This window comes from Leuciscus leuciscus (genome assembly GCF_965113295.1).
Source record: "Leuciscus leuciscus genome assembly, chromosome: 16".
Taxonomy (NCBI): Eukaryota; Metazoa; Chordata; class Actinopteri; order Cypriniformes; family Leuciscidae; genus Leuciscus; species Leuciscus leuciscus.
This window is the reverse complement of record NC_138740.1, coordinates 37,328,630-37,472,808: the sequence shown is the minus strand read 5'-3', so window position 1 is coordinate 37,472,808 and position 144,179 is coordinate 37,328,630. Positions and strand designations below refer to the sequence as shown.

General features: G+C 37.8%; 9 protein-coding genes and 3 long non-coding RNA genes across 16 annotated transcripts; 6 read left to right on the top strand and 6 right to left on the bottom strand.

Moving 5' to 3' along the window:
* Nucleotides 1-1,819: 1,819 nt before the first annotated feature.
* On the bottom strand, nt 1,820-2,649 carry uqcr10 (ubiquinol-cytochrome c reductase, complex III subunit X). The gene is made up of 2 exons (XM_082140071.1): nt 2,485-2,649; nt 1,820-2,131 (listed from the first exon to the last, which is right to left on the bottom strand). The coding sequence occupies exons 1-2, from the start codon at nt 2,623-2,625 to the stop codon at nt 2,084-2,086; spliced, it is 189 nt and encodes a 62-aa protein (XP_081996197.1). The 5' UTR covers nt 2,626-2,649; the 3' UTR covers nt 1,820-2,083.
* Nucleotides 2,650-2,987: 338 nt separating this feature from the next.
* On the top strand, nt 2,988-7,255 carry rpl35 (ribosomal protein L35). Its single transcript, XM_082140070.1, has 4 exons — nt 2,988-3,085; nt 3,827-3,963; nt 4,901-4,982; nt 7,052-7,255. Exons 1-4 carry the CDS (start codon nt 3,083-3,085, stop codon nt 7,199-7,201), a joined length of 372 nt encoding a protein of 123 aa, XP_081996196.1. The 5' UTR covers nt 2,988-3,082; the 3' UTR covers nt 7,202-7,255.
* Nucleotides 7,256-8,392: 1,137 nt separating this feature from the next.
* On the bottom strand, nt 8,393-21,420 carry wdr38 (WD repeat domain 38). Of its 2 annotated transcripts, XM_082140019.1 has the most exons (10): nt 21,365-21,420; nt 17,732-20,137; nt 17,536-17,656; nt 14,983-15,099; nt 14,705-14,802; nt 11,050-11,130; nt 10,839-10,961; nt 9,558-9,710; nt 9,391-9,438; nt 8,393-9,311 (listed from the first exon to the last, which is right to left on the bottom strand). In XM_082140019.1, exons 2-10 carry the CDS (start codon nt 17,825-17,827, stop codon nt 9,135-9,137), a joined length of 1,014 nt encoding a protein of 337 aa, XP_081996145.1. In that variant the 5' UTR covers nt 17,828-20,137; nt 21,365-21,420; the 3' UTR covers nt 8,393-9,134. The 2 variants fall into 2 exon arrangements, with proteins under 2 accessions (XP_081996145.1, XP_081996146.1); XM_082140020.1 differs by lacking the exon at nt 21,365-21,420 and having other exon boundaries at nt 17,732-20,362.
* A 36-nt stretch (nt 21,421-21,456) lies between these two features.
* LOC309476877 (proteinase-activated receptor 3) lies at nt 21,457-25,717 on the top strand. The gene is made up of 2 exons (XM_082140017.1): nt 21,457-21,675; nt 23,596-25,717. Exons 1-2 carry the CDS (start codon nt 21,612-21,614, stop codon nt 24,654-24,656), a joined length of 1,125 nt encoding a protein of 374 aa, XP_081996143.1. The 5' UTR covers nt 21,457-21,611; the 3' UTR covers nt 24,657-25,717.
* A 3,297-nt stretch (nt 25,718-29,014) lies between these two features.
* Nucleotides 29,015-53,482, top strand: taf1c (TATA-box binding protein associated factor, RNA polymerase I subunit C). Its single transcript, XM_082140012.1, has 15 exons — nt 29,015-29,402; nt 30,660-30,774; nt 33,365-33,417; nt 33,558-33,653; nt 33,777-33,832; nt 34,096-34,343; nt 35,727-35,855; nt 36,039-36,156; nt 37,990-38,061; nt 40,445-40,580; nt 41,662-41,787; nt 42,380-42,557; nt 45,665-45,802; nt 47,544-48,862; nt 52,003-53,482. The coding sequence occupies exons 1-15, from the start codon at nt 29,274-29,276 to the stop codon at nt 52,279-52,281; spliced, it is 3,192 nt and encodes a 1,063-aa protein (XP_081996138.1). The 5' UTR covers nt 29,015-29,273; the 3' UTR covers nt 52,282-53,482.
* ccng2 (cyclin G2) lies at nt 53,192-59,140 on the bottom strand. Its single transcript, XM_082140022.1, has 8 exons — nt 58,995-59,140; nt 58,052-58,194; nt 57,415-57,552; nt 57,079-57,329; nt 56,706-56,784; nt 56,521-56,619; nt 55,952-56,154; nt 53,192-54,216 (listed from the first exon to the last, which is right to left on the bottom strand). The coding sequence occupies exons 2-8, from the start codon at nt 58,154-58,156 to the stop codon at nt 54,099-54,101; spliced, it is 993 nt and encodes a 330-aa protein (XP_081996148.1). The 5' UTR covers nt 58,157-58,194; nt 58,995-59,140; the 3' UTR covers nt 53,192-54,098.
* A 1,102-nt stretch (nt 59,141-60,242) lies between these two features.
* ccni (cyclin I) lies at nt 60,243-70,464 on the top strand. Its single transcript, XM_082140018.1, has 7 exons — nt 60,243-60,482; nt 61,280-61,436; nt 61,982-62,116; nt 63,551-63,625; nt 64,173-64,313; nt 65,552-65,785; nt 69,183-70,464. The coding sequence occupies exons 2-7, from the start codon at nt 61,323-61,325 to the stop codon at nt 69,579-69,581; spliced, it is 1,098 nt and encodes a 365-aa protein (XP_081996144.1). The 5' UTR covers nt 60,243-60,482; nt 61,280-61,322; the 3' UTR covers nt 69,582-70,464.
* Nucleotides 70,465-71,730: 1,266 nt separating this feature from the next.
* On the top strand, nt 71,731-75,481 carry sowahb (sosondowah ankyrin repeat domain family member B). The gene has a single exon (XM_082140641.1). It carries the CDS (start codon nt 71,790-71,792, stop codon nt 73,956-73,958), a length of 2,169 nt encoding a protein of 722 aa, XP_081996767.1. The 5' UTR covers nt 71,731-71,789; the 3' UTR covers nt 73,959-75,481.
* A 1,780-nt stretch (nt 75,482-77,261) lies between these two features.
* shroom3 (shroom family member 3) lies at nt 77,262-139,742 on the bottom strand. Of its 4 annotated transcripts, XM_082140006.1 has the most exons (11): nt 138,932-139,742; nt 126,309-126,463; nt 102,652-102,750; nt 93,014-93,148; nt 88,131-91,137; nt 86,807-86,868; nt 85,615-86,340; nt 84,244-84,606; nt 82,533-82,635; nt 81,664-81,948; nt 77,262-78,794 (listed from the first exon to the last, which is right to left on the bottom strand). In XM_082140006.1, exons 1-11 carry the CDS (start codon nt 139,076-139,078, stop codon nt 78,447-78,449), a joined length of 5,430 nt encoding a protein of 1,809 aa, XP_081996132.1. In that variant the 5' UTR covers nt 139,079-139,742; the 3' UTR covers nt 77,262-78,446. The 4 variants fall into 4 exon arrangements, with proteins under 4 accessions (XP_081996132.1, XP_081996134.1, XP_081996135.1 ...); XM_082140008.1 differs by lacking the exons at nt 126,309-126,463; nt 138,932-139,742 and adding an exon at nt 117,779-118,523; XM_082140009.1 differs by lacking the exons at nt 126,309-126,463; nt 138,932-139,742 and adding an exon at nt 110,966-111,479.
* LOC309476923 lies at nt 80,601-81,657 on the bottom strand. Its single transcript, XR_014198420.1, has 2 exons — nt 81,041-81,657; nt 80,601-80,985 (listed from the first exon to the last, which is right to left on the bottom strand). It is a non-coding gene; the product is annotated as an uncharacterized lncRNA (long non-coding RNA).
* On the bottom strand, nt 107,404-109,235 carry LOC309476919. Its single transcript, XR_014198416.1, has 2 exons — nt 109,027-109,235; nt 107,404-108,819 (listed from the first exon to the last, which is right to left on the bottom strand). It is a non-coding gene; the product is annotated as an uncharacterized lncRNA (long non-coding RNA).
* On the top strand, nt 130,068-132,915 carry LOC309476918. The gene is made up of 2 exons (XR_014198415.1): nt 130,068-131,504; nt 132,147-132,915. It is a non-coding gene; the product is annotated as an uncharacterized lncRNA (long non-coding RNA).
* Nucleotides 139,743-144,179: the final 4,437 nt, after the last annotated feature.

Below are 144,179 nucleotides of genomic sequence, written 5' to 3'. Positions count from 1 at the left end.
CAGTCACATTACTCACTTTGAGGTTACTGAATGAGCTTTCTAACTTCACTTTGTGTAGGCTACAACAGCAAACCTCAACTGTCTTACAGAAAGATCAGTGTTCAGCGAGCAAACTATTCTCACTGATGCCATAATGAGATTAAGAAGTGCTCTAGTGACACCAAGTGGTCAGTCTATCTTAAAGCAGGCTATATTCTGTGAAGTCACTTCCATCACTAATGCTTCACATTGCATATTGGTTTGATGGGATTTATAGTCTGATGAAATACATGTTGCAAATAAACTTAGGGTACTTTAAACATGACCACAGTCTACTAAAAACGGAAGTTTTTCCATTTAGTTTTTTGCATACAGACGACGTTGTCAAAATGATTCCCATTCACACAAATCTGCGAAAACGACTAAAAACGCTGTATTATTTATGCCAGGCCAGCAGTTGGCTATGTCACTTTGTAAAAAAGCACGCATCTATAGACTGAACACGCAATGCGCATGCTCATGACGTCAACGTTTTCACAAATTCGCATTTTTATAGTTTAAACGGAGACGATAACGGAATCATTTTCAAAAACTTGCACTTTGAAACCCATTTTCAAAAGTTTGCGTTTTCAGGCCCCCAAAATGCCATTTTCGTGACTCGTGTAAATGAACGGCCAAAACGCACAAATAAGTTTTGAGCTTTTAATTGAAAACGGTGTCGTGTTAACAGCCCCTAAAGGGGGTCGCACACCGGACGCGCAGCTCGGCGGCGCGCCGCGCAGCGCCACGTCTTTTAAATTCGAACACACTATTCTCTATGAGAGTACACACACCGGCGGCGCCTTTCGGCGTCTGTCCGCGGCGGCTCAGGACCGTGTTCAAAATCCTGCCGCGCCACAGAGCGCCATTTACTTAGTTTTATATTAAATTTACATGTGTGTGTCTCAAATCGTAGTTAATGTATATACGGACTTCACCCTGTGCTGCAATATACATTTAGTTTTATATTTATTTACAGAAATCAGAAAATTGCTGATGTTATCGGATTTTCAGGTGACAGTTGTCCAGACGTGGCGCGGCGCGGCGCTGAGCTGCGCGTCCGGTGTGCGGCCGCCTTAAGGGTACGTTTACACGACAACAATGTACTAAAAATGAAAAGTTTTTCATTTGCGTTTTTGAAAAGTTTTGCATACAGACGACGTTGTCGAAACGATCCCGTCCACATGGATCCGTGAAAAAGACTAAAAACGCTGTGTCATTCAAAAGCCTGGCCAGTAGATGGCGACGTCACACGCTGTCACCTTAAAAAAACTAAACTTAGACTAAACATTTTCATAAAATCGTGTTTTTGTAGTTTTCATGGAGATGATAACAGTATCATTTTTAAAACCCGTTTTCAGGCCCCAGAACACTGTTGTCATATAAATGAAAAAGTTTTCTGTTTTTAGTTGAAATGGTGTCATATAAACACCCCCTAAATTTCCAGTTATGACCTCAGAACACTTAAGACTAAATTTGCCGCTGGTTCCTTTGAGATTGTTCAATGGGGAATTTCAATTTATGAGTAAAACAAGGTCTGTTGCAAATATAACGTTTAATTTTAAAAATGTATAAGTTACTAGATAAGAACGTTTGGGGTGTGAGTGTATGGTTTACGTTCTAGAACAAAACGTCAAAGTATATTTACGATAGACCTTTTTTTAACTCATAAACTGAAAACCCCATAGGAAAATCTCGACGGAACCAGCAGTGAATTAGTCATCTGGGTTCTGAACTGCACCACTCCATTAAACAGCACCTGAAGTCCCTATACAAATGAACCACCAGATTTTAAATGATCCTGGGTCATTGAGTTTATTCCTACAGAATTAAGTTAGCAACACATTTACAAATCATGCAGGATGGGACACGTCACACAATAACAGGTGGTCACGTGACATTTTAACAGGGTTCGGTAAATGTCTATGTCCCCAGGTTAGTCCGGCTGGAAGATGGAACATGGTGGCCGAAGACACTGCAAAAGCCGGTGGACCATCCAACAGGGTCACATTAGGAAATGGGATGATGGCAGAATGAAAGCTCCACTAGCTGCATCAAAGCATGATTATTCTTCCTTCTCTTCATAATTGTGTTTGATGTCTTTCCAGAGTTTCTAAAAAAAAAAAAAAAAAAAAAACCACAACAACACACAATTAGATCACTCATGGTGAGCAGAACACATTACAGACACATCATTTATACTCAGATTGTACAGACACTTCAAATGTAGACGTAGCATCACAGTGTTGTATTATGCCCTTAAATTGTCTTTATAAGATCTGATCATTATTAGGACAAAGTTATATTATTATCAAACTGAAATGTGTTTTTATAGGCTTAAGTTAAGGTCTATATTTTCATGATCCCACTGAATATTGGGTTTGCAGTTAGCCAGCGGGCTAATCAAGGTCAGTCTGCCGGTGGGTCATGAAGATATCAACTAAATTCAATGAAAAAATATCTTACCCCCCGATTTATGCTTTCAAACACCGCATCTCCAGCCTGATCAAACACCCTCTCGAAGACAACAGCGCCCACCATGATGGTTATGGCGAAAGTTGACGTTCTCCTGAAGAGCAAATTGTAGACACTTCTTACGAGCGCCATGATGGTCAATGGAGTATTCCGGAAGAAGAGGCGGGGCGATGAGCTGTCTATCAAATCCGTCGACCAATGAGTCTACAAAGCAAATACATTTAAAATTAATTTGTTTATTTATTTTAGTATTTTACTTCTTTCTTTTTACTTTAACAGACCTATCTGAACACGTACCATTATTTCTTATATATATATCTAACACACTGAATGTTTTGTAACAATATCTAACATAAATTAGCAATCCATTAATATATTTCGCGTATTTACCATTCAATTTAGTTATTACTTTTACATTTGAGAGTAATTATGGCTTAATTTAATCAATTCTAGTCATTAAACACCCCCTTTAAGAGTGGAATGGAAGATTCCACCCCCTCTCGCACAGTCGTTTAGTTTCTTCCGTAACCCGGTTGATTTTCCCACGTGACCGCTTCAACTTCCTTTCTTGTGGCAGCCATCGAGAAAAATGGTGAGGATTTTACCGAAACCCAACAATCTAAATCAATCTGGTCGATTATACATGCTTAATATCTCTGAGAACACGTTTAAAATACACATTGAGTTGTAAGCGAGATGGTGAGCACAGTATTTGAAGTTGATGATCTTGATATAAAGTGGAAAATGATTAATAAAACGAGACAGTGGTCTGTGCGTGTAGCCTGTTAGCGTAGCCGTAGCGTAAGATTTAACAACTAAAACCTGCAATAATAGGCACACAAACGTATACATTTTTTTTAACTACTTTTTGATATTGTAGATTTCAGCAGTCAACGGCCATCAGACACAAATTGACAGATTGTTAAAACCGGTTTTAGACGACACTGGTTAAATTCAGTGGGATCCAACATGTTTTCAAAGCATCAACATCAGACACCCGTGATAGTATATTTAGGAAATTGAAGAAACCAATCCTCAATAACTGCATTTGTTTGCTTGTGATATTTGTACACAATATTCCACGAGTCTATAATATGGTTAAACGCAGGGGTCCTGTAGAGTTTAGCTCTATCTTTCCTCCACTCCTGTCTGGAAGTTTGTAGTTTGCCTAGATTCTAGAAAGACCTTGATTAGCTGGTCCAGGTGTGTTTTACTCTGGTTGGAGCTAAACTTTGCAGGACAGTGTCAGTGACCCTCCAGGAGCAGGATTGGACACCACTGGTTTAACATGTATATTGGTTTGAAGTGATTCTAATGGATCTTGTTATTGTAGGCAAAGATCAAGGCCAGGGACCTTCGCGGGAAGAAAAAGGAGGAGCTGCTGAAACAGCTGGATGACCTGAAGGTGGAACTGTCCCAGCTCAGAGTTGCCAAGGTTACTGGTGGAGCTGCCTCCAAACTCTCCAAGATGTGAGTGCTTTCTGGGAGTCACTGGTGTTAGTCTTTACCAGAGTTTACTGTTTGTGGATGCGTGCTTTTGGCCTGAATGTGCTGTGTAGGAAGAACAATTGTTTGGGGCCCCTCCTGTGATTCAGTGCCAGCTTTAGTGTAATGGGAATGTGGGTGAATTTTGGCTCTTTAGTGTGTTCTGATCTAAGAACCAAAAGAACATTCAATGTTTATTTAAGTGTACATGTTATATTACATGTATGTTTATTTATAAATATACACACAGGGTTTGAAAAACTTTCACTCAATGGCCAATTATGGCTACTAAATGTAAGTTACCGGCCTTTCAGAAGTTCTAGTTTATTTTTTATTTTTTATTATAAATAAATAGTTTGGGGATTTCATACAATTTCTTATTCAAACAAAACAAGAGCCATCTCCTCCCTTTCGCAAAATGTATTTTGGGTGGACAAATCAATACAGTAAGGACTGTATTGTTAACATAAAAAAAAAAATTAGGATGTTGGAAAATAACGCTTTTCTGTTAATCAAATGCTTTTTAATCTTTATTGCTTAAATGCAAAAGCGCTCTGTTATTTGAAGTAAGCCAGATATGCGCAGATTGTGCGCAATACGCTGTTTAATATATCATGATGACGCACGAGTCGAGTATTTGCACTAAATCTGCGCAGATTTGGCTTTCACAGATTTCCCCAGAAAAGTGAGTAAACGAGTAACACGCCAAATTGGCTAGTGATTTGACAGCGTTACCCGCCACAGTTGATCTTTACCCGCTGTTGGCGGGTGTTAATTTCAAACCCTATATATAGTAAGTGTGTTACATATTTAGAAAATGTTTGATAGCATGCTGCCTTTTCTATTGAATTTGAATCAATTGAAGGATACATTTGGAAATGTAAAGCATTATTCTGATATTTATTTCCAATTTCCTTTTCAGCCGCGTGGTTCGCAAGTCCATCGCTAGAGTCCTCACAGTTATCAACCAGACACAGAAGGAGAATTTGAGGAAGTTCTACAAGGTCAGTTTAATACCACTAAAACACGCATTCAGGTGTACTTGTGCAAAGATGCCGTTTCACTGATGAAAATGCCTTATACTCATTTTTGTTGGTGTTCAAGTCTCTGAACCGGATCTTGCAACCTATTTTACTTCAGTGTGGTATTTCACAGTGAAAGAGAATATTGAATAGAGGGCGGGGGTTTACTTTAGCGCACCGCCTCTCCATCCCGAGCTGTCAAACTGATGTCATCAGAGGGAACAACATTCCAGAGCGGAAGCAAATTTTCAGATTTTGATTAAAGATCGCCATGACACATCCCCCCCTGTGTATTAACTTGCACGGATTAACTGTTCACCACAAGACTAGTAAGGTGCGCTAACAAAGTAAATGGGGTAAATTTTTTAATTCATGATGACTTAAAAGAAAATGAGATTATACTGCAGGTCCAAATATGATCTAGACACCAACATGAAGTCTCTTCAGGCAGAGACATGATGGAGAGAGCTTGTGGAGTGTGCTCTGCTGCTTAAAGAACAGCGTTGCTCTGTTCATTTAGTTTTTCCCTAAGAAGTGGGAAGCTGTGATGGTCGTCAGTGTAATGTGACAATCATTGTATTCAGATAAACATGCATTATTAGACTCAAACCCACAACTACACAACACATCTGTCTAGACTCCAGCAAGAACGATCACCCAGCACTCCTCCTGCACAAGTGGAGACAGTGTGAATACTCTCTTGCTAAAGAAATACGGCTGTTCACAGTAGAGTCTTTAAATGACGCTCATCTGCTGTGACCAGCCGACAGAATGTTTATATGCCGTCTTATATCTTACTGACCTTCCAATTCTACCATTTTTGGAGAACAGTCACTTTGTCTTTGAAATGGGTGTTCACACTATTATAGTTTAGGGATTGTTCATTAATAAACGGGAAAACTGTGCGTTTTGGCCATTCGTTTACACTAAAACGTTATTAAAAACGGGCTTCAAAGTGTACGTTTTTAAAAACGATACCGTTATAGACCTTATTCAGAGCAGCGCCATGTCGAGTATGAAAGTGAGGCTGTGAGGGATAGACTTGCCGTGTTTCCAATGGCGTCCGCTGTAAAAAGCTGCTAGATTACTTACAATTTTCCATAGTTTATATTGTCGGGAGTTTTTTGTCAATTGAAATTTCTTGGAAAGATATTTTTCCAGCGTTTCATGAGCAGAACAATCCAAAAACCCATTAAATAACAGTACCTCCCATTGAAGAGATGCATGTCTGTCCCCTCACAGCCTCGCTTTCATTCCCATTAAAAATCAAAGATGGCGCTGCTGTGAATAAGGTCTATTGTCTTGGTGTAAGCTACAAAATGGTGACATCATGCGATCACATGTTCAGTCTATAGGGGCGTAGAGTTTCTTTACAAAGTGACATCGCCATATACTGGCATAAATGATGCAGTTTTTAGTCGTGTCTAGTCGGATCCGTTTGAACTGGGATAGTTTTGTCGTCTGTATGCTAAACTTTTCAAAAGCACAAAGGAAAAACTATTCCGTATATATTACCATTTACAATGTTAGGGATGCAGGATATATTGGCCACCATATTGGTATCGACAGATATTATGTTCATTTTTAATGTTCTCGTTATCTGCCCAATAGAAGAGAACTTGGCCGATATATTAAAGCCGATAAATATGCTTGAAATATGATTGGAATCTCTTCAAAAAGGAAAATAGTTGAGAGCAACATGTGCAGCGCAACTGTCATATAGACTTCATTAAATTATGAGAACATTATAATTGTGCTTGACAACTTTTAATGGTGAGACTTGTTTTTGTAATTATGCTCTTAAATTATATAAACTTGGATTTAGATTTATTGGCCAATATATCAGTTATCAGCTTACAAATATAAAGAATTATCGGTATCAACCAATTTTAATATCGGTATATCCCTAGTTAACAACTATGGAAACTCTTCAGTCTGTGAGAACTGCTCATTTACTTCAAATATGGAAGTTTTTACAGCTTTCATAAGCTATAAGTGTTTGTAAATGTCAGTCCAATATATTCTAACAGCCCTGTTCTCTTCATTTTCAGGGTAAGAAGTACAAGCCTTTGGACCTGAGGCCCAAGAAGACCCGCGCCATCCGTCGTCAGCTGACCAAACACGAGGAGAACCTGATGACCAAGAAGATGCAGAGGAAGTCCCGCCTCTACTCCATTCGCAAATTCGCCATCAAGGCTTAAGAGGCTGTACTGTTTTTCACTGAAAAAATAAAACTCCCCACCCTGGATTTAAGAGTCTTGAGTCTCTGTGTGTCTCTCTCTGAAGCAGCAATAGGGATTCTTGAGAAATGTGAAGTGGTGATGTATGATGCATGTCTTATCTAGATCAGTGTATTTCAACAGGTGAGTGGAGTGGGTCGAGCAGGGTGTAGTCAAAGAAACACAAATAAGTCTAGATTGCAAGATTTATTTTGAAAGGTGTGGATTCATGCGTGAGCCTGAACACCTAACTCTTGTCAAAGTGTGCGTGAGGAAAACAATGTCCTGATTCAGGATCTGCTGTCAGGTGATATGTTGGTGTCAGTTTTCAAATGTTATTTTCATAACTTGTTATGAAACAAATTTCAAACTGTCAGGCATTATATTCGGCTCGCTGCATTTGCACGCACCATCACTATATATAAAAAGCAAGTGAAATTAGAAGTATGCAAAGTTATGTTAGTAAATCATGAAATTACCAATTCATAACACGATTGGTATGTCATGTGTTAGCTGGGAAGGGTTTGCATGCAGGTATGATGTTCATTCAACTCATCCAGATATGATTTATTAACAGCTCAGGGTAGTGTTGTGTAGGCCTGGTCATTATGTGTAATAGGTTATGTAGCTTTAATCCAAAATACTTTTTTTTTTTTTTTTTTTACAAAAGCTGTCACTGGGGAAATACCAATAAAAGTTACACTTTTGTTACTTTTAGGTACTAATATGTACCTTTAGTCACAAAACCAGGGTTGTGCCTTAATGACACTGGAAAGATGTGGGTCACATGGCCAAACCAGCTGAGAACCACTGATCTAGATAAGGAATATTTTGGTTTCATGTTATGACTAGGAATAAGCTATGTGCTATTGGACTGTATAGGCTATATCACACGGACAGAGTCACTCTTTATCTGTTTTTTACATTGGAACTGGGAGGACTGAAGTGGTTTTTCCATTGAAGTTACTGGAATCTACAGTATGCTTGATATCTCTGCAGTCATAACTTTGTAAAAAAAAAAAAAAAAGTTATTAAAAAGTAGAATAAAATTCAAGATATTAAAAATAACTTGATATATAAAAACTTTTAAAGAGCTTGTTTTGGTTATTAACTTTAAAAGATTCTGTAGTTGTTCCACACCTGTATGAGTTTCTTTCTTCTGTTGAACACAAAATAAGATATTTTGAAGAGTGTTGGTAAGAAAGAAACTCATACAGGTTTCGCAACAATTTGAGTGTGAGTAAATGATGACAGAATTTTCATTTTTGGGTGAACTATCCCTTTAAGTTCATTAGAATAAGATTTGGATTCGATTTTTACCCTTTGTGTATTTGTAGCTAATCTTGCCTTAAAATCCTCAAAAGAAGTTTTTATTTTGAAAATCATAATTGCGATGTGTGTTTACGTGATTTAGATTGCAGAAAAAAATGGGCTTGTAATCTGCTTTTATTTTATTATGACAGAAAACATAAGATGATTCAGTTATTTATTTATATTTTTTTACAAATCCTTTTTAAAGATATTTTAAATTTTAAAAGTTTATACATTTTTGAAAACAAATTTAAGTATTTTCCAGATAATATTTAAATTATCTCTGGCTGTAGAACAGAAACATGATAAAATCAAATAAAAAAGAAAAGAATATATATGTCATATATATATGCAATTTTATATTTTTCAGAATGGCATGCATGGTCAAGCATCACTTAAATTGAGTGCAAAACATGGTGCAAACTGTATTTGTTATTTTAATAAAAATGTATTATAATCATAAACACTTTGGTTAGTACTGTTAAAATAGTTTTACAGTTTACTGCACTCTACTATTCTTCAAGTAATTTACCTATAGCAGAAAATGAATTGAAAGTCTCAGAATCAGAAGCCTTGCGCGCTCAAGTTACAAATGGACAAGCTCTTATTTTAAAAATAAGTTGGTATAGCCGTCATCTTTATCGTCCTGTTCTCTGTTTACACTCGTCCATCTCTCACTTCTCTCCTCTGTGCTGTTGTCTTCATCCAGTTGCTCAGATCCGCAGACGAGAAGCTCTCCGCCGGGACTGAACACACAGCCGAACGCTGAGTCTTTATGACCCTGAAACACACACTCACAGTATGAGGCCTTGTGATGTCATCATAATGCTAAACATGACCAGTCAAAGGTTCTCGATCACCTGCAGCCTCTTCACACAAGCTCCAGTGGTCGTATCCCAGATCCTCACCTGATGATGAAGAGACGTGTCAAAATCAAACTGTGTGTGTGTGTGTGTGTGTGTGTGTGTGTGTGTGTGTGTGTGTGTGTGTGTGTGTGTGTGTGTGAATGAGTGTGTGTTTGTTTTACCGTGTCGCCTTCAGCGGCGGATGCTAAAACCCGTCCGTCTCTGGAGAAGGCCAGACTCCTGACCCACACACGCTCACAACCTCCCAACACAAACAGACACGCTGGACGCTTCGGCAACCACACGCGCACCGTCCCGTCCCATGAGCCTGAGGCCTAGAACACACACATGCAATACAGAAATAAATCATGTATAAAAAGATTTCCATTTCAAATAAATGCTGTTCTTTTGAACTTTCTGTTCATCAAAGAATCCTGAAGAAAAATGTATCAGTTTTCACAAAAATAAGAAGCAGCACAACAGTTTTCAACATTGATATTAATCAGAAATATTTCCTGAGCATCAAATCATCATATTAGAGTGATTTCTGAAGGATCATGTGACACTGAAGACTGGAGTAATGATGCTGGAAATACAGCTTTGATCACAGGAATAAATTACATTTAAACATATTCAAATATAAACAGTTATTTTAAATTGTAATAATATTTCAGAATTTTTTTGTTTAACTGTATTTTTGATCGAACAAATGCAGTCTTGGTGAACTTCTTTCAAATATCAAAATCTTACCAACCCCAAACATTTGAATAGTAGTTAATGTTCTTCACCAAACACATGATTGTTTCATAGGAAGAGGACAAGAATTCCACACATTGAACTTCATTTAGGGGGCTTTTATAGGCCGTTTTAATTGTACGCTCTTAAAATTAAAACTTCCCAAAGAGCCTTTCAGTTCTTAAAAGAACATTTTTTTTTCTTACTGTGAAGAACATTTTTAGAATCTGAAGAAACTTTTTCCATAAAGAACCTTTTATGGAATGGAATGGTTCCATGGATGTCAAAAGTTCTTAATGGAACCATCAACGCCAATAAAGAACCTTTATTTTTAAGAGTGCACTTTGAAAAAAAGCTTAAATTGTGACTCATTTGACTAAAAAGTTCTATATAAGGAGAAATGTCTTACATTATTGCATAATACTTTAATGTTAATGGGCTATTTAATATTTTCTAGTGATGAAGTATGTTTATACTTCATAAAATATAATTGCAATTAAAAATGGATTAAAACAAAATGAATTAGCCTAATTAAAACTAAATCCATAAAACGAAAAACTTAAAGTGAAGCGCCTGACAGAACTCGTTCTTCTGAGAGTTTGTATGGGAAAACTCAGCACGAAATTATATGCATTCTGAGTTCAAGGCAACGATTCATTTTCACGAACTATTAAATGTCCCGTTTGTCCCAAATACCAAAGCTCACTCTCATCAACAAATCTGCTCACCAGCATCCCAGTAACAGAGAAACAGAGACAGGCCACGTTTCCCAGGTGCCCCTGTAACGTCACGACCTCCTTTCCGTCATGAAGTTTCCACACTCTCACGGACCGATCCCAGGAGCCCGTGGCCTGTGGCGGAGAGAGAGATAGAAGAGGTGATGCGGCTCGTCCTGAACGGCTCAAAACAAGCGACACAGAGAGAGTGTGAGAGTCATACCACACACTGCGAGTCTGAGGAGAAGACGCTGCTCTGGACAGCTGCAGTGTGACCCCGCAACTCCTCAAACATCTCACCACACTGAAACACCAAACATTAGATTCTCAGAAACACCTGTTACTACACGAGGAGAGTCCAAGAGCTCTGGCCTTAGGGTTAGTGATCTGAAACAACCCGTTAACCGTAAGTAACACTTCATCATAATGCTCATCCCACACCATTTTAATGCTATACAGATAGTAAAAGTGAGAGGTTGTTAAATTCCCAGGGGAAAAATATCATACAAAGTATTTTTTTAGAGCTGTTAGATGATATTAACTGAATAATAATACTTACTACATTTGGTATTATTACTTATTTTCTTTGTCAGAAATCATGATTTTAATCATTTATTTTATTCTATTCTAAAATATTTTATTTGAATAACAAATCAGATTTTTTTGTCATATACATTCTGTTGTTTTTTATTATATTTTTAAAAGAAAATAATATTAATCATATATATATTAAAGGAATTATTTAAATATAAGGATCATCTTAACTTAGTTTTAGCTTTAAAGCAGTTATAAGATAAAAATCTTAAAAAAAAAAAATTAAACAAATGAAAAAATATATATAGGGTGAATAATGGCAAAGTGGGACAAGGGGTAAAGTGGGACAGTTAAGCTTCTTAATTTCTATCTTTACATGTAAATGATTCCATTACTAAAAATCAACACTGAGCTCATCATAAGCAAGTATGTGATAAAAAAAAAATAGATTATGTGGCTATGACATCACTTCCGGGGTTGTGGCACACCATATTCAACAACCTTACAGTGAACCGTGAAGGTAAAGTAAAATGACATAGCATTCTGAGGTGAATAATGTTAAGATTATAAAAATTAAAACACTCATGGATCATTTGTAATTGTTATATATTTTGTTATAGGATGTAATGGTGAATCAGAATTTGTAAAAATCACATTCATATGAATCTTTTTTGTTTGTTTTTTTTATGTGATTTTGACACTGTCCCAGTTTGCCAATCGCGTATTGTTAAACTGGGACAGGGTATTACTGGCAAACTGGGACAGTCATTTAAGTCATTCTAATGGGGGAATTGAGTTCTCTTTTTGTATGCCCCTCATAAATTTAGTTAGCTTGCTAGATATTTCAACAAAGATTGTAAACTAATTTTCCAAATTCCAAAAAAAATAAATAAAAAAAAACACAAGAAAGATGGAGGATACAAGCTTGGATGGCTGGGACATTTGCAATATTTGCAAAAAACTTTTCAACAAAAAGAAATGAAACTTAGCCTGTGTGGAATAAAATTAGCCTATAAGAAGAAATGTTTATGAAGATTTCTATTTTTACATTTATATGAAATAAACTAAACCCAATACAAAATATTGTGGACAGGCGAGGGAGGGAGGGGTGGAAAGAATCTGCTGTACCTGCACCCCTCCTTAAAAAAAGTGATCTTTATTATTTTTGTTGTTGTTGTTTATATTGTTATTGTGTATTTAATTCATTGGGCCTACATTTGAATAACAATTTAATGTGTTTGAAGTGTCCCAGTTTGCCAATAAAGGTGTCCCAGTTTGACAGTAGTGCCTGGAAAAATGTGGTTTGGGGTCCATGTGTGTTTGAGGAAGAGTCATCCATCCTGTGTTTAATGTTTCTTTCTTTTTTATTCTGTATAGTAGAGAAGAGCACTTAAGCTATTTAGAATAGTATCATATGAGGGGCTAAGACATTTGGATCATAATAAAACATTATGCAGAAGGTAAATTATCAGAAAGTGTCCCACTTTACCAGTATTCACCCTAATAGACAAAGTATAATATAATATAATATAATAAAGAAATATATAATAGACAAAGTATAGTGTAATAATAACATAAACATTTAAATAATATATAATTGACAAAAGTATAAGTATAATATAAAATATAATATAATATTAACATAAAAATATATAATATTAACAAAGCATAATATAATATTAACAAAGCATTTAATATAATATAATATAATATAATATAATATAATATAATATAATATAATATAATATAATATAATATAATATAATATAATATAATATAATATAATATAATATATAATGTATTATAATTATTACGGTGGCCGAGAGAGAAAACAACTGAAGAAAACACATGCAAATAGAAAAAAACACCCACAAATTAAGAAAACATCTTCATCAGTTTCACAACAACACACATGTGCTCACAACACAACCAAATACAGTAACACACTGCAAATAACACACACCACAACGCACAATCCAGGGGAACCAAATAAGGCTCTTATTTAGTTGTTTTTTCCTATTTGCATACTTTTTTTTCTTCAGTTGCTGTGCGTTGAGCTCTCTTGGCCACCGTAAATATGAACATAATCATGAAAAATATATAATATACAAAGCATAATATAAAATAAAATATAATATCAAGTAAATATAATATTAACAAAGTATAATATAGAATATCATATCATATGAAAATAATATATAATAGACAAAGTATAATATAATATAAAGTATGATAAATTATTGACAAAAAGTATAATATAATATTAACATAAAAATGAAAATAATATATAAGCATAAAGTATACTATATAATATTAACATAAAAATAAAAATATTTATAATAGACAAAGTATAATAATGATATAAAATATTATATAAAGTAGGCCTAATGTAATATTAATGTAAAAAAATAAATATAATAGACAAAGTATAATATTATGCACCTAACATTTTTCTCACATTACATAAATGGCAATTTATATATGAAAATATATAATGTGCCTTTATATTAGGAAGAGGTGTTGCTTTAAGTATGATTTTAAAAAAGGGAAGTGTTTGTTTCATTTGGTTAAATACATTTGTCCCTCTATTTCTGTATGTATTAAAAAGGGAAGTGCATGCTTGTTATAGACATTAGTTCCTGAGCTAGCTATACGCTGATTTCACGCAGCTGTTATTTTGAAATCGAAAGCGAGGCTCCGGTGGGCGAAATTGTCTTTCCCAGGATGGTAGGGGAAGACTCATCAATATTCATTAGGTAAGTCATCCCTGATTGGTCTTAACCCCAGTGACGGGAAGGTTTAGGGGCGGGGTTAGGGTGGTCATAAGACCCCCAGTGACGGGTAGGTTTAGGGGTGGGGTTAGGGGTAGGTCATCAGACCAATCAGGGATGACTTCCCTAATGAATATTGATGAGTCTTCCCCTTCCATCCTGGAAAAAAAAATATTTCCTCCGGTGGGAAGAAAACCGGAAGTGTCGCCTTTAATCACAAGAGAGTCGTGAATGCGATGGCGTATTGTTGTGTTTAATGATGTTGTGTCAATTCTAAAAATGTACATACATTTCTTTCATACTTTAGACTATATACAGTGAAATTCATTTATAAATAAAATATTTTTTTTATATATTATTCAGAATGTAAAAAAAGAAGCAGGAATGAACTATATACATATCCTATATTGAATATTAACATCCAATAGTGTAAATCGCGGCAGCAGCTTCAGGTTGGTAGTCCAAGGCATTGTTGTTTATCTTTACTTCCGGGGTTCTTCCCACCGGAGCCTCACTTTCGATTTCAAAATGGCGGCTGCGTGAAATCAGCGTATAGAAGTGTTATTTTCTCACCTGAACTCTCCAGATCAGCGCCCTGTTGTCCCACCCACCCGACAGCAGCCACTGGCCATCCGGACTGAAGCTCACCGTCTCCACACTCCACGTGTGACCTGAGGTTCAGAACAACAACTCGAGCACATTTAGGCTCAAACTACGGTTGTAGTATAGGCTATATTCATCTAAAGGTGATTATAAAGCAGAAAAGGGCTGATAACTATAATGATATTTTTGCTGCTGCTGATGAAGCAATGAATTAGGCCTAATTGAGTTCATTATGAACGTAAACACACCTGTCAGTATGTGTGTGCATTTAGTGCTCGAGCTGCACCAGATTCTGACGGTACAGTCGTGGGACGCGCTCGCGAACAGCTGACCATCCGTGGAGAAAACACACGATTTCACTGGACCTGCGGGTTCATTTTTTTAAACAAAAACAAAGAAATAAACAAAGAAAATATTAGAAATTTCAGAATTGCCCATTTGCCCTCATTAAATATATACTTCTATAGCCTATGCCCTTTCATACCCACTGCACCACTGGATGGACTCGTTACTTGTGTAGGCTATAGGCTATATCTTGCACATCTAAGTGTTTTGTACATTTTCTTTCTATCTTTTTTTATCTTTTACCTGTTTCTCTGGATTTGCTCTGGCCTTGGATTTGTCTTTTCTGTGTGTTTTTGAGTTCGGCTAATAAAACCCTGCTAGCAAATCTACACTTCATCAATGAATGGCACTATATAGGCCTATATATATATATACAGTGGGTACTGAAAGTATTCAGACCCCCTTAAATTTTTCACTCTTTGTTATATTGCAGCCATTTGCTAAAATCATTTAAGTTCATTTTTTCCCCCTCATTATTGTACACACAGCACCCCATATTGACAGAAAAACACAGAATTGTTGACATTTTTGCACATTTATTAAAAAGGAAAAACTGAATTATCACATGGTCCTAAGTATTCAGACCCTTTGCTCAGTATTTAGTAGAAGCACCCTTTTGATCTAATACAGCCATGAGTCTTTTTGGGAAAGATGCAACAAGTTTTTCACACCTGGATTTGGGTATCCTCTGCCATTCCTCCTTGCAGATCCTCTCCAGTTCTGTCAGGTTGGATGGTAAACGTTGGTGGACAGCCATTTTCAGGTCTCTCCAGAGATGCTCAATTGGGTTTAAGTCAGGGCTCTGGCTGGGCCATTCAAGAACAGTCACGGAGTTGTTGTGAAGCCACTCCTTCGTTATTTTAGCTGTGTGCTTAGGGTCATTGTCTTGTTGGAAGGTGAACCTTCGGCCCAGTCTGAGGTCCAGAGCACTCTGGAGAAGGTTTTCGTCCAGGATATTCCTGTACTTGGCCGCATTCATCTTTCCCTCGATTGCAACCAGTCGTCCTGTCCCTGCAGCTGAAAAACACCCCCACAGCATGATGCTGCCACCACCATGCTTCACTGTTGAGACTGTATTGGACAGGTGATGAGCAGTGCCTGGTTTTCTCTACACATATTGCTTAGAATTAAGGCCAAAAAGTTCTATCTTGGTCTCATCAGACCAGAGAATCTTATTTATCACCATCTTGGAGTCCTTCAGGTGTGCTTTCATGTGACTTGCACTGAGGAGAGGCTTCCGTCGGGCCACTCTGCCATAAAGCCCCGACTGGTGGATGGCTGCAGTGATGGTTGACTTACTACAACTTTCTCCCATCTCCCGACTGCATCTCTGGAGCTCAGCCACAGTGATCTTTGGGTTCTTCTTTACCTCTCTCACCAAGGCTCTTCTCCCCCGATAGCTCAGTTTGGCCGGACGGCCAGCTCTAAGAAGAGTTCTGGTCGTCTCAAACGTCTTCCATTTAAGGATTATGGAGGCCACTGTGCTCTTAGGAACCTTAAGTGCAGCTGATTTTTTTTTTTTTTACCTTTGCCAGATCTGTGCCTTGCCACAATTCTGTCTCTGAGCTCTTCAGGCAGTTCCTTTGACTTCATGATTCTCATTTGCTCTGACATGCACTGTGAGCTGTAAGGTCTTATATAGACAGGTGTGTGGCTTTCCTAATCAAGTCCAATCAGTATAATCAAACACAGCTGGACTCAAATGAAGGTGTAGAACCACCTCAAGGATGATCAGAAGAAATGGACAGCACCTGAGTTAAATATATGAGTGTCACAGCAAAGGGTCTGAATACTTAGGACCATGTGATATTTCAGGTAATTCTTTTTTAATAAATGTGCAAAAATGTCAACAATTCTGTGTTTTTCTGTCAATATGGGGTGCTGTGTGTACAATAATGAGGAAAAAAAAGAACTTAAATGATTTTAGCAAATGGCTGCAATATAACAAGGTCTTATAAAGGTCAATATAAAGGTAATTTAAAAAGTTGAACTTTTTGTGACAACATATAAACATGGTTGAAGAAGTTTGTCCGAATTCAAGCGTTAAGGGGTTATTCATGGTCTGTTGTAGTAATTTGTTAATGCTTTTACACTTCTCTTGTTTGAGGGACTACTACTAACGGCTGGTACGGACTACATGACATTCCTCCCGGGTTAATGACATCACCAACTCTAGAATTTACATAAAATTCGCATTTTCAGTGCGTGTCTGTGTGAGCTTTTGAAGCTCCGCCCCCTGTGCTGGGAGTAGCAGCTCATTTGCATTTAAAGGAACAGACACAAACCGGTGAGTTCATGCTCACCCTCAAAAACAACAATTTTCACATGCTAAAATATCTGTATAAAAATATCTGTGGGGTATTTTGAGCTAAAACTTCACATACACACACTCTGGGGACATCAAAGACTTATTTTACATCTTGTGAAAAGGGCATTATGCCACCCCTTTAATGCACCTGAGTGTCCGCTGACTGTGGCCAGGTGTTCTGCGCTGGTGGCGTTCCACAGGTACAGTCTGCCATCATCACAGCAGCTGAGCAGAATCTGACAGTCAGGTGAGAACACACAGCAGTTCACCTGAGACAGACAAGAACATGAACACAGGCTTGCTCTGTCTATATTTAAATGAAGTACAAACAAAGCTTTACCTACCTCTCCTTTGTGTCTGGAAAAATATCTAATGTTGGACACGCTGAAGTCCTCTGAGGGATGACGCCACGTGTTTCCTTTTTCATGAGAAAGCGACATTTCAGAAATGTCAAAAATGTAATAATTAATCGAACATGGTCAATGAATCATGGAGCTTGGCTGCTGTCGTTAGTGTTGCAGCTCAGTTTTGTTTGGGTTTTGTATCCAGAGTTACGGTCTCTTGAGTGTCTGCGCTTTATTACAATTCTCTCCTGGTTTAGACAGTCATTAACTCTGAAAACACATTAACAAGCTGAGTTTGTGTGTTTGCCTGCCAGTAGCACTTTTAAGCACTGATTTTAAGTCATGCAAGAAGTACATAAAACTCACTTCAAAATGATTTTATAAGCTCATGTGAATGATGCACTAGAGTACAAGTCTTTTGTGACATACTGTAAAAAAAGGTAATTCGAAAATAAAAACATATTTAGATACCTGTTATTATGGAAGCTTGTTTCCGCCACTGAATAAAACAATATAAAAGATAATTGCGACTTTTTAATCTGACAATTCTGACTTTTTTCCTCAGAACTGTGAGATATAAAGTAGCAATTGTGAGTAATAAAGTCAGAATTGCAAGATATAAAGTCGCAATAACCTTTTTTATGTTTTATTCAAAGGCGGAAACAAGGTTCCATGTTAAGCTTCAATTTTGGTTTCATTTTTCATGACTCATGACTCATAATAATTCCATCCGTTTGTATATTAAATAACCCTGAATAAAGATATAATAATATATTATTATAAATAATTTATATTACTTGAGTTACATGAAAACATAAAACTAATATTTCATACAAATATTTAATATTTATACTTATATATTTCATAACCATTTGAAAAATTATAAAGAAATCGCATTAGCAATATGTTAGTAACATGTCAGTTGATTCTAGGCTGAATGAGAGAAATCTGTCACTATGAATCCTCTCAAACTTCAGAAATTTCCACACAGAGAATTTTTGCACTGTCCTGTTAAATGCGTCACCTCTATGCATGTCTGTTCATGCTTATGTGTATGAATATTAGTTTACCCCGGCCCGTGACCCTTCAGAAGTCCTGACATGTTAGTGTCAGGTTTTTTTTTGTCCCGTATTTTTGAGAAATGATCCACCCAGGCACTAATATTCCATGCCTGGCTGTTTCTGAGTTACTGTTAGTAAGGAAGACATCTGTGTTCTGGTCTCACAGTCAGAGAGAGCGACTGACGTAACAGATCCGTAGGCTTTCTCTCTGAATGTTTGTTCCTAACAGCAGGATGTTTAGCGGGTCGTTTGCATGAGTTTCACGCAGCTCGCTCATAGCAGGAGATGTGTGTTAGTCATGTGTGTCCTCACCCCTATGCAGGAAACCATGACACCCTTTCACCTTTACTGAATAACAGTCACTTTGATAGAATCACAGCAGTTTCAAAAACAAAATATAGTCCCATATAGTTGAAGCACGTTTTTTTTTTTTTTTTAAACAAATGCAAATAAATAAAAATCATGTATACAATTAGGATAGCTAAATATATTATCAACTTAATCTACAAGAGAGTAGAAAATGCATCCCATCATCTTTTTTTGTTGACGTCAAATGCTGTGCATCAAATCAAGCTCTTTTTGGTGCATTATTGGTGTAATATCATATAATGCTTTTCGGAAATTTTTGATTTGGTATTGTGTTAGATTGCTACTTGTAAAGCTGGGTCTTGAAGCTAAACCAGTTGAGAACTTTTTAAGAGGAAGTTGAGCTCTCTGACCTGCATGATAAGGGGGCTATAATTAAATTGTGTGTGTGTGTGTGTGTGTGGGTGTGTCTGTTTGTGTGTGTGCTGGTAAACCCTACGTTATGGGGATAAAATGTCATATATAAGATGAATGCAATATCTGATATCCTTGTTTTTGTGGGGACATTTTTTTGGTGAGGGAAACAGCTTATAAATCATAAGTGATATTTTTTGAAAATGTAAAAATGAAGAAAGTTTTCTGTGAGGGGTTGGTTTAGGGGTAGGGTTAGTGTAAGGAAGTAGAATATACAGTTTGTACAATGGAAAGTCCCCATTAAACATGGACACCCAACGAGTGTGTTTGTGTGTGTGTGTGTGTGCATGCGGATATGTGTTGGTGTGCAACAGTGCATGTTTTGGAGAACTACTGAAGTCACATCTACATACAGTTGGCCTTTTGTAGGAAACAGGAAATCATCTGTCTAATGTGTTTTTCACCTTTGATACATATTTGATCTGCTCCTACAACTGCGTCACTCTCGCGCTAGTGGACCGCAAAACATTAACCCATAACCACAGGAAAATAATACACTTATGGAAAGTGAAAACAGATGTTTGAATCAAATGACTTTTCAGTTGTCTTCTGGATCTCTGGTCATCTGTAGGGGAAGGATCAGAACTGTGACCTCTATTCTTGTGCTATCTCTCACTGTCAGACAGCCCTTTCCTTCCCACACAATCTGTGGTAGAACAAGATCTTAGCTTGAATCCATTAACTAAGCTAAAATTGTTCTGTTAGACCAACAGGTCTTTTGACTTTTAGAAATACAAGATTTTTTTGTTTAAGTCACATCTTGCAAAGTAAGCAATAATTAATCTAATTCTATCAATAAATAAATAAATAAATAAATAAATAAATAAATAAATATCTCATTAAAGGGATATTTCACCCAAAAATGAAAATTAGATGATTTACCCTTAAGTCATCCTAGGTGTTTATGACATTCTTCTTTCAGATGAATACAATCTGAGTTATATAAAAAAAATGCCCTGGCTCTTCCAAGCTTGATAAACACAGTGATTGGCTGTATATTTTTTGCTGTATAAGTCCATCAAAGTGCATCCGTCCATGATAAAAGTGCTCCACACGGCTCTTGAGGGGTTAATAAAGGCCTTCTGAAGTGAAGCGATGCGTTCGTGTAAGAAAAATATCCATATTTAAAACTTTATCGACTAAAATAACTCCGGCAGACGGCCGACTTACACCAAAAGAGCAACACTTGACGATGTGTGACGTAGGATGTAGGAGTAGCGTAAGCTTTGACGCCTCTCGCGGTTCAAACACACAGGGCCGGGCAACAAACTCAAGCTCCTCCGACATTAAAAATTCAAATTTTAGACTTCTAATTTGTGACTGGTGTTTTGTTTTTCATCATTACATTGTGCGTCAAGGTCAAGTGTTACTCTTTCGCCGTAAATCGATGCGTACGGCCGTCTGCCGGAAGTTAGTTATTGTAGTCGATAAAGTTTTAAAGATGGATATTTTTCTTACACAAACGCATCCCTTCAATTCAGAAGGCATTTATTAACCCCTCAGAGCCGTGTGGAGCACTTTTATCATGGATGGAATCGCTTTGATGGACTTCAAAAAATATACAGCCGATCACTGCCATTATAAAGGAAGAGCCAGGACATTTTTTAATATAACTCTGATTGTAATCGTCTGAAAGAAGAATTTCATAAACACCTAGGATGGCTTGAGGGGGAGTAAATCACGGGCTAATTTTCATTTTTGGATGAACTATCCCTTTAAGACTTAACTGTTTAACTATCCCTTAAGACTTGTTGGATAGTGAAAAATAGTTTGAGAAAATGAAGTAGCCTACCTCAAAAACACAAAATAGTCAAAAACAAGTGGGGGCGAAGATGATGTCATCGAAATGGAACGACACCGCTGAGAGAGAGAGAGAGAGAGAGAGAGAGAGAGAGAGAGAGAGAGAGAGAGAGAGACTCACAGTCAGCTCTTTCCACGAAGCTCTCTCGTGTCGGGCTTCGTTTGCATTCCACACACAGACAAACCGTGTTGAGAATTCCCTCGTTTTTAATTGACAAAATTGGACGTCTTTCTCAGTCATGGGGAAAGTTTTTCTTTTCGTTTTGATCACATTCATTCTTCTGAACGCGATCCAGGCTAAAGGTAAGCAAATCGATTTGTTGGAAACCGTTTAGTTTTGATTCACTTCAAACAATATAATTGGTCTACATGTGTGTGATGAACGAGAAAACATTCGATTTACTGTAAAAATCCAACACCATAACAAATAGGCGACATCACTCAATCTGATTTTGCTCAAAGTGCGGTAGAATTGTACACAATAATTTTAGAGTTTTAGTATTAATTTTTCTTAAAGATTATTTCCGAAATAATCTATAAACATTCTATAAACTACAGTAGAACATTTGAGAAGTTTTATTTAATATTATATATTTTTTTATAATATATAGATTGTATAATAAAATGTACAATCAAGTAAAAAAGTAAAAAGTAAAAATACATGAATAGCTTTGCAGAATAATAAAACAAACACAAAATAATACATAAACCAAAAATACTTCACAAAGTAATAAAAGCAAGTCTATACAAATACGTTTTTGAGACTTAAAAACAGACAGATTGCGCAGATCTATTCATTGGGAGGCTATTCCGTAACATTGGAGCCACTGCAGAATCTCTGTCACCTTTTGTTTTATATCAGGATCTTGGAACAGCCAACAATCCTAGACTAGAAGATCTGGGACATCTTACAGTTTCCTAAGGTCTTGAAAGGTCCACTAAATACTTTGGCGCCAAACCATGTAGTGCTTATATGTCAATAATAAATAATATCTTAAAAAATATCCAAAAAGGAATTGGTAGCCAATGTAATTAGGCTAAATTTGGAGTAATAGGATTAAAATATCTAGTTTGTGTCAATAATCTTTAGTAGCAGCATTTTGTAACTGAAGCTGTGATAAAATGTGTTGCTTTAAAGTAGAAAACGGGACATTGCAATAATCCAGATGAGATGATAAACAAAAGTATTAATACGTTTCTCTGTGTCTTTAAAACTTAAAATCTGTCTCACCTTGGAAATATTTCTTAACTGATAAAAACAAGTATAGGAAACACGTATTTCCTAACGTGATATTCACAATTTTAATTGGTGTCAAAATAAACACAAAAGTTTTTAACTACCTGCTGAATATTGGGGAACATGTTATGACAAACTAACTTGATATGACTTTCTGTTACGATGGGGTTGAATGATAGGAGGAAGCAGGATCCACGTGCAGCAAACTTTATTAAATAAACACAAAACTAGACAAACTCAGACTAGGGAAACAGGACACAGGAACCAAACAGCCAAAATACAATAACAAGAACTCACAAAGACTGAGACTAGACACAGGGCTTAAATACACAGGCAAACAAGCTAAACAAGATATCAAGGGGGCGTGGTTAATCAGAAACACATGGGGAGAGGACTAATCAACATAACGGGGAACTGCTAATGCTAAACACGGGACAAGACAGAGGAACACAGACATGAATCATTACACTTTTATTATAGCCCTGACATATTATCACTACTTCAGTTTTATCAGTATTGAATTGCAGAAAATCACAAGTCATCCAATTTTTTTATAAAGCATGCTTGGAGGACATCTAAGCTTCTATTATATTTATTCAGTGATAAATATAACTGTAAATCATCTGCATAGCAGTGAAAATTTATATGATGTTTCTGGATTATGGATTCAAAAGTTAACATATAAATTGGAAACAAAATAGGTCCCAACAGGGAGCCCTGAGGAACACCACATTGTAGAAGTGGAGGATAAATCTTCTCCAACTGACACTACAAATGTTCTATTTAACAAATAAGAATCTATCTATCTATCTAGGCCATCTATCTATCTATCTATCTATCTATCTATCTATCTATCTATCTATCTATCTAGGCCATCTATCTATCTATCTATCTATCTATCTATCTATCTATCTATCTATCTATCTATCTATAAAACAAGGAGATGTACTATACTATTACTAACTCTTCTATATGTCCAATTGCAGGAAAGAGGAAGAATAAACGAAACATCACTGCCATTGCCAACCCAAGGTTTTTTACAGGAATCGCGAACCCAGTTAACCTCCCTCTTCCTCCTAATCAAACAACAGACCCGCAAGCATGTGTCGTCCCGTCTGTGGAAGTGGAGTTACGCAGCAACAACACGGCAAAGTACCTCAGAGGTCCTCTGAGCAAGGGCTTCATCCCAGCTGTCTACATCATAGCCATCGTTTTCGGCATTCCCGCCAATATTGCCATTTTGGTTGCCGTGGGAGCCAAAGTGAGATTCATTTCATCTGCGATTTTGTACTGTAGCTTAGCGTTGTCCGACTTGCTGCTGTTGTTCAGCCTGTTGCTGAAGACACACTATCATCTCAGTGGGAACCATTGGATTTTCGGTGAAACCGCCTGCCGTATCACGACAGCCTGTTTTTACGGCAACCTCTACTGCTCAACTTTCACACTAGCGTTCATTAGTATCAAGCGCTACATTGCCGTGGTTCATCCTTTTCTCTATAAGAGTTTTCCAAAACGCACGTTCAGCACATGTGGTTGCTTAACCGTCTGGATTGTATTTATTATTGCCCTTCTCCCGGAATTCCTAGTGCAACAAAGCTACCGCATCACACATCTTGGAATAATCACATGCCACGACGTTCTTCCAGAAAACATATATTACTACCAGTGGCTTGTCTATTATAACCTTGGCCTCACGTGTGTAGGTTTTTTTCTTCCCCTAGTGGTGACAGTAGCATGTTACACTTCCATCGTCCGGCAACTGAACCGCTCACATCGAGACTGGGCTCTTTACATCAGAGCTAGCACGATTAACTTCATTATCTTTGTCATTTGCTTCGGCCCAAGCAGCTGTTTTCATTTTTTGCATTACGTCCTGCTGTCTGTTAGCACTACAGAGAGTTTCTACATCTACTTCAGTGTGTCCGTGTGTCTGTGTTGCCTGCATAGCGCTATGGATCCGCTTCTCTTCGTGATCATGTCCAGGACTGTCGGAACCAAACGCTACTTTCTTGGACGCAAAGGACATGCACTTAGCATCTCTACATAAAGTCAACATGAGATGCATGTTGCGCAACCTATTTAGCTTCTGCAATCTTGTGTCTTTCCAAGTGAAACAGGATGTTTAATGTGAACTCGTTGAAACAGGCGAAACAGAAAAACGTTTTAACGGCAGAGAAAGTTGTTGCATTTTGATAAAAGACTATAAGCACTTACACTACTGTTCAAAAGATGACGATCAGTAAGAGTTTTTTCTTTTTTGAAAGAAATTAATACTTTAATTCAGCAAGGATGCATTAAATTGATCAAAATAATAGAATCCTGAAAAATATTTTTCAACATTGATAATGAGAAATGTTTCTTGAGCAGCAAATCATCATATTAGAGTGATTTCTGAAGGATCATGTGACACTGAAGACTGGAGTAATGATGCTGAAAATTCAGCTTTGATCACAGGAATAAATTACATGTAAAGATATATTACAATAGAAAACAGTTATTTTAAGTTGTAATAATATTTCACAATATTACTCTTTTTCCTGTATTTTTTGATCAAGTAAATGCAGGCTTGGTGAGCAGAAGAGACTTCTTTCAAAAACCACATGCTTTTGAACAGTAGTGCACATTTGATGAATCTTGCACAATACAGTGCACTAAGCATATTAAGTAAAAAGGGTGAATTTTGATTTCATGTTGACTATATTGATTCAAAAAAGGGGTATTCTAGAATCTGCTTTTTTGTTATGTATTGGTCTTGTTTCTAAAACCACCTTGATCTAGGTTTAAAGTATTTAATATGTGAAGTGCCATTAGGAGAACTAATAGTTCGTAGTTCCAGCCAGTTGGCTCGAATCGCTTGGACAAGAGCTGCATATTTTATACTGAATACAAATGGAAAGACATTTGAATGGCCCTGAGAGAAAGGGGTGTAATATACTGCCTGGACTGTGTTCAGTGTGTGTTATGAATGTTACATAAAGCCTTGTTGACCAAGGCAAACTTTGTCTGTTTGTATAGAGAATATAAATGCTTTATGATAATGCCTATATTTAAACCTATGTGATTTCAAAGCACAGCATTAATATAGTCATTAAAACAAATAAAACAAAATTCCTGGCTGTCTGATGTCCTGGCTGTCTGATTATTTTTAGGTTCCATGGACCTCAATCAAATGCCATCGGCCTACCTAAGGTCCAGTGGTGTTCATTTCTTTACAGTTTTTCTCAGTCGCTTTGGTGCATTTCTCACATCACTATTTACATTTGCACAACAGTTAGTTCAACCTCCACAACATTTAGTCATTTGTGCACATCATAGTAGCAGTTTCTCATTCCTTCTAACAAATTGCAAATGCTTTTGGACATGCATCAATTGCTTTCATACAACTCTCTGCTGTTTTATAACATTATCATTTGCTTATGTCATGTCAGTCAAAATTAACTATACACTAGTGAATGCTGAATAGTCATTCCATATAAAACTAATAGTCCTCATTTCATTGCTTGAGTCATTACATACAAAAATGTTGAACTTGTTGTCAAAATCTGTCAAGCAAATTTTGCAAAAAAATGTTTAAATCTTTTTTTTTCCTGAAAATGTCCCATAGACAGTATGTCTATACCAGACAGAGAGTAACGTCTGGATGTGCATAAATGATTACAGTACTATGTTGTATGTTCAGTTCCAATATGTACTGCAATATTGTTTCCAGTTGTGCACAGCTCTACCCAAAGGGAGTTTATGTTTGTTGTAAATAAGGGTGTATTTTTTTCTTTCGCACAATGCTGTGAACAAATTAGAATTGCATAGAGCATATGCAGTAAAAATGTGAAACATACATATTCAGTGTCTTGTACTCAGTTACCTCACTAAATACAGTAATGTGTAACTTTACTGTATTTTTCAAATGGCTGTGCAAATAGTATATAGTGCTGTCTTGAGCATTTTCAGGTAGTGTCACCAAGATCAGATTTTTTTTGCACTGGAAAACATTTACAGAGTAAACTGTCATAATGAAAACATGACAAAGCCATTTGACTATCTTGTTCATAAACAATGGTGTCAGGACTTTTCATCTTGATGACACTGACACTTTCATTGACATGAATACTTGCTTTTGAGGAATGAGCGATCCATTTTGAGCAAGTGATACGCTTTTGCAGGTTATCAACTAGGTTTTGCAGTTTGTACTAATTGTTTTGAGAACTGCATTAACTTTTGTGCAAATGTAAATAGTGATGTGAGAAATGCACCAAAGCGACTGAGAAAAACTGTAAATTTGATTCAGCAAAAAACATGCAAGATTTGACTTTGCATAAAAAATACTTAAAATCGACATGAAATGGAAGTTGCGATAGTGTTTTCTTTCATATTATGACGTATATCCAAGTGAAACGGCTTCTCGAATGAGGAAAAAATGAAGGACGGGACTTGATTTTGTCCAGTGGGAAATGACTGGACGGTTGTGGTTTGCTATTGGTGGATCTCATGTGAGTGACAGGTTGCCCCGCCCTCGTGCCAGTAAACGCATCATCAGAGAAGAGATGCTGCTGCAAGAGGGAGGGAAAGATATTTTGATTAAAGATTACGATGTGCATGGATAAATCGTTTATAATAAACACTGCAATATTCTATAAAAAACAAGGCTAACACTTTATTTTACAGTGTCATTGTTACATATATTACATGTAGTTACTATATTAATCACTGTAAATTATGCATAATTACATACAACTAACCCAAAACCAAACTCTAACACTAAAATATGAAGTTACTTAATATAACTTAATACCTAAATTAATAATTACAGTGTAACAAACAAAGACACCTTAAAATAAAGTGTAACCAAAACAAGAATTGTCAGTTTTGATTTCCTGGTGACTTGCAACTATAGATTTCACATTCATGTCATCTATTGTTTAATCCAGGTTAAAGCCAATATGACAACTGATAGCCATAAAGAAATGTTGTGTTGTTAGACTGCTCTCTCTTTTTGTAATCTCACCAAGATCTTCTCATTTGACATATATACATTTTGATGATGCATGATTTCTTCTTGTATTATAATTTTTTGGTTATAACCTGTCTTGTGGTTTTTGGTTGGAATTATCTTTGGCTTTATCTCAGTTAGAAATTTGTGCTTGAGGGGAATTGCAAATACATTCATTCACAGGCTTGATGATATGAACTCACGCATCTCGATGTCTTGACAACCTCTATGGTTTCATAAGCGTAACCTTTCAGGAATGTGAACAGAGGAAGGCAGGTGGGGATTACTGGAAAACAGAAGGAACGTTTTTTTGTGCTTATATTGTCATTGTAAATGCACATTAACTTATAATAAATGAACATATTAAGTATTAAGTGCAGAGGAAAACCTTGTAAAACTTTCGTATTCATAAGCGTTAGAAATGAAGAAGTCTGTTTGTGGCCTTATTTATTCCGGTTTTTGTGCAGAATCAAGTTTTCTTTAAAGCTGTTGAAAATACAAAAGCTCAATCTAATTCAAGTTTGCGTTTTGATTAATTTGGTAAGTCATGTAACCTTTATTTATATAGTGCTTTATACAATACAGATTCAGATTGTTTTAAAGCAGCTTTTCCAGTGATAACAGGAAAATAACGATTCAATGATGCAAACAGGATTCAATTCTGCTGTAAAGCAGCTCTAAAAAGACAATAGTAAACAGTCATTATTCAGTTAAAATCAGTTCAGTGTTGATTCATTTTGTTTCAGTAAGTGTGTGTGTGTGTGTGTGTGTGTGTGTGTGAAGTAGGCCTACATCAATTATGAAAATAATACAATTCAGCTATGAAGCATCAAAATAGAATTATCAACTGGTGAAAAATGACTGTCAAAATCCAAACAAAAAATGCTTTTAATTATTATTATTTTTGTTAATCGTTGCTTACATTTCTTTTCTTTTCATTTATTTATATCCGAGGACCTTGGAAACATCGCTCGTAGCGTAGAATACATGTTTCATTACAACAGGCAAAGTATTTAAAATAAAAGCATGAAAAGCAATTCAAATGTTATGTTTAAAACGTAAATAACCTGAAAGCTAATAAAAACGTGGGGTCACTGCATTTATATTCATTAGTTTATTACAGACTAGGCCTAATTTACAGTGTTTGCTGAAACCTAATCAGTGTTTGCTGAAACCTAACAGGAATAACAAGACACTATTTTTAATTTATTTATTAGTAATGTATTTTTTTAAATAATTTATTTACCTAAGCTACTTACTTGCTTCATATACCATTGCGCTACAAAAGTTTATGACCACTGCACACTGACAAGATCTCTATTTTGAAATGTTTAAAAGGCTTTTATTTTGAAATGTTTCCCGGTCTCGTACAGTCGAGGAGTCTGGCTTCCCTCACAGTGGATCAGCTGAGGCATGTGAGAGTGACGTGAGCAGCGCAGGCACGTTTTCGTTCTGTTTAGCGCGCACGCGGTCTCTTGCCAACCACGTTTTTCATAAACGCGTGCTATACCGTGTAATATTTCCAATATTTGTATAAATGAAAATGACTTTTTCCGACATATTACGATCTTAAATCAGTGCGCACGTGGACAGCCATACTCACGAGAACATGCCCGGGCTTGTCTGATCTTCTGGGCCGGGTAAGTTAACGTTAGACAGGACTTCCTCGCGACCATCATGGACAACATATTTCCTCATCAGCTTTATCCACATCTGTATCTGGATGGTCCGCCTGAAGAAGAGGCGAAACACAATTATGGAGGCTGGGGTTCATACGAGCGCGTGCGTACTGTGGGTGCCGGGCCGGTAAGACGATGCACATCATAATAAAAGTGACAGATCCGTCCTGATGCACACAATACACACACATTAAATATGCATGCATGCATGCATGCTTGTAAATTTTGTATATATTTTAGGTTTGATAATACTTTAGTTTAGGGTCTAATTCTTACTATTAACTAACTATATTGACTAGGAATTTTGCCTCAATAAACGCCTAATTATTGTTTATGAAGAGTAAGGTTACGTTAGTTAAGTTTAGGTACTGGGTAGGATTAAGGGGTGTAGAATATGGTCATGCAGAATAAGGTATTAATATGTGCTTTATAATTACTTTTAAATCTTGATGTTTGGGGACAAAAATATATATTCCATTTAAAATAGTCACTGGGATCAATTTACTCACGAGGCGGGATTGGACACTCAAGACACTTAATATTTTACTATCAGGAGAAAATTTCACCAGTGTTCGTCTTGTCAGAATCCATTGTACATTAAACATATTTTGCTGGACTGTAATACTTCTACCCCTTTGAGAATTTTTTTATTTACTCTTTTGGTACTTTTGAAAAGGTTTTAACCAAGTAAATCAAGATTTAGTTTTGAATTTTTTTAGAAAAAAATAATCTTAAAACATCGTAAGTTTTTATTTTTTATAAAAAATGGCCATAGAAGCTGGAATGGCGTTAAAGAAGAAAAAAAAAAGAATCCTGATAATTGCTTGCAGCAATGATATTATGTGATGATGATAATATGATTATTATGATAATAATATTTATGAATGATTTTCTGATGTTAAGAAAATCAAAATGATTTCATCTTAGGGTTTATAATTGCATATGAAATATTCAAACATGAGCCAAATGAGGATTTGTTCGTTGCAAAAGAATCAAGTAAAAATAAATGTCATAGTGTTGGAATAATCGGCTTTGGTTACTATCTAGATACTTAATAAAATACCCCTTGAAGAATCAGTATGAATTTTGAGATTTTGATTATGATTATGATTATGGTAAGGAGTTACCAAGATATTATTAATGATTAGTTGAAAAGTACAGAAATCAAAATGATTAGATCTCACTAATGTATTATTAGGCGGCACAAAAGAATAGTAGGACTTCTCTAAAAAGCATGGCAATGCATGACAGGTTTTAACAGAAAGATCAAAATAAATGTCAATATCGTTCCACTTATAGCAGAATTATCATAATGTTATGTTTCACATTCTCCACCCTGTAATTGTGAATGTGTATCATGACTGTCTTGATTGTGATTTTACAGTTTGATCCTGAACAACCGTGGGCCCGTCCTGAGTTTGAACCCCAGCACGCTGTGAGCGGTGAGGAATGGCTGCCGGTCAAACCAGCCGTTACCCCTTTAATACCACTATATCAAGGTAAACCTTATTATTAATGGTCTGAAGCTTAGTCATTAGATAGGCTTAAATATTAAATGATAAAACATCCTTAGATCCCAAAATGTAAAATTTTGCATTAGTGCATTTGCTTGGTTATGAATATACGAAGAGTTCAGATGCAAAAGCCTCTAAGTGCCATCTGAAATTTTCTTCTAGAATGATCATTTTTATCAAGCTCGTATATTTAAGTTCAATAATTTCACTTAAATGGCAATGAAGATTACCTATTAATTGTAATTTAAGTGAAATTACTGAACTTAAATATACGAGCTTGATAAAAATGATCATTCTAGAAGAAAATTTCAGATGGCACTTAGAGGCTTTTGCATCTGAACTCTTCATACAGTCTATGTATTTTGGCCATTGGTTATATTAAAGGAGAACTCCGGTGAATTTTTAAGTTAATCTTGATCGTTTTACCTTTGTGAGTTCTGTCTATAGAAAAAAAAAAACTAACCGGATCGGTGCTTGCAACGCGGAGCTGTTACAGTTAATGCCCAGAGCTCCCATTCAGCTAAAACGGCAGTTATGGGGGCATAAACATAAAGGGTGTCTTTGTGCCTCTTAACAGACACAAAATGCAATTAAAATGTCTGTCCAACATGAACAGGGCCCTTACATGACAACAAGATACGTTTAGCAACTTAGCCATTGTTTAAACTCACCTAAATAGTGTTTTAGACGGCTAGCTGTAGTCTCGCGCTGAAGTCCCGTGGGAACTCAGTTGTAGCCGGAAGGTGAGTTTAAACAATGGCTAAGTTGCTAAACGTATCTTGTTGTCATGTAAGGGCCCTGTTCATGTTGGACAGACATTTTAATTGCATTTTGTGTCTGTTAAGAGGCACAAAGACACCCTTTATGTTTATGCCCCCATAACTGCCGTTTTAGCTGAATGGGAGCTCTGGGCATTAACTGTAACAGCTCCGCGTTGCAAGCACCAATCCGGTTCGTTTTTTTTTTCTATAGACAGTACTCACAAAGGTATGACGATCAAGATTAACTTAAAAATTCACCGGAGTTCTCCTTTAAGAAAAGTGCATTGTGGTGGATCTCATGAAGAACATTTATAAGTTACAACTTAACAAAAAATAAAATCAGGGCATTTTTACCAGTGAGAATTCAGTGTTATTTTAGTAATATTTATATAACATCTCTGTGCGACGGAAACCTTGTATCTCCATATTTCGTCTTTTTTCCATATGCAAAGCTGCTAGATCACAGCCCATGTTGCACAGTAGGTTTTTGTCTACTGAAATTTCTTGGAAACATATTTTTTTTGTGTGTTTAGTCAGCAGAACAATCCAAAAACACATTAAACAACAGTACAACGCACTGAAGAGATACATGTCTATCCCTCAAAGCCTCGCTTTCATTCCCATTAAAACTCAAAGATGGCGCTGATGTGAATAAGGTCTATATAGCCTTCATCTTTTAGAACATGAGGTTTTGGACAAATGACAGGAAAAACTAAGCACCCACAAAGCTATTCAGGAAACTTTATAACCTGTAATTTGATAATAAACATATTAGCTTGATTTTGGTAATGTGTTAATGATATAATGACACATGCAAGTGTCTGACATAAAAATCAAAATCAACTTTGACAGCACAGTGTTTATTTAACAAATAGTGTCTTTTCCATTTCCTCAAAAGTTGCGGATTTGAAGGGTTCCGCCCGACAGAGACGGGAAGTAGATAAAATTATAGTATTTAAAGGGCCAGTTCACCTTAAAATGAAAATTTTCATTTACCCACCTTCATGTCATTCCAAACCAATAAAGGTTTTATTCATCTTAGGAACACAATGAAGAAATTTTTTATGAAATTTGATCAGATTTAAATTAGGCTTTTTTTACGCGTAAACTTTTACGCGATCTTGCGGAAGCTCTATCGTGCCGCGTGATGCAAGAATGAACCTTGTTGGTTCTTGTGCGTCAAGCGAACATGCTTGAGCTTCCTTGACAAAATTTGAATTGGGGCTTTGACTTTTGCCCAAAAATCATACTCGAAGTTTGTTTTTTAATATTAATAAAAGCCCTAATTCGAATGCTGTAAACATTGTTTGCTGATCAATATTTATATGTGCGTAAAAGCCTAAAATAAATCTGTTCATCACATTAAGTTTGTCATGCTCTTCAGAAGACCTGGATTAAACCGCTAGATTCATATTGATTGGATGGAAAACTCTCAGATTTCATTAAAAATATCTTAATTTGTGTTTCAAAGATGAACGAAAGTCTTATGGATTCATTTGAATGTTGTGTGAGTCATTGAAATCATTTCTTATTTTTGGGTGAACTAAACCCTTTAAAAATATTGTGAATTGGCTTTAGTTTATCTTCTCAGTTTAATTTTAATTTTAGATTATATTTCAGTTAACAAAAAAAATAATTTTAATAATTTTAGTTAACAATAATAACACATGGTATCCAAAGATAATGTTTTTAATTGTAATGTCACACTGCCAAGAAAAAATGCTTCATTTTCTTTATGCAAGATATTATTTTGTATTTTTTGGGTGGTGATATTTGCATAATTTATTATGTATTTTTTTTTTTATCTTTCCAAGATGCCAAAGTCCCATCTGTTGATCTACCAGATCCAATGGATTTCCCAGATCATGTAAGTTAGGGAAGCATGATTCCCAAAGTCTTTGGATTTGCTCATTTTTGTGACTTTTTGTGAAAGTGACTTTTCATCTCAAAATGTTTTATTTAGTAAAAAAAAAGAAAAGAACTGTTTTGTCTCTGTTTTCCCTTCAGATGCAGTATTTCTACCAGCATTACTTTATGGACGCATTCTCCACAATGGGACATTTGCTCCAGGATGACTTCTCTTTCCAACGTAAACAACCAAAGGTGAGGGAGTCCTGGTGTGTGTGCTCGTTGTGTGGCCAGAATGATTTGTCGTTGTCTTGTTGTTGTTGGCATGTTTTCTAGTGGTCCTGTAATAGTTGTCTTCTGTTCTTGTTTTTCAATCAGGATACTTTGTCAATGCGCTGGTCTATTGACTTTATAAATGGCTTAAAATATAAGAGGTAAGATTATTTTATGTGAATTAAAGTGAAAGTGACGTGATGTGTGGTGTCCCATACTTGGAATTTGTGCTCTGCATTTTACCCATCCAAGTGCAAAACAAAATTAGAACCCTTAAAATAGCATAATAGGGGTATTTAAAAACAAAAATGGTTTTATATTGTCCATTTGAAATGGGTAAAGTCAGAGGGAAAAAAATCATACGGTGAAGTTTCATTTAATAATGCATTAAAAATAATCCTCAGATGCTTCTTCCGCCTTTTAGGTGCGAGTATGCAAATTTCTCGAAGAAGATCCGTCGTATGCACCATCTTCTCAGGGATATTGTGACAGATGTTCCTCCGTCTCTCCTTTCCTCACTCCTCTATGAAGAGCTGACGACTCAGAGAGAACGGCAGCAGTTCAGTGCAGAAACTACAGGGGGCACTCTAGGATTTGTGCAATTACATGGGGACCAGAGCAGCAGAGATGCCTGTCTGATCTATCCCAGGGGAGTCGGGATGGACAAAGTCTGTATCCTCCTACCACAGTTGCAATAGTGTCATAGTTTGTTTGATGCCATGTTGTAGAACTTTATTAAGGGGTTAGTGATCTGAGGGCTGATGCCAATAACTGAGTATTTAACTCCATATTTTATTTTAAACCTGTTTAACCAAATACCTTTCCCCAACCATCCAGAATACCATGGCAAGCACATAGCAACACACTCAAAACCACTCGAAAAAACTGTAGCACACTGAGTTCAGCTCCAACCCCAATTAAACACACCTGAACCAGCTAATCAAGGCCTTAAAGGGATAGTTCCCCCAAAAATGAAAATGATCCCATTATTTACTCACCCTCAAGCCATCCTAGGTGTGTATGCCTTTCTTCTTTCAGCCAAACACATTCAGAGATATTGAAAATATCCTGGCTCTTCCAAGCTTTATAATGGGAGTGAATGGTACCTGATATTTTGAATGCCAAAAAAGTGCATCCATCCATTATAAAAGTGCTCCATACGACTCCAGGGGGAAATAAAGGCCTTCTGAAGCAAAGAGATGCGTTTTTGTAAGAAAAATATCCATATTTATAACTTTATAAACTATAATCACTGGCTTCCAGTAATGGCCGTACGCAAGTCTAGTTCCGGCCAAAGAGTGACCTCTGACCCGACGCATGAGGTAGGATGAAGGAGTAGTGTAAGCTTAGGTGAGAGTCGACGCCTCTCGCGGTTCAAACAAATAGAGCTGGGCAACAAACTCAAGCTCCTCCGACATTTATATTTAAAAATGATCTTTTAAGACTTCTAATTCGTGACCGGTGTTTTGTTTTGCTCTATCCTCTGCGCTTCTGTGTTCGTCGATACATCATGCGTCGGGTCAGAGGTCACTCTTCCACCGGAACTCGACCGGAAGCCAGTGGTTATAGTTTTTTTCCAAAGTTATAAAAAATTATATTTTTCTTTCTTACAAAACGCATCACTTCACTTCAGAAGGCACTTATTAACGCTCTGGAGTCGTATGGATTATTATTTAATGATGGATGGATGCGCTTCTCTGGGCTTCAAAATCTCAGGTACCATTCACTCCCATCATCATCATATCAGCAAAGTCTATTATCGATTGACCTCAAATATTAGTACATAAACCAATTGCACTACATATGTATTTATTAAAGAAAACATGTCTTGAGTATTTTAAACTTGCAAATACTCTGGTTTGCAGTTAAATGTGTAACCAGCCTGTCAATTCAAGTAAAACAATCTGAGATATGATTAATTTTGAGATTCTATATGGACATACAGTTTACAGACATATGTTTTTTTTGTACAGGTCTTAAAAGAGTTCTCAATTCTTTAGACCATTTAGACGTGTGTTTGGTTCTTTTAATTTTTCCTTTACTGCAGTTCCTCAGGTTTCCACAGGGTGGTGCAACAGTTTAATGATGACAATCCTACTAGTTTTGTCATGCAACCCCAACCTGTTGTCTTTTATTTGAATGGATCTGTCAGACAGATCAGTTCTAGCAAAATGGAAGACGAAGGTGAGATGTGAGAAATGGATTGGCTGAGAAGTCATTGATCACACCAATCAAACTATTGCAATCAATGCAATTCATGCAATGATGGTACAATGTCTTCATGTCAAAGTAAAAAATCAATGTCGATGACGTTATGTCAAATTATTTGTTATGTCAAATTATTGCATGTCAAACATCTGTGTGCAGGACATGTTGCTGTGCGGTCAGATTATTTATGTGGCGTGTGGATGATGGGAAACCGATCGAACCCGCGGTTAGTGGAAGTCATCGAGACCAAAGATCCCTTCTCCTGCGTCACCGGCAGGTGTGTCTGAAAGCCCTTGCTGCCTCACTTTAACATGCGCCTCACAGAACACGTCTGCTTGTGCTCCTGATGGACCCTGATTATTCAGGGGTTCCTTAAACCCGACTACTAGTTGACTTTCAAAATCAGTCATTGGACTGTGTGAATGATTAAAGCGTCACGTCTTTTTGACGTTCGAAGTATTGTCAAGCAAAATGGAGGCTAGCTCGACCCTCCCTCCTCCTCATCCCGTCCCCTCCCTTCCGTGCTTTTCCGATGTAAATTCGGGACTTCGCGCGTTCCTTCTCCTTTTCCCTCTTCTTTGCTATTTGTTCATCGGAACGTCGTCTCTTTGGTCGTGTGTTGGCCATATCAAAATTCAAGAGAGTATAATTTTAACATTAGTCGTTGTCGTTGTCTAGGACATCTCTCCTCTAGCTAATTTCCCTCTTCATGCTTCTCTCTCCTCCACTCCCCACACCCGCCTTCATGTGCACGTGCACTAACCCCCCAGCCCCCACCCCCAAATCATTCTTGTCGGTTATTGTCTGGAACACTGTTTATGTTTCATGGTCCAGGCTGGGCCAGTTTGTTTTTGTTGCCGTTTGTGGAGCCTTGGCTGTCTAAAGAGACCACGTTTTTTTTTACAGTGTGTTCAGGAGACAGGCAGCTAGCGGATAGTCAGGAGATGTTTGCTGTATGTGAAAAAAAAAATGTTTCAGCCTAAAAAACGCGTGACATCGCTTAGAGCACCTTTAATGTCAGATATTCAAATGATCAGTATCACACACTGAACTGATAATCAAATGACTTCATTTTACTATTGCGCCTAAGGGGTGTATGCATGTCTGAGTGCCGACAAGTTTTTTTTTTTTTTTTTTTTTTTTGTTTAAATCACCTTTTTTTTCTTGTCATCATGTGCTCATGGCTGAATAGTGTTCTTTGTTGGTTAGTTATGTCTACTGGACACCATAGTCAAAATAGCATTTATTTAAGCCATAATGTACAAGAGGCTATGCTATATTATGGATATAGTTGCATGGAAAATGTATATTCTGTAAGGTTTATTTGAAGGAAGGCTCGTATTCCTTCCAAGGGTGCATTTATTTAATTTAAAAAATACAGTGAAAACAGTAATATTGTAAAATATTATTGAAAATTTAAATTGCAGATGTGAATATTAAAATGTAATTTACTCCTGTAATAAAAATTTTCAGCATCATTACTCCAGTCTTCAGTGTCACATGATCCTTCAGAAATCATTCTAATATGCTGATTTGATGCTCAAGAAACATTTCTGATTATTATCAATGTTGAAAACTGTTGTGCTGCTTTATATTTTTGTGGAAACACTGATATTTTTCAGGATTTGTTGATAAATAAAAAGTTGAAAAGAACAGGAATTTATTTGAAATATAATCTTTTGCAACATTATAAATGCCTTAACTGTCGCTTTTGATCCGTTTAATGCATCCTAAATAAAAGCATTATTTTCCTTTTTTCCCCGTTTTAAACGGAAGTGCATGTATTATTGAATGTATTTGTTTTTCTAAATTTCTTAAAGGATTAGGTCACCAAAAATGTTTAATTCTGTCATCATTTACTCACCCTCAAGTTGTTCCACACCTCTATGAGTTTCTTTGTTCTGCTGAACACAAAAAAGGACATTTTTGTAACCAAACAGTTGATGGGACCCCATTGACTTCCATAGTATGGAAAAAATAGAAGAGAAGAACGGTGGGAACATGGCTTAGGATATTTTTCTGTACCTTCATGTTTTTTTTAAGGCTTTGTAACATTGGCTAAACCTATAAACTTGTCTTATTAATGCGTGTTCTCTTTTGTCTTTCACAGTCCACACATACCAAATGAGTTTGTGGTGGTTAATGAGCGGGGAGCAGCATATCTTTGGACCGTGCGCAGAGGGTACGTGTGTTTTAAGAACAATGTGTGCTTCTCTTGCTGTTATCTTGTGCTTAGGACTCAGTGTACCAACATGATCCTATCTGCTTCTACTACAAATTGTCCTTTAGCAAAATTTTGAGCAGTACCCAAGCTCCAAAGGTCGCGTTAACAGAACATTTTCCATCATTGACTGAATATTATTAGCAGTGATGAGAAAAAATCTGAAGGCTGTCTGTCATTTTGACAGATTACATTGAGGGTGATCTATTGTAACTTGTAACTGTAATTCCCACTCCTGTCCAGTTGGTGGCGATGGTCCATGTCATTTGAAATGGTGTCTGTCATAAAAACTTGACGGATTTATTCAAATTACGGAAAATTTTTTTTATCGAAATGTAACGGTGCATAAATTTAGCAAAATGCTCCTTTCTCGAGTTCATTTTTCTAGCTGACTTGGCAAAACCGTTGAATGGTTTTCCGGTGGTAAATGTAACATTACGTGACATTGTTTACAAGCGGTTATATTGACGTCTTTCCACGATTGAAACCCTGATTAAGCGACTACATGAGACCTGATACAGCTTTTTGGAAGTTGTACTGTATCTTTCAACATACTTTCTGATGTGCAATCATGTTTATTTCGTGCATGTTTATTTTAAGAGACGATCAGTTTACTGCCCATTCGCTTGATCTGAGGCGGCGACAATGATCTGTCACGTCAAAGAAAAGAAAAACTGCCAAAACGGTATATATTATTTGAATTTCGAAATAAAATTGTCTGAATTTGAAATCTGAGACTTCATCCTCATGCCGTTTCAAACCCGTAAGACTTTCATTCTGCTAAAAAAATGAGGATATTTTAAATTAAATCTACAAGCTTTCTGACCCTCCATTGACAGATACGAAACTACCACTTTGACGCGTCAAAAAGTTCATAAAGAGATCGTAAAACAAATTCATATGAATTGAGCGGTTTAGTCCAAATTTTCTAGGGGGAAACATTCTATAAATAATTTATAAAGACACATTCTTTATAGGGGTGGGAATTTCTAGGCACCTCACGATTCGATTACGATTCAGAGGGTAACGATTATCGAGTATTAACGATTTTTTTTATTTTTTTTTTTTTTACTGACTTGGTACTTTTAAAGTAAAGTATTTATGATGACCCACAACGAACTTACTTCCTATATTCATTTTATTAATAAAACAAATGGAAGTGATTTGGCAAGTCAACTGTAAGGTTACATTTTCCAGCATATGTCCTAACATTGCAAAGAACCAACAGGAAAATAAATGTGTGCCTGTACTAGCAGCGTACTTGTAGTAAATGAATACAAACTTCAGCATATTCTGAATCTCTAGCATTTAATAATAGACTTCTAACCAACATCCTCTTATTTCCAATGAGCAATATAATCCTTCAGACAAAAAACATTTTGCTGTAGCAAAATCACAAACAGTTTTCGTTCAAAAATATAGAATGATGTACCAGCAGCTCTCATATAATGCTTGTGGACTTACGCATATTCTGAATAATTAGTAACATACAAAGCCGCTCTTATGCACAACTAAATAATAAAGAGTTATGATTTGAAATGTTTGCTGTATACCACAATCAAAAACAGCTTATACAAAAAAAGTGAATGAACATCTGCAGAGAGCACAGTCAAAATGTAACCTTTTGTGGCTGGCATTGCAGGGCAATAATCGATTTTTGACATTTGTGAATCGATTCAGAATCGTCCATGTCCGCGTCGTGATGCATCTAAGAATCGATTTTTTTTCACCCACCCCTAATTCTTTATATATGATGAACATATTGAATTTAGACTTTTATTCACATTTAAACATTGATCAGATAACATAAACAGCTCAATCGAACCCGCTTGGTTCGTACTGTTCAAACAAACCTCATTGGTTCTTGCTGAAGCTCAAACGTGCTGCGTAACGCGAGAACGAACCTCATTGGTTCTCACACAACAAGCGAACGTGCGTGAGCTTCCGTTTATCATATCTGATGTTTGAGTTGATTAATGTTTATATGTGAATAAAAGCCTAAATTCAATCTGTTCATCATAAAGAAAATTTTGACAAAGTGGTAGTTGCATAGCTATCAATGGAGGGACAGAAAGCCCTCATATTTCATTAAAATATCTTCATTTGTGTTCCGAAAATGAACGAAAGTCTTGCGGGTTTAGAAACGAAATGAGGGAGAGTAAATCACGACAGAAATTTCATTTTTGGGTGAACTATCCCTTTAAATTTCAGTTTGTTTGTTTCAGAACATTATCATATGGCTTCACGAGTCTGTACAGTGAGCTGATGCAGCCCCATGCCACATGATGCAGTGTGTGGTTGTTGTAACCAGTCAAGAGTTTTGTGACATTCTGTTCTCTTTTAGATTGCAGAAGTTCCGTGAGGAGAGTTCCAACCTTTACTTCAATGCCAAGTCGTCATGGCGATGGTGTGAGTTCTCCAGTCACCCGAGAGTGATGGTCTATGCTGACAGAACGGGGGCGGAGCTTACAGACATACGGGTAAAGTGGCTCTTCTTACGTGTATCATTATTGGCCAAAATTATGAATTAGAACCGAGTCCCCCATAAACATATAGTGCCTCATCGTAGTGCATTGTTTTGTACATTTTAATAGCCAAACCACCAATACAGCAACAGCCAAACAGAGTAGAAGCAGCATCAGTTTTTGGCCACTGTTAAAATACTAAATTATATTACACATTGTACCTTGTAGTATTCATCTCTGATGAGTGATTATTTCCTCTAACAAAAGAGGAGGATGTTAGAGATAAAATTATTATACAGCTAAAGACACGCCTCTTCCGTGAACACAACTAATCCACAACCATAAACCAGGGCACTTACTGGAACTCACGTTTAAAATAAAGTCTTGCTCTTTTTTCTGCATTTCACTTCTGCTCTAGTTTGCATGCTCATCTTGCTTATGCTTTAAATTTGGCATTGTGTATTATGAATATTTTGTAAAGCTCCTCATTTGTAAGTAGCTGATAAATGTAAAATCTAAATGTGTTTGACTGGTTGGATGTGGCGTGACAGATGACAAGGGAACACTTAAATCATCTTACATCAAATATTACATCTCGATTATTATCAATAATAATAGGATTTTAAATGTTAAAATGATTAGATAAAATAAGTAATAAGACTTAATATTTTTAAAATCTTGTTGATTTATCTAATTATTAATATAGGCTCCTATTATTGTTATCTAATCTGATTTAATAATAATAATAACTGTAATTAGGTACTAGTATATAAGACTAGTAATAACAATCATAGTAATGGGATTTATTGTTATTATTATTGTTGTTATGATATACTATTTAGAATATTGTTTAATTTAAAATATCAAATTAAAATGATATTTAAAATATTACATTATTTTATTACCTACATTTGATCAACTTAACTGTAAAATGTATTGGGCGAAGAACGGTCTCCTTTGTACCTCTACTATTTATTTCAGATTTGTGTATTTAATGATCATTCTTTTGTTTCACTCTTTTGTTAGTCTTCTCTTTATTTCTCTTTTTTAAGGTGGGTCTCAATTTTTATTAATCTTTGTCACTTCCTCTACGCAGAGTCATGAAAATACTCACACATTGTTCCGGATTGGAAAGACACCAGGTTGTGTGTCGGGAGAGCGAGTGATAGTAGCCAAGTACCTGAGTCAAAGCCACGCCCATCACCACCTTATTAATACCCAGGTAAACACTATCATATATCGCGATTCAAGATTAGTGTCTGCGTCTGATATTAGTGCAGAAGAGTGTGTTCCACCTTGTGTTTTTTCAATGAAATCCTCCAGAACTTCCTTGAATGATGATCTGTATCAAATGTCATGGGATTGTACACACACACACACACACACACACACACACGATTGAACCTTTTTTTTAATCTCTACAGGAACTATTGTCAGTATAATTAGAGATTTGATATTTAATGCAGTGGAGCGTTTCCTTGTTCAGTGTGTTTTATAACCGTGATAGTAACTTGGCTCTACCATTGTAATACCGTGATATTCTTTGAACTAGCTTAGTGTATATAAATATAGTTATAATTATGTATCGAGGTATACTATTTATACACTACTGGTCAAATGTTTGTTCAAATTTTTTGTTTACTGTACTTATCAATTGAATGAATTCTTCCTGAATAAAAGTTAATATCTTTTTTTTAAATCTTGACCCCACACTTTTGAGTGTATGTCTAAAGACTCATTGTAAAACCCGGTATCTGATACCATCACTGTACAGTGTAAGAGAAATAAAGCAGTTCCTGTTTCCTCGTCTGCAGTTTTCCACTTACATCATGGATGAGCGGGTTCCCAGTGTTCCCATGCTGAAATGGAACCATATGATGGAGTCTCCGCCAATATTTGCCTGCGATCTGCCAGGACAGACCCCAAGCCAAACCTGCAAATTGCTGCTTGGTTCTCAGAGGACACAGGAAATCATGCTACTGCAGTACACGGGTGAGGGGCTTGAGTATCAGCAACAGTTTCTGTTTGTATTTGGCGGATGCTTTATCCACAGCCAATTGGTATGCGTTCATTTAAGGAATGCATTGTATTAGTTCATGTTACCTGGTAATGTGCCACCAGCATGTTTTGGGTGTATATAATTTGAATCGTATTGGTCAGTAAAAAAAAAAAAGAAAAGTATGCATTAGAACTGGTTCGTACAGAATGCATTTTTGGCTTCCACTATTCTTTTATTTAATGTGAACATGCTTCTTCAGCATCTTGTGCAAACTTTTAAAATCCCATCTCGAGGTTCTGCGTTCTTTGCAATTTCACTGTTTTTGAATTCATCAGTAGCTATGTTTACATCCAAAGTTGCAAATTTAACTGATGCGTAAAATTGGAAAATCGCTGAAAACTTTTGCGTATAGAGCACCGATTCCATCCCCTCTGGATCGTCAGCACTGTTCAGTGGATTCTTAAACCCCTCTGATTGGCCACTGTGTTCATGCGCTCAACATTTATGTCTGTGATTGGCTACAATGATCAACGCTTCAAAAACATGTTGTAAACAGACATCATTGATGAGACAAACATGACGCTCTTCACCGAGCATTTACACAGATACACACGAGAGCATTTGAAAACAGGCGTCTATCAGCGAAGTCGTCTATCAGCGAATATAAATTAGGGGTCCGCTGATAGACGCCTGTTTTCAAACGCTCTCGTGTGTATCTGTGTAAGCGTCATGTTTGTCTCATCAATGGTATAATAGCCGAAGTGCGTCCAGACTTTGGACTTAATTGTGGCTGGGACATCTATTATTTTACTCGCTGTCCACCATCCTGTTAAAACCCTCTTTTTCTTAGGCTAGTTAACTTGTGTTCATGTTTCCCTCATTCATATGATGAGTGCTACTTCAAGGAGCCATGAAGTAACAATGCTGGGAGCAGGGAAATCTGTTTAGAGCGCCTTATTTAATGAATTAAAATATAGATTATTTGGTGCTAGCATATCGATTCTCATATCGCACAGAGAAGGACAACGATATATCGCCCTATAGATATATTGTCCCACCCCTATTCATGTATATATAAACCAAAAAGGTCTTGAGCTTCTCCTGGAGCATTTTGCCTGTAATAAGTAGGGGTGCGCCGATCCGATATTCGGTATCGGTATTAGTCCGATACTGGCCAAAATCACTGGATCGGATATTGCATGAATCGCGGGAGTATAACCCGATCCGATACGATCACGTCCCTTAGTCCTAAATTGTCATACAAATGCTTAACAACACCTGAGAGACATGCCGTAAAGAGAGATGAGCAACACGCGTCACGCAGGGTTACCAGATTTTCACATACAAATCCCGTCCAATTGCTTCTTAAAAATAGCCAATCGCGTTTCGGGGTGGGAGAGACCGCGGACTTGGCAACACTGGCATCACGTGAACGGTAGCTAGAGGTGAGTGAGGTAAGCCCTCTCAGCAATTAAGTTATCATGTCAGCTGTGTGGAGTTATTTCAAATAAGACGCGATATGTTCATAATTAATAAACTACAGAACAGCGCGAGCAGGAAGCGGCACGGCTTATGCTCCGAAAACGGATTACTGCACTAGTTATATAAAACGCATCTTCCCCATGAACAACACAAAGCAAATACACTCGCACGTAACACACACACACACACGTCTGTTAACTTAAGCAATACTTAATAAGGTAGTCTAATATTTTTCTGACTAACAAATTACTGACACAGTAAAGGGTAGATTTAAATAAATAAAAACGAAATTTAAATAAAGAAAAACGAAATTTAAATAAAGAAGAAACGAAATTTAAATAAAGAAAAACGAAATTTAATTAAAGAAAAAAACGAAATTTAAATAAAGAAAAACGAAATTTAAATAAAGAATAATACGAAATTTAATTAAAGAAAAACGAAATTTAAATAAAGAAACGAAATTTAAATAAAGAAAAACGAAATTTAATTAAAGAAAAAAAACGAATTTAAATAAAGAAAAACTAAATTAAATTAAATTAAAAACGAGATTAATTTAGATTGATAATAAGGGGTAAAAAGTCTAATACATTTTGTTTCTATTATTCTATTTTCCTCAATGTCAAAGCAACGCAGCTTAACCCAAAATACAAGCTCGCAGGCATGCACTTCTGTCCTTACAAACTCCACTGTTCTGCGCTCTAGCCAGAGAATACTCCCGTTGCAGGAACACTTTAGGCCAACTGGCCAAGAAGCATCAAATAACGAGGTTGGGTTCCTTCAACTGTCCATCCTATTAAAAATGGCTAGGCTTTATAAGATAGTTGTAAAAAAGAGTTATCGGAGCATATAAGCCCTGCCCGCGTGAGGCGCGCCGCTTCCCACTCCCGCTGTTCTGTAGTTTATTAAAAGTTTATTCATTCTGAACGTGTCTCGTCTTGTGTGTCTATCTATATTTCGTCAGATTTTATAGTGTTGAACATATGCAAGCGCGAATGAGAACCATTTCGAGGGAGATGCCAGGTGTGCAAAAAAAAAAAAAAAAACGAATATTCGAATGTCAAATTCTCAAATCGAATACCAACCCACCGAACGAATATTCGAATAGTCGGGTACAGCCCTATTATTATGACTACATAAGAGGCACTGGAATTATAATTTTTGTTTTATTTGCACAGTTGCACTTTAAATTTCATTAATTGAATGGTGCTGAATAATTAAAAATGCTGCTACAAGTTCTGTTTAAAAATTGTTTTCCTAAAAATTAAGCAGCAGTATTGCACAACTGAGTCATGTTGTGGCCTACTTATTTCATCCTTTAGGAAAGTAGAACATTTATTGCACTGTTTGAGCATGATGATGCTTTTAAGCTGGCTAGGTTAAGCACAGTGCATCCTCCTGACAAATGTGTTATTAACAGCTTAATTAAGAAAAAAATATATGGTATTGTATCGGTATCGGTATCGACAGATACTCAATTGTGTGGTATCGGTATCGGTATCGGACATGAAAAAGTGGTATCGAGCCACCCCTAGTAATAAGTGTACTGTAGGACACTTTGAATAAAACCACTGTACTAAACAACGGACTAAATGACTGCATTTTCTCTTATGTTTCTCAGGTGGGAGGGAGAATGCCTGTCAGACTCGAGGACCCATTCAGAGGCTTTTTAATCCCAAAGAGTGTCTGAGCCACCTAAACCTTCAGCTACCTCACAAGAAACACATCGCTCAGAAGAGACTGAACGTGCCTGTTACAGGTCAGGATACTTTCACAACCAGCTGGATGGTATTAGATAGATGGTATTGTTTGACTAGCATTACTATATTAAACTATTGCATTAGACCACTGTGTTGTCATATGATAGTCTCTTTTAGGTTGGTTTGAAGTGGGGAGGTGATAATCAGTCAAAGTGCGAAAAAGAGCAGGATTTAATGCGAACCGAGCCGCTCTGAGACACTGAAATCAATGGATCATGAGCTGCTAACGTGTGTAAATGAACAGTGTTGCACATATATTTAATTTATTCACAGCTTTTAGGATTTGAATATTTCACTAATCTGCAATTTCTGTTTTGTCTCCGTTAATCGTGCAGCATTACTCTATTATTTGGTGCAATGATTATCAGACTACAGGGCTTCAGACTGTGACACTTTTTTTCTTGCCAGTGTGAAAGTGAAACAAAACCGCGCAACTCGTTTGAGGTTCAAAGCGCGAATAATAGACAGAGTCTTGATCATGCGACACGTATTACACAGCGGTGGGAGATTCAGTGAGAAAGCGTTTTGAATTTGCTGCTGTATTAATGACATCTCTGCAAGATCTAGTGAGAAGCATTAGGGGTGTACACAAATATTCAAATTTTCGAGTATTCGATCTGTAATTGTTATTAAAAAATAAAGTACTATTTTAATTTTACTATGTTGCTTTGCTGGCCGTAAATGCAGTGAATCCATGATAAATCCCAAACACTAAAACTCGCAGTTATAATTAAATGCACTGGGTGGCGCTGTGGAGCGTGTTTAACAAGTGGATTGCATTTGATCTCATAATGTCGTCGTCGTCTGCCTCGCGAAGTTTGGAATTACTTAGATGAAAATGATCTTACTAAATTATTACAAAATATATTACTATATATTACAAAATGGAATTACTTTTAATCAAATGAATTAAGGAAACTTTTAATCAAATGAATTAATGATATTGATTAACCATAAGCTTGTTCAGAAATGGTGACAAAAACTTAAAGCCTTAAACTTAAATAAAATAACAACGTCTTTCTCGTTAAATGTCATTTAAATAAATATTCGAATATTAGATTTTTATGAGCCCGAATATTTGAATACAATATTTTAGAAAAACGCCCATCCTTAAGAAGCATTCAAGTTCGTCGCCGAATTCTGTTATAAACCACAGATATCAGATCAAACAGCGCTGACGTGGAAACGTGTCATGAACGAACAAGTTATAGAAGGCTTTTCAGTCCACAAATCTCCATGTCTAACATTTACCATGGATTTAATCTCGTAATGTTAACTGTAACCATGGTATTGTGGCAGAAATAGTTGAATATTTTTACATTATTCGTTTCAGGGTTTGTACAACCTTTGAGAGTTAAATTCACTTTTCAAGGACACTTAAGTGCTTCACACTTATTTATATTGTGTTGATAAATATATATTTTTTTATATTTTTATATTAGGTTTTCACATGTTACTGTTGTTCATACGTTCATTTTATCTTTATCTCAGCTCAAGCTCAGTGCTCTACGGTCAAATGTGCATTTCCATTAAAAATAAACATATTATTAGTTGCTGTACTTGGTATTACAAAACAATAATGAATTTATGATTAAAAATCCCCCCACCCCCCAGTGCTATCAAATCAGGTGCTGGTGCCACCATCTGTAGATCTTAGTGGCACCGGTGCTACTGCTCTCAAATGTTAGTCCGAAGCCCTGGACTACTGTACTCATGTGGTGCTTTCTCGTTATTCCTCAGGTTTTGCTGCTGTACAGAATAAGGACTACATGTCCGTTTTCCAGCTCTCAGAGACTGGAGATGTCTTTTTCCAAACATTGAAACTGCATGCAGATCAGACCACGACCAGCAAAGACGTCCCAGAACAAGCTGTCAGTGTGGAACATACTTTAGAAACTGTAGAGACCGAGAATTTCCAGATCCACGCCAACAGTGACGGCCAGTCTTCTCAGAGCGACTCAGAGACTGAGGGACGCCAGCTCTCAGAGACTGGAAGCGTCTTTTTCCAAACATTGGATCTGCGCAGAGTTCAGACCACGAGCAACAAGGACATCCCAGAACAAGCTGTCAGTGTGAAACGTATTGTAGAAAATGGAGAGCGTGTGAATTTTAACTCCCACGCCAACAGTGATGTCCTGAGTGACTCAGAGACTGAGGGACGCCAAGCGGCGCTTGGTCATTTGGAAGTAATTGATAATGTTGATGTTGATCACTTAAATGCTTCGGATACCAATAAAGATATCCGCAAAGACCCATTAAGCATTTCTATTGGGAATAACCCAACTTGCTCTACCAGACCACCCAAACCAAGCAAGGATCCTGATCTCCAGGCTGCCTGGAACGAATGGTTCAAGCCCATTTTTAAAAAGGCATCAGCAAAAAAACGACACTCTCATTTTCGACGTATAAGAACGGACGATTTAAATGGCTTAAAAGGCAAAAAGCCCTATAAACTCGTGGAAGATCACTTGACTAGATTGAGGAGGGACCTTAAAGAGGTCATGAGGAAGAAAGAGTCGCTCTCGCATGGGGTCACATACTTGCCTCACCTGAATGTGACGCCAGTTCCTGATCCTATTGATCCCGACGATTGGGACGACGATCTGAGCCAGCGCTTGGCTGCGTCGTGGGAGGGCAATTGGAAATGTTGGTGGGAGGAGAAGCTGGGTTTGAACCAGGCCAAGAAAATTGCGGCGCTCCGTAGAAAGCGCCAGAGAATGAAGCAGGCCAGAGCTCGGCATCGCATCTCGCTTTCTGGAAGCTTCACCTCGTCTGTTAAATACCAAGGAAGTGACTTTTGTTTGTCATCGGCGGGAAGCCAGTTTCTGGATTCTAATGATGAGACTTTGGAAAAATCTCAATCCACGGACGTCGAGGAATGGATGTCCAGATCTGAGATGCGCAAAAAGAGCCCCATCATGCTGAGACGGTTTCTACATGATCAATCAATTGTGGAAGAACCAGGACAATCTCCCTTAAGATCTGCTCTACAATCTCCTCTGAGAAGGCCTGATCAAGACCTTTTGACATCGCCGTCAAAATCTCACTCATCCTCTCGGGTAAGGATTCACTGATTTGAGTTGATAGCCAATAACTTGCAGGTCATTGTGGCCGATCATTTTATTACTTTTATCCCTGTAAAATGGAACCGCTGTCTTAATAAATTTTGCTTGTTTAATTGGGATCAATTAATAATAGACATAATACAAAGACATGTTCACTAATTACGTCTACGGCATATGAATACTTTTCTGATCTTTAATTTAAGGGTTAGTTTACCCAAAAATGAAAATGGCCATTTACTCAACCTCATGTTGTTTCAAACCTGTAAGATTTTTGTTCATCTCTAGAACACAAATGATGGTCTTTTTGATGAAATCTGAGAGCTTTCTGTCCCTCCATTGACAGCTACGCAACTACCACTCTGACGCTTCATAGAAGTTCATAAAGAGATTGTAAAACTAATCCATATGAATTGAGCGGTTTAGTCCAAATTTTATGAAGCCACTCGATCCCTTTATATGATGAACAGATTCAATTTAGGGTTTTATTTACATATAAACATTGATCAGCGAACACGAACAAACCGCATTGGTTCTTGCTAAAGCTCAAACGTGCTGTGTAACACGAGAATGAACCTTATTGGTTCTCGCACTTCAAGCGAACATGCTTGAGCTTCCGTTTACCACAACTGATGTGTGCGCTGATGAATGTTTATATGGGAATAAAAGCCTAAATTCAATTTGTTCATCAAAAAATTGATCTTCAGAAAATTTGACCTAAACCGCTCAATTCATATGGTGGATTAGTTTTACGCTGTGGTTGTTGTGTAGAATGAGTTCCTCTTTTTTTATGTGAATCGCATCACACCAGACAGAATTGCATGATTCGCTTGTTTGTAGGCATTTAAATCAGCTGATAACATCATGACATTGTGGTTGACAAAGGCTCTCTGCATTGTGAAGCCATTGTATTGTCTTGTTGTTGTCAATGGAGACAGATTTCATCAAAAAAATCTTAAATTGTGTTCGAAGATGAATGAAAGTCTTAGGGGTTTGGAACAACATGAGGGTGAGTAAATGATGACACCGTTTTCACTAGGGATGTCCCGATCAGGTTTTTTTGCCCTCGAGTCCGAGTCATTTGATTTTGAGTATCTACCGATACCGAGTCCCGATCCGATACTTCTATAATACATAAAAAAAAGAATAAAGAAGAGCGAAAAAACAGATCCAGGATGTTCCTTATTTTAACATTCAACAACTCTGTTAACAAACAGAGTACTTCTGTGAGGTAGCTTGAACAATCAAGTAATAAACAACATCAATTCTTCACTTTTGGACTTTAGTGCAACAGTAAATATAAAAAAAAGTCTAATATATATAAACAAATAGCACCTCAACTTAAAATACCCGGCAGGCATGTAAACAAATAAAATATATAAGTGCCACAGTGTTTGCAAAGCCAGTAATGTGCTTTTAGGAACTGCACTCGTTTCACACTGCACGCGTTAGCAGAGCGTGCAGCGCGTATTTTTTCCGCCGCCCATGTTAACAGATTAGTGCATTCACACCGCACGCAGAGGCGGCGCGGCAGCGCGGAGCAGGAGCAGAAGCAGCAGTGCCGCGATCGTTTCGGCGCCGAGTCTATTTTTGCTGCGCCGCTTATGCTGAATTAAAGTGACAATGCATTGATCATGGCCAAAATACACCGCAGTTTTATCCCAAAAGTGCATTGATGATATCTATTGTGTTTTAAACAGTCAATCAAATGACCAACAGCAATTTAAAAAGAAAACAAATGTCCAAAAACGAACTTGTTGCCAGAACAATAAAAACAAAGATGAACCAAAAGTTATATAAATGAAATTATTAATAAAATAAGCTTCTTGACAAGTCTTTTCTCTTAAATGTATTTGAAAACGAAAGAAAGCAATGCCAACTTATCCATTATAGAGTACTCTGTCTGTACACAACCCGCGGTTCAGCAAAACGCGCGTGTCCTGCTCCTGCTCACCATACGCACTGCTCCTGCGCTGCTTACGCTCTGCTCGCGTGCAGTGTGAAACCGGCGTAACTCTGTGGCACCGCATAACTACAGATGTGTTAAAAAATAATGAGAATATGTATACATATATATCCGACTCCTGATCGGGAGGTAACGTCCGATTCCGATCGAGTCTGAAAACACGTGATCGGGCCCGATTTCCGATCACGTGATCGGATCGGGACATCCCTAGTTTTCACTTTTGGGTGAATATTCCCATATAAACATTCACCCTTTAAAGGGTTAGTTCACCCAAAAGTGAAAACTGTGTCATCATTTACTCACCCTCATGTCGTTCCAAACCCGTAAGACTTTTGTTCATCTTCGGAACACAAATAAAGATATTTTTGATTGCATCTGAGAGCTGTCTCACTCCTCCATAGGCTTCTATGTTATTGAAACTTGCCGGCCCAGAACGTTAGTAAAGACATCGTTAAAATAGTCCAACTGACTACAGTGGCTCAACTATAAGTTTATCAAGCGACGAGAATACTTTTTGTGCGTAAAACCCCCGAAAAATAATGACTTTATTCAACTATTAATTTTCTTCTGTGTGGGCCTCTGAGTGAATTCACGTAGTGTAACATTGCGCAGCGCTTCTGGGTTGTACGTCAGAACGTAGGCTCACTATTGGCCAGCATCACACACATGACCAGCCTCGGCCAATAGTGAGCCTACGTTCTGACGTACAACCCAGAAGCGCTGCGCTATTCTAGTTGAATAAAGTCGTTATTTTTGTTTGTTTTTGCGCACGAAAAGTATTCTCGTCACTTGATAAACTTATGGTTGAGCCACTGTAGTCACTTGGACTATTTTAACGATGTTCTGGGCCGGCAAGTTTCAATAACATGCATGTAGAAGCCCATGAAGGAGTGATCAGCTCTCAGATTTAATCAAAAGAATCTTAATTTGTGTTCCGAAGATGAACAAAAGTCTTACGGGGTTGGAACAACATTAGGGTGAGTAATTACTGACAGAATTTTCATTTTTGGGTGAACTAACCCTTTAAATCAGCTCAATAACAAATTAACAAGGTACCTCACTAGTGACATGACAAATTAGCTTAACAAATTATCTGTGAAAGTATCAGCAGAAATTCCATTATAACAGGAATAATCATAACCAATAATATATCATGCACCTCTACTTTCAGGTTGAACGACCAATCTCTAGCACCCCTAGTGTTGCAGTAGGGATGGATTCGGGACCTCGTCTATCCATCTCGAAACGGCGGAAGGACCTTAATTCCCTTACAGCTTCCCAGATATCTACTCAGAACTCCGCACCGGATGATGGATTTTCTTTGTCTCAGGTTCACCTTTCTTCGCCAACTCAGTCGTCCATGCTCTCCTGGTCCTCCCAGAGAGTTCCCCAAATCAGAAGCTCCTCACAGGCCTCTCAGCCTAAAAAGAAGTCTCGGATGGGCTTCTAAAAATCTGGCTCCAAACAAGGAATGCTGCCAGGCAAGTGACCTACTTTTTGTGCGGTGTCAAATGTTTGAGCACTGTACGCAGGCGGGATGTGTTTGAACGAGGAACTTGATCCAATGTTTCTATAGTGAGTGTGTTTGTGTGCACTGTGCGGGAATTCCTCAAGTGTGTGTGTGTTTGTAATGACTAGCAAATGCTTACTGTTTGAACCAATTAGAGCGTACTAGTGGTCTATAGCTTAGTTGCTTGTCCATTTGATTTTGTGTGGCACTTGATAGAACGAGTTTACATAACTTGTATAATGGCTATAGGGGAAAACCGAGGTGTCGTGTCATTATAATTTATTACATTAAGTTTATTACTTGACTTTCCAAATTCTAACCATGTTCAAAAACTTGCTCTGTGGTATTTTCTAGTGTTTGTTCTCATTCAAAATGTCATCACTGTATGTAGTGCATTGTGTTATGAAATGGATCTCATGGTATGTTTAGGGCATGTTGCCCCACCTGTGTCTCTGAGGGAACAGAAAGATCAGTTCCAGCCTATGAAAACTGACCTGACACTGTTTCTTTCCAGTGCACTGGTTGTTGGTTTCTCATGAAAATGAGTTCCTCTTTTTTATTTGAATCGCATCACACCAGACAGAATGGCATCATTCGCTTGTTTGTAGGCGTTTAAATCAGCTGATATCATGACGTGTTTGACGAAGGCTCTCTTCAGTGGTGAAGCCATTGTATTGTCGTGTTGCTGTTGTGTAAAATCCAGTGTCAGTGAAGACATTTACAGCACATGCTGGCTGTTTGCCATTTTCTGTGTGTGTGTGGTATAGTTGAGGTTGTTGGGAACAGAGAACCAATTAGAGGTTAAGCTGATATTCATGAAACCCAAGCAAGTAAAACAGGAGACGTTCAGTGAATTTAAAAATAGCTTTTTTTTTATTGTAAATGTTTTTTTTTTATATTACCATGACCAAAATAACAATAAATAAGTTAATATCTACAAGAAGCTATACAGAAAGTATATGTTTTTGTTTTGTTTTTTACATTTACACAAATTTACATTTTTTTTTATATTGACCTTTTTTCAGGCTTTTTTTGTTGCACATTTTCAACACAGTATTTGTCTTCATACATCGGCTAAAGTGAAACTTGTACTAAGTTGGCAAGTAGGTTAACAACACACTCAAACATACACACACAAAAATAAACAATCTGCCTTTTTTTTTTTTTTTCTCCCTGTGAACGTCATGCACACCACTGTAAATCTCGAACTCCATCACCTCAGAGAGGCGGCAGTTCTTCAGGCACGCAGCTTTCCTGCTGTCACACGCTTACAATCATATTACAAAACTGTGCAAAGCACCAAAGTACAAGTCCTAAGTTGTTCTATAACAGTCTAGAGTACCTTGGATATGTCATATTGAGCCAGCTGGAATGTTGACACATCCGAACATGCACCAACTACTATAAACGCTATGACTACTTTTTTTGTTTTCTTTTCTTTTTTAGCTGCCAGTGTTTGTGCAGTGCTGAATTATTTCACTTTAGCTTAACACAAGTAATCAAGAAGAGAAGTTTTACAGTATGTGGACTGGCTTTCGGTAAAGCCATAAAAGAAGAGTTTTAAAATACAATTCTGATATTTTGGATATTTTCCAGGCACAATGGCACCTCGCTGTACAACATTAGGTTTCCAGCCAGGAGAGGTCTGTGACATCATCGTGAAAGATGACAAGGAAGCCATTCAGATAATTATTTGGCGTTGTGGTGGACACATCTCCATTGGTGATTGTGCTCCTTGGCAAGTGGTTTCGAGCGTACTACGGTCTGCAGGCACGTGACCGGAAGTTTGAGGGGAAGTAGAGTCCCTCTGCGTCACTGCCCAGCGAGCTGCTCAGACTCTCTTCCCCAGAGCTCAGGTCTTCGCTTGAATCCTCACTGTTGGAAGAGGAACAAACACAGTCAGATGCGATCATGTTGTGTACTTTGTTAAAGATTCCCCTGAAAGCGTTAGTCATTTAATTGGGGAATGTCTTAAGGTGCTAATTTTTTTGGGAGAGAATTTAAAGTCTCTTTCTTTTATTTACAAAAGGAAGCTGAGGTTGTTAATTCTTTTGAAGATTTATGTGACGTTCAGGTGTTTCTTATTGGATGGTGTTGATAAATATATTAATTTCTGATTTAATTATTATAGTTGGTCATTATTATATTCATGAAGTCAAATGGCTTGAAACAAATGCCTATACTTGAACGATTTAACATCAAGACACTAAAATGTATTTGGAAATTGTGAAAGCGATACAAACTATGCAGTTGTTTCAAAGGTACCGTGACAGTTCTTTTTTTAATTTTTTTTTACACAATGTTATTTCTATTTAGCTTCAATTTGTTGTAATATTTCTGTTTATTTTTATTTCATATTTAGTCATTTTAGTACTTCAGTTAGTCACAAAGGCAACATTCCTAATTTTCATGCAAGTATTTCACTAATATGCGGATGGTTTCAATCAAGCTCAACCCAGAATCTACTCTTGATTGTACAATATGCTTGGTTCTCAAAAGAGATGTTTTTGTTCCATCTAACTGCCACACCTCGCACACCCATCTCTTACTCACATGTGACGTTTGTAAACAGACATTATTCTCTACCTACATTCCATCGCTGCGCCTAGTTCGATGTGTATGCATATCTTACCCATTAGCCATCTCAAAGCAGTGTGTCCTGTCTAGATTCTCAGCCTGTAATCAGCTGTGAGTTTCAGGAATGACTTATTGCTCTTGGACATAAACATGCTTGGGATGGTTGCTGGGGTGTGTGACTAACCATTAGTAGTTATCAAGTAACACGGTTAAGACACCTGATAGTAAGGCGTTGGGTGGGGCATACTGAAAGAACTTCAGCCTGTGCTGATGGGGTTGTGACGTAAGTGGTGTGTGTCAGTAAAACACCAAGGTTAAGTCATATGTCATGTGATGGGGGGGGGGGGGAACTAATAGAACTGAAACCAGAAGTTTTGATGGAAAATTGCACAAAGGCGTACTCTACGTAAATTATTCCCAAGTTTGTTTATTTCACTGCTATTTCCTGATGTTTTAGACTTAAGTTGTAATCTATAGAATAAGAAAATCTAAGTATTGTGATGTGGGATATAATGTGAAAAATTGATTGTTTCAGTGTTATTTAGTATTATTTACAGTCTATTATAGTATTTTATTAATATTTTAAATTCGTTTTTTTATATATATTTTTGGTTATTTTATTTCAGGTTTTTAGTAATTTTATGTGTTTGTCATTTCTATTTTATCAGTCATTTTAATACTTGTTTTGTTTCACTTAGTGGCAAAGGCAACATTTCTAATATTTATATCTAATATTTAAGTTCTATTTTATTTCAGTTACCGAATACTACTTTGAATAGTTTTGTCTTTAGTTAACGATGCCACAGAAGATCATTTTGATTTGTACATTTGCCCCATAGACATCCATTGCGAACAAAATTGTCTGTTTTGCAATGAATGACATCTAAATTATTTGTCTGTGGTAATCAAACTTGATTGAAATGATCTGTATGCGGTTAAACCAGAATATTCCTATTACTTTCTGCTTGTACTTCCTGATTATAATGAGTGTGACATACTAATGCCTGTGTCTTTCTGCAGGTAAGCTGTTTACCTCTCGCTCTCGTCCCAGGCGCCCTCTGGAATTGTGGGTAGCTCTGGGATGCAGCGGTAGTTGCTGTGCAAGTTCTGCGCTGTCCTCCGCGAGACGATCCACATCAGCTTCTTGTGGTCGGGTTTGGCACATTCTGGAGAGGAGTACTCCCTCATACACTGGTCTACGAGGCCACGCCAGTGTGCCAGGTCAGCCTTCGAGATCTGAGTAGGGCAACAGACACTGCTCTATTAGACACCATCTTACATAAGGACAGGGCACAGAGCCAGCGTAATTTCATATGGGACGGGACCTACAAGTGTAAACTAATAGTCTGCTGGCGACAGGACACTTTTAAGTGCTTTGGATTTTTCCCTACACCATGGATGAAAGTGCTGCTGAAACTAAAGGACTATTTTTTTTTTTTTATCAATCAATTGTAATGGATTGATGTGTTCACAATGTTTTGGTACACAATTGTTTGATTAAACTAGTTCTACTCGACCAGTCTGTGATATTAACTTTTTATTTCTTTACTTTTTGAATGGTTTTATTGTGATGCTCAGGGCATTTGAGCTCTGAGTATTTACCTTCAAGTGTGTCTGTATGCGGTGGGCGATCTCGAGCAGATCCGCAGACTGTAAGGCCTCGATCTCAAGCATCAAGAGCGACAAGGCGAGCACCGAAGGCTAAAAAAAGAGAAGAAAATTTATCAATTCAAACTTCCTATAATTCACTTCTAGCATCGGTCTGTTTGTTTTGAAGTAGTTCTTACTTTTGCTTTGGAGAAAACAATTCTGCATAGGCAGGCTTTCAGTTGAGCTTCCAGTTTCTCAAGATTCAGGAAGTCTTTTCTGAAAGAGAGAAAAAGAGTTGATGGTCAAAGTGCAGCTTGCATTTAGGTACTGTTAGCTGAGCTGTTTGCCATTTAACAAGCTGTTGCTGTGCAGTCTAGTCAGAAGATTATCCTAGTTTTTCATGGCTAACTGGATTCTCTGTGACCCATTTACTGCAAAATGCTCAAAGTGCACTTGCTAGCTCCGTTCATCAACCTTCATGAGTCAAGTTTCCTTTTGTCAATCCTGCACATTTAAAAAGTTTATCTGGCTTTGAGTCTGAAGTTTGATAATGCCACCACCCATTCTTACCTGTTGGATTTGTGCGAAAGTGCAATGGCGTGGTACAAATGCAGAAAGGTTAAGGCTGTGACGGCTTTGAACTGGAAGTTAAGTTTCTCAGATATGATCTTCTCCATTCGGCTGAGGTCGGAGACGGTAAACTTGCTCTGGCTGATGCGAATGAGCTCGTGGCTGGACGAAACATTGCATTCTTCTTCAGTCACTCGGACGGCGATGTGGAGGCAGCTAATGCTGATGCAGGCCAAATACTTGGACTGAACCTTTACGCAGAACACAGAACCGATATGTTATACCAGCGAAGACATCACGCTAATCAGTTGGAATGAGTTATAATTAACTGGTTACCTTAATCATAGCTAGAAACCTGTCCAGCAGGTTAACGGCTAGTACGAAGGTCTGAGTGCTGTAACCGAAGAAACTGGTCAGACTCAAGAGATCTTCCACTTTAGCATCTCGACATTTGGCTGAAACTCCATTACCGTTCTGTGTGGACAAGGAGAAATAAGTGAAATTTCAAGTTAAAACTGTGTTTTTTGTTTGTTTGTTTTTGTCTATTAGGCTTCATATTGTCAATTGGACCATTAAAGGAATAGTTCACAAAAAAAAAAAAAAGTCATCCTTTACTCACCCTCAGGTTGTTCCAAACCTGTATGAATTTATTTTGTCTTCTGAACACAAAAATATATTTTAAAGAATATGTGTAGACAAACAGTTGATGGATCCCATTGACTTACATAGTATGGGGGGGGGGGGGGGACTGTTTGGCTACAGGCATTCTTCAAAATATCATGTTTGTGTTCAGCAGAAGAAAGAAACTCATACAGGATTGGAACAACTTGAGGGTGAGTAAATTTTGGGTGAATATCCCTTTAAGAGGTTTTTTACATTATAAAAAGTCAAATACAATGCAAATTGAAATAACTTATATTTTCAAATAAAGGTTTTATATGTATTTTCACAGGAGTTGGTAAGACTAGTTTACCTCTTCTGTGGATTCGATCGAACTGAGACCGGTTTCTTTAGGCAGATAATGAACCTCCAGCTCCAAATTGCTCTTCAGCTCCTTCAACAGTTTGAAGGCCTCCATATTTTCACCTTTAGCTGGGTTTCAAGTCTCCAAAGCACCTTAAAAATGAAAACAAAGTGAGTAAATTCAGTTCACCCAGAGCGATGGGTCAAGGTTTTGCCCAGCCCCCTCCGCGCAGCTGAGCTTCGGTGTCGGGTTTCGCTGGTTAACGCCTTCTTACAGGAGATACAAACAAATAAATCCGACACATTCTGTCTGAGATATGCACATAAATGTGGAAACGTCCTTTTTTTAAAAACGCTAACTTGATTATTAAGGTTAGAACAGCATCGAAAGTCAATGTAATCCAGTGGAGCTCAGATGATCCTTCAGCTGGAAAATACCTCGACCAGAGGGGGAGGGGTTTAAATCTTTACACTGATGTACAGTGTGTTTTTAACCTTACATTATATACGGTTTATCTGTGTATTACAATATAACAAATCGGGCACTGTAACATTTTACGGATCAATCTAATCGACTGTGGAATTATACAGAAATTGACTTCGAATGATACATGTAACGTACTTGATTAGAAAGTGAACATCAAAGACGACCAAAAAAAAAACTAAAAAACAAGTGATTCGGTCATTCCAGTAAAATAATCCAAAACTTTCATAAATGAAATACACAAATGATCGATAAAATACCATTAAAATCTAGAAGAAATATAAAGAATGACTCCTTGTCGAAAATTAGCCCATAAAAATGCCAGGATATCCAAAGATCAAACCCATTTTCATAATAAAAACAACGACTAACGTTAGATCATTTAAACAGTGACAGTTCATCTAGACGCACATCTAAAAAGGAAACAAAGGTTAACGACAATTATTGAAGGTAAATAAAGGTATATTACCAGAGATATTAAAAGGACATTGTTTGTGTATCCGAGTCTCTCGTCTGTTTTCTGCTTCTCTTCTCTTTCCTTTTGTTGATGTTGAATGTAGCCCCGCCCCTCTGGGCCTGGCACGTATGGATCGTAAGTCTCTCTGTTTAGGTAAATTTTTGCGATTTATAACGAATGCTTTTGTCATTCCTACACTTAATTAACTGTATTTTATGTTATTTTATCTTTATGACACATCTGTTTTAAATATTTCATGTTGTAAAACATACGAGCGTTGTTTTAAAGCTCTCTGGGTCTTAGGATACTGACAGTCTAGCCGACCAATAGAATCGCCCGAAGATGCAGCGTTCAAATAGTCCGCCCAAAATTCTCTGCGCTCATTGGCTGCTGGGTTCCATGTAGACGCCGACCATTGGTTAGACTCGATAGCTTGTCCTGCACTTGAATGGTTGTTGCTGGGTTTGTTTTGACAGGGTTGCCAAGGGGTAGAAAATGTAGTACAAATGCATTCCTCTCTTGTTCATTTTTGTGATGAGTTTCTGTGTCTTCTGTGTCTTACAATTAAAATGTTCCCTTTCTCTTCAACATTCATTAAACAAAAAGTGAGATATCAACATATTAGCTGAATGTTAAAGCAGATGCCATATGTAATGAATTCTGATTCAGTTGTTATAATAAATTGACGCATGAAAGGTGAAAATATTCCTTTAGATCAGAGATATGACTATCAGACACATCGAAGTATTTTAGTTATGAATTATTATTTATAGTACTATAACATTACTACTATAATAGTAATAATATAATATAAGTATTAAAATATTATTTATATATTATTTATTCAGGAATTTGTAAACTTCCCCTTAAAGCTTAATGTCCGTGATGGAATAGGATCTAGATGTTATAATATTATAATTTATTATAATATAATTGACATTTCATCCTTTTAATGTCTCGTTTTGCGTTGTTTTCTGTTTTTCAGTTTCTTCTTGAGACATTGAAATGGATTGTATAAGAAAGTAGTCCCTTACAGTACAATCTACACTCAAATCCGCCAGAAAAGTAGTCCTTTTATGACACAATTACCGAATTCACAATCATTTCCATTGATAAATAAACATCTGACTAAATCTACATTAACTTCTTGTGCTTTTTAGTATTTCTAATCGCTTAGAATTTATCTTAATATGTTTTTATTTATAAGAAAATGTTTCGGTGGAGGTTTCTGTTCGCGGTGAGGAGGTTAGCGGAAGGTTCTCCTTCCCTTCTCAGTCTCCTCCTCGGAAGTAGACGTCCGTGTCTATATTCCGTTCATTTTATTTTTCATATCAGTTTGGAAATTTCCCTTTTAGATTTTTAAAACCCCAACCAAATTTCACGGCAAGCATGGAGGCGAAGCAGGACGCTTAGAAAGATGACTGATTCCTATTTGCTCCTTTATTTTACCTCAATTTAATGGACCGGATGATCTGCGTTTCCCACAACCTTGCAGGGGAGGTAAAAATCTAACCGTTTCTAAGAGATTTTACAAACAAATATCACCATTTCGCTTGTTTAAACCAGCGTGAATAGATATAAATATACCTTTAAAATACTAAATTAAGATTTTTGGTGTAGTTAGGTGTGTGGAAGTGCATGTTTACTGATCTATTACTGTGTAGCTTGTCAGCTAACACTCATCAAATGTAAACTGCGTCAACACCATTAACATTTCATACTGAGCTGCTGATATGGGTTTTGTCGTGGTTAAAGTAATATTTAACACTAAACAGTACGGGTGTTGTACTTATATACACCAGTATTACATTTAACGTTATGAATATGATGCTTAATCAATTCTTATTATCAATTGTTTATTTTACTCATTATGTGACAATGTCCTCAATTTAAATGGCAAGTGAACCCATTATCATCATCATAATCAATTCAGGGCTGATTTATCATAATTATTATTATTTTTCTTCTTGATTTGGTGTTAAAAAAAATTAAACGCTTTTATTTTAATCATAGCAATCAGTAACGTTAACTGCAACAACAGGAATAACAATAATAGCAATATAAGTATATGTATAACTGCTATTGTATGATGATTGTTATTAAAATGTAATTGTAATTATAAGCAGTGTGGATAAAATACTAATAATAAACATTAATTTATTCTAGACTTTGTTTTTAAATGTGATTAATAATAGACTTAATAATAAAACAATTCCCAAGGCAACCCAGACGTCCCTTGTCATTTCTGAGCGATGATATTTGATGTGTTTTTGAGCTGTTTTGTGTTGTGCGCTCAGGTAGCTGTATCCAGTGGGGAGGTAGGCTGTTCCAGGGTGTGTGATGAAGTTCACCCAGCCCTTGGAAAGCCGGAAGCTGTCATCTCTTTTAGAGAAGGCAGTTTCTAGGGAAGCCAAACTATGGAAGGGTTACGTGCCAAAGAAACCTACCAACCAGGTGAGACAGTCTGTCAGCTGATATCTCTGGTTTGTTAGGCATGACAACACACTGTTTACATAGTGGGAGGCCGATAATTTAAGGTACTTTCTGTCCAGTTACAATGTGAAAGTAATGTTGTCATCATCATTATCATGTACTGTAATTTGTAAGCCTGCGTTTCAGAAGATCCCTTAAGATACTGCAGTATGCATTTATGACTTGCTTTATAAATCCAGAATTTTGTAGACACACAGAGGCACTGGGATGCAGTTTTATTGAGGCTGTTTTATCTCCTGTTGTGACTATATGGTGCTTTTGTGTCTGTTACACGCACACATGTGCCAGTGTCTGAGGTTTGCTATCTAAACTGATCCTGATGGGAACTGTTGCAGTTTTATTGTGCATACAATGTGGGTTTGCATTTAGTTTGAAGTAGTAATTAATGGAAAAAAAAAAAGCATCTGTGCTTTTGAGTCTACTCGGATCGACAGTAAAAACGGGTTTGGTTTAGATTGTCAGTATGGGTTGTTTTGTGTTTGATTGAATATGTTTTTATTGTTTAGGATACAGATATTTCCCCTGAAAAGCGTGATGAGGCCGTCCGGTGGTTGAGGGATGTGCATTCCCAGCTGAAGCTTTATCCAGAGACCCTCTGCCTGGCCATCGGCATCCTGGATCGCTTCCTCTCTGCCATTAAGGTAATGTTTAAAAACATCTGACTGGTCAAGGTCTTCTGTCCCAGTCAATGATTATGGTTTTATGGCATTTTCCATTATACAGCTGTCCATAACAGGTTTTAGCTGTGTGTTGGCTGGTGTAATTGCAGCCCATGATAGGTACTTCACTTAATAACACCCTATTTTAAGAAACAATTATAATAATGTTCTCCCGTATTGATTTAGCTTATTCTTAGTATTGTGTGTGGCAAATACTGCAGCTCTTATGATACATTTCATGTGATATTCCACATTTGTAAGGTGCTTAGGATTAAAGCAAAGCGTGTCAGGTGCATTTAAATTTATGCATGTATGAATTTTATGCATTATAATTTATGCATGTCATGCATTATAATGTCATGCTTTTAAATTTGTGCATGTTTTGCATTATAATGTATGGATTTCAAGTTTGATTCGCATAATTGCATTTATGATCATATGTAAACTTGTGTGCAGTGAACATTAATTTACTCCGTTATAGAACTTTTACTGTTATGTAATTGCTTTACAGATAAAAGTAAGTTAACTATTTAGCTTAGTGGTTTTATTATACAACACTGAATATCTTTTGCTCTCTTGTCTTTGTGCCAATTTCTTTTAGAACATCAGAAAACGTTCCTGAACATTCAAGGGCTGCAGAGACAAATCTAGATTTTTTTTTTTGAGAGAGAGAGAGAGAGAAAGTGAAACTGCCTTCTCAGTATTTTTAGATGCAGCTACATGGCACTCACTGCACGTCTGATTAGTTCTTGTGCTTTGGCATTCAAGTGAACAGGAAATAAACACAGGACGTTCACATGTGTGTGAGAAACATTTGCCCTTACCTGTTTGTGACAAATCTTTATATATTAAAGAGTGGGATATGTATCCAGACAACAGATTACATTAAATTAGTCCTGAAATCCCCAACAGACTTTTAATCTCCTTTAGAACAAGATTTGATCAATTGTTGTTCACTAGATATGTCGCATAGGTCACACAAGATTGACTTGCATTTTCAAGACCCCCCTTTCCATTAAACACATTTTATTGGACTGTCCCACTTTTAATGCAAGTAGACAACATTTTTATGTAGTAAGCTCACTTAAGAACTTGTTTAGTGAAATTTTACCCGAAAAGAGTTTAGGATATTTATCATATGTTAATGTAAAACATCTTGTATTATATTTCCTGCTGTTTTGTTTTTCTTTTTTATTGTATTTAAGCAACTCTTGTATTTTTTTGTAACTCAGTTTTTGCCATGAAGAAAGCCTCAGATGCTGACATGGCATAAAAAAAAAAAAAACATTATTACTACTACTAACTGTTGTGACAAACTCTGCATACACAATGAGCAGTGCACGAGATGCATTATTGCAGTACCGTCATTATTGCAGTACCTTCATTGACCAATCTCTCTCTCTCTCTCTTTTTCAGGCCCGTCCTAAGTACCTGCGCTGTATCGCCATCTCTTGTTTCTTCCTGGCTGTTAAGACCAGCGAGGAAGATGAGGTGAATGAAATATTAATATGCCAATCTACGATCAGAGGCACTAGAGCTGATGCATGGTCAACTTCGGTCATCATGGCTCTCTGTGGCTTTATCTGTTTGTGTAGCAGTTAAAACTGACCATGTCACGAGGGAGGCAAGATATAGCCCTTTCAAGTCTAAAATCAGCCCCAGTTTGATGACCTTTTAGTAAAAAGTGTTTTTACTGAGACTGAAGTATGACAGAACATTCCCATCAGCTGCTTCATGAAAGGACAGACAGTGAGACATTTTCTGTAGGAATATGACGACTGCGATTTCTGTACTTGTTTCTACTTAAAACGCCAAAGATGGACTAATGTTTAATCCGATTATTTTCTGGCAGCCCTTTAAAGTCATTTCTGGCTCGAACTGACCATGTGATGTGGCTTAAACTTAATGAAGCAATTACCAAAATGAGTTCAAAGTTATGCCATTTCTGTTAGATTTCAAGCTTGTTTGTGTTTTAATAATTCTGTGTGTTTCTGTGGCTGTCTCTGTGTGTGTAACCGTTTATTGTGTGTTTTTGCAGCGGATCCCTTCGCTGAGAGAGTTGGTGTCCAGCAGCAAATGTGGCTGTTCTCCGTCGGAGATCTTGCGGATGGAGAGGATTGTTCTGGATAAGCTAAACTGGGACCTGCACTCCACCACCGCACTGGACTTCCTTTACATCGTGAGTGCACTTTCTCTCTCTCTCTCTCTCTCTCTCTCTCTCTCTCTCTCTCTCTCTCTCTCTCTCTCTCTCTCTCTCTCTCTCTCTCTCTCTTTCTCACTCACTCACTCACTCACTCACTCACTCACTCACTCACTCACTCACTCACTCACTCACTCACTCACTCACTCACTCACACACACACACAAGATGCCACCAAACTTTTGACAGATGCCAAACTCAGCTTCATATATATTCCTGGGTCTCAGCCAGACTTCCATACCATTACAGAAAATGTCAGTTTATCCCAGCACAAGTATGTCTCTAAGATGTTACATAACGCTTCATCTGGTAAACATGTTTAAAAAATCTGTTTGACATGCATTTAAAATCTCAGACATTTTAAGGAAATTTTCTATATGTCTAACATTTGACAGGAACAGTCTTTGACTTATTGCAGATGAGCAAAAGCTAAAAAAAATACATCTTTCCAATGATAAAAAGCACATCAAATGGACATCTCATTGATGTGTGTGTTCAGTGAGTCGGCAAATATGTTAGACGGTGCATGTCAATTACAGATGCATAAATCTATATGGTAACACTTTACAATAAGGTCTCATTTGTTAACATTAGTAAATGTGTTAGCCTAACAATGAGGAATAGATTTTCACAGCATTTCTAAATCTTAAATGTTAATGCTTGTTAATAAAAATACAATTGTTCATTAGTTCATGTTAGATCGCAGTGCATTAAAAATGTATCTAAATGTTGAAGCTAACATTAAGATTAACACTGTTTATTGTTTTAAGTGTTGTTTATTGTTAATGTAGCGCATGAAATTCATGTTTTTGTAGTTTACACAGAGACAATAGCGGTATCTTTTCAAAAACTTGCAATCTGAAACCTGTTTTCGAAAGTTTGTGTTTTCAGGCCCCCAAAATGCTGTTGTCGTGTAAATAAACTAGCAAAAAGGCTTTTAAATGAAGACAGTGTTGTGTAAAGTCAGCCAACAAAAGTAGAAAATTAGATGGATGTTGCTGCTAGCAGTGAGTGAGAGAAATGAATTTAGATTCGATTTTCTTCCTCATGTGAGCGTCAAAGAAGGATCCTCTTTCTCGGCACATTGAGGTTTCTGTTCATATCCAGCTCTCCATGTGGGGCTGAAGGACTGACAATTAATCTGATGAAGTGCTGAGATCCAAAAGAATCTTGTTTTTTAAAATCATTTTTATAATCTACCCTTTCTCTCTGTGTAGTTCCATGCGATGGTTCTGAGCTGTAAGTCCGGGCGGCTGAACGTGGCGTTGTCGGGTCTGAACCCGTCACAGCACGTGGCTCTGCTCACCCAGCAGCTCTTCCACTGTCTGACCCACAGTGCACTGCTGCAGGTGCGCGGCTCATTACTGTCCCTCGGCCTCATCACGCTGGAGCTGGAGAAACTCTGTCCTGATTGGCTCGCTCTCACTGTCGACCTGCTGCACAAGTTACAGGTAAGAACTGATGAAGTTCAGTGGCTCCAAATTGTGTTTGAATACATTATGATGTATGATTCATTTAAACTCTTCCGGGATGTCAAACGTTAGTGAAACTTGTCCATACGGTCCAACGAGATGATTTCCATGTGCATCTGGGAAATATACAGTATATAGAGTTTATTGTGGGGGTCAAAATATATAATGCAATGCAATGATGTTTGAAAGATGAACAAAAGTTTTGTTTCTCAAAAGTCTGATGGATCATATTTGATACATTTTAACATGATTATTCTGGATGCATGGATAATCAAGTAAACCAAAGTTGCAGTTCATCTTGACATATTACTAACAAAAGGGAAGTTATTGTTCACTTCATAAAACTCATTAAAGATTTCACCGCAAAAAGACATGTGAACCACGACCTGAAGCTAGACGTCTTTACAGTTATACTAAAATTATAAACTATAGATCAGATGACAGAGGACATGTAGCAGATTTGATCATGTCAATCATTTAGAGGCCGTGCAAATAGGGTTGGGCGGTATTACGGTAATATCGGATACCGCGGGATCTTAAAATAGCACCGGTATCAGTTTCAATACCGTCATTACCGGCACTTATATAGCCTATAATATATATATAATTTATTTATTGCCTAAAAAATGCTTATGTGTGGTTGCAGTTTGGCAATATTTCTGGTTCCAACCAAATGAGAAGGGAGAGGCGGTAAATACTGACGAGGCAATACCGCAAGAGATGTAAACACCTCTAACGTCGCATCTCCGAAACAACCGCCCACTCACTGCTGCCAGGATACATAAGCGCATTAAGTTTCGTATTTGTTAAAATATTATAATGTTATTTTTTCCATCTTTGTTGATTATGAAAAGTGAACAGCACAAATAAGATGGGATGCATCGGGTGTCAGACGATTTGACCACTTCAATAAATTTAGTTTTGTAAAAGGCCTCTTTAAAACGAATTTCGTTTTGTATAAATTGTATCTAAATTTTTATAAAATTTTCATCAACCAAACGCCTGGATTTAATATAATCATGACATGATGAGCATGCCGCTGTCACTTGCATTGAAATCTCATAAAAAAGGCTATGCCTCACAGACATGACAAATAAATAAAGCTTGAAATTTCTTTAAACGAAACAATTAAAAACGAAAGAAATAGGCAACTCACTGATTAGGCTAAGTAATCCATGATGTGCATTTCTCTCGTTCATACAGAGATGCGATCGTCAATTTCATTAAAAGAAACAATTCAAAACGAAAAGAAATATAGTCTGATTAATCAATGGTGTGCATTTCTCTCTAGGCGCGTTCATACGGAGATGGCGATCGTCAATTTCTTTAAACGAAACAATTCAAAACGAAAGAAATAGGGTACTCACTGATTAGGCTAAGTAGGCTAATCCACGATGTGCATTTCTCTCTAGGCGCGTTCATACGGAGATGCGATCGTCAATTTCAGAAAACGAAACCATTCAAAACGAAAAGAAATATAGTCTGATTAATCAATGATGTGCATTTCTCTCTAGGCGCGTTCATACGGAGATGGCGATCGTCAGTTTCTTTAAACGAAACAATTCAAAACGAAAGAAATAGGCTACTCACTGATTAGGCTAAGTAATCCACGATGTGCATTTCTCTCTAGGCGCGTTCATACGGAGATGCGATCGTCAATTTCAGTAAACGAAACCATTCAAAACGAAAAGAAATAGACTAGCCTACCTCTCTGTAATCCATGATGTGCATGTCTCTCTATAGCGTTCAGATGCCGATCGTCAATTTCTTTAAATGAAACAATTCAAAACGAAAAGAAAAAGGCCACTCTCTGATTGTGTAATGATGTGCATTTCTCTCTATAGGCGCGTTCACTACAGAGATGGCGATCGTCAACTTCCATCTTTGCAGAAAAGTTTTATTAATAAAAATCAATGGACACGTGTCACCGGATTACAAAGGCACTTCTTGCTTGTTGCACGCACACAGATATAATGTTGAATAATGGTGGCCTCCGGCTCATAATAACAGTTAATGCCGTCGGCCTGACTCAGACACAACGTGCAGGGGTTGGGCTTGATTTTTTTTGTTGTTGTTTTTTTGCCCGATCTGGCATTCAGTTTCTGAACGGTGTAGGCACAAGCCAACAGTTTGGTGACGCCGTCTGAGCCCATTATGTCATTTTTAATTAGTCACGGTAATACCGTTTACCCCGGTAAAATAGGGAGGCGGTTTGACGGTTTCAAAATTCGAATACCGCCCAAGCCTACGTGCAAATTTTATACTGTAGTATTTATAGGGTTAAAAGAGTAAATTGGTATTGAACATTGATTGTAAAATGAAGTAATGTAGATTAAGAGTTTTTAGAGGGAGGCCAGATCCAAACATATCCATTAAACAAATGCATAAAGTGGTCAGAAAGATCACGTTGGTCACATTGACGTGGAGACCTAAACAACTAAGAGCCGCTACACGTTAGAGCCGCACTAGCGGACATAATCCAATCTCGCATGCTTGGGTTTCTGTAGACTCTCTAACCCTTATCATAACTCAGAAGAGGCCCGGTCATTCACTTCTCCAAACAAACTCCGTTATCTCTGCCAGCAGCGAGCTCAATGCCAAACTAAAAAGACAGACCTTTAAAAGTCATACATGTACAAACTCATGAAGAAATCCCCAAAGTTCAAGTTTACGGTTTCATGTAGCTTTAAAAATACAGGTTCAGTAACTAATACTGTCAACACCAATGAAGCAGTTTTAAAATATGAATGACTATGTATGTATTGAACATTGATGTATTTTTATATGATACACACCATCATTAAAAAGTTTGGGTTTGGTCAGATATATAAAAAAAAAAATGTATTTGAAAGGTCTCTTCTGCTCACCAAGCCTGCATTTATTTGATCAAAAATACTGTAAAAACCGTAATATTGTGAAATATTATTAGAATTTGAAAGAACTGTTTTCTATTTGCATATATTTTAAAATTTAATTTATTCCTGTGATCAAAGCTGAATTTTCAGCATCATTACTCCAGTCTTCAGTGTCACATGATCCTTCAGAAATCATTCTAATATGTGGATTGATGCTCAAGAAACATTTCTGATTATTATCAATCAATTATCAACAAACATAATCAACAAAAAAAAATTTTTTTTAATGAATAGAAAGTTTTAAAAAAGCAGCATTTATTTGAAATGGAAATCTTTTGTAACATTATAAATGTCTTTACTGTCACTTTTGATCAAATTAGTTTGTCCTTGCTGAATAAAAGACTACTGACCCCAAACGTACAAACAATAGTGTAATATCTGATATTATATGTGCAACCACACTTTTCTTTGATGTAGAACTAATACTAATAATATGTATTTTTCCGCTTCCTCTCTTTCAGATCGACAGTTCTCAGCTGATTGGCTGTCGAGAGCTGGTTGCACGTTGCCTGTCCACACACACGGCTTCCCTGCCTCCTAACACTGTGTACATCTGCCATCCCCTGCTGAACGCCCCGGGGCCTCGGGACAGGGGATTCCTGCCCGCCTGGCACGTGTCCCCCGCTCCGACTGCACCCTCTGACCCCAACACCACCCACAACCGTTCAAGCAAGTCCTCGGCCAAGCGGAAGGTGGAACACATGGAGGTGGACGAGTATTTCGATGGGATCAAGCGCCTGTACAACGAGGAGAGTCCCCAGGAGGGGGCGCTCATGTGTACGGGCCAAACAGCGGGAGGAGGGAAGCAGAACGCTGGCTCCTCCCCCTGCCCGCCTCTCCAACCGGCCAGAGAAACCTAGAGGAAGAAAATCACACAACCACAGCAACCGTGTTCATCAGTTCACCTCAGAGCAAGAGAGAGGCCAAAAATACTAACAAAAAAACATTCTGTGCATGATGCCATTTCATAACCGTTCACTGAGCGTACACATAAAAGGCTTTGAAAAAGCAGAAAAAAATCTATATATAAAGGAAAAATGTTTGCAAAAAAAGTAGGAATATTTTTTCCTCTATCTGTGGAAACTCGTATAGTTCCTGTTTGTCTCTTTTTATGTGTATTTCTTGCCATTTATTTCTGTAACTTTCACTGTCCTTTTCTCTCTTTTTGTCAAACACAGCCCTCAACATTTCTGAGTGCTCTTATTATATATATATATATATATATATATATATATATATATATATATATATATATATATATATATATTTGAAGGCTGTGGTAAAAGTGGCATTTCTGAACACATTATATTAGTTTTGTACAAATTTACACTTCACAGCTGGATCTAATTGCTCGTTGTGATGTGTGTGTGATCATTGAGTGAGTGAGTGTGTGTGTGAGTATTTGAAGGGTGATAATGTCCCTATCACTTCCTTAAACTGAGCATTAACGATGAGCTGGTGTTATCCGTGGCATTAGATCACACATGGCGTGACTTAGTTAGTTGAACTGTTTGTCGCTTGTTCTAAACCTAGTAATATAACTGTTATATCGTGTAGAATTAAATTCATAAGATTCTGAACTAACATAAAAAGCTTTAGACCTTCACCATTCCTTTGCTGATCATAATAACCTCCATGCGCTGTTCCTGCCGAAAGCTTTCTCTCGTGCTCTGAGGTGCTGATGACAGTCCGGGACGCTGCTGAGAAACCTCCCAAAGCTCAAATAAATGAAAACGTACTGAACTGCTGAAGTCTGTGATGTCACTTTTTTCTCTCTCTCTCTCTCTCTCTCTGTGTGTGTGTGTGTGTGTGTGTGTGTGTGTTTGTTTGAAGAAACAATACTGTACTCTTAACAATGAAATTGATATTTTTACTGAGGAACTCATTGCACTCACTAACAAAAGGGAGAACTGAGAGGTCATGGTTGTGATACACAGGTCATGCTTTTACGTCATCTTTTGTGTTCCGTATGTGATTTATGTGCTTTAGCTGATGGATGATAGTGAGTTGCTGAAGAAAATGTGTATTCAGTATCTAAAGGCAAGTAAGTGGAATTAGAAATGATTAGCTATTTATTCAAATAGTAATGTGTTAAATTACTAGAACTTATGTTTTATATAATAATTTCAAGCAGACGCAAAAGAATTGGCAAGTTGGAGTTGTGGTTTGTTGCAAAAGAAGTGACATGCTTATTTCATACAATGAAAAGAGGATGCTGCAGGATATTTTTCCATAGTTAACTGATTTTTAGTTCATGAATGTTTTAGTGGATGGAGTCAGTTCTCAAGTTCACACAGGTGTCCTAGAAGAGGAACCACAGGTTCATTGCATATACTATGAACATGTTTTTGTTGAACCACCTTTTGTCTTCATTTTATAGTTTAGCAGTTAAAAACAACCATTGAGCGAAAAGTTTTCCCTGAAAAGTGCTTGTGCATAAAAAAATAAATAAAACCCCCCCGTTTTATTTATTAGCTTACTAAATGCTACTTGATTTGATATGTTGTTTGTTACTTAAAGTAATGAAATTCATAAAGGGGTGAATTCAGGTTGATTGGGACTGTTTTTGTCGTGTCACAATCAACCTGAATTTTCCCCTATTTTCACTACTCTCATGTGTCCAAACACTTCAGGTACACTGTATACTTGTGAAGTTTCTGTCATTACATAATAAAAAATAAAATAAAAAATAGGCTACATCGGTCATCCAACGTATTTATACGTATATAAAATAACATTTAATGAAGTTCTTGTATTTCATAATATATGCTACTACAGCATATTTTAACAGTAGTAGGCTACTTTAATAGTATAAAGCAGGTTGTTAGTATTGTAATTATTCATCTCTAAACTTCAAACCATAGTTTTTGAAGATAGATAGATAGATAGATAGATAGATAGATAGATGAGTGAGGTGCACAGGTTTCTCAGCACGCAGGTATGCAGGTGGAACTGAGAGAGAAACCCGTGGGCGGAGTTACAATCTCAACAGCGAAACCGCCTGTCAGGTCCTTTGACTCCCTTCCTTCAGTTTGATTGTGCGATAACCCGAGAGGGATTCACACAGCATGGCCACAGACTTCACTCAGGAATCCGTGCTGCGCTTCGTCGTCAACAACGGCGGGAAGGTGCGAAACGCGGATTTATTACATCACTACAAGCGGTTTTTGAGAGAGGACGAGGACAGAGAGCAAAACCGGGAGTTATTTAAGAGGTATGTGAACTCCGTGGCGACTGTGAGGCAGGAGGAGGGGGTGTCTCATGTTATACTAAGGAAAAAATACCGTGTGCATCTCGGAGACATCGCCACGAACCACGAGCCCGAGCGACAGAAAGAACGAGACTCCAAACCAGCGGCGAGCGGTAAACCACAAGCTGATCTGACAATCCCAACTAGTGTTGAAATCTTGCCAGCTGCTGGTATTATCATCCCCACCACCACCACCAGCAACAACAACAATAATAACAAGGATTCTACTCCCACTTTTGAGAAAGCAGTCAAAACTTCATCACCACATGGGAGGGAAAAACCTGCTGTTTACACTTCCTCTGCAGAAAAGGTGAACAACCCCTGCCATTTAAAACCAACCCCATCTGACACCGACAGTCGCTCGAGTGGGAGCGGCCAGAGCTTTGAACAGCTATGGGAGTCAAAAGCAACCAGGGAGGCAACAGAGCTGGAACACAACAGTGTTTACCTCGCCAAACCAAGACAATTAGGGGAAGCAGATGGTTGCGAGCAGTCCTTCGCCGCCCCTGCTTACTATGAGGTGAGATTGTCGCCTGCAGTTGAAAGGAAAAGTTTGGATGCAAACACGTTTGAGGTTCACGCCAAACACTCAACCGAGCCTGTCGCCAAAGCATGGCCTTTGCATTCAACCCTCGGACAGTCTCATGTATACAACTCGTCTCCTTGTCTACTGGACCGCCCTGTTTCTCCACACATACACTCCCAGGCGTACACTCATGCAGGCCTGAGCCAAAGCAATGATAGTCTACTACGGCCAAACGGAGGGTTTAATGGGTTTCCGATCCAAGAGCAGGATGAGTATGAGTCTCAGATGCATGGCTTGCCTGAAGACGGTCCTCCTGTCCATGCAAGTGCAACGTATCTGCAGCTCCATGGGCCTTCAAGTCTATCCTCTAGTCGGGATAGCATCTCAATCCCCTCTCCTTCTTCTACTCCACCTGATACTGGCTGGCCTCAAGATTTTGGGCGTGAGGATCAGTCCATCGATCAGGGACTCGGAGGACAAGACGGGAACGATGTACGTGCTTTCCTGCGTCGCAGACAGGAGGCAAGGATGCTGTCCCAACTCCACCAACCGAGTCGAAACATCTCGTCCCTGCACCACTCGACGGGTCACCTCGATGACGGGGACTCCAGAACATCTTCACGAAGCAATTCGCCGGAAACTCATTACGGACCCATCGCCCGGAGGTTGACGTCCCGTCTGCGGAGTCGCATGTGTCGGAGTCTCGGAGAAGACCTGGATCAGTCGTTCCCAGAGGACAACATCTCGGCACGACACAACCGTCTCCAGCGGTTGTCCTCGACTCTAAGCATGGGCAATTTAGTCAGCGCGTCCTCCAGCCGAGGACACAGTTCCCTCTCATCGCCCGCTGGATCCACACAAAGTTTGCACGATGGGTCGTTCAGCAGAAAGCATTCGCCCGTCCCTCTTGACTCCAGAGAACACAACTGGTTTGTCAAAGCAGCCTCAGGCTCTTGGACCGACATCTACGCCCTCTTACGAGAGGACCCGAATCTCCTGAGCAAACGAGACTTCATATCCGGCTTCACCGTCGTCCACTGGATTGTAAAACATGGCGACCATCGCGTCCTGAACACGCTGTGGTACGGAGTCGACAAACTCGGGCTGACTTTAGACGTCAACGTGAAAACTTTGTGCGGCTACACACCGCTTCACCTGGCGGCCATTCACGGCCACAAGAAACTCATTCGGCTCCTGGTGCAAAAGTTCAAAGCTGATGTGCGGATACGGGACAGCAGCGGGAAGAGGCCGTGGCAGTACTTGAGCAAAGACGAACACCGGGACATCTTAGAGATTCTGGGTGCCCCACAGAAACGCATCAGCGGTTGTCCAGCAATGCCAGAAAACCTCAGCGCAAGATCTGCCACCACAAAGGTGAACGTCAAAAGACACACGTCTATTGCAGCACTGTTCAAACACAAGTCTCAACTGATGGTCAAGTCTAGTCCAGAAGCTTTTTAGGGGCTAGATTTTTGTAAGGGACTTAAACACTTGCTCATAATGGTGGCACTTTTTTTTTGCTGGTGTAAAAACACTGTCACTTCTTCTTTTTTTATGATTAAAAATATGGCAACTTGCATTGAATGGTACAATGTTTTTCTGTTTTGTTCTTGGTTTGTAACTCTATATGTCCAAAACTTGAGTGTTTTCTATGAATGTCATTTATATATTGGTGTTTTGAAACTCCCTTATGAGGCTGATATTAAATACCTCTCTTATAATATGAAAGCATTATGTTAAAGGTATAGTTGACTCAAATAAAACTTTATTTGACTGTCATTATTTACTCACCCCCATGTCTTTCCAAACCGCTTTGACTTTCTTCTGTGGATATCAAAAGAAGATATTTTTTTTGCCAATGCAAAGAAAGTCAATGGGATCCAGTGTTGTTTTGGACTCCACTGACTTTCGTTCTAAGGAAAAAAAGTAGTTCTTGAAAATATATTTGTTCCACAGAAACTAGAAAGCCATTCAGGTTTGGAACGACATGAATGTGAGTATAGAATTATCATTTTTGAGTGGACTTTCCCTTTAATAATTCTTGTCTCACTGTTTTGCTTCATACTAATACAAACTGGATTCCCACTCATGTTGTTTCAGACTGAGGATCATCTAAATATGTTTCTGCTCATAACAAGTTCTTCATTTCCTCCTCAGGGACAAATTTGCTTCAATGCTCTGCAATTGTTTTTACCCTTAAGCTCTGCAGGCAGTGGAAGCGGTTTGTGCCCCTCGGTGCTTAATCTAGGAAACTATGCAGCTCAGATATGTCCCATTTCAAACTCATTTAGTTTACTCTCTTGATTTTTGTGTTGGGATTTTGCAGTTGGTGTCTGTCTTCCATGAGCTCACGTTGAGTTGCACACACACGTTCCAGCACTGCTTGTGTCCATGCTGAAAACCACAGATAAGCTCTTCGCTGGTTTAATATTTAACTCACTTTTCCTCCTTATCTTAAAACGTTGCATGAGAGATAAAGGAAAAACCTCTAAATTCCAACTCATTTGGAAGAACATTCCAGTCATAACTCGCAGACCTCCTTGAGTGTTACTTGAGCAGCAACCGGTTGAGTTTTCTCTTTGCCTTTTCTCTCTTTTTCGTTTTCCCGAGTCATTTTGTGGAGCAAGTTAATGTTCATGTTGGAGTTCTAAAGGCTTGATGATTTGCATGCTGAGCTAAACCTGTTTTTTGTGTTCTGTCTGATCTGAGAGCGGTAGAAAAACAGAGTTTGGGAAGAGAGATAAGCGTGACCGCACTGGTGGAGTTGTTTTTTTGTTTTTTTATCTCTCCCCATCACTTTATTTCTTCCATAGAAACATCACTGAGCGATCTATGTCTATGCAGTGTTGTGTTCGCTGACATGTTTGGACTTGTCACAGGGAGTGTTGGCTGTGAGTCTTTACATAATATTTACTCGTTATGATGCACCTTTATGTTCCAGCTTTATTATTTTGAATAAAACACAGACTTTGACCATTGTAAAACCGTCTTGAGCTTTGATTCAACAGCATGTGTGTTGAGATGCATTAATATACAGGCCAATCGAATTGTTTGACCTTGAAATCAAGCAAATTTTTTCCCAGCTTTTTCATTTCAAAGGCAAACAATTTCTCTGGTACGTGCCACATATTCAGATTTTGACTTTTTTCAGACTTTGAATAATTTTGAGGCACACAGTAGTGGCCAGACGTTATGCTCAGAGGGAATTTTTGTTTTTAATAACCCTATAGTTTGGCGAAACCATCAAAATATGAGGAATTTATATATTTAAAAATTATAATTTTTTTAAATAGGAGGACAGAACAAAACACTAAACTTGGTTGAGGTATTCGTCTGGAAACTATTTGGATAAAAAGGCAAACTACAGCTGCAGGTTTTATTTTATACGCAAACAACAACAACATAATCCGTTATTAATATTTCATTGGTTTTCTCGTTTTTGCATGTGTTCATAATTTCTCTGTAAGACAGCCTGGCCAAAACATTGTGTTTTGCACAATTTTGCATGTTTCATTGCGTTATAAAACAATTGACTTCAAGCACAATATGCTTAGAAAATCTTTAACAAATTTTTTATAATATTTGAATAAAAAGTGAAGATGTCAACTTTCTGAGGCCGGACATCACATTTGGCAACTGAACCGTCTGCTGTTTAAATGATTCAGATTGTTTGCGTAGCCCTGATAAAGTAGTGCATATCATTATGGTTTAGCCATTACACTGATTGAGGATCTGGTTACCATTACATTGTTTGTTTGGCAGTTTCTTTTCACTCACTAGTTTCCTGTTGCAGAACTGACCATATTATGGCTGGTATCAAGTGACCCGATTCTCTCTAAGGGATCATTTCATGAATAAAGGTGAATATAACAGGACTCCAACACTTTATGACCAGTTGACCAATTTCCTGCACTTTCCCAGGCATTTATGATCAATTTTTTTTAGTAATAAAAAAAAAAAAAAAAGCAATGCGAAAATCTTAAGTACACCTAGAAACAAATTTCTCTCCCTGCCCTTTCTACTTGGTTGAGCAACTGGTTTCGTGCAAATGCAAAACATTCAGAACATCATAAGAGCTTTATTTATGCAGCATAACTTTCAGTTTGCACAAAGTGCATCTGAGGTGAAGATTTCAGATGTGTAGCATATTTGTTGAGCAGTGAAATCTGAATTTGAAATATGGCACATGAATACAAGTACACCAGTCATTAAATATAAAGTACTTTTGTTTTACGTGAGGATACAGGAACTTGCACACACAGAAATGAAACCTGTTAAAGCTGCAGTAAGCGATTTCTGAGAATTTTCTGAATATTTGTTTTGTTTACTGAAAAAAAGAAAAAGAAGTGTTTGTGCATTATCCTGGCTGTGTAAATAGGAGGAAAACAAAGTGGATCGGGCCAATCCACAGAGCACCGAAACACTCTGTATTTTTATTTTTGTAGTTTACATTGAGATGACAACGGTATCATTTTTTTTTTAAATTTGAAAAAGTTGCATGTCAGGCCCCCAAAATGCCGTTACCGAGTAAATGAACGGCCAAACCGCATAAGTTTTACGTTTGTAGTTGAAAATGGTGTCGTGTAAACGGCCCCTCAGTTTAACAGGTGAAATATATAGTAAAAAAAACAAAACATCAATACTTACGGGAGATGAGTTTCAATGACAGGACTTGATCAATCATAAAACGTTGTTATTTTATTTTTATTACAGTTAAATGACAAATATGAAAATGTCAAATAATGCAACGCCAAGACAATGAGGTTGTATTTAAAAAATAGATTTATTTTGCCTTCCAATTGTGCTCTTTTTTGCCTTTAAACAGTGTAAAGCATGGCTGAACCTTCTCTTCAGATTAGGCCCATCAAAAAAAACAAAAACAACAACAATTGCATGTGTATCAGATCACAACAGCTCTTATACAAGAACAGTCCAATACAAACACTTCCATTACGAGCATCTACAGTTTGCTGCTATTGCGGTCTATGTGTTTAGATACAGCTGTACGGGGTATGATACTTCGTGAATTAAGATTATCCAAATAAAAACAGCCACAATTTAAAATAAAATAAAATATATTATTGGCAAAATAAGTTGGGCATGTGCATTGCGATCAAACCAGGAAATATATAAAACCCTGCATGCAGCCGAGTTGTGAATAATATTTATTCAACATCAGGTTTAACAGACTTTTCGCTTCCTAATCGCTATTGAAAGCAAGTACTGATATTGTGTTCAAGTGCCAGTGAACAGTTATTATTGTTTCTGGTAGTAATTGTCATGATTTAGATATAATAGCACCTCTTAAAGCTGACCACAAATGCCCAAAAGCCACACAAACACCCTCACTAGTAATATGCTTACAAAAATACATCATCTATGCTGTTTTTAAACCTTCTACATTTTAAAATCACGAGGGCATTGCTCAGAGTATGTACAGCGGCGTACAGAGTACAACATTGTTTCTAAAGGTAAAATCATAAATATTTAGCTGTCGCATTTATTGACAACAGGAATTTCAAAGCGTAGACAGTGTGTGTGTTCGATAGTTTCTTCTTTTTGTGACATCATAGTGGTTCATCTGTTCCAAAGTGCTCAGAAGTTACAGGGCTGGAAATCATTTGTGTTTTGGCCAATCACAATGATGCCATTGAATTAGCATTGTGCCTTGTGCTTCAGTGTTGTGCTATATGCTAAGTATGTAGTGTAAATGCACTGTGCATTTATTTAGTGGTGCAGTGTAGATGATGTCTAGTGGGCAAAACCCGCAGTTATGCTCTTCCAAACTTTGCGTTCATGTGCAATGGCACATTGGGAAAACGTCTGTGGTGCGACTCCATCATCATTTCCTTCATTTAAGGCACTTGTTTGTGCGCACTGCTCATCGTCAGTGTCATTGATTCATATTCCTCCTCAGCTGTGAGTGGCATCAGTCTATGATGGGCGGAGTCAGAGTGAGGTCACAGTGGTGGGGCGTGTCAGGTGGGTGGAGTTAAAACAAGGCTGTGTTTGGGGGGCGGAGTCAGTGTTCTTTGGGTGGTGCTCAGGGGGGAGGGTCTCCTCCAGCCTCCTCACCTGCTCCTCCCCCTGGCGTATGAGCTCGTCCAGGTGGCGCTGGCGTATCAGCAGGGCGGGTTTGATGCGGATGTAACGCTGGTAGTCGTGCAGCTGTGGGCGGCTCAGGTAACCGGACAGAATGTCCTGAACCACTCGCTCGCGCCGGTCCAGGTTTTCCTTCAGCTCTCGAGCGTCTTCCTGTTGACTGCTCAACTGCTTCCTCTTCAGCTGCAGAGATTCCTACAGGGACACACAAACACACATTAACCTCAACACTCAAAAGTTTGGGGGGTTTTTTCAAAGAAAGAAAGTTTTTTTTTACGTTAAATTGATCAAAAGTGACAGTAAAGACATTTATAATGTTACAAAAGATTTATATTTCAAATTAATGCTGTTCTATTAAACTTTCTATGTAAAAAAAAATGATAATCAGAAATGTTTTTTGAGCAGCAAAATCAGCATTTTAGAATGATTTCTGAAGGATCATGTGACACTGAAGACTGGAGTAATCACTCCAGTTGCATCACAGAAATAAATCACATCTTAAAATGTATCCAAATAAAAAATGGTTATTTTAAGTTGAACTAATATTTCACAATTTTACTGTATTTCTGACCAAATAAATGAAGCCTTGATGAGCATAAGAGACTTCTTTCTTATAACAGTATCATACATTTTTTTTTTACAATTTTTTTTACAATTGTATGTGATGCTAAGAAAGCTAGATGAAACAGAAACATTATTTTTTTTAGAATTATTATTATATTTTATAGTTTCAATATGTCAGCAGTCTCCAAACCTGAGGCTGTCTTTAGTTAGCTTTAAAATGACTAGTTACAGTCACTCTAGCTGTTAACTTAGCAAGCAAGGATGTTTTTATGATGGTCTAGTGTTTGTAGAAGAGTTTCACAGTATAATATCACAAACACCGTGACGTCAAACCCCTTCTAGCTGGAAGCTCCTCCTAATAGATACTTATTTGTACAGTTCCTGATGCTTGTCAAACAGGATTAGCTGTATAAAACTATAAAATAAACAAAAGCACAATTGAAGGACTTAAAACCAAACTGTTTTGAAGACGTGGGAATTGCTCTGATATAAGTGTGGCCGGCTGGTATTGTTAAAAAAAAAAAAGGTTTCTGAAATGCTCATGCATGTGCAAATATCTAAAATATTACTGGATGTATATAGAAACTACATTTTAAACCCGTGTGTCATGAGACACAAAGTGTTATAAACTTGACCCTCAATTGGCGATGACGTGAAGTTCTAGTGTAATACACAGATAAGACTTTATCTCTGTCCTCACCTGAGTTTGAGGCGTTTCAAGTGAATCACTCTATCTTATGTAATATCATGTCCTTTAATTAGCATTTCTTGTTCTTTCTCAGTGCGTGAAATGCGGGCAAACTGTATAATTATTTGGAACAGCCCTTCAGTAAAACTAAATGTTAAAGGAGTGTCTGGTTGGGAAGTCAGGGTATGATTACATGACAACAGTGTGCTAAAACTGGAAAAGTTTTTTTCACGCACAGTTGTCAAAACGATCCCCGTTCACACGGATCTGTGAAAACGGCTAAAAACGCTGTATTCTGCTGCCAGGCCAGTAGGTGGCGATGTCACCTTTGAAAGAAACACTATGTGCCTATAGACTGAACACGTAATACACAATCATATGATGTCAACTTTTTTTTTTTTTTTAAGTTTACATGGAGATGATAATGGTGTCGTTTTCAAAAAAAGTGCACTTTGTAACTTGTTTTCAAAAGTTTGCGTTTTCAGGCCCCCAAAACGCTGATGTTGTGTAAACGAGCGGCCAAAACACATAAAAAGTTTTCCATTTTTATCTGAAAATGGTTTCGTGTAAACGGCCCTCCGACTGTTGTATGTTTTGGTCAATGGGAAGATGACATACACTTTCTAAAAATAATTTTTTTGCTAATTCTTTAATAATCATTATACATGTAGCCTCAATTATTTGAAAGGCTACATGGAATATTTGTACTTGCACTACAGTTCAAAAGTGTGGGTCAGTAATATTTAAAAAAAGAAATTTCAACTTATATTCAGCGAGGATGCATTACATTGATCAAAAGTGACAGTGAAGACATTTATTATGTTTATAATGAACTTTCTATTCATCAAAGAAGAATGAAACAAATTAATCACGGTTTTCACAAAAATATTAAGCAGCACAACTGTTTTCAACATTGATAATAATGATTAGAAATGTTTCTTGAGCAGCAAATCATCATATTACATAGAATGATTTCTGAAGAATCATGTGACACTGAATCATTACTCCAGACTTCAATCTTTGATCAAAGGAATAAATTACATTTTAAAATATATCACCATAAAAAAAAAAGTTATTTTAAATTGTAATAATATTTCACAATATTACAGTATTTTTGATCAAATAAATGCAGCTCTGGTGAGAAGAAGAGATTCTTTCAAACACAATAAGACATCTTACAGACCCAAACCTTTAAACAGCAGTGTATATAAATGTATTTGTCACCTCAGGACCATTTCAAATAAACTAGTGTTAGTGAGTAAACTACAGCATGTGATGCAGTTGAGTCACATTAATAATGTTGTTTTCTTTTCAAAATGACCACTAATTGTTGTTTTGCACTTGTTTATTTAAAGCAGAATAGGTTAAAGTTGCTCTGCAGGGCAATAGATGTCAGGCTGATTTGTTAGAAACCGGATCTGTGTTTGTTCTTTTGAAATGTTTGATGATTTTCACAAGCCTGATCAGCACAAATAGTTTTGCAAACCTGTACTGCAAGATAATTGCTACTGTACCTTTAAGACTTGTATGTTAATTCATCTTTGCATATGAAATGAGCAATAATGAAGTTGCAAATTAGTTGCATGTAATTATGCATCAATTACTGTTATTACTATGGTAACACATGTAACAAAGACACTGTAAAATTGTTACAGTTACTTGTAATAATGCATCATTTACTGTTATTACTATAGTAAGTACATGTGTAACTACATTACCTTAAAATAAAATGTTCCCTAATATTATACATTGACTTCAGAGGGGAAAAAAAGTTGAAAAATTCTAAGTTTTATTTTCTGAAACACTGCTCACCCTCTCTTCTGCACTCTCGGGGTCGTGGTCGTGGTCGTCCAGCGCGCTGAGTGTGTTTTCCACGCGTGCGAGTCGCGCGCTCAGTGACAGCAGCAGGTTCACGATCTTCTCCAGGTCTCCGACGAACATGCGGTACTTCTCTCTCTCGTTGGGTTTGCAGCATTCCTGAACTAAAGCCTCCATGCTGCCGCCCAGAGCGCCGAACCTCTTCTGCTGCTCCACCAGTCCCTCTCTCTCCACCTGCAGAGATCGGATGCTCACGTGCAGCGCCTGCAACAGCTCCACCTGCAGGACGGGAGATCATATTACTCTTATCACTCCATGAACAAACAGATTACAGTACTGGGCCTCAGCCATTCAACACACGTCATCGCTTCAGGGAAATGAAGAATGGCTTTGTGCACAGTGGCATTGTGCTGGTTTCAATATGAATCCGGTATGAGAGTTTGAATGAGTTTGAACTCATATGGCAAAAATATATATTTTCAGATATATTTTAAAATATATTTCAGAATGTAAAAAAATTGCCTTTTTTTTAACAGATAAAATGTATATCTTTATTTTTTTTAAGTATATAAAAAATTCTCTATATAATTTGTAATATATGGGGTTGTATATATTGTTATATATGGGACATATATTGTGTGTGTGTGTGTATATATATATATATATATATATATATATGTGTGTGTGTGAACTAAATATATATTATATATATATATATATATATATATATATATATATATATATATATATATATATATATACACACACACATTTTTTTGTCAAATATTATAGTATTTATATATCCTAGTTATTATTTTTGACTTTTTACATTTAATATTTTCATTTATGAATATGTATCTGACCTTCTTTTGATTAAAATAAGCTTCTTCGTCATCCAGGTTGGTTTCCATTTTTCTTGGAAGAGCCTGAGCGGGAGTTTCTGGAGCACATGGATCATCTTGAGCCCTAATGGAGGTCAAAGACACCAAACAAAGAGAAATGTTTGTCTTGCTCACGCACAAACACACTAGTTTTACTCCCTGAATGTCCTATTTTTCAGATACAGGGACAGAGAATGGCTAAAATCCACATTCCCCGTGTCAAACAGAGCACACGTAATTACACGTTTAGTTTAGCGGCACAACAGAACAATCACACACACACCGCATATCAATGGAGAAATACAGTCAGAAAGAAAACTGTTGCTTTAGAAGTGATAGATAAATGTAAAAGGTTTTTAAGAACAAGTTACTGTGGTATTACCATGGTACATACAGTATATAAAAAAAAATAATACGCAGACCACGTTCATGCAGCTAAAATAGTAGTGATGTAGTAGCTAATGTCATGGGTTCAACATTATATTCTATGAGCCAATCTGCAAAATTGTGTGTGTAGTATTTGAAGGTAACGCAAGTTTCTGCATTTACCAGGTGAGAAATGGATGAGAAATGTGTGTGTGTTTCAGGATCGGCCACTAGATGTCAGTGTAACTCTGCACTGTTAGCAGATCATCAATTATGCAGAAAGTAAACTTTAGAGAGAGAGAGAGAGAGAGATGAGAGAAATCTGACAAAACTAAGCAAGTTCATCAGTTGTCTGGATAAATGAGGTGAGATAAAATTGTCCTGTTTTATCTATGAGTTCCCATGTGTTTCATATCATTACAAGCATTCTGTTACAGAGTTTGTGTCAAATATGGTACCGCTACCCTACAGATCAGTGTATTCATATTTCATTCGAGCACATGGAATGTACATGATCATATTGAACATGTTTTTTATGTAATGCCCTGGTTTTCGGACCATGGCATTCTTATCCTGGAGTACTCTGGTGCAATGATTTTACTAATAGCCTTTAGGTGTAATAGCCTTTGAGCTATTTTTATTAATCTCTTCTTTTCTAAATTAAAATTGTATTAAGTACATATCTGCATTATATCAGCCAGCCTGGTAGTGTAATTTTAGTATGATTTATATACAATTATAATATCATGAATCAGCTTTCATTTTTATATTTTCATTTTTAATTTTAATTTTAAATATCTTTTTAAATTAGATCAAATTTTTCATGTAATTTTAGTACCTCAACTAATTTATTATATAACACACACACACACACACACATATATATACGGTATTCCATTATATCAAAAATCATTACCGGCATTGAAAAACCCACATCCATTCACTACCTCTGTGTATCATGTAAATATCATGCTAAATGACTATTGTAATCATTGAGTTAATGGTACACCAAAATACACTAGTATTTTTCATCTGCTTCCATCTCTACTATAGTACTGCCACAGTAATTTTTTGTAAGGAACAAGAATAAGTTATGCACTAAATTCAGGAAGCATGCATGTAAAATATACAGAAGTGTTTCATTATCTTTACAGCTCTATTGCATGATCTATTGTTGAGTTATCGCAATAAAATTAGGCCAAGCACTAATATAATCAGCTTTAAACAAAGAGCTCTTGTGTTTATCAGTCCTGTGCGCATGAAATCCACCTGATTATTGGGTAACGCTGTATACAGGCTGTACCTTCACCATCTGTGCAACGCTCACCTGTGACCCACATGGCCGCTGCTTCTCCTGCGTGGAGACGAGGAGTGTGAAGGGAAGATGTCCTCCATCAGATCCAGGGTGCTTTTACCTGCCCAGGTGTCCAACAGTGCGGTGAGGGATTTGTCGTGGCTCACCAGCTCTCGGGCTAAAGTCTCCACAAGCAGCTCGGCCTGTGTCCGCTCTCTTCTGGACAGCAGATGGTAGTCGGGTCCCAGTATCTCAGAGGTGTCCTCCTCTAGAGGAGATGAAGTGCTGGTGTTCAAGGTGGACTGTGGGTCAGGGGTCACCGATGGAGTCGTGTGGTTGTTTGATGGTCGGTCTGGTTCTGGATGGACTGATGTATCGGCCAGATTCACGCGATCGCTGCAATGCGAGATGAGAGAAAATCATGTTACATTAATGGGATTGAAGGAATATTTGGGGTTCATTACAAGTTAAGCTCAATCATAGGCATCTGTGACAAATTAATTTTTGATAATTACCACCTTTTCTTTACAAAATAAAGCAAAAATCTGGGTTACAGTCAGTGAGACACTTACAATGGAAGTAAATGTGGCATATAGTTACTGTTTCACGATTATAGCCACAAGACATGATTTAGTGCGGAAAAATATATATTTCTAACCATAAAAAGGCTGTGAAAATGATTTAAAGCTCATTATAAGCTTGATTTAAGATTCATATTTCTGCTTTAAAAATCTACAAAATTGTCCCTATTCGCTTCCATTGTAATTGCCCTTATGGCAAAAATCAATCAATCAATTCTGGCCAAAATATATTTCTCTCATTGTAAATAGCACAGCTAAAGGAAAATTGAAAAAATATATTTCATTTTAACATTCAAATGCCAAAATAAATTTAATTAATATAATTAAGTAGGAAAAATAAGTAACTGAAACTTAACCCCAAAATATTTCCTGTTTTATGTTTTTTTTTTACTTCTATATTAGCAATATATTGTTTGTATATTTTGAAATATATTTAAAAATACATCTGAATATATATATATATATATATATAAATGTTTTTATTGTAGGGGTTTCCTCACCATAACCTTGATTTTTGCCTCTTTTTATTTTTAATCAACAGGTAATCAACCTCAGCTTGTATTGAACCCAGATTATTCCTTTAAATGTGTCTAGCGTAATATCTAAATGTGATGGAGTCAAGAAGGACGTGTTCATTTGTAGTTTTTGGAACAACATTCCTATCAAACTCTAACCTACATTGAAAAATCATGAGGGATATGATTGGCTAATAAAAATAAACGTGTTCAATGTTTTAACCCCAGCTTTTCACCAAACCATATCCCTAAAATCTGATTGGTTTATGTAAATGTTATTCCAAGACCAACAAGGAGAGTGTCTTTACCTGATGGGCTGTAATGGTCCTGGATGCTGTAAAGCTTCCGTCAGACCCACATCCTCCTCGATTTGGGGTGTGAGAGGCGGAGGAGGCGGGAAGTCCTCTGTAAGCTCGGTCTCTCTGATGGGCAGTGGTGGTGGAGGAGAAGGTGGCGTAAGAGCTAAAAACACTTCATCATCATCTTGCAACACGGCTATACTCTGAACATCGTGAAGATTAGACTCTGAGATACGAAGAGACAGGAGTGGCTTTGTTGGGGAGTCTGGGCTGTTGGGAAGGGAGGGCGGCTTTGAATCGGATGGCCGTGCAAGTTGTGACCCCATGACCTCTGTGTGTGGAGGTGATGGAGTGGACACCGGACACGGGAAGTCCTTCAGGGTGTCGTCAGAAGTGCTGGTGTCGCTGGAGTCTTGCCGCACCATTCCCAGTGCTCCGGACGGACTTTGAGGCCCAGTTTCTGGAAAAGCAATAGAGTCCAGGTTGGGCTGACACAGACTGTTTTCGTTATGCCAGTCGAGGCTGGTGGAAGTGTCTGGTGAGGTGAAAGGGCAAGGAAGTCCCACAGACGCAGCTAGACCAGAAGCGCTTATCGCTCTAGGCCGGTCTGAATGTCTCTGACGCTCTCGCCGCAACACAGGCGGGTTTTGCTGGACAGGACCCTGGTTTAGCTGGTAAGTCCTCTCCATACGTGCTGAACATAACGGCTGCTTGTGTCCCGTGTTCACCAACACCCTATTAAAACAAATGCATATGAAATATAAACGTCCTGCAGCATCAATTTGTGCTTGTCAGTATTTCCAATACCTGTCATTTTTAAAGTAAATTAATGCAAATAATTTGTCCTTTAATGCCTGGTGGGAATTCTTGCATGGCTCAAAACAAACTCAAAAATAGCTGCAGTGGGATTCCTGTCACTGGCACTGACCAATTAAGGGTTGGTCCTTAATTTAAGACCTTTTAAGGTTAAATATTTCCATAAAACTGTTTCAGTTTTGAACTTGCAAAGAAATATTCTTGCTTCTTGCTCTTTAAAGGACTGATCTACTTAATTCTTCTACACAAAAAAACCCCCTTATTATTCTTATCCAGTTTGGATAAGTTCAACAATTTATTTTATACGTATTTATGTGTCTCACGGCATACAGAACTCAAGAGGCTTTATTTGCAAGTTTTCATGTATATATTTATACACACAAACCTGTTTTCAGAGGATTCCTTGGAGGAAACTCTAAACATCTGAAGGTCTCTGGCAAAGAAGTCCTAGACAAAAAGAGAACAAAAGAACAAATAATGTTTTATTTGAGCAGGTGATGTATTGTCACCCTCTCTGATAGAGGTGTTAAAAAAAAAAAAAAAAAACCTTCATACACCAGGACCAAGAAGTAAATCATTATTTTATGGTTACCACAAGTTTAGAGAATGTTGGGACTTTCGTGTTAATTTTAAACCCAAGCGCATGCCATGACTACTGATAAACGAAGATCTACTAATAAAAAAAGAGACACGGCATGACAACATCCTCATAGCTGGACTATGTCGTATTTAATTAGCGTACTGTGAACAGATCCATAGACCGTGACCTGAATGGTGTGCTTGATTCTGATGATTAAGTCATGGCCAGAATGTTTAACTTTATGTTAAACCACAATATTAGTAAGTAGCAAAGTCATCATGCTGGTATTTTATCTACTGGCTTGAAACCATTTCCAATTTAGGAATTTGTGAATAGTCTGGGATTTCACAGGATAGTTGTGCATCTACTGTACACGGTCATCATCATACCAGAACCATTATTGTTTACATAAAGGATAATTATTCCCTTAGATAAATGGCCTTCTTAACCATTCCAAATATTTTAAACCCAAAACCATGACGAGTTGTCCATTATCTCCAACTCCTCCCCTCTGGCACAGAAGGAGTGCAGTTATCTGTTTCGCATCTGTCAGATATCTGACTACATCCTAGGCTCTGTGGCACCAAACAGGAAGTGAGGAGCACTGGCCTCTTCCTGTGGAGCACCAGGAGTGGGTACAAAAATCAATATCTGCCCATCTCTAGGAAAGGAACTGCTCCTTTGCCCTACAACAGACCACCAAGTACCATAATTGGTTGAAAACTTGTGCACTGATTATCACTGAACACAAGATCAACTGTTAGAGTTTTCTTAAAGAAAATTTTCTTCAACCAAAAAGGAAAGTCATCCTTTACTAATCGGGTGGGAAGAAATTATTTTTATAGTTTCGTTGAGACTGGGTGTGAAGACTGCTCTGAGAAGAGCTGATTCTTTTCAATTCGTTTTCTTTTTTCTTTTTTTTTTCTTAGCAAAATGCTAGGGGAAATCTGAGTGAGTAATTGGGTTTTTTAACTATTCAATAGGAGAGTTAAAATAAGCAAATCTGCTCTGCCATGAACACTGTTACTTTTTAACTTTATGTGATATGAAGTCATGTCACTTCAATGATCTAACCAATAAAACAGTCAAGTTCGTCTGGCCTGTTTGCCACCAAATAAATAATTGTTACCTGACTAAAGTTTTCCACTGGAGATGACTTGGAGCGGAAGTGCTGAGGAACGGGACGTTCTTCACTATGGTCCAACAAATCCTCAGCTGAAGCTGACCTCCCTGAGCTTCTAGCTGTTGTGGCTCTCTCAAAAATGGCCTCCAGGTGCTGTGGAAGGGTATTTCTGGTCAGGGTTGGACCTGGTTTATGAGATTCAGAATTTGTGCCTTGTGACTGATGGGCAAAAAACTCAGGCCGTGTGTGGTTTTGGGTGCCCCTGAGAGGGTAAAAGGAGCTTTGCATTCCTGCTGGAAGGGTGGAGGCTTTCTGTGTACTACCAGAGAGGCCATCGTGTCCCGGCTCTTGCAAAGAGGACATACTTGGGGTAGAGTTGAGGCTCCGCAAGTCAGCAGAAGAGGAAGCGGACTGTAGATAAGCACTATGTGGGCGGTTTGGACGTCCATCTATTCTTCTACCCGTTTTGCGCTCCATGTACTCAACTAAGGCATCTTGCTGCATTTGCTTCAAATCAGGCCTGGAGGAGAAAAATCTTGACTCGACGTTACGATTCGCCACCTGCTCAAACATCCTGCGTCGGTCTGCAACACTTGTCTCGCTCGCCAGAAACTGCTGTTGAGCATTCCTCTCAGCCTGACTGATTTCCTGAGGCAACACTCCAACTTCATGCATATTTTCAGGCTCGGAATATGATCGTTTCTTTTGGTCCATCGTGAAACGTTTGCGTCCACAGATCCGTATAACTGCAGGTCCAACAGCCGGGACACTAGGGAGTTCAGGAAGAGTGGTTGGTGCTTCAACAGGAACGACATGGCGTTCCTTTGGAGTGTGTGGGGAGGTTGTAGCTGGTTTGGGACTTGTACTTGGTCCTTTTCGTTCTAGGGACATGTGTTTGGCTGGCACTGGTGGAGGGATAACATTAAGGTCCCGTCTTCTAAAGGAAGTTGACCTGAGAACCTTAGACTGGGCATCTTTAATGCTGTCTCTATATGCTCTGTTAAAATATGTGTCTTGGATGGTGCCCAAGATGTCATGATTGTCACCTTTCCCGTGGACGTCTTTACCATTCCCCTCACCAAGCTGAAAGGTGCTCTTACTCCTTTGAAGAAAGGTCTTGTTGGTGACAACAGCTTCTTTTTGCTGGTGATGTTGGACATGATCACTACTCCCACGTCTCGTTTGGATATCCTGCTGCACTTCCATGCGTCCATCATAGCTTGCCATGCTAGAAGTACTCTGAGATCTCCCATGAGGGATTGAGCTGTTGCTTCTCTCCAACATGTTGTGCACGTCCTCCACACCAGAGAAGGAGCTCTTGGCACTGGAAGGTCTTGATGTTTGGCTCAGACGAGCCATAGAACCATGGTGGGAGAGGCTGCTATGACTGCGTGGTTTGACTTGCTGTCTCTCAAAATGACTTACTTTCTCCAGCACAGACATACTACGCTCACTCTGGTTACTGCATTGGCTAGCAGTACTCTCGGGACTGACGCTTCTTTGAACCTCAGCAAGTGCATTCTCCAGTCTGGTCAGAGGGTGATCACAGTCTTGACCTCTCTGCTGAAGAGCACTAGAGTCACTGTAGTGCCTTGAAGGTTTGACTAGGTGGTCACTTCCTTGAGTTTGGATGAAGTTTCCTCTGTAAGTTTGAGCAACTTGACCAAGTGCAACTTTCCCAGAGTAAAGTGAGTCTGGATGGATGTTTTGCTCATTGCATTTATTTTGTTCTTCATCTCGAGGTGGCCTGTAGTTGTCGTAAACTTCCATGCCAAGCGAAAACCTTGGCCTCTCTCCTCTTGGTTGCACAGGGGTGTAAGGGTCCCTCCTCTCCTGGGGTACATATGGTGTTTGTGACTTCTGCACTTGTGGTTGCAAATGAGGCCGATAAAAACCAGGTTTGAATTGTGTGTCATTTTGCACTTTATCGGAGAGCTTAGGTTGTGCCGAAACATTGGTTTGGACAGGGTTTGGGTTGGGAGCATTGCTTTGGTATCCGTTTTCAAGGGTGACCCTATCCTCTTTAACTGGTCCACCTAAGTGGTCACAGTGATTGTTTTGCTTGCTCTCCTTGGCCAGTGCTGGGTAGACACTACCAGAGTTAGGGTTGCTGGTTGGGATTTGTGCAAAATGAGGCTCGGGTGGTGGAACAGGGTAGATGCTGGTGGGTAACATGAGGCGACCGGGTTGTGCAGCCTGAGGACAACCCTGTTTGGGTTTGGTGGTGGGGCTACTTTCAGGGCTTTTTTCAATCACTGTGTGCAACTGACCTTCAGCTCCAAACGAGGACTTTCCTGTTGCTACAGAACCACTTGAGTGATGCCAAGAACCCTTGTTGAGTGCCCGCTGTGACCGAGCTTGCTCAAGACTCGACCAAGAGTTGGGACGCTCGTGATTGCGAAATGCTAGATAGCTGTCGCTGCGTAATGGAGGAGCTGGCGCCCCCTTTAGGTTCTCATAGGAGTGCCGGTTGTTAGCAGGATCCCAGACTGTCCCAACACTGTGGCGTTGTGAGCTGGTGGTGCTTCCACTACTCCCACTGCTTCCACTACTACTGCTACCACGATGACAGATCATGCCTGGGACATTCCCACTTCTAGACTGTGCTCTGCTGTCATTGGTTCTTAATAATGCTGCAGAGGTAATCTCATGCTCTTCAGACACACCCTGTTGGGGGTCGTACACAGTGCGTATGTAGCGTATATCGGCCTGCTGCATCCCTTCTCTCTGTGGAACGTTCTCCATGGAATATGACCTCTCTTTGTTAAACGATGGTGCCGCTGCAAGGTACTCTGGGATACTAGAGCTGGTCGAGAAGGAACTGTATGCAGAATCCCGCTTGCTGTGCAGGTGATCGATGCTGCTGGAGGATTTGGATGATGATAGTTGATAGCAGGAGCTGTAGGCTGGGTGAGTGTGGTCTAGGCTCTCCATGCTGCCCCGGGAACTGTACTGATCTGGGCTCTTCCTAAGGAATCCCGTCTCAAATCCTGATAAGTCTGTAGTGGAAGCACTGCAAGAAAAAGAAAAAAAAACATGAGTAATATACTATGAACTGCCATTGATAAAATATATATATATAAACACATACACACAGACCTGAGTTATTTAAGATCATTATATATACATAGATGAAATGAAAAACATCACCGACCCAAAATAACTTGAGTCAGCAGTTTTTACTATAAAATCTATTAAATTAATCATTGGCATAAGACAATGGACAAAACCACATGCAATGATATATTGAAGTAATTCTGTTTATTTTACTAGGGTGAAAAAAAAAAAAGATAAGAATATGCCTAAGATCAATAATATTGTTTTACTGGGGTAATATATCGGAAGATTGAGAAACTATTGTGGTTGTCGGTCTGAGCTAAATTAGTAGCTGTTACAAACTTGGATAGACATCAAGGACATCGATTCACTGATCTTTATGAAATAAGAATGAGCTCACAGTCACAATTTGAGTTTGCTATGCCTGTGACTCTATTTACCAGAAAGTATAAAGATTGTCTCTGATAAGAATAACTGTCAAAATGCATTTGATGTCTGGACCGTTTACAACATATCTGGTGTTGATTAAACCATGAAATCCATAGTTGTCATGAATTTGCATTGAGATTTAATTTACTCAAACTTCCTGTTCACTTATCCCTGGTAATCTGAGAATAATGTGACAAATATACACTGTTTGATCTGTTACCAAACTTATCCACTGTGGGAATCTGCTACGTAAAGGTTGGGATCATGGCGGTGTGTCTGTGTGTGTGTGTGAGAGAGACAGTGATGCCCTGGGTATGTGCCCTTGTATGGGTATGTGATTGCCGGACTCTGAAAGCTGGCATCAGACAGCTGGTATTTCTGCTGGCATAATTACATGATGTCACTGACCCATTGTCAACAGCTCAGCAGTCACCCCTCTAAGAACTAGATCAACCAATCACAGGTCAGTCCATCAAACAATGACACCAGGTCTCAGAATGTGGAATTCTATTGGTGTAACCCACGGTGACCATCGCCATGGGAACCTTTGGAGGGTTGTTGAGGGAGTGTCATCCCAAAGAATTTTTTTTTTTTTTATTAGATTGTGCGTCAATGCTTTGCTTTCTGGTCCTCTTCAAACACTCTAAATGTTTTTCTTTCAGTGTCATCACTGATGGCCCTTGAACGTTCTGGTCTAAATACAGTGATAATGACCCAGATAACAAGCAAACAAGGTTTTTGAATGTTTGGGCAACTACATAAAATATATCCTCTGCTTATGCTATGATCGTACACAACAAGAAACCACCAACAGAAAGACAACAGAGCCATGTCAGACCAAAATAATCAACTTTTATAGCTACTAACGGTCATGCTTATGGACTTTTTAAGCTGCTAATATATGCATATGTGTATCCATATGCCACTTAAATAACACCATCAAGAGCTAATAATTTAAAATTGAAAGCTGATCATTTTTAAATATTTAAGTGTGTGTGTGTGTGTGTGTGTGTGTGTGTGTGTGTGTGTGTGTGTGTGGCATGCTAGATAACATGAATCAAGAGGTTGCAACTTTCAGGAAATACCTCATGAAGCCAAATCAGGTGCTGCAACCCAAACTAAGCACACATATTATCCTCTCTCTTTGAATAAATAACTTCATTGTGGATTATTGCTAAGCTGTGTTGGCCGATCCTTCAGTTGCATAGCTGGGAACTGTTAAAATGTCATCTTCACTACTGTATCTCAAGTCAAATCTGATATGCTATCCTTGTGAAACAGAGAAACAACTGATGAAGAAAAACAATTAGGGCTTAAAGTAGGTTTCCCTGCTGTTATTTTCTTCGTCCTTAAACAGAAAAGGTTAGAAGCACTAGGTGTGTTTGTGTGTGAGTTGCACTGACCTGGAGTGGTAGTTCTGGTGCCAGGGGGGTCCCACACCACCCTGGGTGACTTGCATCATGCTGTCTGGGTCCTGAGGGCCCTCGCCCAGCTTCGTAGAATGCCAGGAATGAGGTCGAGATCCAGGCTCACTCCGTCTGGGAAAAAGACATTCAACGAAATGTAAAAAGCCATGCCTTTCTTTTGCAGATTGCAACTCAAATACATGATGTAAACAAAAGTGTAAACACAGCATGCTATAACAAAAACAGCTCGAATTAAAAATAAATAAAATAAAGTACAAAAACAAAAGTCAAAGTAGTTTAATGTAAGCATAGAGCATGTATTGTCTGGTGTAGTCAAGGCCACTGAGGATAAAGGATCAAAACATCCCTGAAGAATGTGGCACTGCATTATAACCAGAATCTCACTGTGTAAACATCAGTAAATAGATACTTCCTAATCTAGCCACTGACAAATTGAGCTCAAGCGATATTTGGACTAAGAATTTAATTTCTTATTTTATGTTACAAATATTTATGTATAATAAACATTTATTCCTAAGAATGAGAAATAAAATTCTGGGAAGTTGGAAGTAGATTTCTATTTCTGGCTTTGGCACAGGGTGCTGAAGTATGTTTTCGAAACATGACAAGAATGCTGGCATTGTTTAAAACAAAAACATTTTTGGTTTCAAACGGCGTGGAACATAATGAATGTTTTTCACATAACGATCAGCAGACTGTCTGTGCCTACTGCTGCTCCAGACATTTGAACACACACACACACACACACACACACACACACACACACACACACACACACACACACACACACACACACACACACACACACACACACACACACACACACACACACACACACACACACACACACACACACACACACACACACACACACACACACACACACACACACACACACACACACACACACACACACACACACACACACACACACACACACACACACAATGCCAGTTTGTGCCCAACCAGTCTGCTGACTGAAGTGACCTACTAAGGTCTTTAATGATGGTGTGAGATCACTAGCCAGAAAGACAAAGCCTGTACGAGACTAAAGATCATGTTCAGTCAGCTGACTGGGCAAATGCAGCACATACCTCTTTTAGTGATCTTCTAGAATTACACCATTCTAGAACTTTGGGTTTGACCTGAAGCATTATATTTTTAGGACTTGAGTGTTGCACAAGATTGTATTGAAATTATTTATCAATTAGACTATGAGATATACATATACACAATATTTTATTATTAAAACATTAAACAGAATAAGAAATATAGATACTGTAATATCACTGTATTAAATAAAAATATTAAACAAAATAAGAAATATTACTATTATAATATATCATTGTCAGATTAAAAGAGACAGTAGGTCATTGTATGACGAGCTGCAATTTCCTCCACAAAGCTGCACCTAGATGATTCAGACTGATCACATTTCTCAGGACAATAAAAAGGTTTTAGCCTCCACATAGACTTGTTTGCTTAACAGCCCCACTACCTTGAACTTTGACCCTGCTCTATGGAGACAGATCAGACATTGCATTTGCAAAACATCTGGCTTTTATGATATGTTGCTATGGAGGTAACTTGCTGCTTTAACACACCCTCTTCCAAAGGGCCATTCCTTCTGAACCGGTCTAGATTTGGACAAGATCCGTCATAATGACTTCCACAAGTAAAACTTTTGAAATCAATGTTGAGCAAAGTAAAAGAACTGAGCAGACAACAGAAAACCCTTCTGACCCCCTTATGATTGTCCGGACCCACTGCGGTTAAATCTGAGAGGGTAAACAGGAAAACGCTGATCAAGAAGTACTTATCTAGATTCACAGGAACGCAGTCGTTTCATCTAGGGAGGATAATTTTGTTGCATTTTTTAAATAGTTGCTGTGTAATGAGTAATCAATCATAATACAGATTGTGGATTCCTGCCATGCATCACCTGCTCGACAGGAGCTTATTCATATATATTGCAATTATAATAACAGGGTCATCATCATTAACTAAAATTACTAAAAAAATGCGTTAATTGAAAAAGAGATTAAATAAAATATGAATATTAGATGAAAAACTCTAACTAAACAAAAACTAGAAACATTGCCTTGGCAGCTAACAGAAATACGTTTAGGTAGAAGCACTAAAAGTACTAATTGGAAATAAAAAAAAATTATAAATCAAATAAATCAAACCTAAATAATAATCCTATAATAATAATAATAATAATAATAATAATCATCATATGATACAAATAATCCTACTCAGGGCCATGCAATTTTTGTCCATATAATGAAAATCAAAAACATTTTATTGATAAAAAATACAGACATTTTTCCAAAATATCTTCTTTTGATGGTCACAAAAGAAAGAAAATCATACAGTTTTGGGGTTAATAAATCATGACAGGATTTTAAATTCTGCTTAAAATATCCCTTTATCTCGGCAGGTTTAGAAAGCAAGTAGTAACCTTAAACCGTGTCAAAGGCCTTCCTCAAACCAGTAGGAGACTGGTTACCAGCCAGCCAGTCCTTAAATCATTACCTGCCCTGCAATCCACAACCTGTTATTCCCTTGCTATCCTCCCTTACTGAACACTTAGCAATTACCTTGCAGTAAGTCTCAGCACTTTCGAGATGAGTCCCGTGGCCAGGCCGTTGACGCTGGTCTCGGACGGTGTCTTACACAGCGCCCCGTCCGATCGCCCAAGATTTGATTTCTGCTTCCTCCGCAGCTTTTTGCGGTAAAAGGCCCCGAGCAGCTCCATGGCGTCCTTCGCAGTCTCCCGATAAACTGAGATTAAACCGAGCGGCGGTTGGCAGGGTTTGGGAGGGTTGGTGGGGCGCAGCTTGACGACGCAAAGATCGTTAAAATGTAATTAAGCGTCATTAAAAATGACACGATAAGAGCTAGAATAAACATCCTGCCCTCGGCAGCACTGGGGACGCTCGGGACAAACGTATTTCAAAAACGAAGATAGAACGAGGACAAATGGGAGGAAAAAGCGTCCTTCATGAGATTGGATATTAAGTGTTGGAGTTGGATATAAGAAAGTCAGAAAATAGTAATATAACGCAACACGTAGACAGCTGGGAGCAAATGTGAACATATGATAGCATGCGTTCACAACATCAAACAAAGACGGCTCTTTGTGTGCATCTTCCTCTCTTCCTTTCTTTTTCTCCCTCTTCGTCATCATGATCATCCACGTGATCCCAGACAAGTCAACAAGCCCATCAGTGCCCAGAGGGCATTATGGGAACAGGAAGGCCACAGTTAGGGTGTGTCGCAGGGTTTCTTTCATGTGCTGGTGACAGCCATCTCCGGGCCTGCAGGGAATATGTGCAGGTGTAATAGCACAGGTGTCTTCACCTGTCCAGAAAATAAGGCCACTGGACGCGAGCAGCGCGTTGACATATTGCTCAGTTTTCGCTTGCGTGCACATCAGAAGAACCTGAGGTCTCTTTCACAAATACATCACAGAGTAATGACACCAGAGTACAATAACTGCGGATTTCTGTGGCATGCCATCGTTCCCAGGAGAGTCCCTTCTCGCCACACTCTCACAGTAACCTGACTCTTAGGGAATCCAAAGGGTCTGACCCACAAAAAAAACCCCAAAAAAACCATCTCTCTCGAGCCTTCTCGTCGCCTGCCCGGCTGGGCCAGACTGCAAAGGGTGTGTCCCGCTTCAGAAACCTTATCTGATCCCTGGGAACACGGCCCGTCAACTACACTAATCTGTTTGATCTGAGAGGAAACTGAAATTGGAGAGTTGGATTAGACTGGGATGGGGGTGTTTGTACGGCGGGGTTTGAAAGGAGAATGGAGATGGACGCTAAACACTGTCTGTCTGGTGTGGCTCTGATTGTTGCAATCACAGTGTGTGATGGAAATGGATATAGTTAGTGATAGAGCAGGTCACAGGCTGCATCCCAAATTGTTTCCTATTTAATACATTTTATAATGTAATTTAGCTGAATTTTCAGCATCATTACTCCAGTCTTCAGTGTCACATGATCCTTCAGAAATCATTCTAATATGATGCTCAAACTGGTTATTATCAATGTTGAAAACAGTTGTGCTGCTTAATAGTTTTGTGGAAACTGTGATACATTTTTTTCAGGATTCTTAAATGAATAGAAAGTTCAAAAGAGCAGCATTTATTTTTTAATTTGAAACGTCTGTCACTTTTGATCAATTTAATGCAATAATAATTACTTTTACTTACTGAGCCCAAACTTCTGAACAGTTCTGAACATATTGTTTGCACTTGCATGTGTTTGCAACATACACTGTAAAAAATTGCCAAGTATTTACAGGATTAAAGAGTATTATTTTAGAATAAATGACTGTAGTCAGAAAGTTACAGTGAAATTAATGCATGCTGGGTAATTTTCTTACAAATTACTGTTAATCAACAGCAGAATGATGCTGACATCACAGTTATTTACTGCTCTTGTTTTACTGTGAATTCACATTATAAAGTTGTCTTTAACCATGCCACTGTAAGACATTATATTGTTTAGTACTGTAATTGTTTTGAAGTCACCATAACGGTGATCAGTGTTCCCTTTGCTTGGGATCTTGGACCTTGTATATTCATATTCTGATCTTTCTGATTAACTCTAAACGAACTTTGTTTGGCCTTTACATTTGGATGCCATCTCAGGACATAAGCGAAGTAACTGTTTTCTTATATCTTCCATCAAGATGGAGAGAATAAAGAGAGGATCACGCTCAGACCCCACAGGAGACCACATTACTATCAAGAACCTTCAAACCGAGTATAGTATAGTTCTTTAGATGAACACGGTTCATCGGAATGAAGACATCCAGGGGGAGATGGGTTATGTTATTAATGCGTGTCACTGTGGGATTATGGGAAATCCTACCTCTGAGTGTGCGAATAACATTGGAATGTTCACAATCCAGGAACATGGATGAAAAACACACATGACAGATGAACTGCAAGTGAACTAGAAATTATTAACGTCCAAAAAGAAGACTCTTCTAAGATCCAATTACAGCATTATGGAGGATCCAAGCAAGTGAGAAAGTTAAGAGAGAGAATTTAGGATGCAGAGATTTGAATCGTTGCCCCAAGACACTTCAGACTCACTTCCTGTAAACATTCCATTAATATCTCAATGCACGTGTACGATAACACATACACATGTAAATAACTGCTCTAAAGTGTTGGGTGGGTCTAACACCATTGTCTTGGATTAATCTTTGTACATTCATTGTCTTTTACACAACAAATTTCTCAAATCCATCAAATTACCAATGAAAACGCCAATAACTGCTGCAGGGAAGGACCATCTAAACGTATAATTTGTGTCTTGTGTAGCATTACAATGTCTATGATATTCAGAGCCCACAGGTAAGTGTCCATCCAAAGCAAAGACTCAAACAAGGTAGGTTGAACATGAACATGGCAATTAAACAGACAAAATTCAAACATATTCAGTATCTGTTTACATGAGAGGGATGGGAATGATGGGAAATATTGTGCACGCTATCTGTCTTTGTGTGTGATCAGTGTGCCATCTGTCGGACCAGAGAAATCTACTTGATGCAAAATAAATGACCTTTTTTATGTATTTGAAATTACAGTACATTATATATTGTACTGTATAACCAAAGCATTTACAAAAAAAAAATTCTAACCCCAAACTTTTGAATGGTAGTTTATCTTATCTGATCAATCTTATGTCATTTATTTGATAAAAAAATAAAGTAAAAACAGTAATATTGTGAAATATTTTTAAAAATAATATAACAGTTTGAATAAATTTGAAAGACACATTTCTGATTATTATCAATATTGAAAACAGTTTTTTATATATATATATGTATATGTGTGTGTGTGTGTGTGTGTGTGTGTGTGTGTGTGTATGTGTGTGTGTGTGTGAATGTATGTATGTATGTATGTATGTATATATATATATATATATAAAAAGTTTTTAAAAAAGTTGCTTGTCCAGATTTTTTTATTTTTTATTCTGAAGCAATATTCTCATCAGTGTTCAATCAGCTTTGATATATTTAAATCTGCATATTGTAATATCTGCACCTTTAAAAGGGCACCCCCCTCCAAACAATCTTATTAAATGTATGCTTCATCTTTCATTTTTAATTCCTAAATTTGATCAATAAATTATTTATCATAATAAGACACTATAGGGCCGTTACCCTAGGTAGGGCTGATCAAATGAAATCATTTACACTGAAAAATGACTGAATTGTATTAAATAATGTTATGAGATTGTTTTAAATCTACAAATAAGAAACGTTGGAAAGAATTATACTTTTAAACATAACACTAAACCGCCAGTAGGTGGCGGCAGGCGGCCGTCTTAATGAGTGAGTCATTGATTAATTCATTCAAACGGCTGATTCATTCAAGAATGAGAAAGATGTTTATAAATGGGTCAGTGAATCTTTGACTCAACCGATTCGTTCAAAATGCTGAATCATTCAGTAATGAAACACGGTTGAGTGTTGCTGTGCGATGAGTTATAATTCTCCTGTGATCTTTGTTTGGAACTATTTTCGCTGCTGAAACAGAACAAAAACAGGCAATATTGCATCTAAAATGTAAATGACTTCAATTTGAACTGTTTATTGAACTATTGTAGGAAATCAATGTAACATTTTCAATCGTGATGGTATTCAGGAATACAGCACTCGTCGAGTGAGGTTACTTACCATATGTAAAAAAAAAAAAAAAAAATGTATAGGCAGTATGTTGTTAACTGAGTTCTGAGTTCAAAAGAACAGCATTTCTTTAAAAATATATTTTTTGTAACATTATAAATGTCTTTACTGTCACTTTTGATCAGTTTAAAGCATCCTTGCTCAATAAAAGTTTTAATTAAAAATTAATTAATTAAATAATTTAACTTTTGAATGGTAGAGTACTTCTGAAAATAATGTGAGTGATGCTTGGCAGTGCAAAAATTGCTACCATATGATTTGAGTCCCTTTTTTAATATCCGTTTTACCGTTTTAGCATGTCCACATCAAGCTCGTCAACATCATGTGACCTTTCCATTACAGCCTTATTCGGATGAAAGTGAGATTTCCGATCAGGTCGTCTCGCTATTTAAAGCATCTGTATAAAGTACTCCAGTTTTATTTACACACAGAAATAGAGGAAAAGAAGCAGAGAGAAACTAGTAAAAAGGATTCCTTCTGGCATGTGAGACAACAGCACAAGCTTGCCATAAAATGCACATAAATCCGCTTAAAAGCCTGTAAACAACCTGAGTAACAGTGGATTTAGAGTAAACGGAGAAGGGATGCAATGACAGTCACCCCTAACGTGACCGTCAAGGAAAACATAAACCCAAATCCACTTCAGCGCTTCCTTTTCCTGTAAGAGACATGTTTGTTTCCTGTTTCCCATAGATTAAAAAATAGAAGTGAGGTTTTGTTTCCCAGAAATGTTCACAAGTCTTTCATCTGGAGTCTGAGTCTAGTCTGAAGTCTTTATCACTGGAGTCTGAGTCTAGTCTGAAGTCTTTAATCACTGGAGTCTGAGTCTAGTCTGAAGTCTTTATCACTGGAGTCTGAGTCTAGTCTGAAGTCTTTTGTCACGAGTTCGAGTCTAGTCTGAAGTCTTTATCACTGGAGTCTGAGTCTAGTCTGAAGTCTTTATCACTGGAGTCTGAGTCAAGTCTGAAGTCTTTAATCACTGGAGTCTGAGTCTAGTCTGAAGTCTTTAATCACTGGAGTCTGAGTCTAGTCTGAAGTCTTTAATCACTGGAGTCTGAGTCTAGTCTGAAGTCTTTATCACTGGAGTCTGAGTCAAGTCTGAAGTCTTTATCAGTGGAGTCTGAGTCTAGTCTGAAGTCTTTATCACTGGAGTCTGAGTCTAGTCTGAAGTCTTTTGTCACGAGTCCGAGTCTAGTCTGAAGTCTTTTATCACTGGAGTCCGAGTCTAGTCTGAAGTCTTTTATCACTGGAGTCTGAGTCTAGTCTGAAGTCTTTAATCACTGGAGTCTGAGTCTAGTCTGAAGTCTTTAATCACTGGAGTCTGAGTCTAGTCTGAAGTCTTTTGTCACGAGTCCGAGTCTAGTCTGAAGTCTTTTATCACTGGAGTCTGAGTCTAGTCTGAAGTCTTTATCACTGGAGTCTGAGTCTAGTCTTAAGTCTTTAATCACTGGAGTCTGAGTCTAGTCTGAAGTCTTTATCACTGGAGTCTGAGTCTAGTCTGAAGTCTTTATCACTGGAGTCTGAGTCTAGTCTGAAGTCTTTTGTCACGAGTCCGAGTCTAGTCTGAAGTCTTTATCACTGGAGTCTGAGTCTAGTCTGAAGTCTTTATCACTGGAGTCTGAGTCTAGTCTGAAGTCTTTATCACTGGAGTCTGAGTCTAGTCTGAAGTCTTTTATCACAAGTCCGAGTCGAGTCTCGAGTCATTTCATGCCTTACAACAAAAAAATTATAATTATAAACTCAAATATCCTGTTATTTGTATTATATAGACAAAATATATCCTTCTATTATCTGTTTTGTTTGGGAATCCTAAGATTTAGATTTACTTTATAATACATTACAATGTATAAAACAATTGTCCTGGCAACAAGACAAGTAGGCCTAGGTAATTTCAATACAATCGCTAAGTGGACGCAAGATGGCACCAGTTGCGGTTTGTATACAGTAGTTTGTTATATAGCGGCGTTGTTATTGACAACAGTCATTATCTGAAAATATCAAACCTCTGAATGTTTTAAGTCAATAAAAAACTGTACGCATGCTGATTGCGATATGTTAAGATATGCGCTTTAAGTAATAAATGGATTAACATCCTTCTATCTCCTCTCTCTATAGAAATACATTAAGAGAGAGAAAAGCTGCGAAAAGATCGATAAAAGTAAAACATAGTGCTATAGAGAATACGATTCACTCCGCGTTGCATTTCGGGAAGGCGCCACCATCTTGGCAGGATACACTATCCGTTGCCATGGTTACTTCAACAGTGAGACAGAAAGAAATAGCGGCAGAGAGAGAGCAGCTTGATATTCGTTTGCATTTTGAGATACGGCGGTTTCTTGGTAATAAATGGAGAAGGAGGAAGCGAAAGGAAAGGGGCTCTATCGGGAGAGGCTAAATTACAACAGCAGGCAGCGTTATTTAGAGAAACTAAATTAATTATTATGTTTAATGTTTATAATATGTATATTATGTATTTTAACAGTGTTGTTCTATAAAACCATATGATTACTTGCTTTTGATATTTTATTTGAACCAATCATTATTGCCTCATTGTTATTATACATGTATTTTAAGTCAATTTAAGCCTTTTAAAGGCTTGGGTCCATTTCTATTACCCAAAAAATTTGTTAAAAAGATTATTCAGATTAATCGATTAATTGACAAAATAATCGAACAATTACTTGATTACCAAAATAATCGACCAATTACTCGATTACCAAAATAATCGTTAGTTTCAGCAAGTGTCCAAGTAAATATTACTCATTAAAATTTTTTTTTTTTTTTTTTTTACCAAAATAAATATGAAAATATGGAATTAAACTAAATTCAAACTATTAATAAAACACTGGTGCAGATGCAATCTGGCATGCCGAATACAAAGATATTTAACTTCACACCTGTTTTTGATGCGTAGTTTCACTCCTCCGCTGCATCTGTTGTCTCTGGAAGGACTGAGAGGACGCCGGTCAGAACAGCAAGGGCCTGGACAACACTCTCTACAAACACAAACAGAAGTTTAGGTTAGAAATTCACTCTTTATAAAATCGCAGACAATTAAAGTGCTTGCATCGTGGAAAACAGAACAGCTTTTTTCCAAATAAAACAAAACATGATCAAATGTCCGTAACTAATCAAAACGTCCTGCTCAGTTCAGCCAGCCCAGAACATCTTTAAACTTGTTCAAAGATTGTCATGATTATGACATCACAACCATGAGCTCATTAAGTTAAAAACCGGTCAACAAAAAGTGTGTCAAGACGCCTGCATCGTATGTGAATGCTCCCTAAGAAATGCATGCGATGGACATGACTAAACAGGGCTTGACTAGTTGAATGTGAAAATATGTAATTTTGCACATCCCTAGTCTAGACAGTATGCGCTCATTGGTTACTTTGTAGATGATGCGCGTCTGTATGTCTTTAGATTATGTATTTTTGGAATTTGGAGAATCAATGTTGGTCAGAGAGTGAGAACTCATTTAAAAGTCCACGTGAGTGTATTGTGTGCACGTTTGGGATTGACTCAGTTCAAAAGATGTGTTGTAGTGGCCGTATTTGACAAAGGAGGCACCGGCCGGTCCATTCACCACATGCTCACATGGATGTCATACACAGAGAGTTTCTATTAACCTGAAGGACAGGATATAGTGAAGCCAAGCCTACTGCACACTGCTATGAAGTAAAAGCATTATACATACAACTCATATTAGTTTTATTTCATATACATGTAAACGCATTTATATTTATCATGATAGAGAGAGATATCATCTCCTTTCTTCTTCTTATTGTCACTATGTTTCTATCCACCTATTTTTATGCACATTTTGGGATATCATATAAAAAAAAGTGATAGATGGAAATGCCAAGATGCACATAAAAAACGTATGCGCTTAATTGAGACGGACACATTTTTTATATGATAAGAAGACCTGCACATACATTGCTATGGAAACATTTATCGAATCAATCTCTCGATGCACAACAAAAAACTCTATTATTTAGCCCTGTTCGGACGGGACTAGTTTAACATGGAGAGGTGGGGTAAAGTAATTATTACCAGAGCTTCTCTGTGATTTTAGTCCCGTCCGAAATGTGCCATCTCAGTAATCATTACAGACAATGTCAGTACAGATTACGGCAACTTTTACCTTCAGCAAAAAGGTCCGGAAAAATTACCTCATGTAATACTAATCCCGTGGGAATTGACCCGCTGTTAATATGTGCGTAAATATTTCACTGCGTAACCGGCTTTATTCACAAATGTATTAAGCGATATTCCAATTTTGCGCACAAGTTAAATTCAAGCTACTGTTAAAAACAGTTATGCTGCTTATTGTTGTGGAAAATAATAAAACAATTTCAGGATTCTTTGATGAACAGAAATGTCAAAAGAACAGCATTGGATTCCCTTTTTTATTATTCATTTATTTATTATTATTATAATATTTTTTTTAATGGGTGTGAATGTTCCTTTATGGCTCTCGTGTTGGGATGGGAGGGTGTTTATTTTCTCTCTCTTTTTTTTCTTCTTCATGAAAACCTTCCACTGTAAATAATAATAAAAAGAGGTTCACACACACAAAAAAAGAACAGCGTTTATTAGAAATAGAAATCTTTTGTAACATTATAAGTTTTACTGTCGCTTCTGATTAATTTAATGCATCCTTGCTGAATAAAAGTATTAATCTCTTTCAAAATAGAACAAAACAAATCTAACCCCTTATTTTATTGTTTTTATAAACTGAATGTTTATTCGTTGTAGAAAAAAATATAACAAAGCATTTCGTGTGGCAAGTGCTTAGAGACTATTTCATACGCTGCAACTACAAGAGCTTAGACAGCAAAACAGCAGCCCTCCCATCTCACTGAGGAATGGTGCGAGAGAAACGCATGTAATGTTGACACAGCATTCCTATAGTTAGGGACTGTGTCATCACTCCCTTTTTAAAGGCTTTTTGAAAGGTTTAACACACAGCTAATAAAAGACAACACAAAGACACTCCAAACAAACCCAGCATAAACGTTCACTTAAAGAGACTAAGAGTCTAAAAACAAAAATTCTCACCCTCACGTCATTCCAAAACCAGTATGACTTTCTTTCTTTCCAGCATTGGACATGAAAAAAAAATAATAATTTTTAATATGATTGATTGTGTGAATAGAGCAGCTTTGACATGAGCGTGAGAAAATGCTATCCCTTTAAAAGTGAACAGCATTCACATACCTGTTTTAAATGTTCTTTCTTTTTTAAAGCTTGATTTATCGCTCAGGGTGTGTTTGGCCCCGACTGCTGCAAGTATGCATTGGCTCGGAGTCGTTTCAGAAAACACATTCTAATTGTATCTCTATTAATCACTTCAAGTGGCCTGTGAAATGTACGGACATTTATTGGAGCGCCGAGTCTTGATATATCATCTCTGATCAACACATTAACAATCCATGATTTAGATCCCAGCGTCTGCATCTCTAAACTCCTCTGCTCAAAATGCCCCAGCATTCCTTGCATACCTGCCCCCTGGAGGACCTTAGTGATCACCATAGAGACGTGACCACCATGCAACTTCCTGTAAACCCACAATGCTGCTCAGAGATACACCTACGTTCAAAAGCCGCTCAAGGGTGCATTACAATTCGTCTGAACTTTCTATTCATCAAACAAATATGTAGGGGACCATACATAATCACATTTGAGGATGGGCTCTTTTGATTTTTGGACAGCAAGGGTCAAATTTCGTCATGAGTGTTGATTTTTGCTAGATATCTTTTAAATAAATGGCTGTTTTGAACTTCATACAAAGGAAAAGTACTCTCACTGACCAGTGAAAACACGGAGGAGTTCAAATTCCACATGGCTGTTGTTGTCTGTGTGTGTGTGTGTAAATATTCCATGCCACCCACACGCTTGACCCTTTCCTCACAGATCTGACCTCTTCCCTTGTTTATATGCGTCTCGAGTGAAACGCACCCAACCACAACATCAATCAGCCACGCAATAATAAACGCTGAGTACAGCCGAACTCTTCGCAGAGCACAAGATGAACAAGCGCGTTACTGAACAGAGACGGTCGCTTAGAGGGGGTCGAAGAAGACCACCAGCGCTCGTCCCACCCTGATCTATCATAAGACTGGAAGATCGGAGGTACTTAAAAAGTCCCCAAAAAAACGTTTTCATATTGTTATTCGGGTGAAACTTAGACTTTTTCCACATTTTCTCCACTGATTTTTGTAGAGAACTACATGGAATTCTGCAGAATATATTTAAACATGGTAAACGGAGGCAAAATGCAATGCTTATATTTATATCTGAACATTTTAGCAATTAAAATGCAATTGTAATGGGAATAGTCTGAGCATCAGATATACTGCACATCTGCAGGTGCTTATACATGTATATGTTTATATATCTCACACACACACACATACAATGATGCATGTACACATTGATGCATATATATATCAAATAACAAGTCAAATTAACTCCATAGACCTTATGTAGCTCCGCCCCTTTTCAGTCTTTTTATATTTTCACTGCAATCTTATTCCATTTATGAATGAACGGCTCGTTTTAAAATCTTCCCGGTCTACTGACATTTGTATAATGTTAATCAGGTTTTTTCCACAAAAATATTACTAAATGCATTTTCAACATGCTCATTAGAAAGTGTTCTGAATGCATTAACCATATAAAGCAAGGGGACGTTCCCTTTAAAACATGCCGTTCTCCTTGAACACACCCTTCACATGCATTTACAGATTCTGTGAAAGTGTTAAAGCTAAACCAGCTTGACCCGCTGCAGGAATGCCATCAACGGCCAAGAGAACGAATGCCTAGAGAACGAACAAAGAAATGAAAGAATTTGTTTTGACAGACGTCACTTCATCACGTGAAGAAAAAAGAATGACAGAAGAGTCAAATATGATTACTTTGTTTACTTTAATAATGCTGGTATTTACATGTGCAACTAAAAATCTGATATTAGTGCTTCTCAGGTTATTTGCTCTTGTGTATTATATCTCTTCTCCCTAAACAATACAAAGATGAAGAGCTGTGCAATCAATATAATCTGAAAGCTTATGCAAAACAGTGTCTAGCATAATGTTATTTTTTAGTTTTACATGAGACAGCCAACCAGAATAACCTAGCAACTGCATAGCGACACGATAAACAAATCTTGCATTGTGGTGGCAACCCGTGCACAGCATGAACCATTGGGTCTCATTCACCATAAAAAGTGTTGAAAATTTACAGTGGATTCACAAAAAGTTTGTGCAAACATGAATTTGTTCTCATCATCATTCAAATTTGAATCCAAATTATTCCAAAAAACTATGAAGAAAGATGCAGAATTATGTCTATGTCAGAGAATTACTGTAGGGTCAACTAGTTATTAAATTCCTAGAAATTGAATAATATGTATTAATCAGCAATTTATAATAATAATAATAATTATTATTATGATAAAATAATCTACTAATTATAATAGAATATTCAAACTACTTCAAACTTTCTGGTCAGGTTTTCTCAAGCCAGCATAAAAGTTGGATCATAATACGCTGCAATTAATATAATTATATTTATCAGGTATATAAACTATCCCAGTGTTACTGTATGGTCACTTAGGTATTCAAAATTGTTTTTTTTCAATTAAATTTATTTGAATTAGCTTTAAATTGTCTCCTAATTTTAAGTGCAAATTCATGCATGAAAATGTTTATGCAAAAGTTTTATGCATGGTTAGCGAAAGAGAACAATTTTCATCAGAAAATATGAACATCTTGTTTGAATCTTCAGAGCATCGTTTCAGTTCATCTCCCCTGCATGCCTGCCCTCGGTCACCGAACACAACCCCCGAATGAAAGAAAAAACCAGGAACCCGATATCAGCGGAGAACAGGAAGAGACAAAATACTCTGGCAGAGGAAGAGAACAAAGGGATACAGATGAAAAATAAGAGATGATAAAAAACAACAGGAGCTTTACATGGAATATTCACTTTGGGGATTAAGCGCTCTTTACACTTTGAAGCCACACCAGAAGTTCAACAAAGCTTTGCAAATAAATTAAGTGACAACCAAACACGCTGACCTTTAGTGACTCCCTCTAAAAAACAAACACGGTAACCTGACTGCATTCTGGATGAACACCTCTTTCCTTTATCTCTTCTCTTTATCCTGCATTGGCTCCATCTTCTAGCCTTTCTCTTGCTGTGTTTACAGCAGCTTAAAAACAACGTAAAATCATAAAAACAATTCTCATTCCTACATGCCAGACAGTATTAACTTGTGCTTTTCGGAGTATCGTGCCGTTCATTATGCAGTGTTTTTGCGTTCTCTCGTCTATGGACAATAAACCTCATGAATTTTGGATCTAGATGCAGGTGGAAAACACATCGTTCCAGACGAGTCAAACAAACGTGCACAGCAATAATCTACCTTACGCTGCTCCAAACACAGTCATATGTTAATTAAAGCATCAGTCCGTAACCTTTTTGGTGTTCAAAATGTATATGATAAGCGAGCACATCATGAATCCATTTTCCAAACGGTGTTTTTGTCTTATCAATCAAGCTACCCCTTTGAAAACATAGTTAGCTACACAATAAATAAACAGCTACTACAGTTAATAAAAAACAACACTCCTTAAAAAGGCACAATATGTAAAAAATTGTTGGAATAAAATATCAAAAACCCCCCAACATTATACTTACATTATCCCAAATGTTTCCAACAAAGTTTAAAATCCAGAAAAATCCCAAAATGTTATCCAGTGTAACGGCCTGTGTCCTTGTGTCGCCTGTCAGTGACATCATCCCCGCGTTACCCTCGACTTCCGGTTTTACTTCCATAGAAACCAAATACGCGTTAATATATAGTGTTTTATCAGATAGGTGAGCAAATGTTGTGGCAAGCTTTATGCGTGCATTTGAGCACTAATTAGGCTATGTGTTATATATATATATATATATATATATATAGGCAATTAAAGGCCCATTACTATGATTTATTGCTTATTAATGTACATGCACGATTAGTCGACTAATCGATTAAATGAACGACCACTAGTCGACTAGAAAAATCTTTAGTCGAGGGCGATATTTCAAATATTGATTTTCTAGTGTTACATTTCTTTAACTTATGCAGTACTGCTTGAAGTCAATGACATGTTAGAGTGTTATTGATCACACATTGATCACAATAAGCCGCGGAAAAGGACTCAATGTGGTGCTCGAGTTACATGCAATCCCAATTTCACTACTCGTTCAGTTCATTGCACTTGCACGATCAAATACACACACAATTGTCAAAATGCACATCGCGTGGAGCATTCATGTAAACACAGTCTGTTATGTCCTACGCGAAAGTAAACAGGAGAAAATCGAGTGTGTAACAGTAAATTAGATCCATGCATTCATTCTGAAAGGGACAGCATCCTCATAAACTGCTGCCGTCTGTTTCATTAATGTTCATCTAAAATAAAAATAAATCACTTTTTTATCTTTAATATGAATCAATTTATAATTAATTCATACAGTGAAGACTATATAGTGTTTAATTTACATTTGATTATTCAATTTCTGTATTTCTTAATGTTAAACAAGCCTATAGGCTACTGTACCTGAAAAACTTAGTTTATTTAATTAGTAAAAAAATTTCTATTTTATTTGTCCTATTGTTTGTAATTTGCTTCTTTATTCCTATTTTTAATAAAAAAATAAAAATAAAATTGCCTGCCTTGATTTATTACAGAAGGCTGCCAGTCATGTGTGTAATGATTGCAGTCAGCTCAAAAATAATATTGGGTTGACTAATATGGGAAGAAAAATTAAATAAGGTTCACATTTAATTCAGTGGGATTTTTTACTTCAAGACCAATTAAACTGTCTACCACAGTCAAATAGGAAAAGTAACACAAAACAGTAAACTAGAATCAAATCAATGCATATATCGAATCGAAATTTTATTTAAAATCGAGAATCGATTTTTAATCGAATCGTGACCTCAAGAATCGAATTGTGAGGTACCAAAAGATTCCCACCCCTTAATGTGAATTTAAGTGATCAAACAAAACTATAACAAAATTCAAGTTCAGGGAAGAAGGAGGTGGGAACCGGTAAACTTAACTTTAATCGTAAAACAAAAATAAACAACAAAATGAAAGGATTGGTAGTGGCCAACTGTTACGGTTTTGAAACAGCGACCTCTAGCGGCAAAACTTACATACTGTGCCTTTAAAAGGATGATAAATATTACTTTTTAAAAAGAATAAAAGAGATCAGATTATATAAATGTATCTAAGCAGTATTTATCAAACACAAAAGCAATGAGAATTACGTCTGATGATAACTTGAATTCATGAATTTTGCAACATTAACACTGTTATTGATCTGAACTGAAACAACATTGAACTAAATTGAACTGAATAATGACAACATTAACACTCCTGTTTAACGTGACGGTGCTTTTAAAACAATCTGTATTGTATACAGTACTGTATAAATAAATAAATAAGTGCCTTTTACCTTACCAAACACAACCATTAAACCTAGAAACTGAGCTGAAAACACTGTGACGAACAGCAGCATTTCATTTTTATATCAGTAAATCATTTTTCGCAGTCTATTCAACACAAACTCAACACAGACAAGCCTTTCATTTGCATATGAAAACAGGGAGTTTATATGCAATTCTATGCAAAACAAAACGACTTTCTCACAGTAACCAAACTCAGAGCCATCACACCATGATCTCATTCATATGCAATATTAGTGATCTGTTAAATATTCAACCAAAAACACAACTGGAAGCTTCACTAGTTCAACAAATTGTGGGCTAGTTGATATATAACATGCAGATGAACTTTTGTTTCGCAAGATCAAGGTTAAACTTAAGGAAACTGCATATTTTTTAGATGCTGTAACCGGTGTCTTTTGACAGCTCACTTAATATTCATACAAAGTGACTAACAGAATTAATAAGGTCATAAAAACGGCATGCATAGTAATTAGAAAAATGTGGTTTTAAACAGGTTTCGATTGAGTCACTGCTGTCGCTTGCCAGCTACCCATTTATATAATGATATATAAGTGTAGAGTGATTTATACCAAACAAAGACACATTGTTAGACACAGCAGGGAGATTATATAAACACAGAGATTATAGAAACGCAACTTCTACCTGTTTTAAATGCATGTATGTGAATGGGATTACAGTACCTGTCACGCTGATGAAGTGTCTGTCTGAGCACAGACCTAAACAAACCTGCAGTCAAACATCCAGAGCAACAGGAAATAAATCCCAACTTCACTCACTGAGGTTTAAAAGAGACTGAATCCACATACTGCACACGGACTCACACTAGCAAGGGAAGAACAACATCTCTCTGTTGCTCGCTCTCAAACACGGGTGACACATCAGAGGCAAAACACTGCGTCCTCTCGGCCAATCAGAGGAGCCGCAGGGTGATGTCACAGAGCAGGTTCCTCTCGTCCTGCCTTCAGGCTAACTCTCTCTCTCTCTCACTTTTCCTCATTCAAGCTCAAGCTCATGGGCATTTAAATATTTTTACCTGTGGTGACTCAACCAGTTGCACATCTGAGTTCATGTCCTCATTTTCACCTTCCATCACAGTTTATATTATACATGTTATGCATTTTGGCCGTTCATTTACACGACAACTGTGTTTTGTGGACCTGCAAATGCAAACTGCAATTTTGAAAACAGGTTTCCAAGTGCAAGCTATCGCCTCTGTGTAAACTACAAAAATGTGGATTAGTGAAAACAGTGACATCATGCACATGTGTAAAACGTGTTCAGTCCATAGGCATGCGCAACCAAAACAACAATGGTGGTCTAGAGGACTGTGTTTGTGCTGCTCAATATACTGTTAATTAACGCTTCTCCAGCAAAGTGTAGATTTACTGCATCACTAATCTAACATCACCAACTAATTCGAATTCAGACCTCGGCAACTACTGGCCTGGCATACAGGGGTTTTAGTTGTTTTCGTTGTAATAATACAGTATTTTTGATCAAATAAATGCAGCAATGATGAGTATAAGAGACTTCCTTTCAAAAAGAATAGTGGCACCTGCCTGTCCTTTCATATATATATATATAAAAGGGCAGGTGGGTGGCAATATCAGGAAAGGCTCTTGAATTGCTCTAACAGGTGGGATAAAGGAAAACCCGTCCTATTCCACACCTGTTTTGACTCCTGCGCCTTGCATCTGTGTGTGGTGAGCTGACCGTCGCCATAGAAACATACAAACCTTGACCACCACAAAGCATTCAGTCCAAACGAGGGGGTGTTACCGGCTACAAATGTGCTTGTATGTGGGTGGAGGAGGGTGTTCACATCACAGATGCGAGTAAAACGCAATAAACAGCATCTGGGCTTGTTAGCTAGAAAAGCTCAAATTAAAGACTGAGATGTTTGCATCAGATGCCGCAGTAATGTGACTCTGACAACATGACCTATTAAGACACTTTCCAGCATCATGCATACGTTTTCCCTCGCTGAAAGCAAAATGCTGTGTGAAGCAACAGAACTACAGCCGATAAGAACATATTTAATGATAGACAGACAGACAGACAGACAGATAGACAGATAGATAGATAGATAGATAGATAGATAGATAGATAGATAGATAGATAGATAAAACAAACAGCCAATGCCTTGTGCAAACCCACAACCATTGGGCTCAATTTGAGTTTTTCTCCATCTCTCTTTCTATTTCTCACTGTTTCTGACAGTCTCATCAACAGGTCAAATAAAAGGCCACACAGTAAACACTGTTTGTTTAATTTTATAAGCCAGTGTCTCTCTCTCTCTCTGTCTCTCTCCCTATCCCAATCTCATTTGTATAGTGGTCTGGCAGAGTGCACCGAAACGCATTATGCAACAAGTTGTATAACTGCCATAATAATACTGATCCATTTCCCTGTGTTGATATAAACACACCAAAGGTGTCGGCTAGTATCTAATGCCCCGACCAGCCTATAATAAAACAGGTCCAGGTTCACATTAGCATGTGATCAGTTTCAGGTGTGTGCTAAGGTTCAGATGTCTCGATGTGCAGTCGGATACACGTCTGTGTGTGTGTGTGTGTGTGTGTGTGGTAAGGTAGAACCTCACCAACGGCATCATGTCTTATTAAACCATTACCCGCCCTTCATGCATGCACACATGCAAATGTTTGATTCAACACTGAGTGGACATAATTAAATCTTACTTTACTGTGGCTTCACGATCAATGTCATACAGGCCAGGTCACACACACACACACCTGAAGGCTTTGGTTGTGTTTCACAGGACAGGCAAATCTGCGGCACATCGCTGGACCAGTCAGGTAGCATTTCTGCCGAATGTGACTGTGTTTGCAATAGACAACCAACAACGATTTTCAATTAGTGAGTTTATAGATATTTCATTCATTTTACGCCTGGCGCTTAAGAGATCAAAGTAGATTTTCCACAAGAACCAATGAGGTTCATTCTCGTGTTACGCAGCGCGTTTGAGCTTTCGCAAGAACCAATGAGGTTTGTTCTTGGGCATCAAGCAGGTTCGGTTGAGCTTCTGTTTATGTTTGATGATCACTGTTTATATGTAAATAAAAAATAAATGAAATCTGTTCATCATATAAAGCGATCGAGTATCTCCAGAAAATTTGGACTAAGCAGCTCAATTCATTATGGACTCGTTTTACGACCTATGCATTAACTTTCTGAAGCGTCAAAGTTGTAGCTGTCAATGGAGGGACAGAAATAACTCAGATTTCATCAAAAGGATCTTCATTTGTGATCTGAAGATGAACGAGTCTTGCGGGTTTGGAACGACATGAGAGTGAGTAATTACTGACAGTTTACCTAACTAACCCTTTACCTGTCGGACTGTCAGCAAGCTAAAATCGTCTTGGAAAAGAAATGTTTCCTCTAAATTCATCCTCCTTAAAGAAACAATGCCACTGTAAGTTGTACACAAAGTTGTAATTAAAGATTACTGAATATGTCTTTACATGAAAATGCACTTTAAATTTTCTATCTCAAAATTTCATGTTTATTTCAGTGTTACTTGCCGTTTCTTTGTAAGTATTTGTGAAGTTTGGTAGCAATTTCTGAGTGAAAATTGTTCCTACACCAATTTTTTATTTAGGTGTACAGCCATAAAAACGAACTAATGCATTCACTGGTAAATTTCCCACAACGCACTGTACCTGGCCTTCAATTCTGTTTTTAACATCCTTATTTGATCTGAGCGTTTAAAATTTGAGACGTGATAAAAATTCAAAATATTTGTTTTTCCCTCCCAAGATGATAACTAAACACCCCTGCTGAAATAAACATACAGTACAAATTTACATGACAGCAATATAGCAAACTAGCGCTTATTGTTGCAGAATGCGTTATCTTCCACATACAATTTTTTTTTTATGTAGTAGGCAGAATAGAGCGTATACTATGCACTATGCAGTATAAGATGGTAGTCCATTCAGGACATATCTTGTGTTTCTTATGACTGTAATTAGTCTTCCAATGAGGTGAGAGAGGAGAAAGCAGAGACCGAGAGAAGCAGGCAGGTGTTAGGTGGAGGCTCTTGGCACATAAGCATCATTTAACAAGACTTTGTTAAATATTTACATTGCTCCTGAGTGTCACGTTGAGGCTGACTATCTGTTTTAGTGGTAAGAAAGGTTTATTTCTCTCTTTCACCCTCATAAACCAGGTTATTAATAAAAAAATTAAAAAAGAGAGACCAAAACAATGTTCTTCCACAAAATGCATGCATTTTTGTTTTAACCACTAGAGAGCAAAAACTACATAATGTACCTTTAAATAAAGGGTTGTCGAAAGTGTAGTTTGTTTACAGCTTACTTTTAGCTTTTAACTTCTGCCAATTGTATTGGGCTATCATCAGACGTGTGATCATCACTGTCATTATCAGTTCAGCTGTATCACCTGTGTTTAGTCAATCATCGTTATCTGTATCACCTGTGTTTCGTTAATCATTGTCATCTGTGTTTGGATTTAAGTTCTGTCTGTTCAGTCAGTCTTTGTCCGATCTCCGTTGTAAAAAGTGTGTGTTCCTGCCTGTTCTGCTGTTCTGTATTTTGACCATCATTAAACCTTTGTGTTGAAAAGATACCTTCATCTTGTTCTGTCTTCCTGCAACCACCCGTGACAGTTTCATAGAACAAAATTGTTAAAATACATTATACACTCACCTAAAGGATTATTAGGAACACCTGTTCAATTTCTCATTAATGCAATTATCTAATCAACCAATCACATGGCAGTTGCTTCAATGCATTTAGGGTGTGGTCCTGGTCAAGACAATCTCCTGAACTCCAAACTGAATGTCAGAATGGGAAAGAAAGGTGATTTAAGCAATTTTGAGCGTGGCATGGTTGTTGGTGCCAGACGGGCCAGTCTGAGTATTTCACAATCTGCTCAGTTACTGGAATTTTCACGCACAACCATTTCTAGGGTTTACAAAGAATGGTGTGAAAAGGGAAAAACATCCAGTATGAGGCAGTCCTGTGGGCGAAAATGCCTTGTTGATGCTAGAGGTCAGAGGAGAATGGGCTGACTGATTCAAGCTGATAGAAGAGCAACTTTGACTGAAATAACCACTCGTTACAACCGAGGTATGCAGCAAAGCATTTGTGAAGCCACAACACGCACAACCTTGAGGCGGATGGGCAGAAGACCCCACCGGGTACCACTCATCTCCACTACAAATAGGAAAAAGAGGCTACAATTTGCACGAGCTCACCAAAATTGGACAGTTGAAGACTGGAAAAATGTTACCTGGTCTGATGAGTCTCGATTTCTGTTGAGACATTCAGATGGTAGAGTCAGAATTTGGCGTAAACAGAATGAGAACATGGATCCATCATGCCTTGTTACCACTGTGCAGGCTGGTGGTGGTGGTGTAATGGTGTGGGGGATGTTTTCTTGGCACACTTTAGGCTCCTTAGTGCCAATTGGGCATCGTTTAAATGCCACAGCCTACCTGAGCATTGTTTCTGACCATGTCCATCCCTTTATGACCACCATGTACCCATCCTCTGATGGCTACTTCCAGCAGGATAATGCACCATGTCACAAAGCTCGAATCATTTCAAATTGGTTTCTTGAACATGACAATGAGTTCACTGTACTGTGGCCCCCACAGTCACCAGATCTCAACCCAATAGAGCATCTTTGGGATGTAGTGGAACGGGAGCTTCGTGCCCTGGATGTGCATCCCACAAATCTCCATCAACTGCAAGATGCTATCCTATTAATATGGGCCAACATTTCTAAAGAATGCTTTCAGCACCTTGTTGAATCAATGCCACGTAGAATTAAGGCAGTTCTGAAGGCGAAAGGGGGTCAAACACAGTATTAGTATGGTGTTCCTAATAATCCTTTAGGTGAGAGTATAAACAATCATCTTATGTAAATTATGTATTATAACAAATGCCTGCAGAGGGTGCCAACGGCCTGGTGTTGTTACACTTCGCGATGAACGGTTTGCATTTTTAGAAACATATTGATATATTCTCCTGTGTTGACATAGGTTTATAAAAGATTTACCTTATAAATGATGAATGTTAGATGAACGTTATAAGCAACCCAAATGCACAGAATATGCAGAGATGGAGTTTTAGATGCGCTCCACACATGTAAATGATGACAGTTCATGTGGAGCATCATTTACTGTGAACGAAGCCACTCTGAGATGCATGAAAGTAATCTAAATAAAGCGCATATATATATTAAACCTGCGGGGCATATTTGCCTTTGTGAATTTACAATAGCACTTTATTTTAAGGTGTCATTGTTACAGTGTAATTATAGATTTAAGTACTGAGTAATATTAAGCAACTACATGTACTTACTATAGGGTTAGGGTAGAATTAGGATTTGGTTGGGGGTTAGTTGCATGTAATAATTATGCATAATTTACTGTTATTACTATGGTAAGTACATGTAACGTATGTAACAAGTACTCTGTAAAATAAAGTGTTACCGAATGTTTTTTAAATGGTTTTAATCGTACAGCCTTACAAAACGGTCTAATAATGCAGTTCATGGTTTCTTGTCCGTGGAATGCCCCACTTCTGGTATTTTACCGGTTACTCGACACGGGTAAATCGCAATCGAGGATTTTTCAAAATCGAGTACTTGAATTTAATCAAGGAATCGTGACACCGCTAAAAAAGTTGCGTTCATTTGTAAGATTATCATGATGAAAAAAAATAACATGCAATAAACATAACATTTTGTGGGTCACAGAGATTATTTTCTGCAATAATCCAAAAGACATTGGGAAAATCCTTTAAGCTTTTTGTTAAGGAACCATGATGAGGCAAACTAAACAGGTTGGCCTACAAAAATATGTCATCACTGCAGCACTCTAGAAAAAGCATTAGCTCAACAAATGGTGTGAGTTTGGGGTGAAACTACCTGTTTTCCAACCAATGAAAGACTAGGGTGTTTGGGAAACCTGTTCGAAAATTTTTGCAATTCTGATAGGTGCCAATAGTGGTGCAATTACATAGCCTGGCTCTACCCTCCTACGTACTTCTGTTAAATTTTCATTTTCCTTCAGTAGTCCATCTGGGTTTGCGGTATATTCGTGGGTTTTCTCCGGCCAAATTTTTACCGGTCCAATCAGCGAACAGAGGGAGTGGCTGAGAACGATGACGTAGAGGTTGTGCGCTAGTACTAGTTTGAGTTGTAGGGTTACATCACGACCAAACGTTAGCGAACAGAGTACTCGCCTTCAAGGAAGTTAACGCTTGTCAATGGAGAGTTGCCAGACTCTCTGTACAAATGAAATGTACGAAAGTCTGGTAGGACCAGGCTAGCAATTACATGCTTAACCTTAAAGAAAGAGTATCATCTGTGCAATGAAAATGTCTTCTGGAACAGGATTACTCCATAAAAACCGGAATACTTTTAAATTTGCATACAAAACCCAAACACATTAACCAAATGGTTATTTCTGCCACTGTGAATCATTCATGTGTTTTACATACCTGGCTGATTCAGCAAACGCCTCTGTATCCTTCATCTAATCTGGACTGAGACCTGATCTCTCCAAGCATTCACATGAGCTTGAACAAACGCTCTTAAAAGTTGTTAATCAGCTGTAAGAGGCTTTAGGCTTGCTTCCGCTGGACATAACTAAAGATCTCCACGATTATTTGGACCCAATAGAGTCTGGTCTATTCACAAAAGTGTCAGATCTTTTTATCCTTGCAGTTGCACATCACTTCACCATCAGCGAGAACTGACGTTTCTCAGATACCTTCCCCCTTTGACACACAGTCTCAAGTCCTTTCTCTTGTATAACTCTTCCTGAATGGTGAGGCGATGATGTCATAGGCCACACGGCGACCGTTGCCGGGCCCGGCGGGGCTGTTGCTGAGACTAAGATTGGCTTGTTGGATCTGTCTTTTGAGGCTTGACTCTGACAGGCTAGAGAGATCACACAAGGCTTAACAGAGTCAACACAGAAAACGACCACGAGAAATGAAACTGAAGGAAACCTGGAGTACCAAAGAGTGTGTGTGTGTTCGCATTGTTGAGCTTTCCTTTGTGTTTTCTTTCCCTCCTTCCCACCGATGTTTGACCTCTGGACTCATATGTAAATCAACATCCTCCTTCACCAGACTGTTCCACTGCTGAGCTGTTCTGACAACGCTTCGTTGTATTCTGTATACACTATCGTTCAAAAGTTTAGGGTCAGTACGTAAAAAAAAAAAAGAAAAAACTTTTCTTCAGCAAGGATGCTTTAATTTGATCAAAAGTGAAAGTAAAGACATTTATAATGTTACAAAAGATTTCCATTTCAAATAAATGTTGTTCTTCTGAAGTGTTTGTAGCGTATGTTACGTGATGTTTGAGGGTGGGGGTAAATCGGAATACATTCTTGTTACTAGATGTTTCAAACACACTTGAAAATCTTTCGAAACTTAAACAACACGCATCTAAAAGACTTTGGAAAATCTAGCTCTTCCTTGGAATCAATCACTTCAGCAGCTTTGCAAGTTATAAATAAAACATAATCCTAATTTCTAAAGAATTGATATAAAAAGATATATAATCCCAAGAGCCAATCAAAACACAGAACTCAAATATACCCAATTTACTTGTCAGTGTCTCACCTGCTCAAATCAAGCAACTATTTATTCCTCAGAAGCACTCAAAGTAGCAGCTATGCAACTTTTTTTTTTTTTTGCCACACTGAAAAACACCTGTGTCCCTTGTCTACGGAAATTGCATAAAGCCAGCCAATCAGATTGCAGCTTCGTGATTTGAGATTGCCCTCAATATCCCCCAAACATCTTGTTTCCTCTCTGTACCTGAGAATGACAATCCCTCTCTTTTTGCATTTCCCCATGTTCTTTCACCTCTGATCTGGAGTCAGTCTGGGTGAACGAGACACCAACACCGTCCTCACAAAACCAGGTGTGACACAATGCCTCCCATTATAAGAGCATTATCCAGGCTGAGAGGGGCCTTGTGTGTGTGTGTGTGTGTGTGTGTGTGTGTGTGTGTGTGTGTGTGCGTGTGTGTGTGTGTACCTGTGTAAATTGCAGTGTCTGATGTCATTGTCACCCCATGCCAAAGACTCACACTCACTCTCAAAATCAGAAGAATACTTTCGGAAACAGCCTATTTATATATATTAATTCATTTGTTTATTAAAAAAAACAAAAAAACATTCCACACAAATCGACGTATTTTCGTAATTGACGTCATCGATTACGTTGACATTTATATGCATGTACATTGTTTGTATGTATGTTAATTTTGACGGCCCTTATATATGGGCTGTCAAAATTAACGCGTTACCGCATTCGATGAACCTTTTCCGTTTAAAGCACTAAAAATATTTCATGCAATTAACGCAGCATAAATTTTTTCCGTCATCCTTTGGCTTGTGTTACATTATTTGATAACTCAATTTCTATATATCCTACCTGTTAGACCTACCTAAAAAATCTTAAAGCACTGTTTACAAGGTTACATGGGCAAGTAAAAATCTGAACTGGTCTGACTGGGCCAATAGAAAAAAAAAAAAAGTGCCCTTATTTATTGAAGGGCAGCTAAATGCGACATTGATTACAATAGGTTTGTTGTAAGATTGTTTGAAGTTCACTTGAATAAAACATTTTTTAAAGCCTAATAAATGTAAAAAAAAAAATACACTGTAAATGTAAATCAATTACACTTTAATGGCTATAATGGCTCAAAATGAGAAAATTTGGCTGTAAAATATAGGATGGAGTTTTTCAAATGTTTGCTTAACAGTACTAGTGATGGCACACCTTGGCGAATACCAATATATCATTTTTAATTTCTCCACTACGCAGCAGTCTTTAGAAACCTGACAGAACAGAATGCATTTAATGTCAAATTAGGTATATGCATTAAACTAATTTAAAGGGAAAGTTAACCTAAAAATCAACTTATGTCATCTTTTACTCACCCTCATGTCATTCAAAACCTGTATTTTTTGCTTTTTTTTTTTTTTGTGTGTGTGGAAAACACAAGATGACATTTAAAATATCATTCGAAATCACAGATTCTACTTTTGGAAGTATGACCAACATAAAAAAAATTCACCGGAAAATGTCGTCTGAACAAGTAACATCCACTTTTGTTCTGACCAACTAAGGGGAATTGTAAATTGTAAAAAAAAATAAAGTAAATTGCGCTGATTAAATCTAACGATCGCTTATCATATCACGTCAAACCGTGCAAATTATACTTTGTTCTAAAAATTTTTTGCATGGGCCCGGTTGCAGTCTCTTTTTTTTTCTCCGAAGTCTGAAGTCTTTTGCATTTTTCAACGGGTGAATCTCCAGTTGTCACTGGTGAGTGTCGTTTGAATCTTTCTGGATCCGCCATTAAATTGATAAGTTTAATCATATCAAGTGCTGTGAGAAAAGGCTATAAATCTCCATCTCCAACATCCTCACCCGCAACATAGCCTACTAGCCGAGGCTCTTCTTTATGTGTACAGATGTGACGTAATGACGCAAAGAAATGCTTGAATTTCCCGCGGAAATCCACCAGTACCACTGGAATTAAAAACATTGTTACAAGCTTACCGTTTTGAATCGAGCTTCGGCAAGCAGATAGTTTTGAACACTGGCTGGTTATGTACTTGCTCAAAAATCATTTTTAACCCCAAAAAGTTCCAGACTGCAGCTTTAATGAATATTAAAATGTAACTTTGGAAGCCCTTATGTATAAACTTTTTCAAAACATCAACAATCAGAGAATCACGTTTAGTCCTGGAAGTAGCACAGGCTTTCACAATCATGTGTGAATCATCCTGTATCATAGCTGAACAGTTCTTCAGAACTACTTCTCTTGACTAATACAGATTATTGTGTACCGGCCCTGAAACCACAACACATGCAATACTGTAAACCACCCGGCATTTCTCACTCCTGCGAGAACACAGGCGTCTTTGTGTCGTCTGTGATGCCAGTACTCTGTAACCTATATCTGAGTGTGTGTGTGTGTGTGTGAACTCTCTCAGGAGACTAACTTTGCTCAGTCCCGCCCCCTAGAGGCCTCACCGTACACGTCCACCTGTCACCATGGCAACGCTCCACACCTGCCATATCATGTGTCAAGCATCATTCACACGTGCTTTTTAATGGGTTAACGGTCCAGGAATCTAATGACAGCAAAAAGTAAGACAGCATTAGACCTGTACGCATGTCTTTATCAGAAGGTAAGTGTTTTCTATTTTTAGTGGTGTTAAACACGTCCACCCTGCGGCAGTAATGTTGATAACAGCAGTGCCAGACTACTTTGTGCAAGACTGTAGACTAAACCATGACCGCATACAAACTAAGCAAAAGTACTGATTGATAAAACTGTTTAAAGTCATCCTGTGTTGAAAAATCAAGTTTTAAAGGTTGTTTGTCTATGTGGTGATTTTTATATGCTTTAAGACACAATTATGTGTAAATTCATAAGTCAACACCATTGCTGAGTATTTTCTCTGTAAAACTGCAGTGAACCAAAGATAGCCTCAAAAAACACGGTTTGAAATCGCTTTTGAACGCGTTTCTGACGTCACAAACTACCTTGTAACCAATCAGGTCAACGTGCGGGCGGGCTTTAGCATATCATTACTATGCCGTGAAGCAAGGGAGTCTCAAGAGAAGCAAGGTTATCCCGGTATATTTTTCTGTTGACATGAAAAATCGGGTAGATTTAGCAATATAGCGGGTGAATTGTGTATATGATGTATATCACGATGTTATGATGAACTATATGCCTTTCTCCACTGGCGTTCTGAGATCAGCGTTTCTAGGGATGCAGATTGTTAGAAAGCAGCTGTGTGACTCTGAGACGGCGAACGGGAACATGGTTAGTGTAACATTAGCAACACATTATTAGCTGTTTGATAACAGTCAAGCAAAAGGCTAATCATGTTTATTACCGTTATGTGTCCGACGTTGGAAAGAGTGATACCATTGCGCAGCGTTTACTACAGTGAAGTTGACCGAGTGATTCTCTGAGCTGGTGTGAGTGAGTGGAGGCGAGGCTAATTTGCATATATATGAATCCGCATATACTAAATGAAGCAAGGGTGTTGGGTTACTTTTAAGCTATTTTAAGGCATGAAGAATTTTTTTTCACGTTAAACGTTTAAATGTGTAATTTTGGTGATCAAAGATGAGGGGAGAATTAAGTGATAATTACCTAGACATATTTGACAGGCCAGTTCAAAAGTTTGGGGTTAGTATGAATTTTTTTTCCCAGTAAAAAAATTAATAAAAAATACTTTTATTGAGCAAGGATGATCAAAAGTGCAGTAAATACATTTATTATGTTACAAAAGTTTTCTGTCAAATGCTCTTTTGAACTTTCTAATTATCATTTTTTTGATCAAACTGACCCCATACTTTTGAACAAAACTTTTGACTTTTAGTGTAGAGGACTATATATAGAATTTAGAACACTATTTATATAATTATTATCAAATAAAGCAATAAGCCACCAGAGGACCGTGAACCAAAGACATGTAAACAAACCAAAAATGGGACATGTCTCAAGATGTGACCCTAAAAAGGACATAATGCTTTATGTCATACCTGTTTTTTTCTCATCATAGTCGCGATGTTGCCCATTACAGTTCAGTACAGGCACCAGAACAGGGTTTCCTCACAGCAGATCTTCGTGTGTGTGACGGAGGGATTCCTGCTGCTGTTTTGACTCCTTCACACATTTTAAGCTCTTCACGAGTTCTCAGCTCCATCGTATACAATCATATGTATTCACACACAGCGAGTGCATTTATGGATGTTCGACAAGTTCTGTCGCAAAATATATGTCAGAAAAGCCTATTTTTTTTGTATCTTTAGGTTTGGAGTTAAAAATGACAGTGTGAACGCTAAGGGAACCAGGACTAAATGTATCGTTTTCTTTTTTGGTCCGAACTAAAGGAACCAAGTGAACCGAACTTACAACTAAGCTTCCAACAACTCTTTCAGTCTTTGTTTGAAAACATTTTCCATAAGCTTGAGTTATAACAGTTTGCAAGAGATCGATTATAAACACAACGAGGCTGTGAAAGCGAATGAGTAGATGAGTTTATCTGTTCTGCTGATGATGTTTAATGGCCCGAACAGCCTCTGTAGTCCCATTTAGCCACTTGTTAGTTTTACTTGTGTTCACCACAGACCTTATTTCAAGCATTTCACGTTATTTCACGTCATCCCTGCACTAATCTATTTCAACAGAAATATTATAAAGTTCTATAAATAGTTACTCAGTAACCCATTATCTACCTTATAGCAACACAGTAACTGCCTCCAACACCCTAGAAACCACACAGGAATGTGTTGCAAATTCTCACATCATTCTAGCATTGTGGGAAGGAGTTTTGCATGGGCAGGCACCATCACAAAAATGTAAAAATCTACTTAGATTTATGTAAACTGTATGGTTATTAGCAACTTGGTGCATTAATATAGCATCCATCTAATGTTCTTGTATATTTTATAATAGCTTCAAACGTCATCCAGTTCGATTTTAGAGCAGGAACTATTTGATATATAAACCACTGGTCATGAAGTTGGAGCAAAGCTCATGACCAGAGAGAATGAGGAAATGAATGAGTGTTCAAAAAGGCAATTTCAGGATCTAGCTCTGCTATGCGGTCAATAAACTATTTTAAATAACCTAAATTAACAGAAAATGATCTTCCAATACACAACCATTTGAAAGTTTTGGGTGAGTACGATTTATTTTTAAAAGAAATTAATACTTTTATTCAGCAAGTATGCATTAAAGCTGCCGTCGGCAAATTTTTTTGGATCATATTCAGTGAAATTGACACTATAATCCGACAGAACAACATAAATAAGATGGTTTTAGAAAAAAACCCGAGCTTCTAACTCCACCTGGAGCGTGTTATTTGTTTTGCAAAAATCCACCGCTCCCGGATCATCGGGTCCAATCAGCGCAGGGGGGTGTGAGATCTGACTGTCAATCACAGGTCGTGCACACGCCACAGATCCCCCCTCACTCGCGCACGTTAATATCACAAGCACACCAGTGTTGTTTTTGGCAGCCCTTTTAGTTTTAGTCTTAGTCTTAGTCTTAGTCTTTTGGACGAAAATGTTTTTTAGTTTTAGTCACATTTTAGTCACTTATAAACTTGATCGTTTTAGTCAAGTTTTAGTCGACGAAAACACAAAAAGGTTTTAGTCAAGTTTTAGTCAATTTTAGTAAAAAAAAAAAAAACGTAGTCTTTAACAAATTAATTTAGGTTAAAAAGTACTGGAAATGGGCTTAGGTTTGACAGGTTGTAGCAAGTGTTGCAATTCATAAAACAACAGTTAGCCTTAAAACCTTTGCATAATAAACTAGACTTTCTCATTGATGGAGATGCAGTGCGGCCAAGCTGTAGGCTACTTCATTGTCGCATTGGGCAGAAACCTTTTATCCCCATATTTCAAGTTATATTTTTTCCATGAATTGATGCTCTTCTAAAATTTCAGCACATTGGCTATTTTCACCAGTAATCACAGTAATAAAGGAATGGTTTACAGTTTAAACAGCAAAAAAAAAATTTAGCTACTACAACATTACACAGATAAAGTGGTAACAGTGGAATCACTGTTTTAGCCTACTCAAAAAAAGCCAGGAATAAAATCATTCTTACTTTGGCAATTGTGGCTTTATTATATAATTAGTTCAATAATAATTTATGTTATAATCTAAGTTATATCATAATTATATATTACTTTGTACCAATTAGCCCACTAAACTAATGCTCGGACACACTCGGTCTCTCTCGCGTACACTCGGTCTCTCTCGCGCGCAGACACACTCGGTCTCTCTCACGCACTGTCGCTCGCTCGCGCAGTTCGTTTCGCTTTTGTCCAGTCCGGCGCCTCATATCGAAGATGTGTGGCGACTCGTGACTAGCCGCAGCCGCAGGTGTGTTGTTGTTGTGTGGGATCTGATGCGCGGCATGGCGGCAGCCGGGTGGTTGGCGTACCCAAAACAAGGGTAGGAAGCGGCAGCATTGCTGATACTTTTTTTTAGCTCAAAACAGACAGATTTCACGCAAATTAGGCAGAAATGACATGCATTGTGGACGTCAGAATTATAATCATTTTCGTTCCGTCTCGTCTCGTCAACGAAAACTCGAAAACGTCTCGTCATGTTTTAGTCACCTTAGAGCCATTTTTAGCTAGTCATCGTCGCGTTATCGTCATAAAAAAAAGGTGTGTCAACTAAATCATTTCGTTATCGTCATCGTTGACGAAAACAACATTGAAGCACACGCCACGCCGGAAGTTCGCCTGGAGATTGCATGAAGCGTGATGGCGGAGAGAAAATCTACTAACAAGCTTCCAATTCCTCGGTTATTGCTATCTATGGATAGATTAGCCAGGGCAGCCTACCTCCGAGTCCATGGTGTTGATAGATGCTGAAGAGACGGACGCGTTCACAGAAAATCAGGTACACACGCACAGTGACGCACTGACGAGCACGACCTCGATGGGAGGGTGCTCGCTGGTAGTGGGGAGGGGCATGAGAGTTGTAAACATTCAAAATTTTGGCTAATCGACCCAATCTGCCAGACTTGCCGACTGCAGCTTTAAATTAATCAAAAGGGACAGTAAAAACATTTATAATGTTACAAAAGATTTCCATTTCAGATAAATGCTGCTCTTTTAAATGTTCTGTGTTCATCACAAAACTGTTTTCAACATTGATAATAATAAGAAATGATTTTTCAGCAGCAAATCAGGATATTAGAATGATTTCTGAAGGATCATGTGACACTGAAAACTAGAGTGAAGATGCTGAAAATACAGCTTTGCATCAAAGGAATAAATAACATTTAAATTTTTCATAGTGTATTCCTGTTTTTACTGAATTTTTGATTAAATAAATCCAGCCTCAATAAGCATGAAACTTCTTTAAAAAAAAATTTTTTTTAAAAATCTTACAGACCCCAAAAATGTGAACGCTAGTGTACATAAATCATAATAAGTGAACTACTTTCGGTCTTACCTTCGCACTGTGAGCCGCAGTGTTTTGTAAGATCCTTTAACGAGTGATATGGCCTCCTGCCTCCATCCACTCAACTCCACCTCATTAATTATGACCACCTCATCCCCCACCAGCAGGGGGTGCTGCAACAGAGACGCCTTCCCGCCCTCCTCTACCTGCGGGATGTAAAGAAAACACACACACACAAACAGACCGTGAGCGCTCTGTGCGGTAACAGATAGAGGCAACGAGGGCTCTACGAACAAAATTAAAAACACATGCATGCTCACGGACGCACAGAACCCCCAGTAAAACCCGCCCAGAATTCGAAGAATGTTTTCTTTGGACCTTTACGCCTACACATTCGCAGAGTCTCTAGACACTAATGTTTTGGTCACACAATCTCCCGTCCTGATTGGATGGAGTCCCACGTTCCAAAAAGCTCAGCAGCATCCAGACAACATCATGTCAATGTGCACCTGAGAGGACTCCATTCATTCTTTTACTGCTCCCAAACAATACAAAGAGCACAAGGCATTATTCATGCGCAGGAAATGTAATGTTTAGATATGTCAACCACAAAGAAACCTCTGTAAATCCCAAGTAGCATCTCACCGTGGACAAAGAAAGACAGAATTGGTTAGATAAGATCGGTTAATGCACTCTTTTCTTGAATGCAGGTACTGGGTGTCTCACGCTTAATTATTCTGACAACGGATTTACAATACTCTAAAGAAATGTCCTGTGGTGTGACGGCGAAATATTCCCGGAGGAAACATCCATTTATGTACAGTATATGTGACAGTAGCAATTCAGAGGAATGGTCTGCACTTCAATTACCCAGATTGTGAAGTTTAAATGGAGTTTCTAGAACTAGCACTCTTTAGACTTTCTTTGTAAATATATTGTATTGTTCCAAATATAAGACACATCGTTTTTTTGGGAAATACATTTATTTTAATTTTTTTTAATAAATATCTTATATTCAGGGTCTAGTCAGCACTTGCCCTGATGCCCTCTGACTTCAGGGCGGAACTGCTGTCTTTTCAGCGCTATGTGAATGGCTTAAGGAAAAAACATTCATATCCCCCATAGATAAGATAGGTAATGCGGATCAAACGCATGCCAACATCTGTCACAGCATAAAAAAGGTGAGAAATCAGTCATTGTGAAATCTACTGGAAATAAGAACTACAGGTTATTTTTATGGTATGCAATAAAGTGTATATTTTGAAACATGATTGTTGGTCCATTATACCAGTATTTACCATATTTCCAATAAAATAAATTAAAATATGCAATACGAAAAAAATTGTCTTTCAGTTCTTTGCATTAGTTCTGTCATAATCCTTGTTAGCACTGAAATACAGCATTTAAACCGAATCACAAGTGAGGTCATATTTATTTGTGTAGCGCTTTTCACACTACACATTGTTCCAAAGCGGCTTTTTAGGAAGTTAAATTGTAATAGGAAGTCATACTGCAGTGTCTATAAAGTTCCTACTGAACAGTTTCATCAATACTTGTGTGTGTAACTTGAAATTACAATGTTTCTGACTCTATTTAAAAGCTGCAAAAGCTGTCGGGGGGGAAACTTGTATGTCATAACCGCTACTTTTCAGGAAATGAAAAAAAAAAAAAAACGTATTTTTTAAATAAGTGCTGTGTTGTCAAAGGAAGTGGGTTTAGACACTTGCATTATATACTACCTGGCCAAAAAAAAAAAAGTTGCTGTTTGGATTTAAATAGGAAAATACTTAAAGAGTCTATGATTGTATCATTATTGCAGTGATTATGATGTTTCTACATGTTATATGTTTGGCAACAGTTCTTCTAACCCTAATTGATGGAGTGTGTAGCTTAATGTATGACTTGACCAAAAATGTATGCACATCTTGATGGAAATAACATCACAACACTTATTTCCATCAAGAGGTGCATCAGTGTTTGGTCAAGATCTTGTGATGTCAATGCAAGAGTCCAGCACTCTGTAAAGTCTCCTCCAGCACATCCCAAACACTTTCAATGAATTTAAGATCTGAACTCAGAGGAGCCGATTCATGTGTGGAAATGATTCTTCATGCTCCTCACAACCATTCTTTCACAATCTGCGCCTGATGAATCTTGACATTTTCATCCTGGAATATGGTCATGATGTGTCTTCCTACATGGATGTTCAAGAAATGAAAAGCTACACACTCCATCAGTTAGGGTTAGAAGAACTGTTGGCAAACATATAACATGTAGAAACATCATAATCACTGCGATAATGATCCAATCATAGACTCTTAAGCATTTGCCCATTTAAAATCCAAAAAGCGACTTTTTTTTGGCTGGGAACGAAGTGCATATTTCATAACAATAACATTTGACCAAAATCAAGCTTAAATGGATACGATTTTTAACCAGCGAAAGGTTAAGGTTATTTGTTTTGTCCGTCATTAGATCAGACTGAGGCAGCAAGTGCATTGCATTACATTTCATCAAATTACAGGTTATTTACTGTAGCTTTGTGGGCACTCAGTTTTTTTTCTGTCGTTTGGCCAAAAATCGCATGTTATAAAAGATGAAGTGCTTCACACAGGCTATTTAAAGGGGTCATGAACTGATAGTTAAAATGTTCCTTGATCTTTTGACAGTTAAGAGTTCGTTATACTATAAAAATACCCTGTAAGTTTCAAAACTCAAAACTTCTTTGTTATTCCAAAAACTGCTTTTATTGAAGCCAAGAGCTGCGAAAGACCGCCTTTGCAGGAGAATGTCAACGCCTCGTCTACATCACTGCGTCTTTGGCCCCGCCCACTGGCGCGTTAGTGAATAGTGACATGACACGAGTAACCATGTTTATTCCAATGCCTGATCTGTGATCAGTGATTTCTGATGTCACGGCAATCTTTCTCTCAAAATCTATCAATACTGTTTATGCATCAGTAAATCAAGCCAGTGACTAAAAGATCAACTTCACATCGTTTCTCTTAGTAGGATGAAAATAATCTTATTTGAACTGTGACTAAAATATATACAGAAAGCGATCAAAGAATGATCCCTTTTAATTATCCCTTTTAACCTTTTAATGTGATGGAATAGATCTAAATACTTTAAAAACTTCTCACGATTCGTTAATCTCAATAGCTGTGATAGTAAAAACTTAGTAAAACTATTCGAGAGAGTTCCACATGTATTACTAGCTATTTCATATGCAAACATGTCAGCCAATCACAGCAGTGGGCGTTTACACTTAAGTCTCACACAGACACGCCCCTTCAAACTGTGTGTTCAAATCAGAGGCTAAAATCGGGCTTGGAAAAATGCATTTTATTTATAAATTATGACAATTTTTTATGTAAAAATCATACTAACATTATAAGGGCACGCCAGGAAACATAATAAAATAATCCAGTTCATGACCCCTTTAAGACAGTATTTTCTATGATTCAAGGACAAATGCCAGACCAAGACACTCTACTCTGCACTTCAAATACATAAAACATTAGCCTTTTTATACAGTTTGAGTCACAAGCTCTTTGTAATACTTTTCATTGGTTAAATATTGGCAAAACCCACAGATAGACGTAAAGGGTGAACAATAGTAATGATTTAAGAAAAAAAATAAACATTACGAAATATGGAGATAATAAGGTTAATAATAACCTATAATAATATAATATCCTTAATAAGGATAAAAAATAAGGTTTCCGCCTGACAGTGACAATGAGTAACTTTTTAGTTCCTGGGTCACGTCTACTTGGAAATATATATATATAAAAATAAATACTCTAATAGTACATAAATTATACTAAAATAACATGCAAACTTTGTACCTAGATGCATGACCTGTTGGATATCGCCACATTATAATACGGCTTCCCAAACAACTGAAATCGACTGTAAATTGCTTAAAAAAAAGAAAAAAAAAAGTTTCTGCTCAATGATTAACAACTAACCGTACAGATGGGTAGCCAGGCAAATTATAACAGAGAATAAGATTCAACCTCTGGTTTATTGTTAGCATTCCTTAACTGCAGACAGATCAGTGCCAAACAAAATAAGTCCTTCAGGAAGCCCTTTCAAGATAACACTCAGTCCAAACTCGCATTTCATTCTCCTCCTAAACACGTGCATTTGGGAAGTGTCCCCAATTGTGTGTCGTTTCCTGTTAAAACCTGTCTTTCGTTTGCCTCTTTCCTGACGGCGCTCGCTCTCAAAAGCCCGCCGTGAGCCACTTTCCTCGCAGCATTCAAATCAGCACATATTCGGAATAATCGTACGAGCAAGCATGTCTTCCCTTTCATCGGTTATTGAGCGCAAAGCCAGGCGACTCAAAGAAAAGACGGCTAGCGGAGATTTACTTAACACTCGGCCTCAGGGCCGTGAAAAGGAGTGTTTAATTGTGGATGCGCTGCCAAGCCAGTGACAATGAATCCATTAATATGTAACTGAACAAAGCGTCTAATTCTCTTAACCTTATTTTAACCCCCCGACTTCCTGGGGTTTAGGTCGCTCTTAGCTCGTCTTGTATTGCCGCCACACTGTAAACAACACGCCGCATTCTGAGATGGACGAATAAAAGAGCAGCTCCACAGAAGAGGCTGAATCAGTATTCAAGACTACATAAAGTACGGTTGGAATTGCAATGTAGGTTTTTTTTGATCATCTCGTTTCTTTTGTTGTTTTCCAGGCTAGCGAGGCTCTCGCGAATTCCGTAGCTGACATTCCCCTCTCTCTCTGTTGGGTCTTTGCCAGAGGCCTGGGCTTTATCCTGCCCTGTATTTGCCTGCTCTCAAGGAGAAGATGAAGGGGTAAGAACAGTGTGGGGGGTAAGAGAGAAGAGAAATGTTTGGAATAAGATACAACAAGCATTGCATAATGCATATTATTGAGAATGGCAATCTCATACTATTTTTACAGTATGCACAATAAGTATCTGTGTTTAGGAAGTTACTTTGATGTCCATCTACATCTATCTAAAGTGAACTTAAACTTTAAACTTAAAATTTAAATAATCTGGAAAACAAAAAACATATGATTGTTTCCACATAAATATTAAGCAGTTTTCAACATTGATAATAAGACATTTTTCTTGAGCAGAAAATCAGCATATTACAATGATTTCTGAAGGATCATGTGACACTGATGACTGGCGCTGAAATGATGCTGAAAATTCAGCTTTGCATCACAGAAATACATTTTTTGGGCAATCAAATAAATGCAACCTGGGTGAGTATAAGAGACTTTTGCATTTTGATATCACTGACCCCTCTGCTGTTTGCTAGTGTTGTCAAAAGTACTGACTTCGGTACCAAGTCCTAAATTTAAAAAAAATTATGCTTGCCTCTGATTGGCCGATGTGCTCACGCACTCATCAAATATGTCTGTGATTGGCTACAATGATCAGTGCTTCAAAAACATGTTGTAAATATACATCAATGACGCTCTTCACCGAGCGCTTACACAGATACACAAGAGTGTTTGAAGTAGGCGTCTATCAGCGGACCGGTCCTCTTATAGATGCATGCTTGTGTTTTCAAACGCTCCCACTCCCGCTTTCAAAACACTTTCAAACACTTCTGTGTGTTGATCATTGTAGCCAATCACAGATATATCCGATGAGCGCATGAACACAATGGCCAATCAGAGGCGTTTACGATTCTGCTCAACGGCGTCATTTTTTTCATTTCAGTACCGACTTGGTACGGAAGTCGGAACTTTTGTTGCACGTACATATTAACATATAGCTAAATAACTTTTAGCTTCATACATTTAAAAAAAAAAAATCAGTAAAGACAATGCCACAAATGTCCTAAAGCATGAAAAAAAACCCCCAGTGCACTTACATGTTTAATCTTGCATACTATTTAGGATGGATAACATGCGAATGAGGATACAACCAGACAGTTTCATCAACCCACAGTTACTGGTGTTGACACTGCGACACACACAAGAGAAGATCTGAGTGTGAGGCGCTGAAAGAAGCCCATCGGTGACATTTACACCACCCATAATCCCTGAGACTTCGCTCCATCTCCCCCTTTCTTCCGTCACAGTCCCTCTGTATACTCCTCTGTCTCTCTTTTCAGATAAGAGCAGCTCTCAAGGCCTATAGCTCCTCTTCATCCTTCCTCCTTATCTCCCGTTTCGTCCGGGCGTCTTAACCGCGCTCCGGGGCCGTGTTGTTGCCGTGGTAATGGTGACAAGCTCTTAAATGGGGAGTGAAGGGCCGCGGCTGTTGTTTGCGTCCTGCTCACTATTCAGCACAACACACTTCACATCTCACTACAACACACAACACACTACTCACCATTGAAAACAAGACACTGCTTTAAAGCACGCAACAGAAAGCGCGCTATTCAGCACAACACACATTACTGCACAAAAGAGCCACATCAGACAACATGAACCAAACCACAGCACTATGTTAGCTCACGCTCTCGGGACTCAAGACACAAACTACAGACAGATGAATTATGTCTCCTGTTGAGACAAGTCCAGATTTCTTCAGTCTGGTTTTGACAATAGTTATAAGTTTGCATCCCAAATCACATACTTACTATTCTCCATATTGTGTGAACTTTTCTGGTGTTAACACTGCCGTTCAAAAGTTTAGGGCCATTCATGGTTATGTAGTGTTGTCAAAAAGTACAGACTTTGGTACTGAAATGTAATTTTTTTTTAGCCAATCAGTGTCATATTTGATGAGCACGAGCACAATGGGCAATCAATTCTGCTTAACAGTGCTCAAAGCGTCACATTTTTTTTATTTCAGTACCGACTTGGTGCCGAAGTCGGTACTTTTTGACAACACTATTGGCTCGTTTCCACCGAGCGGTACGGTACAGTACAGTACGATTCAGGACAGTAAACCCTGATCCGGCTTGCGTTTCCACCGCCAACCGTACCCTTACTTGATAGGCGTGGTGTAGCCTATGCCGGAAAGAAGCGGTCGACGTCATTTTCACGCGAAGAAGAAAGCGACATAGTACACAACAATGGATGACATACAGCATATCTTGTTCTTGCTTCTCGGCATGTGGCTGTTTGTCACAAGAAGACAAGCGCCGACATAAGGCGTTTCTCAATACCAAGTAAGCAAAGTTCGGACTTGCCAAGTCCGACTCAAGCTGTCTTTCCACTGCACATGACGATTGTCGCATTTCGCCCCCTAGTGTCAGTCGCACGGAACTTTGAAATTGGTTGTGAAGCAACCGTTACCCTCGGCTATTCACAATGGTAAAATTAATGATTTTAAATGAATGTAATGCATGCATGAATATATCCACACAAAACAAATGACCCTTAATACATCTAAAATGAAAACAGTAGATTTTATACAGCTTATCAATATAAATATTGATTTAATAATTATAAAACACTTTTTTTCTGCCATAATTATTAACAAATGGCGTTTACAGAATGACGTTAAAGTGTTAAAATATTTTATCACAACATTTCCGACCCATAAATCATACACACAGATTCAGTACACAGAAACAGTACATATTCTAGGCACCTTTGACATACTGGTTTCAATGAAATATGAATTGGGATGCATTAACCCTAATCTTGCATGCTATTTAGGACAAACAGAATGCAAACTGGGATGCAGCCAAAGGGTTTATTCAATCTGAATGTAAATTATGTGATCAGTATGATTCCAAGATAGACTGAATTTGCTTTAGTATGCAATTCCAAACTACACTTTTAGGGTCGGATTGGGTGTACAGTGTACAGATCCCCATGCTTTGGAAACATCTGTTTCCAAGCAGAAAACATCATTGTAATCAATTCCTGTTTATGCAGTTGAACTAAACAGGTACTGTATACACAAACTCAGGAGTGCAAGGGATCTGGGATCCCATTGTCATGGCAGCAACGAATCCACAAACTATCTAGATATTTTGTGTTGTTTTTCTGAGAGGCTAGAGAGAGAGAGACTGGAGTCGGGCAACAGAGGACATTACTCAAGTACCAAAACCCAGAGCACCAAATAAGGCAGGATGAGGATCTCCTCTGCTTTTGCCTGTTTCCATCCAATAATTACTCCCTGTTTAAGAAAAATACCTCCAAACAAATACAGCCATGCATTTTATTCAAATGAAACTTTTATATCAAGTTGTAAACCAAAAATGTTAACAATTTTCACACAACCAATAAAAGGCATACAGTCTTGAAAAGTTTTTAGGAGAACTTTTGGAAACGCAGTGTGGTTTTGGTGCTACAGGTCCGAGGCTATTAGCCCAGCCCGGCCCGTTTAAAGCCATGCCTCGCACTGGCCCGACAGTGGAAAAGCAGCTAATGATGTCTTTACTTACTTTCTGGGGCTTGAAAGTAGTTGCATAGACTGTAAATGGACGGACAGAAAGCTCTCAGATTTCATTAAAAAGATCTTCATTTGTGTTCCGAAGATGAACGAAATTCTTGGTTTGGATTTTTGGGTGAACTTAACCCTTTAAGCTCCACAAATAACCATTATTTTCTAATTCTCCAGTTTTATCTATGATGCTTCAAAGAACCTAGAAACCAAAACACTTATCTGAAGAACCAATAATGAAAAAGAACCATATAGCAACTCAAGAACACTATAGAGCCAAACTGTTTTATAATGGGTTTTTTTTTGCTGAAAATAACCATTATTGAGCTCATGACTGGATGAAAGGGATAAATTACGTGATTAATACACCAGGAAAAGATATGTCTGGGGACATTAATATTCCTACATGAGATCTTCCAGTATTAGTCACAAAACCAGCTCATGGATTCTTGCTCAATTTCATGATTGTAAGCACCTGCTGAAGTTCATGTTGAGTCTAATTATATTATTTTTTACTTCCCAGAAAACAAGTGTAGTTTCCCCACATTGATCATTTGCTGTCTACCACAAACATCCTGCTGCATGCTGACTTTGGACTGATTTAAGCGTGATTCACAGGCTCATAATCTCTTGTACAGCTAGAACTCACAGATACACACACACACAAACACATGCACTACAGAAGAGTGATAAAACTCTTATCAATCTCAAGGGAAAAGCATTTAACCCTTATGATGCCAACAATTAGTCTCCATTATTCACCAAAGATAAAGCCAAACCCTCCTCTGGGTCAGAATATCTACACATTTATGCCATAAATGAAGTAAGAAAGAATAAAGCAGGAATTCTACTGTAGCCGCGTTTCCATTACCCTTCAAATTGCGCAAATTGAAATTGCGAATTGAAAACATGCCCAATGGAAACACGTCAATTTCGCGAAAACTCCCATTTATCGCAAAAACGGTTTTTCCGCTCGCATGGGGTGGTTTTTCAGGCAATTCGAAAAAGAAATATTTTGCAAAACTGCAATGGAAACAGTTTTTGCGCATTTACAGGTCACCTGACGTAGATGATGCGGTATGTTTGGACAGAATACAAGACAGAGTTCATAAAAGGCGGAAGAATTACAGGAATACTGGATTCTAAACCTCAAAGAAATGCCACAATCAAGAGCTTGAAGCCGAAATGAGTGAGAAACACCCAGAAACACCTCATATGTGCCGCTCACAAGTATAAGGGTCTTTCCTTGCCATTTATAATTGGATAACACATACGTCTCTTTTGATGAATAATAATGGCCAGTGCGGTGGCTGAGATATACATAAACCTACCAACTTACCAATATACTGATTGGCTTCATCACTGTCTCCTCTCCACCAGTAAGCTGGTGTGTGGTGGGCGTTCTGGCGCAATATGGCTGCCGTCGCATCATCCAAGTGGATGCTGCACATTGGTGGTGGTTGAGGAGATTCCCCCCTTCTATGTAAAAGTGCTTTGAGTGCTGAGAAAAGCGCTATATAAATGTAATGAATTATTATTATTATTATAACTTTGCTATGATTTTTGGAATGACTTATCGCGAGAGGAAAAAAAATGAAGTTTTAGTCGCATAACATCGGTTAATGGAAACACCGTCATTTCGCAATAGTTTTTTGTCGACATTTAGAAGAAAAAAAAAAAAAGGAAAAAAGTTTTGCGCAAATATGTAATGGAAACACGCCTAGTGAGGCCTATTACAGGCATTTCACTCTCTGGCCTGGGATGTTTTCGTTTCATTCCCATGTGTCTCCCTGACTGTAGTGTACTGATTAGCCGACATGACTGATGAGTACTGATCCAGTACAGTGTGAAAGAGCTCATTCTGATCACAAGATCAGAGATTAACCACCAGTTTGCAGTCAGCACTGGCACGACAGACCTGAATAGATGAATTAGTTCTGATCAAAAAAAACAATAGTGTCATCCCACAAAATATCTTAAGCACCATAAAGAACACCGGATTTTAATTAGAACCCTTATTTTCTTTGTAAACTTCATTGCAAACTTGAGTTGCTTATTTGTAATGCGTTAATCTAATGCGACCAGATATGCTTACTGCTTCTGTTGCTTTACTTCTTAACTGGGAAGAAAATGAGTTATGTTTCCTGTTTCCAAGAAGAAGGGGAAAAAATACATGGGTCTGGAATTTCCAATTAATTCCATTACCGTTCCCATAAAGATGATCTATTGATTCATCAGCAAAGTAGAGGTGTCATTATCAAGAAAATCATCACAATAACTGTGCTAATACTTAAGGTTAGTGAACTATTCATTTATGTTAAAAACACTCCACTTTTAGACATGAATGATACCTTAAAGGAGTACTTTAACTTCACCACTGGAAAAATGGGCTTTCAATAAAATTTGGCTGCATATACAGTAGAAAGGAGAAAACAACTGAAATCGGTGCTACATGACAAGAAAAAGCTGTTGTCTTCACTTTTGCCAGTAGGAAAACTTCAACACCCATAATGCACTGGGCATGTTGCAGTCTAAGGCCACTCACAGTCTGCTACGCTTAACTAGAGTGCTTGACCAAAGTCAAATACTGCCTTGCTTTAGTAGCAAATACTTCTAAGCAAACTTTTTGTCATAATGGTGTCGACTTGTTATTGTTCCCTGGTGCAATAATTCAAAGAGTAAACTTTTAGCGGGAGTGAGTTACTTTCGGTTTCCAGTGAAGGATCCAGCACGTTTTAAGCAGTTGACCAGAGGGATGAGAATATCATAAAGACTAGCAACCACCAAAAAATAGCCTATCAACCACATAGCAACACATTAATTAAAAACCAATATGAACACTGTAGCAACCTGCATTGACCACCATCATAAAATGTCAACATTAGTTCTTTAAGCAATTTTCAGGAGATGGAACAATTTAAAATATAAAAGCCTAAATTAAACTTAAAATAATTATAATATTGATATAGAAAATAGGTATATAAATATTTTTGTTTTTCCCCCCCAAATGTACCAAATGAGAATATATTCCCCTCCAAGACGGCTACAACCAATCCAGTTTAATACTAAAACTTACCCAGATGGCCACCTCAGAATCTTGAGCTTAACAGAACTACAATGGATTCTAAAATTCCGCTGTCTATTAATTCTTATGCTCAGGCTCCAGCCGTGTGGGAGAATTCAACAGGACCATGTGAAAAACTGTTTTATGAATGTAGCAGGTCAAAATCTGTTACTCACGCTGGTCTGGGTGTCACACCAAGAATCTGACCCTGTACTCAGCAATTACGGTCTAGATGCCTGAAGGACGCTCCCTCTCATTAAGAAGTGTGTGTGACATAGAGACCCTATGGTCTGCATTTTACCTCATGTGACCTTCATATGTGAAATCCATAACCATAATATGACTAGCACTGAATTCTAAGCGAAAAAAACACATAGTGGCCCCAAAACATATTTTCACACTTGAAATATCTGAATTTCATTGCATTAGAAATCAAAATCAAATCAAGTGGCATCTGAAAACATGTCATATTTTCTCAGAACAAACTAGGGTAGCCATTTTAACAATGACCTTTAATCTAAATGACACCAAAATGATTTTTAGTGGATATAAGAAGTTCAGTGACAGATTTTTGTTTATTTTTTGCCAGTTAGAAAGTAAACCAGAATCACCAATCAATTTATTTAGAATGATTTGGAAAGTGGTTCAGTTAGGGCCAAGTTTAGGGGCTTGTAATGCACACCATTTTCAGTTTCAACCTATAATTTCTCTCTACTGTAGTAAATGGTTAGGGTTTTATTTGAACACTGATTGTTTGATAAAAATGTTGCTGATGTTGATCCAGCAACATCCCCGTGACCAAGAACACACAGGTGTCCAAGCCAAAATAACCATAACCATAACCACAAGTGTAGTCATCGCATTAACCACATCTATATAGACATGTTCCACTAACATTTGACTATCAAAAAGTGCCAAAATACTGTTAGTATTCATTTTGAACATTGATTTTATCTTTTAAAACGTTCTTTATGTGAAATGTTTTGCTTAAATTGTGCTTGTGACATATTCGTTATCTCATGCAGTGACATTAAAACATTTTAAGTGACTTAAGTGTGCATCACACTGACATCACGCTCTCTGGCATCTCACATTCATAATTTCCATTTCACTTTCAGCCAACAAATCATGACACCCTCATTATGTTTCTCTCTGGGGTATAGAGTAACAAGCTGACTAACTCTTTCTGGCCCTTTTAGGGGTGAAGCTGTTATATTCAGGACACACATTCATCATCATATGAAAGAACAGGTGAGTAAGTTAAAACTTTACCTTCGATATGATTAACGGCTCGTCGTGTTCAAGCCCACCTTTGAGCGTGAAGCCCCAAGGCGCTCCACCCTGCAACTGAGCCTCGACGAACACAAACTTTCCCTTTTGGATCACGGCACTGCTGCTCCCTGGAAAACTATTATCCATCGCTGGAATGTTGGGGAAAAGAATGGACGAGGACGTCTCTTAGTTACTCAGTCAACCAATAAACTCCGCTAGGAACACGGCCAAGGATGTCCTAGATGTTTCTTCTTCTCAGTCAAAACTTCAACGAAATGATGGGTCATTTCCTCGAATTACTTCATTTGGGATCGCAACATAACAATCCTGTTTCTAGCACCTACCTTACATCCCTACCTGATCCCTAGACAGATGAATGAACGACACGAAAACTTTTCCAGCCTTTCAAAAATTTACATTTGCAAATCAAATAAGCAGGCAAATTTGATTTTGTGTACCACTTTTCCAGGCAGTGGTCTCTCTTTTAAACCCCGTTTGTCAGCCCTTGCTCGCTTCCGACTTCATTTTTACATCACAATAGAATTTGATTCATTTCACTGCGTCCGCAGAAAGACTGAGCGCTCGCGCGCGCCTAGATTCCCCTCAGCGAATCCTGTCAGAAAGAAAAAAGCTCCTTTACGAGTTTCCAAAATCTTCCATTCAGTGCGAACCCGCGTTTCCGCTTTTAAAGTACATAGTCTTTAAGTTATATTTTCTTGTTGATGCGCTGAAACTCTCCCAGCCATGGATGAGGGAGTCTGTGGTCGACCCCCCCACCACCAAACTCCACAGCTCATCGGAATGGTTATGCGCATGCGCGAACTCTGCAAACCGCTCTACCACAGTGAACTAATACAACAGCTCTCGAAATCACATACTAGCTAGTGCCTCTGACCGAAACTGGCTGACATAATCTAGTCAAATCACCACCTTGTCCTCCCACATCATGCACCGAAGACAAACACACGATTTTAACAAGTTTACTTTGGTAAAGTCAATCAATTCAATTCTACTTTCTGTCATGGTGCTTATTGGAACAAAACACAGTAGCCTATACGAAGGGAACATTTAAAGAGCTGGGTGGATACATTTGACTGAAGTCCTTACCAGCAGTTTAGTTGCTCAAGGGACTGGATATCCAGTTCTTGCCTCAAATAATCTTAGATATTTAGGTTAGATATTTCTTTCCTCCCAGTGGCTTTAAAGGTTCTGTAGGCGATTTGTATTAAATACCATTTTTAAATTCACTAATAAGTGTCTCTTATATCACTTGTTTCTGTGATAGCCATAGACTCAGTCTGTAAACAGCAAACTAGTCATTCACAGTCAGAGCAGCGCGCCGCCGTTTTTTACCCAATCACAAACGCCCTCTACCTGTCAATCACTGACATGAGCTTTGCAAAAAATTTGTGGGCGGGGTTTTGAAAAATGGATGTGGTTGATCAATCATGGCGTCATTTTGTAGGCCATTTTCAATACGTTTTTAGGATAGCAGTAGCAGTAGCAGTAGCACTAGCAGTTTTGCATTCATTCTTATAAAGGCTTGTGCTTAACATTAGTCAAAGAGGCTTTCATGTTTTGTTCTACCTAAACTACGCACACACAGCTATTCCTCAAATGTGACCCTGGACAACAAAACCAGTAACAAATTGTGAAATTGATATGTATACATCATCTGAAAGCTGAATAAATAAGCTTTCAATTGATGTATGGTTTGTTAGGGTAATATTTGGCTAAGATACAATTATTTGTAAATCTGGAATCTGAGGGTGCAAAAAAAATTGAAACATTGAGAAAATCGCCTTTAAAGTTGTGCATTTATGTTCGCGATTCTGCTGCATTCACTCACAAAAATAAATATTTTATATATTTACGGTTGGAAATGTACTAAAAATCTTCATGGAACATGATCTTTACTTAATATCCTCATGATTTTTGGCATAAAAGAAAAATCAATAATTTTGACCCATACAATGTATTGTTGGCTTTTGCCACAAATATACCTGTGCATGCTACTTGTGACTGGTTTTGTGATCCAGGGTCACAAATGTGAATGTGACCTTAAAAAATGCACATTTGAGGTATGTGTGTAATTTATGTTGTAGGGGAAAAAATGTTTTTGTTAATCATAAATCAAACTGCTAATCTAAAAACCAAAGTCCCTTTCAAGGAAATTCTGTCCACTCGGCGGCCATATTTCCATCGCCTCCAGGCAGCTATTTCGGGCATCCAAGACCAAGTCCTGTCTATTTGAATGGGGTTAATCCTGAACTTTCAAAAACTGCTGGCCGAACTCACAATTACAGTAAATAAATGTTTCAAATCAGCAACAAAACCTGACATGAACTGTCCCATAAATGTTGCTGCGCGTTGCACTTTCTCCCATTCATAAGTAATAGGAGTGAACCATCTGTATATCTATAGTCTTTTCTAAAAACTCATTGGAAATTCCTGAGGAAACAGGTGTGGTGACAAATCAGGTCCTCCCTCTAAATTGGTCTCTGTTAGGACCCCATTGATCCCATTGGCTCAAATTACTCTCTTTAGTGCCTGATTACAATTCCTACAAAATCTTGTTATATGATAAATGATGTTTGAACTATGTTATAATGACCATTAATGTCCATATTAGTTCACTTATGTATTACCATAGCGTGCATACGATTAGGATGATAGCTTTTAGTTTGCACAGGCATTTGCAATTACCCACATGTATTCAAAATCATCTTTAATGTAATTACGTGTTAAATTAAGTGTTAAACATCCAAATATTTCAGTTATAAAAATAATGCGATGTTCAATTATTCACTAAATAGGCTATTATTATTAATGAACAGTTTATCAAGTGAAATCATTAGCCTAACTGATAGTTGATGAAGACCCAATTTCGAGGGAGGGCCCGATTTGACACAGGCTCAGAAATGCAAATTTTCTCCTGGCTTTATAGGACAGCTTTATTCATTGCTAACTCTGGCTGCATTAACGAAATGTCTTAAATCATTTGCTGCACATTAAAAATAATAATAAAAAAGTACTTTGCACCTTTGACCTTTGTACTTTTAAATAGCCAATAAAATAGTCTGACTTGTGGTTTAAAAGTTGAAGATATAGCTGATACTTTGTCTTTATTAAAACTGATTCAGATTTTCAAACTGATACAGACAGTTTTATTCAAATTGATGTTGACATTGTTCAGTAGAAACAGCTGGAGAACTGTTTAAAAGTAAAAAATGTCCCTTCTGGCCAACCCTTACCTGTTAATCATCACCTCAACCTGTTTTTACTTGTTTCTATACCAGCAGCTGCAAGGCCTGACCTCTATTGTAAATTAAATTACACTCCCGTGGGGCAAGTTTTAGCCTTCTCATACTTAAGAGTATTGAGTGAAATTTGATTATTTGCAGGTATTCAACATTAAAAGCATGATCAGTTTTGTTTTTGGGGTGTTGCAGGGTCCGACTCTCTTCATGTTCCTCAAGAATTTTTTTTATTTTCTTCAAATGAAAGACCATTTAAGGACAATCTACCTCTGCTGGTCCACTTTAATAAAAAAAAAAAGATCATCCCTTCGTCTTTCAAGCAAATGTACACACTATAAAAGGCTTGCAAAAATGGCGAAATAAAATGAGCTGAACTTGATCTAAATGTGTCTTTTTCAGCCTTCGTGCAATGAACACAATATGATGTGAGAGCCTCTGGTTATTTTAAGTAGCCTATATGATTGTGTGTTTTTTTCCCCAGAAAGAATTCAAAACACATAAGTGGGAAAAAAATCTGTCTCTGAGTTGGTTTCTAAGTAAAACATTTCCCTGTACCTCTTTCATGATCACTGAAAGCTCCAAAGGTGCCTTTCATCATTACAATAGCACACCTGCGGCTAGTAGAACAGGTGTGGCCACTGCGCTCAGCCTCAAGACACATCTGAACATGTTTACCAATGACATCATACCTATTAGGTCATTTCCTGATATCTAATTTATTACAGAACTATGGGGAGATTGAAAGGGGGAAAAACAAACAAACAAAAAAAACTTTGTACATGAAGTTCTTCAGCGCAAGCACATAAGCTGATCATGCTAGATTTTTGCAGTGTAACTTATATAAAACATTTTCGTGGGCTTTCTTAAAGGCTTAGTTCAACCAAAAATTCTGTCGTTAATTACTCACCCTCATGTCGTTCCAAACCCGTAAGACTTTCGTTCATCTTCGGAACACAAATGAAGATATTTTTGATGAAATCTGAGAGCTTTTTGTCCCTCCATTGACAGCTACGCAACTACCACTTTGACGCTTTAAAGAGTTCATAAAGAGATCGTAAAACTGATCAATTGAGTGGTTTAGTCCAAATTTTCTGAAGTGACACGGTCACTTTATATGATGAACAGATTGAATTTGGTCTTTTATTCACATAAACATTGATCAGCAAACATGAACAGAAGCTCAACCGAACCTGCATGACGCACAAAAACAAACAACTTACTGAAGCTCAAGAGAATGACCCTAATTGGTTCTTATGTTTACATGTGAATACAAATTAAATCTGTTCATCATGTAAAACGACAGTCTCTTTAGAAAATTTGGACTAAACCGCTAAATTAATATGGATTATGATCTCTTTATGAACTTTTTGAAGCGTCAGAGTGGTAGTCATCTTTTCATCAAAAAGATCTTCATTTGTATTCTAAAGATGAACGAAAGTCTTACAGGTTTGGAACGACATGAGGTTGAGTATTTAATGACAGAATTGTCTTTTTAGGGTGAACAAACCCTTTAATATAAATGCCATTCTGGATGGTGTTCTCTTTAGTTATTACAATAGTGATAGTGAGAGTGTTTTGACAGCAAACAGCCTAAAGGCATGTTATTATTTTCCCATAATTAAAATGCTAAATTCTGAATCAATTCCTACATTGAATGGGGCCTCCTCGTGTATCTAATTAGTTTATTCAGATATTAATAATTAGGCCTACATTATGCAAGAGCACCACTTTACAAAAAAACACAAAAAAAACAACCTTACACTGATTAAAAGTAAACCCAAAAATGTTCTCTGATTAGTATTGAACTTTGAACTAATAAATAGAATAAAATGTTACCTTAAAGATTAAACACAGGCATTCTCCTAGACCTAGACTGTAGACCTACTGTACATGAACCCTTGATCTCATTTGGAGGAAGAGGAGGTTTGAGTTGCCGCATACAACAGAAAAACATTATGAGTGTTAGAACATACTGAGACCTTAAGAGG

Excerpts from the sequence above, each read along its gene's own strand:
- rpl35 (XM_082140070.1), top strand. Across the intron at positions 3,964-4,900 it reads GCCTCCAAACTCTCCAAGAT|CCGCGTGGTTCGCAAGTCCA; the intron begins GTGAGTGCTTTC and ends TTTCCTTTTCAG. Across the intron at positions 4,983-7,051 it reads ATTTGAGGAAGTTCTACAAG|GGTAAGAAGTACAAGCCTTT; the intron begins GTCAGTTTAATA and ends CTTCATTTTCAG.
- wdr38 (XM_082140019.1), bottom strand. The coding sequence starts at position 17,827 with ATGTCGCTTTCTCATGAAAAAGGAAACACGTGGCGTCATCCCTCAGAG. Across the intron at positions 17,657-17,731 it reads TTTCCAGACACAAAGGAGAG|GTGAACTGCTGTGTGTTCTC; the intron begins GTAGGTAAAGCT and ends TGTCTGTCTCAG. Across the intron at positions 9,439-9,557 it reads CCGCCGCTGAAGGCGACACG|GTGAGGATCTGGGATACGAC; the intron begins GTAAAACAAACA and ends CTTCATCATCAG.
- LOC309476877 (XM_082140017.1), top strand. The coding sequence starts at position 21,612 with ATGGGGAAAGTTTTTCTTTTCGTTTTGATCACATTCATTCTTCTGAAC. Across the intron at positions 21,676-23,595 it reads GAACGCGATCCAGGCTAAAG|GAAAGAGGAAGAATAAACGA; the intron begins GTAAGCAAATCG and ends GTCCAATTGCAG.
- sowahb (XM_082140641.1), top strand. The coding sequence starts at position 71,790 with ATGGCCACAGACTTCACTCAGGAATCCGTGCTGCGCTTCGTCGTCAAC.
- ccni (XM_082140018.1), top strand. The coding sequence starts at position 61,323 with ATGAAGTTCACCCAGCCCTTGGAAAGCCGGAAGCTGTCATCTCTTTTA. Across the intron at positions 62,117-63,550 it reads GCTTCCTCTCTGCCATTAAG|GCCCGTCCTAAGTACCTGCG; the intron begins GTAATGTTTAAA and ends TCTCTTTTTCAG. Across the intron at positions 64,314-65,551 it reads CACTGGACTTCCTTTACATC|TTCCATGCGATGGTTCTGAG; the intron begins GTGAGTGCACTT and ends CTCTCTGTGTAG.
- taf1c (XM_082140012.1), top strand. The coding sequence starts at position 29,274 with ATGGACAACATATTTCCTCATCAGCTTTATCCACATCTGTATCTGGAT. Across the intron at positions 40,581-41,661 it reads CGGAGCTTACAGACATACGG|AGTCATGAAAATACTCACAC; the intron begins GTAAAGTGGCTC and ends TCCTCTACGCAG. Across the intron at positions 41,788-42,379 it reads ACCACCTTATTAATACCCAG|TTTTCCACTTACATCATGGA; the intron begins GTAAACACTATC and ends CCTCGTCTGCAG.
- uqcr10 (XM_082140071.1), bottom strand. The coding sequence starts at position 2,625 with ATGGCGCTCGTAAGAAGTGTCTACAATTTGCTCTTCAGGAGAACGTCA. Across the intron at positions 2,132-2,484 it reads TTGAAAGCATAAATCGGGGG|AAACTCTGGAAAGACATCAA; the intron begins GTAAGATATTTT and ends TTTTTTTTTTAG.
- shroom3 (XM_082140006.1), bottom strand. The coding sequence starts at position 139,078 with ATGGATAATAGTTTTCCAGGGAGCAGCAGTGCCGTGATCCAAAAGGGA. Across the intron at positions 91,138-93,013 it reads CACCAGAACTACCACTCCAG|TGCTTCCACTACAGACTTAT; the intron begins GTCAGTGCAACT and ends TTTTTCTTGCAG. Across the intron at positions 78,795-81,663 it reads CCGAGAGTGCAGAAGAGAGG|GAATCTCTGCAGCTGAAGAG; the intron begins GTGAGCAGTGTT and ends GTGTCCCTGTAG.
- ccng2 (XM_082140022.1), bottom strand. The coding sequence starts at position 58,156 with ATGGAGGCCTTCAAACTGTTGAAGGAGCTGAAGAGCAATTTGGAGCTG. Across the intron at positions 56,620-56,705 it reads TTGTTTTCTCCAAAGCAAAA|CCTTCGGTGCTCGCCTTGTC; the intron begins GTAAGAACTACT and ends CTCTTTTTTTAG. Across the intron at positions 56,155-56,520 it reads GCATACAGACACACTTGAAG|ATCTCGAAGGCTGACCTGGC; the intron begins GTAAATACTCAG and ends TGCCCTACTCAG.